Source organism: Muscardinus avellanarius (genome assembly GCF_963383645.1).
Source record: "Muscardinus avellanarius genome assembly, chromosome: 3".
Lineage (NCBI taxonomy): Eukaryota > Metazoa > Chordata > Mammalia > Rodentia > Gliridae > Muscardinus > Muscardinus avellanarius.
This window is the reverse complement of record NC_137788.1, coordinates 31,213,764-31,355,781: the sequence shown is the minus strand read 5'-3', so window position 1 is coordinate 31,355,781 and position 142,018 is coordinate 31,213,764. Positions and strand designations below refer to the sequence as shown.

The following is a 142,018-nucleotide window of genomic DNA, read 5'->3' as shown; positions in this document are numbered from 1 at the left end:
ACAGAGGGCCTCATTAGGTAGCTGAGGCTCACTGCAAACCCCTAATCCTCCTGTCTTAACTTCCCAAGTACTGGGATTACAAGCATGCATCACCACACCCAGCCCTATTTTTTATTCTTTATTTTGAAACAGGGTCTCACTAAGTTGTGGAGGGCCTCACTAAGTAGCTAAAGCTGTCCGTGAACCTGTGATCCTCCTGTCTCAGCCTCCCAGGTACTGGGATTATAAGCATGCACTATGATGCCCAGCTTCGTTTTTGGTGTTGAACGACCACATTTATTTCTCATATCCCTGGAAATGGGGAAATTCAAGATCAAGGTACCTAACAGTTCTTGGTGAGAGCTCTCTCCCTGGCCAGCAGGTGGCCACCATCTTTCTGTGCTCACAGGGCTAAGAGAAAGAGCTGACTTTATTCAGGTGTCAGAGCACAGGTCACCTCCCCAGGGAGGTGCACTTCACCACCCATTCTGAGATAGCTCAGTGTTGTATGTGCTTAGATGCACAAGGACCTGAGTTTAATCCCCAGGACTGCAAAAAAGATAAAAAAAAAAAAAAAAAAAGAATTAGCTTCCTGGGCACATTAACCAAGCCCTTCTTTATTCCTTATTATCTTTTTCATAATATGAATCACTATTTTGGTTTTCCTATTTAATTATTGCTGGCTTCACTGTATCCCCAACACACACTAGAAAGTAGATATTATAAATTTTTGCTAGTTTTTTTTTTGGCACTGGGGATTGAACCTAGTGGCATTCTACCATTGAACTACATCCCCAGCCCTTTTTATTATTTTTGTTTTGCTTTGAGACAAGGTCTCGCAAAGATGCTGAGGTTGGCCTTGAACTTGCACTTCTCCTGCCTTAGCACTGAGTTGCTGGGATTACAGGTTTATGCCGCCACACCCAGCTTAGCTCAGTGCTTTCTTACAGCTGCTAGGAACACGCAATCTACCCATGCGCCTCTTGGCCTGGCTGTCCAAACCTTCTATTCCTACCTCCATTTTGATCCCCATCAAAACCCCAGCCCCCAGAGCAGTCTTACGTGTCAAGGATGTACTTGACGTTGTCATGCACAGTGATGTCATCTCGGCCCTTGTAGGGTTGGATGTGGAAGGCCACCTGCCACAAACACAGGAGTTATTGGTCAGGCGAGTGTCTGACCAGGGGCCACACTGTATAAGGCTTGGGCTCCAGCCACGGTCTGGAGGGGAGACTGGGGTCAGGAGAAAGCCAGAAATGGTGGGCACAGTCGAGATAAGGGCTGATAGTGGCCTTCAAGGTCAACAAAGAGGGGCAAGAAGTTTGCCCACCTCCCACAACAGGACATTGAGGAATAGTTCTAGTGGGCTACCGCAGGAGTGCCAGCTCCAAGTGGTTGGCACTGGCTGCCTGAGCCAATGGGAAGTGCCCCAAAGCTCAGTCGATGAGAAGATGCCCTACAATCTGCTAAATGTGTCAGCGGTGGGCTCAGGAATAGGGAGAGGAGCTCCTCTCTGTCATTTTCTCCCTTTGCTGCAAAAGCAGGGATTGGTTCATTTTAGGGAAGATAACCACACGCTTAGCTCATGTCCTTCCACTGGATGGTGACTGCTGAGCACCTGAAGTATATCTACTCCTTCAGGCTGCCCACGAGGACTGGAGTCCAGAATTTAGTCTGCATGTCCATGTGGCGTTTGCTACCCTTTTACCAGGGTCAAGTTCTCTAGTCTCATCTTTATTATTTAATTAAAAGTGACATTTATTTAGTCTCTTCTCTGTCCAATGTTTAGTTTTCAGTTTTTCTCAGACTTAAAGAAAGTAAGATTGATCTAGGTACTCCCCCTCCCCCCACACCACACTTGCTACCTATTTTAGCTAACCCTGTGGGCAGAGGAGGGCAAGTCTCCAGGATGAGAGAGCACAAGATTCTTTTCTTGGAATCTCACCTGGATGTTGTACTGATGGGCTGTATCCAGAATGGCGGGTACCAGGTCATCTGAAGGTTCGCCGTTATCATCAGCCATGCCAGGTGGGTACCAGGAGAGGACCAGGACACCTGGGACACACACAGAGGCCACTTCAGAGGTGTACAGTACTCTTCAACAGAGATTTGTGTGTGTGTGTGGTACTGGGGTTCCTGGAAGCCCTTCTACCTCTGGGCTACACTCCCAGACCTATTTTATACTTTTTTGTTTTTGGAAACAGGGTCTCTTAAGTCAGGGCAGCTGGCTTCGAACCAGCGCGATCCTCCTGTCTCCGCCTCCCAAGCGCCACCATGCCTGGTGAGATTTTTTTTTAATCACAAGTTATCTCCAACTGCAAAATGATTCTCGAGAACTCTGTGTGTGTGTGTGTGTGTGTGTGTGTGTGTGTGTGTGTATGTGGGGGGGGGATGCTTGAACCCAAGGGCACTCTACCTCTGAGCTACACTCCAGTCCTATTTTTTTTTTATTCTTTATATTTTTTATTCTTTATTCTTTGTTTAGGGTCTCACTGAGTTGCAGAGGGTCTCACTAAATAGTAGCTGAAGCTATCCATGAACCGCGATCCTCCTGTCTCAGCCTCCCAAATGCTAGTATGACAAGCGTGCGCCACCACACCCAGCTTGAAACATGGTTTTGCTAGGTTTCTGAGAGTCTTGCTACTTGCTGAGGCTGTCCTCAAGCCTGAGCTCCTCCTGTCTCAGCCTCCCAAGTACTAGGATTACAGGCCTGGGCCACCACACAAGGTTCTGCAAACCTGCCAGGTTCATTTTCTACAGAGGAGAGCCCAGAGCTTCGGAGCTGTCCGCACCAACGGTGCTGAATCGCTGCAGCCAGAAGGGCCTAGTGCACAGGCTGCAGGGAGCCTAGTTTTACAGCAAGTAGCAGAACAAAAGGGAGAGGGTGGCAATGCCACACCCATCTGAAAGCCAGTCCCAGCTCCTCAGAAGAGGAGTACCTCTGAGGTTCTGTGCAGAAGTCAGCCTGGATAGCCAGGTGTGGTGGCGCACACTTGTAATCCCAACATTCGGGAGGCAGAGACAGGAGGATCACGGTTAGTGAGGCCCCTTGCAACTCAGTGAGACCCTGTTTCAAAATAAAGAATAAAGCCGGGCATGGTGGCACACACTTGTAATCCCTGTGCTTGGGAGGCAGAGACAGGAGGATCGCTCAGGTTCGAAGCCAGCCGCACTGGCTTGAGAGACCCTGTTTCCAAATTTAAAAAATATAAAATAGGTCTGGGAGGGTAGCCCAGAGGTAGAAGGGCTTCCAGGAACCCCCATACCATGAAAGAAAGAAAGAAAGAAAGAAAGAAAGAAAGAAAGAAAGAAAGAAGCAGGGCTGAGGGTGTAGCTCAGAGAGCGAATGCCCCTGGGTTTCACCCCTAGTACTGAGAGGAAAAAAAAAAAAAGTCAGCCTGGTGCTTCCCGTGGGAAATACCATTTGTCTTCACTCTGCCGCTGTAGACAGGAAACTTAAAGGATGTCCCTGTCTTATTTACCTCTGTATACTTCCCATGCCTCTCTATAACACTCCCTGTTCTCCACCTCACTCCTAAGTCACCCCCAGGAATAATATTAAAATGCACTGTAAAATCAGCAGAATCCAATGCCAAAATCTGAACCATGCAAGCTCCCACCCCAGCCTACGTTGGGGGAGGCTCCCAGGGGCTCTACTGGGGCTCTTGATGAGAGGCTCCTTCTACCTCCTTACAGTAGGGGCAAACTGCAGGAAGAGTCGCTGCTCTTCCCTGCACTTGGTGTGAAAATAGAGGCCACCCCAAGTTCTACTCCTTGAACCCCAGCCTCCTGAGGGGCCAAGGATACCCAGGCCTCACTTCCCCGGGACCTGGGAGCCCAACAAATTTGAAGTCTCTGCCTCCTTTGCCTTGCTGTCCCCACGTAGGCAGCTCTAGAGCAACCCCCTCCCCAGCAGCTCTGTCCTGTCGAGAGCCCTGGACTGGGGGGGATGGGGAGGAAGGGTGTCAGAAGGGCCCGGGGCCAGGGGCAGCCAGAATCCTAGAATCCTGGGAGCCACGGTGCCGCTTGGATAACGGTGGCGCAGGATAAGGGTGGGTGGAAGGTCTAAAGGTCAGGCCGGCTGTGAGGGGTCCACGGCGGGGTCAGGGGGCAGCAGGTGTCGGGAGCTCACCGATGGCCGCTTCCTTGAGCTGGGTCATGTGCTCCCGCAGCACTTCAGGGTCGCGGGAGCTGTAGGGCCCCAGCTCGGGGTAGAAGCTGGAGCCCAGGTCGTCCGGGGGGCTGTGGCGGCCGCGGGGGTAGCTGGCCGAGATCTTGGGGTCCCAGTGCGGCACCATGACGTGGTCCCAGTGGATGTAGCGGCCCTCGCGCCGCGGGCTGCCGTACCACGAGTAGTAGAAGGCGTGCAGGTCGGAGTAGACGCGCGGCGCCTGCCCGGCCCCGGCCCCGGCCCCGGCCCCGGCCCCGGCCTCGGCGGGCCCCGGGGAGCCGCGCGGGGCTGCGGTGCGCGGCGCGGGCGGCGGCGGCGCGGCGGGGGCGGCGGCGGCGCGGGCGGGCGCGGGGGCCGCCTCGGGGCGCCGCTCCAGGCCGGGGCCCAGCGCCGGGAGCCCGTCCGGGGCCTTGAGCGTGCGCAGCCCCATGAGCGTGCCGAAGGCGAAGAGCAGCACCAGGAAGAGCGCGATGCAGGCGCGGCGCCGGCGCCGGGCCATAGCCCCCGCGCGGCCGCTAGCTCCCCGCGCGCCGCGCCATGCCGCCGCCCCGCCCCCGCCCCGCCCCTCCCCCAGGGCGGCGCGGACCAAGTGCGGCCAGCGGGGGGGGGCGCCCGCCGCCAGCCACGCGCCGGCCCACCCGAGGCCGCCCGCCGCCGCCCCTTCCCCGCCCGCTGGCTCAGGCACCGGTCGCCCTCGTGTGCTCCAGGCCCCCCAGGTCCGCCGACCCCCTCGCCCTCAATCCAGACAGCCCGGCCGCCTGGCACCCACCCAGGCACCTGCAGACGCGGCGCGGCCCGGGCAGCAGGCCGAGACCCACACCCAGCGTCAGGACTGACTTAGCTCCGAGCTCCACCCGGCCGCTGTGCCCCACGCACCCTCCTCGGAGAAGCTCCGAGAGTCGGCGAGGAGTAAAGGAGAGGGTTCCCCCAAAGCACGTTGCACAGAGTCTAACAAAATAAGCATTTAACCAGCTCCTCGTTCTCCGCGGACTTTGCGCTCCAGAAGGCAGGCCCTGGGTCTTACTGACCACTTTAGACACCACGGGCTCCAGAACAGGATCCAATGTCCAGTTCCTAGGGCTGTTTGTTGAGTGAGTACCAGACCCTGGTGTGCCAATTCTGTGTGTGTGTGTGTGTGTGTGTGTGTGTGTGTGTGTGTGGTACCGGGAGTTGAACCCGTGGGTGCTCTACCTCTGAGCTACACCTGCAGCCCTTTTAAGTTTTTATTTTGAAACAGGATCTCACTATCTTGCTGAAAGTCTCACTGAGTTGTGAGGCTGGTCTTGAACCTGTGATCCTCCTGTCTCAGCTTCCTAAGTATTGGAATTACACGTATGTGCCATCACACCCAGCCCAATTCTTATTTTTTTTTGTAGTTTTTATTTTTTTATTGGTGCACTGTATTCATACATCATAATGGGATTAAAAAAAAAACTTTTGTAGACATACATGCACACATCGCCCAATTAGCACCTACCCTATCCCCACCCCATTCTCTCCCCATCCCTCCTTCCCATGCTTGGCTTAGTGGTTGACATCTAGTATTATAGCAATTTATCCAAAATTAACAATGATAATCTCACAGAACAGTTTCATTTGTCTGATACCAAGCTTTTGATGACTTAAAGATAACATTTCAATATTTCTTTTTGCTTTCTTTCTTACCAGAGAATATTTTTTAGGTGAAACTATTATACATTTATTTATTTATTTTTCAGAAAAAAAATCTAATATGGAATATGGGCTCTAGATACCCAAAACAATCTCAAAAAGGAACAAAGCTAGAAGATATACATTTTCTAATTTCAAATCATATAAAGCTACAATAATTGAAACAGTGTAGTACTGTTATAAAGGCAGATATATAAACCATTGGAGTTAAATAAAAGCCTAGAGATAAATTCTTCCATATATTGTCAAGTTATTTTTGACAAGGTTTCCACAAACATTTGGTGGAGGAAATAATAATCTTTTGACTAAATATTGTAGAAAAATAATAATTACATGAAAAAGAATAAAATTGGACCCTTACCTAACATATTTACAAATATTAACTCAAAATAGATAAGAAACCTAAGTATAAATCTTAATACTATAAACTTTTAGAAGAAAATCTGGGTCATTAAACCTCACAACATTGAAATTGGCAGTGATTTCTTGGATATGATTTCAATGGCACAGGCAACAGAAGGGTAAACAAACTCCCTAAAAATTAAAAAAAAATTGTATATCCAAAGACAATGTAAACAGAATTAAAAGTTACTGATACAATGGGATAAAATATTTCCAAATGCTATCCAATTCTTATTTCATACAAATAAATTATAGGGAGCCGGGCGTGGTGGCGCACGCTCGTAATCCCAGCATTGGGGAGGCTGAGACCAGAGGATTGCAGTTCGAGGACAGCCTCAGCTACTTAGTGAGGCCCTCTGCAACTTAGTGAGACCCTGTTTCAAAATAAAGAATAAAAAATAGGGCAGCAGGTGTAGCTCGGAGGTCGATTGCGTCTGGGTTCCATCCCTAGACCCACAATATATAAATAAAAATAAATAAATTATGGGGAACCTAGGAAGAAGAACAGGGACAGGCCAGAGAGAAACTTAGCGATGCTGAAATCCCTGGTTTGCAGTTTCCTGGAAGTCCAGTTGGCTGTCAAGTTAACCTTGTATTGTAAGCAAAATGAGCTGACGCTGCTAACTTTATTGGTTGCCTACCAATTTCAAGCAGAGATGGAAAGAGGGGCATGGGAGCAGGAAGGTCACTTAGGAGGCAATCCAGGAGGCAGGAATGTGGAAATGGGGGAATGATCGAGCAAGGCAGAAGAGTAGCTCAATGGTGCTTAGTATTTATCTTCTGGTAAGGCAGATTGATCCAGGGCCACACTCCTACTGAACTACATTCACAGCCCTTCTTAATTTTTAATTTGAGACAGGAACTCACTAAATTGCTAAGACTGGACTTGAATGTGTAATCTTCCTGCTTCGGCCTCCTGAGTAGCTGGGATTACAGGCCTGAAGCATCCAGCTAACTGGTGTATTATAGACATCACTGATATAGATGGTGGGGGCTTGATTCCATCAGGACTTGTTTAAATTAAAAACTCTGTGTGTAGCCAGGCGTGGTGGCGCACACTTGTAATCCCCGCGCTTGGGAGGCCGAGACAGGAAGATCGCACGGTTTCAAAGCCAGCCTCAACTGCTTAGTGACGCTCTCAGCAACTTAGTGACGCTCTCAGCAACTCAGTGAGACCCTGTTTCCAAATAAAATATAAAAAAGGTCTGGGAGTATAGCCCAGAGGTAGAAAGCCTCTGGGTTCCACCCCCAGTACCACCACGAAAAAAAAAAAAAAAAGAAATCTGTATGTGTGTGTGTGTGTGTGTGTGTGTGTGTGTGTGTGAGAGAGAGAGAGAGAGAGAGAGAGAGAGAGAGAGAGAGAGAGAGAGAGAGAGAGGAGATTGGTGATTGAACCCAAGGACATTCTACTACTGAGTTCATTCTACTACTACCCCAGCCCTTTCCATTTTTTTTTTTTTTTCCCGTACTGGAGATAGAACCCAGGCACATTCTACCTCCAAGCTACACCCCCGCCCTATTTTATTTTTCTTTATTTTGAAACAGAGTCTCACTGAGTTGCAAAGGGCCTCACTAAGTAGCTGAGGCTGTCTGCCAACCACAGTCCTCTGGTCTCAGCCTCCCAAATGCTGAAATTATAAGCGTGCACCACCACGCCTGGTTTCAATTTTTTATTTTAAAATAGGATCTCACTAAGTTGCTGAGGCTGTCCTCGATTCTGCCATCCTCCTGTCTCAAACTCACAAGTACTGGGATTACAGGTGTGTACCATCATGCCAAGCTTAAATTAAATTTATTTTGTTCACTGGAGATTGAACCTAGGGGCTTTCTACCTCTAATCTGTACTCCCAGATCTAATTTTTTGTATTTATTTTTAAATTTGTATGCATTTGGGATTAAACCCAGGGCATTCTATCTCCAATTTACAGCCCCATTCCTATTTTATTTTTTAGTTTGAAACAGAGTCTTGGTAAATTGCTGGGGCTGACCTTAAAACTGGGATTCTTCTGTCTCAGCTTCTCAAGTACTGGGATTACTGGTGTGTGCTATCATACCTAGATTTTTCTTTTTACATGGGATCTCCCTAAATTATCATGCACTGGCTTCAAACCTGCAAATTAAATTTAATTTTAGCTGACACACAACGACAAAAAATGTACATTTTTATGAGGCACCATGTGATGTTTTGAAATGCATATACACTATGCAACGGTTAAGTCAGGTATATCTCTTCAAATGTTTGTCTTTTGTGTGTGTGTGGTACTGGGGGTGGAACCCAGGAGCTTTCTACCTCCAGGCTACACTCCCAGATCTATTTTATATTTTATTTGGAAACAGTCTCCCTAAGTTGCTGAGAGCCTCACTAAGTAGCTGAGGCTGGCTTCGAACCTGTGCGACCCTCCTGTCTCAGCCTCCCAAGCACTGGGATTACAAACATGTGCCACCATGCATGTGCTACCTCGCCCGGCTTGTCTAGCTTTTTAAAATATTCAATATGAGCCGGGCGTGGTGGCGCACGCTTATAATCCCCGCGCTTGGGAGGCTGAGACAGGAGGATCGCACGGGTCCGAAGCCAGCCTCAGCTACTTAGTGAAGCTCTCAGCAACTTAGTGAGACCCTGTTTCCAAATAAAATATAAAATAGGTCTGGGAGTATAGCCCGGGGGTAGAAAGCCTCTGGGTCCCACCCCCAGTGCCACTAAATAAATAAATAAATAAATAAATAAATAAAATATTCAATATGTTATCAGTATCTGTAGTCACCCAACAGCAAAAGCACATCAGAACTTTTTAGTCCTAGCTATAACTTAACTATTAATCAACCTTTCCCTATCCCACACTCCCCTCTCCTCTCCCCTGGAAAAATTTCCCCCAGCTCTATTTTAGTTTTTATTTTATTTTATTTTATTTTTTGAAGATTTAAAGAAGTTTATTAAAAGATAGAAATACAGAGAATAGGAACAGCTCCATCCCAGACTGGCACGGAGGGGTGACTCGAATGAGTACACCAAAGCTTAGTTTTTATTTTCGAAACAGGATCTCACTAAGTTGCAGAGGGCCTCACTAGGTTGCTGAGACTGGCATCGAACCTGTGATCCTCCTGTCTCAGCCTCCCAAGTACTGAGATTACAGATATGCGCCACCCTGTGCAGCTCCCCTGGACTTCTATGAAGGACACAAAAATGCCTCCTAGAATTAGGAGATGTGGAGCTGGTTATCTACTGGCTTCTCTCCTGCACAGGTTGAGTGTATTCCCAAGGAGAGTTAGCTTCCTTTAATTTCTGGTCTCCTTTGGTCAAGCAGTCTCCCATGGTAGTACAGGGCATTTGTTTGAGGCAGGTATAAAGACAGGCAGAAGGCCAGGCATGGTGGCATGTGCCAGAAACCCCAGTATTTGGGAAGCTAAAACAGGTGGATCAAAGGTTCGAAGCCAGTCTCAGCAACCTAGTGAGACCCTGTTTCAAAATAAAAAATAAAGTGGTACATGCCTGTAATCCCAGTACTTGGGAAGCTGAGACAGGAGGATTGCAGGTTTAAGACCAGCATCAGCAACCTAGTGAGACCCTGTTTCAAAATAAAAAATAAGTCAGGCATCGTGGTACATGCTTGTAATCCTAGCATTCAGGAGGCAGAGACTGGAGGATCACAGTTCGCAACTCAGTGAGGGGACTAAAACAAAAATAGGGCTGAGGGTGTAGCTCAGAGGGAGAATGCCCCTGGGTATAATCCCCAGTACCACAAATAAATGAAAATTAATTAATTAGTTGATTAATTAAAAGGGCTAGGAGTATAGCTGGGAGGTAAAAATGGCCCTGGGTTCAATCTGCAGTACTACACACACACACACACACACACACACACACACACACACACATACACACACACACACACACACACACACACACGGCAAAACAAAAAATAAAAAAGCTGGAGAATCACAGGTTCAAGGCGAGCCTCAGCAATTTAGTGAGATTCAGCAATTTAGGGAGACCCTGTTTCAGAATAAAAAATAAGTCAGGTGTGGTGACACACACTTGTAATCCCAGTAATTGGGAGACTGAGACAGGAGGATCGCAGGTTTGAGAACAGCCTCAGCAAGTAATGAAACTCTCATCAATCTAGTGAGACCCTGTTTCAAATATAAAAATAAAATAGAGCTAGGAATGTAGCTCAGAAGTAGAATGCCCTTGGGTCCAATCCCCAGGACCACAAAACAAACAAATAAATAGGGCTAGCCTATTTATTGGGAGGCTGGGACAAGTGGAGTGTAGGTTCGAGGCCAGCCTCTGCAACTTGGTGAGACCCTGCTTCAAAATAAAAATAAAAAGCCGGGTGTGGTGGCGCACGCTTGTAATCCCAGCATTCGGGAGGCTGAGACTGGAGGATCGTGGTTCGCGGACAGCCTCAGCTACTTAGTGAGGCCCCCTGAAACTCAGTGAGACCCTGTTTGAAAATAAAGAATAAAAAATAGGGCAGGGTGTATAGCTCAGAGGTCAAATGCCCCTGGGTTCCATCCCTAGACCCGCAAAAATAAATAAATAAATAAATAAATAAGGCTGAGAAGCCCGGAGTAGTGGTGCATGCTTGTAATCCTAGAATTTGGGAGGCTGAGACAGGAAGATCGTGGTTCACGGACAGCCTCAGCTACTTAGTGAGGCCCTCTGCAATTTAGTGAGACCCTGTTTAAAAATAAAGAATAAAAAAATCAGGCTGGGGGTGTACTCAGAGGCAGAATGCCCCTGTGTTCCATCCTCAGGACTGCAAAATAAATGAATGAATGAATGAATGAATGAATGAATAAATAAATAAATAAACAAGTAGGGTTGGGAATATGGCTTGGAGGCAGAATGTCCCTGGGTGCAATCCCTTGTACCAACTTTTTAAATTTATTTGTTTGTTTATTTAAACCCAGGGACATTCTGCCTCCGAGCTACACTCCAGCCCTATTTTCTATTCCTTATTTTGAAATAGGGTCTCACTAAATTGCAAGGACCTCACTAAGTAGCTGAGGCTACAGCAGCAACAACAAAACAAGAACTCATACAAGAAAATTTCCCAGGACAGGACTTTCTGGATTGCAATCGCCCTCCAAGCATTGAACAAAACTAGAACCCACACAGGGCTCATTATTATGAAATTGAAGATTTTATTTTCACTACAAATGAAGAGAAGCCGGGCGTGGTGGCAAATGCTTGTAATCCCAGTACTTGGGAGGCCGAGACAGGAGGATCTCAGGTTTGAAGCCAGCCTCAGCTACTTAGTGAGGTCCTTTGCAATTCAGTGAGACACTTTATTTCAAAATAAAGAATAAAATATAGGGCTGGGGATATAGCTTGGAGGTAGAATGCCCCTGAGTTAGGTCTCCAGTACTGAGAGAGAGAGAGAGAGAGAGAGAGAGAGAGAGAGAGAGAGAGAGAGAGAGAGAGAGAAAGAGAAAGAAAGCTGGGAATAGTGGTCCACACCTGTAATCTGAGTGGTTGGGAGGCTGAAACAGAAGGATGGTAGGTTCAAGGACAAACTCAGTAACATAGTGAGACTCTCAACAACCTAGTGAGACCCTGTTTCAAAATAAAAAATATAAAGTAAGGTTGGGGTATACCTAGAAGGTAGAATGGCCTGGGTTCAATCCTTAGTGACACACGTGAGAGGGGGGGGGACAGGAAGGGAGGGGGATTGGGAGAAAAAGGGAGAGAGAGAATCAAAAAGGTTTTATGGGAAAAGAAATCATATGCTGAAGGTATGAAACTAGAATGGACCTGGAAGCCAGAAGGCAGGCAGAATTACCTCCAAATTTCTGAGGAAAAATAATTTCAGTCTTAGACTTCTACATCCAGTTTTACAAGTGTCAGGATAGAATAACTAAATAGGCATTCAAGGTCTCAGTGTTTCTCTCTGGTGCCTTTCTCTTAGAAAACTACCAAAGAACATAATAAAGGGGTAAATAAAGTGTGTGTGTGTGTGTGTGTGTGTGTGTGTGTGTGTGTGTGTGTTGGAGGTAGAAAAGAGGGCCCTGCTACCTCCAGACTATATACCCAGGCTCTCTCACTAAGTTTCTGAGGCTGCAATCCTCCTGTCTCAGCCTCCCAAGTACTGGGATTACAGGTATGCACCTCCATGCCCTGCTGAAAGGATTAAAAAAAAAAAAAAGCTCAGAGGAAACTTGGAATTCAGTAAGGAGGATCTAACACAGAAAGAAAGCTCGGGGAGTCCCAGGAGAGAAGCCAGGTAGCACATCTGAAGAGCAGTCTGCCCAGATAGAAAGGGAAGGCTGAGTTGGGCATGGTGGCGCACGTTTGTAATCCCAGCATTCGGGAGGCTGAGGCAGGAGGATGGTGGTTCTTGGACAGCCTCAGCTACTTAGTGAGGCCCTTTGCAACTCAGCAAGACCCTGTTTCAAAATAAAGAATAAAAAATAGAAAAGGAAAAAAAACATAGGCCAGGAGGTGTAGCTTGGAGGTCGAATGCCCCTGGGTTCCATCCCTAGTACTGTAAGAAAAAAAAAGAAAAAAAGAAAAAAATTCCTGGGGAAGGCCCCAGGAAAGCTGTCTCCTAGAAACAATGAGACAGGTAGCTAGATATCCTGATGGATAACCTGCCCTACTCTTCCCTTTCATTGCGCCTTCGTGATCACAGCATTATCTGAGGTCAAATCACCAGTGAATACACTATTACTGTACTTTTCCATTATCAAGCAGTGATCTAGGATTACACTTCCTCTCTAGTTACTATTATTTCTAGCACAAGTCTTGTTTCTCTTAGAGTTAATAATTCCTTAATAATTCCCTGTTTGACTGTTTCCTATATCTTTGTTGGGGGGAGATACTGAGGATTGAGCCCAGAAGCACTGGAACATGGAGCTATATCCCCAGCCATTATTGCGTTGTTGTCATTATTCTTTATTATTATTATTATTATTATTATTACTTTTTTGTGGTACTAGGAATGGAACCCAGGATATTCTACCTCTGACCTATAACTCCAGACCTCTTAATTTTTATATTTATTTATTTATTTATTTTTGTATTTTGGAACCCAGGGTCATTCTACCTCCGAGCTACACCCCCAGCCCTATTTTTTTGTTCTTTATTTTTTGAAACAAGGTCTTACTGAGGCTGTCTGCAAACTGTGATCCTCTGGTCTCCGCCTACCAAATACTGGGATTCCAAGCGTGCGCCACCACACCCGGCTCTTTATTTTCATTTTGAAACAGGGTCTCACCAAGTTGCAGAGGCTGGCCTCGAACCTACACTCCACTTGTCCCAGCCTCCCAATTACTAGAATTACAAGCGTGTACCAACACACCTGGCTTGTTTCCCATATCTTTACTGGTTGTTTTTCTCAGCTCTCCAACACAACTCTAAAATTCTCCTGAATCCTATTTCCGGTACGGCCTTCATATTAGGGTGCCTGTCCATGAATAAATAACGCTCACGCAGAGGCCAAGTGTCTGTGCCTTAGACAACACAAAGCAGAGAAGGGGGCGGTTGAGATTTTGAGTTGTCTGGTCAGAGGAGACATCACTGAGAGGTGACCTGAGAAAGGACGGGAAGCCTACAGGCATTTGGAAGAGGCCAGTTCTAGGCAGAGGGGGCAGCAAAGTCAATATCCTGGAGACAGAGCATTCTGGCCTATTCCTCTGCAGCTACTCGAATTTCCACTTGTGTGCTTTACTGTCACCCCCGCTACCCCCTCCCCATCCACAGGGGCTCCAACCTTCAAGCAGCCAGCTTCAAACTTAGACCACTTTGGGGGAGGGATTAAACCCAAGTGGTGGCGCACACTTGTAATCACCGCGCTTGGGAGGCGGAGACAGGAGGATCGCGCTGGTTCGAAGCCATCCCTGCTGGCTTAAGAGACCCTGTTTCCAAAAATTAAAAAGTATAAAATAGGACCGGGAGTGTAGCCTGGAGGTAGAAGGGCTTCCAGGAACCCCAGTACCACCAAAAAATAATAAATAAATAAACCCAAGGGAAAGTTACCACTAAACTACACCCCAGCCCTTTTATTTATGTATTTATGTATTTATTTATTTATTTTTTATTCTGAGATAGGGTCTTGCTAACTTGCCAGGCTGATCTTGCACACAGATTCCTGGCTTGCTGGGATTCTAGGCATATAACACCACCGCACCTGGCTCTTTTTATTTTTTATTTTTTAGATGCTGGGGTTGAACCCAGGGCCTCACACATAGTAGGTCAGCACTTTAACACTGAATTCCATTCCCCAAATGGATTCTTTTTCTATATTCCCACTATTCCCATATCAATTCTATAATAGAAATTATAGCTCATTCAGACCACGAGGGCTCTTGAAGACCATCTAATTTAACTCCATCTTACTCTTACTGAGGCCACAATTAAGTTACTTCTCCGGGCACCTCCGCTGTGCCCTGGAGCGCCAGCAAAGCTTGATTACACCCGCCTTCTCATTTGGCCTCTTCCAGCCAGGTGCTTCCCGCCACCCAACTGCCCGCAGCTCTCTGTGGTCTTGGGCTCCAGGGCCCACCATCTCGTCCCTGCATCTAAGACTGACGTTCAAGTGACATCAGCCTCCTGTGGCTGTTTCTCAAGCACGCCATGTTTGTTCTGCTTTGAAATCTACACCTCAATTATTTTCCATAATAACCTTGCTTCTGCTTCCTGCTCAAATCTCACTCACCCCTCACACCTGTTCTAGCCCTGGTTTCTCTGACAGGTGGAGGCGAGCTTTGTCCCGGGATACTTGATTGCCCACACCCAGCCCACCCTGTAACAATCCGTGTAATGGGCATCCCTTAGCACCCCATGCTCCTTTCTTTCTTCCCTTGTCTGTCTTTCTTTCTTTCTTTCTTTCTTTCTTTCTTTCTTTCTTTATTTATTTATTTATTTATTTATTTATTTATTTATTTATTTTTGTTGTACTGGGGATTGAATCCAGGACCTTCAGGGCCTTATATTTACCATAGAGTAATACCCCCAGCACTTACACACACATCTATATATATCTATATATTTTGATGTTGGGGGAAAAAACCCAGGAGCATTCTACCTCTGAGCTACACCTCTAGCCCCATTTTATTATTTATTTATTTACTTATTTATGGTACTGGGGATGGAACCCATGGGTCTTCTACCTGTGGGCTATATTCCTACATGTATTTTATACTTTATTTTATTTATTTATTTATTTATTTATTTATTTATTTATTTTTTGGTGGTACTGGGGTTCCTGGAAGCCCTTCTACCTCCGGGCTACACTCCCAGACCTATTTTTACATTTTTATTTGGAAACAGTGTCTCCTAAGCCAGCGCAAGCGGCTGGCTTCAAACCTGTGCGATCCTCCTGTCTCTGCCTCCCAAGCGCGGGGATTATAAGCATGTGCCACCACGCCCGGCGATACTTTATTTTATTTATTTTTATTTTTTATTTTTATTTTTGTAGGTCTGGGGATGGAGCCCAGGGGGCATTTGAGCTCTGAGCTACATCCCCTGCCCTGTTTTTTATTCTTTATTTGGAAACAGGGTCTCACTGAGTTGCAGAGGGCCTCACTAAGTAGCTGAGGCTGTCCGCGAACCGCGATCCTCCACTTTCAGCCTCCAGAATGCTGGGATTACAAGCATGCGCCACCACACCCAGCTTTTACACTTTATTTGGAAACAGGGTCTCTCGCTAAGTTGCCGAGAACCTCACTAAGTAGCTGAGGCTGGCTTCAAACCTGCACAAATCCTCCTGTCTCAGCTCCCAAGTGCTGGGGTTACAAGTGTGTGCCACTGTGCCCGGCTCATTTTATTTTTTATTCTGAACAGGGTTTCACTGAGTTGTGGAGGGCTTCACTAAGTTGCTGGATGCGAACCTGTGATCCTCCTATCACAGACTCCCAAGTACTGGGATTACAAACATGCCCCACCACACCGGGCTACCCCCAGCACTTTTTATTTCATTGAGACAGGCAGGGCCTCACCATGTTTCTCCCCAGGTTGGCCTTGAATTTGAGGTCCTCCTGCATCAGCCCCCCAGGTAGCTGGAATTAGAGATATGCCGCCATGCCTGGCAGGTCATTTTCTTTTTTCTTTCTTCTTTTGTAGTACTGGGGATTTAACCTAGAAGTTTTTCCCTTTGAGCTATATCCCCAGCTCTATTTTATATTTTATTTTATTTTATTTGTGGTACTGGGAATGGAACCCAGGGACTTTATTACCTCCAGGCTATACTCCCAGACCTGTTTTCTATTTTATTTGGAAACAGGGTCTCACTACATTGCTGAGAGCCTCACTAAGTAGCTGAGGCTGGCTTCTAACCTGTGCAATCCTCCTGTCTCAGCCTCCCAAACGCGGGGATTACAAGCGTGAGCCACCATACCCGGCTTCCAGACCTATTTTATATTTTATCTGGAAACAGGGTCTCACTAAGTTGCTGAGAGCCTCACTAAGTAGCTGAGGCTGGCTTCGAACCTGTGCGATCCTCCTGTCTCCGCCTCCCACCGCTGGGATTACAAGCATGTGTCACCACTCCTGGCTCTATTTTTTATTTTTTTTAATTATTTTTGTTTGTTTGTTTTTGGTGGTACTGGGGTTCCTGGAAGCCCTTCTACCTCCGGGCTACACTCCCAGACACCTATTTCATACTTATTTGGAAACAGGGTCTCTTAAGCCAGCGCAGCTGGCTTTGAACCTGCGTGATCCTCCTGTCTCCGCCTCCCAAGCGTGGGGATTACAAGCTTGCATCACCACGTCCGGCTCTATTTTTTATTTTAAAACAGGGTTTCTGCCAGGCATGGTGGCGCATGCTTGTAATCCCCGCGCTTGGGAGGCGGAGGAGACAGGAGGATTGCACAGGTTCGTAGTCAGCCTCACTGGCTTAAGGGGCCCTGTTTCCAAATAAATAAAAAAAATATACAATAGGTCTGGGAGTGTAGCCCGGAGGTAGAAGGGCTTCCAGGAACCCCAGAACCACCAAAAACAAACAAACAAAAAAACAAAAAAATCAGGGTTTCTCTAAGTTGCCGAGGGCCTCACTAAATTTCTGAGTTTGGCTTTGAACCTATGACCCTCCTGTCTCAGCCTTCCAAGTACAGGAATTACAGGCATGTGTCACTATGCCTGGAAGATCATTCTCATTTTACAGGAGAAGAAACAAATTCTCTGAGAGCAGGAAGAGGCCTCGCTAGGATCTGAGCCCACATCTGCCTGTCTCCCCATCATCCTGTAGCCGTCTGCTGACTCCGGCACACAGCAGCTGTTGGGAAACGTCAGGTGAGCTGTTCACCTACTGTTTCCTGTATGTTGCTAATCTTGTCCCTCCAACTGACCATATCCTGAGGCCTATGGAACAGAAAGGGAGCAGCAGAGACCCCAATAACGAAGGGCTCATTTTGCCAAATTCAGAAGCGTGTTTCAGTGGGTGTGAGAAGACACAGCCCAAGTGTCTGGCTCCCGGGATGGGGGGGCAGGTGACTTATATTTTATTACAAGCCTTGTAGTACTATTTGACTTTTTTTTGTGTATGTGTGTATGGTACTTGGTATTGAACCGGGGCCATTCTACCTCAGTGCTACACCCCAGCCTTTTATTTCTTGTTTTAAAACAGGGTCTCATTGAGTTGCTGAGTCTCACTAAACTACTGAGGCTGTCCTTGAACCTGTGATCCTCTTGTCTTGACCTCCTAAGTACTGGGATTACTTAGATTATGTGTGTCCCTGCATTCAGCTTGGAAATATTAAATCCGATTGAAGTTTCATTCACGAATTCATTGAATATTTATTTATTTATTTTGGATGATAGGGTTTGAATCCAGGGCTTTGTGCATACTAGGCACGTACTCTACTACTGAACTATAGGCCCTTCCCAGAGGCACAGTTATTGAGTGCTATGTGCTGGACATAGTTGTAGGTACTGAAGCTGCAGTGGTGATAAGGTCAGCAAGCTCTGTGCCTCGTAGTTACTTATAATACCACAGTAAGCACAGCAGCCTCTTGGGCAGGCTGAGGCCTCTGGGCAGGGAGAGTCGTCTCCCTTTTCAGCTCTCCTGATTGGTGCCATGGAATGGAATAGAAAACATGACTTGAAACACGTGGGCATTCACAGTTCCTCAGCTAAGTGACCATGTCTGAACCAAGAGCGCCTGTCCCCCTGAGCAGTAATACACATCTCACCCAAGATGAACAATTAGATTCTTCCCCCAAGAATTTAGAGGCTGGGGGCACAGCCAGTATTCTTGAGATCCTGAGTTCAACCCCCAACACCAAACCAAACCAAACCAAACTGAAGGGAAAAAAATTAATAATTATTTGCCAAAAGTATCTATGAGGAAGTGAATTGACTTTCAGAGTAACAATCAGAGCAGGAGCTAGAGCTGACCCCGTGACCACCATGCCTGGCTAGTATTTCTTTTTTCTTTTGAAACAGGGTCCTGCTAGCTGAGACTCTCGCTAAGTGCTGAGGTTGGTCCTGAACCTGCAATCCTCTCGTCTCAGCCTCCCATGTACTGGGACTAAAGGTGTGCGCCACCACGCCTGGCTCAAAGAGACTTTTTTTTTTTTTTGGTGGTACTGGGGTTCCTGGAAGCCCTTCTACCTCCGGGCTTCACTCCCAGACCTATTTTATTATTTTCTTTATTTGGAAACAGGGTCTCTTAAACCAGCGAGGCTGGCTCCGAACCAGCATGATCCTCCTGTCTCCGCCTCCCAAGCGCTGGGATTACAAGTGTGTGCCACCACGCCCGGCCCTCAAAGAGACCTTTTTAAGAGTGGAGATGGTTGCTTAGTATGCACAAGTCCCAGAGTTCAACACCTAGCACCAAAAATAAAATAAAGTAAAAAAGGAGGGAGGAGCAGCTTCTGTATCTGACAGCCTCCAGACCGCTTCCCACCAGGTGGTCCAGGGCATGCTTGGAAAATTTTTTTCTCCCACATCATAGTTCCTCTCACCTTTACTCTCTTTGGTTTGAACATTTCTGTCAACATTTTTGTCAGATCCTCGAGTGGGCCCCATTATTCCCGTTCATTGGTGCCTATAACATTCTACCATCCCCTCCCGGAATGTGGGCAGGGCCAGGGGAATATGGCTGCAGCGAGGGCGTCCGTGGATGTAGGTAAGGCCCCAAATCAGTTGAGTCCGAGTTAATTAAGTGGAAGATTATTCCGTCTTAATCATAAAACGTCCTTAAAGAGAGATGGGGTAGGAGGCTCTCTTGTGTGTGGGCTTGATGAAGTAAGCAGCCGTGCTGGGGACCGCGGGCAGCTCTAGGCACCTGGGCAGCAGCTCAGGGGCTTCAGAACCTCCAGCCAGCAGCCAGCAGCCAGCCGTGAGCCAGGCCCCTCAGGCATAGAGGCCTGGGAAGCAGATTCTGCCAACAGTCAGAGTCAGCCTGGGAGCAGATTCTCTTCCAGCTTCCCCAGGTGGGTTTCCAGATAAGAATGCAGCCTAGCAGGGCTGCGGTGGAGCCCAGTGCCAGAGTGCTTGCCTAACATATGCAAGGTTCAGTCCCAGCACTGAAAAGAAGAAGAAAAAGGAAGGCTGCCTTGCTCTTTTTTTTTTTTTTTTCACTATGGATTGAACCTAGGGGCTTCTGAGCTATATACCCCTGGCCTATTTTGTTATTGTTATTATTATTATTATTATTATTATTATTATTATTATTATTGATTTGTGTGTGTGGTACTGTGGATTAAACTTTATTATCTCTTTTTGTGCAGTGCTGAGGATTTTAGCATTTCTTCTGTGGAAAAATAATTTTCTCATGTTTTGGTGGTCTGAAAACATATATTTGTATTTATTTTGTTACTATTATTATTAACTTGTTTGTGGGTGGTACTGTGGATTGAACCCAGGGGCATTCTACCTCTCAGCTACATTTCATATTTTGTTTTGTTTTGTTTTGGGTTTTTTTTTTTTTGTGGTGGTGGTACTGGGGTTCCTGGAAGCCCTTCTACCTCCAGGCCACACTCCCAGACCTATTTTTTATTTTTGGAAACAGGGTCTCTTAAGCCAGCGAGGCTGGCTCCGAACCAGCGTGATCCTCCTGTCTCCGCCTCCCAAGCACGGGGATTACAAGCGTGCATCACCACGCCCGGCTCTCATGTTTTGTTTTGAAGCAGGGTTTTGCTAGATTGCTAAGAGTCTCACTACATTCCTGAGATTGTCCTCAACCTGCAATTATCTAGCTCAGTACTGGAATTACAGGCATGTGCTTGGCTTGATTACACTCTTGTGAGACCCTGAACAAAGGACCCATGTAAGCTGTACCTGGACTCCTGGCCCAGGGCCACGGAAGCTGCTAAATTTATGTTAATTTGTTAGCTTAACAATAAAAAACTAGTAGATTGTCTTTCCCACCAACTCTGACTAAACAGACAGGTCTGAGAGCCTATGTTCTAATCTCAGCTTTGCAATAGTTTTCTTGGGCCCTTTCTCCACACCATGTGCTTTTTGTGATGGTTTTTTAGTCTTTTTAGTTTTTTGGGTTTTGTTTTTGTTTTTTGTGGTACTAGAGATGGAACCCAGGGGCCTTCTACCTCCGGGCTATACTCCCAGACCTATTTTATATTTTATTTGGAAACAGGGTCTCTTAAGTCAGCTGAAGCTGTCTTTGAACCTGCACGATCCTCCTGTCTCAGCCTCCCAAGCATGGTTATTACAAGCGTGTGCCACCACGGCAGGCTGTCTTTTTAGTTTTGAAACAGGGTCTCACTGAGTTGTGAAGGGCCTCGCTAAGTAGCTGAGGCTGTCCACAAACTGCGATCCTCTGGTCTCCGCCTCCCGAATGCTGGGGTTATAAGTGTGCGCCACCATGCCCGGCTTCTAGCCCTTTTTATTTTAAAACAGGGTCTCACTAAGTTGCAGAGAGCCTCACTAAGTAGCTGAGGCTGGCCTCAAACATGTGACCCTCTTGCTTTAGCCTCCCAAGTACTGGAATTACAAACATGGGCTACCATGCCTGGCTAGGTAACCTACCTTCCTTCCTCCTTCCTTCCCTTCCCTTTTCCTTCCTTCCTTCCTTCCTTCCTTCCTTCCTTCCTTCCTTTTCTTTCTTGTTTCTTTCTCCTTTCATTTTTGTGGTGCTGGGGATTGAATCCAGAGGTATTCTACCCTCAAGCTACACCCCCAGCCCAATTTTATTTCTTATTTGATAACAGGGTCTTGCTAGGTTGATGAGTCTCACTACTTGCTGAGATTGTCCTTGAACCTCCAATCCTCCTGTCTCAGCCTTCCAAGTACTGGGATTACAGGTGTGTGCCACATGCCTGGATCAGGTGATGTATCTTAATTCTACATGTACCGAAAACAGAGCAGGGAGTGTGCATCCTGCTTCTGGACTTTGGGGTCCTGCCTCACCTCCGGACTCTACCAGTAAGAAGACCTGTGCCACCCAAGACCATGGACCTTGGACCTCCAGAACTAGGGGAAAGACTTTTTGGATAAAAGTACATGGTGTTAAGAATATATATATATATATATATATATATATATATATAAAATTTGGTGGTACTGGGGTTCCTGGAAGCCCTTCTACCTCTGGGCTACACTCCCAGACCTATTTTTTTTTTTTATTTGGAAACAGGGTCTCTTAAGCCTGCGAGGCTGGCTCCGAACCAGCGCGATCCTCGTGTCTCCGTCTCCCAAGCGCGGGGATTACAAGCGTGCGCCACCACGCCCAGCCTTCAGTGTTAAGAATATTTTGACCTAAAAGTCACGAAACAGAACTTAAATCCAGACAATTATGAACCTGTCTCAGCAAGACCTGGAAGCCGGTGAGGTCACAAAATGGAAAAGTTGGGATATGTCTGAGCAGGAGCCAGCAGCTGTTGTGTGGAATGGAGGAGCAGAGCCATCACCCAGGAATCCTGAATCTGCAGGGGAGGGAGAGGAGGAAGGGAGAGAGGGAGAAGGAACAGAAGAAGAAAGAGACGAGGAAAAGAACCTAGAAGAGGACCTAAAAAGAGAAGAGACAACGGGACACGGGGCCATGTGGGCGAGGAAGAGGGTGCTCAGCAAGTCCCTCACGGACGCCCTCTGGGCCACGTTTAAGCTGTGCGACTCTCTCACCATACAAGACGTCCTCTCGCTGTCCTTCCATTCAGCATGACCGACCTGAAGATAATACAGTGGCTTAGTCAAAAGAGGAAGAAATACAAGAAGGAAATGTCCAAGCAGAAGCAAAGCAAGAGACGTAAGAAGTGAAGGCCCATCCCAAGACGTTCTGATAAGCTGTTTTTTTTTTTTTTTGTTTGTTTGTTTTTTGTGGTACTGGGGTTCTTGGAAGCCCTTCTACCTCCGGGCTACACTCCCAGACCTATTTTTGCATTTTTTTATTTGGAAACAGGGTCTCCTAAGCCAGCGCGCGGGGCTAGCTTCGAACCTGCGTGATCCTCCTGTCTCTGCCTCCCAAGCGCGGGGATTACAAGCGTGCGCCACCACGCCCGGCCTGATAAGCTGTTTTGAGGTGACTTGTGTCTCCAGTTACTGAGTGGCTCATAAACAACTTATCTACAGGCCAAAAAAATTTCTACATGTACTTAACACTCTGCATGATGTTATTGCTTTATACGGTCATTGTTCCTTTGCTTTTCCCATATATTTACCCTTGGCAATCCTGCGTATTCTTGCATGTTCTTGTTGCCTTTGCGGTTTATTTTCATTAAAAAAAAAAAATCCTTAGTCAGGTGGAAAAGTCCTTAGTCAGGTGTGGTGGCACACGCTGGTAATCCCTGTACTTGGGAGGTTGAGACAGGAAGATCTGGGTTCGAGTGCACAGTCTTTGCAACTTAGTGAGGGCCTAAAAATAAAGAATTAAAAAATGGGTAGCTTGGAGGTAGAACGCCCCTGTGTTCAATTCCTCCCCCCAAAAAGAAAAAGAAAATCCTTTACTATCTCTTGTTGTTGATTTTTTGTAGTGCTGAGGATTATTTTCTCAGGTTTTGGTCGTCTGAAAACATTTATTTGCATTTATTTATTTATGAATTTGTTTGTTTGTTTATTTTTGGTGGTACTGGATGGAACCCAGAGGCATTCTACCTCCAAGCTACAGCCCCAGCCCTATATTATTTTATTTTATTTTGTTGTCTGTGTGGTATTAGGATCAAACTCAGGGGCATTCTACCTTTGAGCTACACCGCCAGCCTTTTAAAATTTTTATTTTAGCCGGGCGTGGTGGCGCACGCTTGTAATCCCCGCGCTTGGGAGGCAGAGACAGGAGGATCGCGCAGGTTTGAAGCCAGCTGCACTGGCTTTAAGAGACCTTGTTTCCAAATAAAAGTATAAAATAGATCTGGAAGTGTAGCCCTAAGGTAGAAGGGCTTCCAGGAACCCCAGTACCACCAAAAAATAAAAATTAAAAAAATTTTATTTTAAAACAAAGTCTCATAGGTTGATGTGTCTGACTACTTGCTGAGTCCTTGAACCTACGATCCTCCTGTCTCACCCCCCCCAAGTATTGGGATTACGAGCCTATACCACAACACCTGGCTTTTTGTTCGTTTGTTTGATTTTTGTAGTACTGGGGAGGAACTCAGGGACATTCTACTCTGAGCTACATCCCCTAGCCCTATTTTATTCTTTTAAAAAATTTTTGAAGCCGGGTGTGGTGGCGCACGCTTGTAATCCCCGCACTTGGGAGGCTGAGACAGGAGGATCGCACAGGTTTGAAGCCAGCCTCAGCTACTAAGTGAGGCTCTCAGCAACTTAGTGAGACCCTGTTTCCAAATAAAATAGAAAATAGGTCTGGGAGTATAGCCTGGAAGTAGAAAGCCCATGGGTTCTACCCCCAGTACCACAAAAAATTAAAAAAAATTTTTTTTTGGAAACAAGGTGTCACTAAAACTGTGGAGGACCTCACTAAATTTCTGAGGCTAGCCAGAAACCTGAGATCCTCCTGTCTCAGTTTCCTAAACACTGAGATTACAGGTGGCTTGACACCTGGCTTATTTATTTATTTATTTATTTATTTATTTATGGTACTTGGAATGGAACCCAGGGGCCTTCTACCTTTAGGCTACATGCCCAGACCTAATATTTATACTTTTATTTGGAAACAGGGTCTCACTAAGTTGCTGAGAGCCTCACTAAGTAGCTGAGGCTGACTTTGAACCTGCATGATCCTCCCATCTCAGGTTCCCAAGTACTGGGATTACAAGCATGTGCCACCACGTCCAGCATTATTTTTTATTTTGGGACAAGATCTCTTTAAGCTGTTCAGCCTGGCCTTGAACTTGCTGTCCTTCTGCCTTAGCCTCCTTAGTAGCTGGGATTACAGGCATACATCGCCACATCTGGATACACACACACACACACACACACACACACACACACACTTGTGTATGTGTACTATTCAGAGGTATTCTACCTTTGAGCTATAACCCCAGCCTGATATTTTATTTCTTATTTGAAAACAGGGTTGCTGGGCGTGCGTGGTCGTGCACATTTGTAATCCCTGCGCTTGGGAGGCTGAGACAGGAGGATCGCACAGGTTTGAAGCCAGCCTCAGCTCCTTAGTGGGACTCTCAGCAACTTAGTGAGACCCTGTTTACAAATAAAGTATAAAATAGGTCTGGGAGTATAGCCCGGAGGTAGAAAAGCCCCTGGGTTCCACCCCCAGTACCACAAAAAAAAAAAAAAGAAAAAAGAAAAGAAAACAGGGTCTCACTAGGTTGATGAGTCTCACTACTTGCTGAGGCCGTCCATGAACCTGCAATCCTCCTTGTCTCAGCCTCCCAAGAACTGGTATTGCAGGCATATGCTCTCATACTGGTTTTTTCTCTCTTTTCCTTCCCTCCTTCCTTCCTGCCTGCCTGCCTGCCTGCAGCGCTACGGAGACATTCCTTTTTAGAATGTCCAGGTTGGAGCTGGGTGTGGTGGCACACACTTGTAATCCCAATCCTTGGGAGCCTGAGACAGGAGGATCACAGGTTCTAATCCAGTCTCAGCAACTTAGTGAGGCTCTCAGCAATTCAGTGAGACCTTGTTTCCAAACAAAAAATAAAATAGAGCTGGGTGTGTAGCTCAAAAGTAGAACATTCCTTGCCGGGCCTGGTGGTGCATACTTATATTCTCAGTACTTGAGAGGCTGAGACAGGAGGATTGCAGGTTTGCAGCCAGCCTCAGCTACTTACTGAGGTCCTCCACAACATACTGAGACCCTGTTTCAAAATAAATAATAAGCCGGGCGTGGTGGCGCATGCTTGTAATCCCCGCACTTGGGAGGCAGAGACAGGAGGATCGTGCAGGTTCAAAGCCAGCCTCGCTGGTTTAAGAGATCCTGTTTCCAAAGGAAAAAAGTATAAAAATAGGTCTGGGAGTGTAACCTAGAGGTAGAAGGGTTTCCAGGAACCCCGGTACCACCAAAAAAATAAAAATAAATAATTAAAAAAATTGAACTGGGGATGTAGCTCAGAGGTAGAATGCCCCTGGGTTCCACCCCCAGTCTCCCTCCTCTCTCTCTCTCTCTCTCTCTCTCTCTCTCTCTCTCTCTCTCTCTCTCTCTCTCTCTCTCTCTCTCTCACACACATACACACACACACACACACACACGTCCAGGTTGGGTAATTAGCTATGACTCTCCCATAACGCCAATAAATCTGGCTCTTCAGTTGGAAATGGTGGCGCACACTTTTAATCCTAGCATTCTGGAGGGTGAGATCTGATGATTGTGGTTCACGGACAGCCTCAGCTACTTAGTGAGGCCCTCTGCACCTTAGTGAGACCCTGTTTCAAAATAAAGAATAAAAAACAGGACAGGGGGTGTAGCTCATTGGTCGAATGCCCCTGGGCTTTTTTTTTTTTTTCGGGTCTGGGGATGGAACCCAGGGGCACTTGACCTCCGAGCTATACCCCCTGCCCTATTTTTTATTCTTTATTTTGAAACCGGGTTTCACTGAGTTGCGGAGGGCCTCACTAAGTAGCTGAGGCTGTCCGCGAACCGCGATCCTCCAGTCTCAGCCTCCTGAATGCTGGGGTTACAAGCATGCGCCACCACGCCCGGCGCCCCTGGGGTTTATCCCCAGACCCGCCCCCCCCAAAAAAAAATCTTGCCCTTCTACACAGTTATATGAACTAATAAAATTTAATTTCTGTTTGAGCCCAGTTTAGTTGGGTTTTCTATTACATACAACCAAAAAAAATTTTGAATGATAGTGTTATATATTAACTTCATAATATGAAGACAGTTTCAGCTGGTCTTTGTGTCAAAAGTAGACATAAAGTAGGCGTGGTGGTATACGTCTGTAATCACAGTACCTGAGAGTCTGAAATAGGAGGGTCACATATTCGAGGCCAACCTCAACAGTTTAGTGAGGCCTTCAGCAACTTGGTGAGACCGTGTTTCCAAATAAAAAATAAAATAGGGCTGGGAGCATAGCTCAGAGGTTGCATGACCCTGGGTTAAATCCCCAGTAACACACACACACACACACACACACACACACACACACACACACTATCCATTGAAGTAAGACACTGGCTGTCATGCATCCCTTTTCTAGAATCCTCAAAAAGATTCTAGAATCACCAATTCACAAGGTCAGGAGTGCATCACAAGCCACTTAGAATAAAATAGGGCTGGGATGAAAATCATTATCTAATAATAATTTTTGTTAATCCCTGATTTTGAGGAGAAGGTCATCTTTCCTGACCAAATGATTGTAGTGGGTGGATGTCCAAGTAAAACTTGGGGTTTAGCCGGGCGTGGTGGAGCACGCTTGTCATCCCCGCGCTTGGGAGGCAGAGACAGGAGGATCACGCAGGTTCGAAGCCAGCCACGCGCGCTGGCTTAGGAGACCCTGTTTCCAAATAAAAATGTAAAAATAGGTCTGGGAGTGTAGCCCGGAGGTAGAAGGGCTTCCAGGAACCCCAGTACCACCAAAAAAAAAATTCGGGGTTTGTCAGCAATATAAAATATTAGTGGAGCTGGGTGTGGTAATGCACACTTGTATTCCCAGCATTTGGGAGGCTGAGACAGGAGGATCACAGTTCACAGACAGCCTCAGCTACTTAGTGAGGCCGTTTGCAACTCAATGAGACCCTGTTTCAAAATAAAAGAATAAAAAATGGGGCTGGAGGTGTAGCTCAGAGGTAGAATGCCCCTGGGTTCCATCTCCAGTACCACACACACACAAAAAAATTAGTGGCGATATATTGAATGGATAATCAACAACACTTACCCCACTAATGAATGTATATCTATTTCTGTAAAGAAGTGTGTGTGTGTGTGTGTGTGTGTGTGTGTGTGTGTGTGTAGGAATAGTATATATTGATCTGTTGACATGATTGAAAAAAAATGTTTTTGGTGGTGGTACTGGGGTTCCTGGAAGCCCTTCTAACTCCAGACTACACTCCCAGACCTATTTTTTTATACTTTATTTATTTGGAATCAGGGTCTCTTAAGCCAGCATGGCTGGCTTTGAACAAGTGTGATCCTCCTGTCTTCACCCACCAAGCGTGGTGATTACAAGTGTGCGCCACCACGCCCAGCGACATGATTGAAATTTTGGGGTGGACTGTCTAAGATATAATGAATGGATGCTTTCACTTATAATTTTTGTTTCTAGTTCATATTACTTTGATAATTTAACTTTAAAAGGACTATTTCAATCTGAAAATGGGATTCTCAGAAATAAGACTAGGATTTTAAAAACATATATCCAGAGAGGCATAGCTTGGTATATCCCATTCTCAGCGCTGACCCCTAGTATAATCACTCAGGTACAAGTGGCAGATTTGTCCCTCCTGGGAGTCACACAGGCTATCAGAGCCTGATGCTATCAAATATTTAAGCCATCCAAGGCCTTCCCTTACACTCTCAAAGCTGCCTTCACATCATAAATTGGCTCCCTGTGCATGGGAAAGAATGTGATGGACATGGTGATTTCAGCATTCTGGCTCCTTGGCAGTTCCATTTTTCATCATAGAATAATACATTACTTCTTTTGCTCAGATAGCCGGATAAAACCTGAGTTGGTATGGGCTCTCCAGCCCCACTCCCAATATATAGATTCTCTCTTAGAATGGTTATAGTCAGTTTTTTAACCCTGGACCATGATGAGTTGATGAAGGTAAATGTCACCTCTGATAACACTGGGCAGCTGGCCAGCCAATCTGCCCTGATGACACTGTCTCTTCAGTGCCTGCCTCTCAGATTATTGGGCTTTCTGGCCACATTCATCTCAAACAGCGGTCTCTTTCTTTATCCCTCACTTTGTCTTTTCCTCTAAAACACTCTTCCTAATTCATCATCCCTCCCTCCCTCCCTCCCTCACCCCCCCTCCTCATTCTCTCCCTTCCTACCTCACCACTTAACCTTTTTTCTTTTTTGTGGTGCTGGATATGGAACCCAGGGGCATTCTACCTCCAAGATACATTCCCACCACTATATTTTATTATTTATTTTGAAATAGGGTCTCACTGAGTTGCAGAGGGCCTCACTAAGTAGCTAAGGCTGACCGTGAACCATGATCCTCCTGCTCTCAGCCTCCCGAATGCTGGGATTACAAGCATGTGCCACCACGCCTGGCTACCACTTTCCCTTTTTATTTTTTCTTTTCTTTTTTTTTCCTTCTTCTTCCACTTTTCACTTTAATTAACCACAGAGTTCAATAGTAGAATATGCCAGAGTTATATAGCAAGTGCTGGAATGGATACATATGTACTAGAAATTGAACACAGGGGTATTCTATCTCTGAGCTATACCCCAGCCTCATTTTATTTATTTATTTTTTGAAACAGAATCTTGCTAAGCTGTGGAGGGCCTCACTAAATTGCCAAGACTGGCTTCAAACCTGAAGACCTCCTATCTCAGCCTCCGAAGTACTGGGATTACAGGCATGCACCATCAAAACTGACTGGGCAATATTTTAAAAATACATTCTGCCCTCACAATAGGTCTGAAATGGAGAGGAGGAAATTGAAGCTCTTAAAGGCTAGGTAGTTGTGTATCATCATTTTAAAGGTTTCTCTGAGAGCTGGTATGGTGGTGCACACTTGTAATCCCAGTACTTAGGAGGCTGAGACAGGAGGATCACAGGTTCACAGCCAGCCTCAGCTACTTAATGAGACCCTCCACAACTTAATGAGACCCTGTTTCAAAATAAAAAATAAAAAATAGGGCTGGGTGTATAGCTTGAAGGTAGAATGCCTCTGAATTCAGTCTCCAGTACCTAAAACAAAGAGCAAATAATAGAGCCGGGGGTGTAGCTTGGAGGTAGAATGCCTCTAGGTTCAATCTGCAATACCACAAAAGGGAGGTTCCTCTGCCTAATTTTCAGTTATTAAATCAAATGCTTTATGATTCCCCTACATTATAATTTTTGCAGTACTGAAGATTGAACCCAGGGTCATTCTACCTCTGAGCTATACCCCCAGCCCTATTTTATATTCTTTATTTTGAAACAGGATCTAATTAAGTAGCGGAGGGCCTCACTAAGCAGCTGAGGTTGGCTGTGAACCTGCAATCCTCCTGTCTCAGCCCCCCAAGTACTGGGGTTACAAGCGTGCACCACCGTGCCTAGCTATATATTTTTATTTTTGCAGGTTTGGGGATGGAACTCAGGGGCATTTGACCTCCGAGCTACACCCTCTGCCCTATTTTTTATTATTTATTTTGAAACAGGGTCTCACTAAGTTGCAGAGGGCCTCACTAAGTAGCTGAGGCTGTCCGCGAACCATGATCCTCCAGTCTCAGTCTCCCGAATGCTGGGATTACAAGCATGCGCCACCACGCCTGGCTTGACTATAAATTTTTAATTTAAAATTTCATTTTTAGGGTGTATTCATTTCGAGTCACCCCCCATGCCATTTTGGCATGGGACTGTATTTCTAATTTCTATATTTCTATCTTTCTAATAAACTCCTTTAAATCTTCAAAAAATAAAATTTCATTTATAATCCCTGTAATCCCAGTATTTGGGAGATTGAGAAAGGAGGATCGCAGGTTCACAGTCAGCCTTGGATACTTAGTGAGGCTCTCCACAACTTAGCAAGTTTCAAATTAAAGGTAAAATGGGCTGGGTATATAGCTCAGAGATAGAACACCCCTGGGTTCAATTCCCTGTAAAACACACACACACACACACACACACACACACACACACAATTTTTTTTAACTTCCATTATTTAAATTGTGGAGTGCCTCACTATACAAATTGCTGAGGCTATTCACAAACCTGTGATGCTCCTGTCTTAGCCTTCCAAGTACTGGGATTACAGGTGTGCACCACCACACCTGACTATTATCTCCATCTTATTTTTGTTTGTGAGTCATAGTCTCAGAAAATAATCTATCCAAAGTGCATTTACTCCTTTCTTAGGTTGGAGAAGGAAACAAAATGGATGAGGAAAAAGACAAGACATCTCTTTGGGTAATACGTCTTCCTACTTCTCGTTGTCCCTCCTTGTCCTTTTCCCTAAAAGCAAAATTTGCACCTGATTTATCTGGAACAGTCTTAATCTTCTCCATGGAGACGATGACCTTCTCTGTCCAGTGAGGCTGAATGTACTTTCTGCATCTGTGAAAAGTTAAAATCAAACTTTCACCACCTAGGTTTTTAACTTTCGGTAGCTTGGAGATAAAAATTATGATAAAGTCAAATATGCCCCCTGGAAAATAACTTCTAATTATTTTGGGTATTGAATTAGGCAGCACAAACCAAGCAGGTGTTCCTTCTATGATCTAGAAGATAGTAAGATGGAAGTAGAAAGAAGCATACCGTTCATCATGCTTCAGCAGGGCCTGGGTGAGCAGAAAAGAAAACAGGCTGTTTCCAGATGTACTCCAGACCCCTATGCTCTTACTCCAGGGAGCAAAAACTGCTTGGCTCCTGGTAGACATCAATAACATGGCCTTGGCTGGAGGCTGAAGAACCAGGCAGCTAGCCCTAGGCTGAGATCAGAGTGCAGCAGATAAGTCCCAGGTCCAGCTGTCAGGAGTCTGGTGGGTTCAGCACCACGGACAGAAACCAGGTCAAAGGAAGCTTGCGGGCTGAGGGTTCAGCACCAAGGCCAGAGGGCCCGTCCCGCACTCATTCCTTCCCTGGCCCCTCTGCCATTGCTATTCCAGGGAGGGACCTAATTGGGGTCATCATTTGACTGACTGGCTCCCAGCACCTAAAGTGGTATAATTTTCTTCTAAGGCCCTCCAGATATCTTCACTGAGCTGTCTATTTTGTAGAGTGGAGTCCTCCTTGGAGCAACTCTTATTAAGATCTGTCTGATTTGCATGTATCTGCATATGCTGGGGTTTCTTTCTGGTCTTATTATAAATTAATTGTGCAGAGGGAGAAAGAGAAAAATTATTTTACTCCTTTTCTTCCCTTATGTTTTCCCATTCCCAGGGATTCTGTCTGGCAATTTCCCCAACGTGTCTACAACCAGACTCCCAACAGCCAGGGGTTTGTTGGGGGCATTCCTATGCAGCTTTCCTCGGCTAATTTTTCCCATCTGCTCGGTTTCTGGAGGACCCTTGCTAGGCTCAGAAGGAATCTGCATTGTGTTTTTGTACCCAGGGTCAGAACCTTTTCCTGAAGTGCCTGGAGCTTGGTTAAGGAGCCATGGCTGGTGTCTTAGAGGCTGCTAAAGGGATGGCACCTGGTTTTTAAGAGAGGGGTAAGGGGTGGTGGAGTGAGGACTCATTTTGAAATGAAAGGAGTCCTGGGTCTCTAAGCAGCTTCTAAAAATACCATCTCCCAGCGCTGGGGGAGGGGGAGGGAGAAATCAAACGTGAGTAGAATAGAATGAAGATGGAAAGGAGGTGGGGATGCGAGAACCCTCCTTCAGGTAGATCTGGTTTCAGAGGCCCCTCCTGCTTCCCATGCATCCTGGGACCAGATGCAGCACGTCTCCAGCTTCCGCAGGAGCTTTGGCCTCCTGGGGAGTTCGAGCCCCAGCCCCTCCTGATGACCTTTCTCTCTAGGAGCAAAAGAGGCCAATTCTGCCCCACCCCCATCTCCTATTGCTACTTTCCAGGAAGCCTGTCTGTGTGTTCACATTTGAGAGAGAGAGAGAGAGAGAGAGAGAGAGAGAGAGAGAGAGAGAGAGAGATATGAAAGCAACTTGTAAAAGGCCAGCATTCTACGATGCCAGGAATTCTCATTACCCTTGGTGTTCAAAGAGGTTTAGAGCTGTAGCGGTAATTCACCCAGGTATCCACAGCACAGAGCCTGCTGGTTGGAGGGGTGGGGAGCCTGTGTCTGAAAAATGCACAGACACTCAGAGCACACAGGCCAAGTGGACCCAGGACCCACACTCACTCTCCAGGCTTCTCGGGCTATAATAACGTTTAAAGGGAGAGGGGGTGGGTCCTCCCAAGGAAAGAGCTCCGGGAAGCCACAGCTGGGTGGAGCTCTCTCCCCTCAAGTTCAGCCCAGATGGTGAAGCTCAACAGCTGCCCCCTCCCTCATCCTGGAGAGCCCACAGCCCTTCTCACCACCAAATGGTTAAGCCTTCCGCCTGCACATAAATGACCTTCACTACATAGAGGTCGTGTGCCACGTTTTCTTGGGGCTTCTTCAGTGAGGGCTCAACTCTGCGAGGATGGCTCAGCCTCTCTCGCCGTTGCCTCTGATTCCCAGCCACGGTGCTACTTACTCACCGGCCTCTTGGGGTGGGCGGAGTGGGGTGGCCAGAGGGGAGCCTCGCCCTGAACTGGCTGAGGACAGCGGTGGTTGTGGGCTGTGCTGCTTGTGTCTTGACGGCAGGAACAAGAAATCTGAGGAACCAATCATTCATGCAAAATCTACCACCCCCCCCCTCCTTGCATCCACACAGCCTCAGCCTCCCAGCCTCAGAAGCGCTGCTGGTAGGCTAGTAGGGTGGGACCGTTTCCCATTTGAGCAGTTCCTGGGGTCGGGTTCGACCCCTCCCGTGTGTGTGTGTGTGTGTGTGTGTGTGTGTGTGTGTGTGTGATGAGGAGGGGGGGGAGAGGCGGGATCAAGTCGAGAGACACCAGGCGCCGCAGACGCAGGAAGAGGCAGGAACTGGGAGATCTAAGACCTCCCCAGAGCTTGGGGTTAGGACATCAGGCTTTGATCCCCGCCCCCCGCAAGTCCTGGGAACCGGGAGCGTCCAGGCTAGCTAAGAGGCTGCAAGTGTCGCTGCTTCCCCGCGGGCCAAGCCTCCTCGAGCCACGCCCACATTGCCTACTTATCCTCAAGGAGGGGTTAAGGTTTAGCGCCCCGGGTCGCCGACGCCCGCGCATCTTGCTCCCCGAAAGCCCCGCTGCCCTAGCTCAGGGCTGCCCTGCCCCCACGGTTTGGGGGATCTTCAAGACCCCTTCCTTTCCCCCTCCAGTTGGATGTTCCGCCCCTGGCCTATAAAACTCCACCTCCCCATCCTCTGCTGGCGGGGATTGGTGGAACTCCCGCGGCGATGCCTGCTGATTGGTCCCCATGGATGATGGCGACCGGCGAGACCCGCCCCCAGCCGGCGCCGTGGTCTGGGGGCACTGCTCAGCGGCGCTGGGCTGGCGCGGCTCGGCCGTCGCACTGACAGCTCGGTCTGCGGGCCATGGAGACTGGCGCCGGTCCACACCCGCTGCGCCTGTTGGTCTGCCTGATGCCGCTCTGTCTAGCGCTGCTTCTGGGACCCGGGCGGCCCGGGACTGCAGAAGAAGGTAAGGGGACTGGTGGCTGTGTTCGGAGTCTGGTGTTAAAAGGTGGGGAGCTGGGGCGCCGGGCCAAGAAGTCGTTGTAGGGATTCGAGTCTATACTGGGGTTTGAAGCAAGCGGTCAGAGGGTGGCAAAGGAGGGAGGGGAGAGGGAGAGGGAGAGGGAGAGGGAGAGGGAGAGGGAGAGAGAGAGAGAGAGAGAGAGAGAGAGAGAGAGAGAGAGAGAGAGAGAGAGAGAGGCGAGGGGCGTTGAGCTTGGGGCCGAGGACCTAGGAAACTGGGGAAGAGATCAGGAACCGCGGGAGACAGAGCGGCGGTTCGGGGCGGTGAGACCGACCGGCTGAGTGATTGGGGGCGGGAGGCGTGGGGGTGGGGACTGAAGAGCGCAGAGGAGCCGCGGAGGCGCGGAGGTGGGATCGGAGTCTGGAGACAGGATGGAGCCTAATAGGGCTGGGGAACCGCTGTGTGGCTAACAGCAGGGGATGCTGATCTCAGGGACCGGGTCCGGGCGCGGCCCGAGTGCTGGTCACGGTACCGTCCGCAGTGCTGAATTCTGAGCTCAGTCTGCGCGGTGCGGTCTGCATTACTGGGTTTGGGGTTGTCAGCGACACCAGAGCCCGCGTCTTGCCGCTGATTCTGCATTTGGAGGGAGATGTGCGCTCGGCTGGATCCAGAGGCGTCATATCCAGGTGCAGAATCCTGAGGAGCTGAAACCAGGCACTGGCAGCCGCAGGGCTGGTCCGGCGCTGGATGGCAGATGCCTTCCAGAGTGCGGTTTGGATGCGCTGCCTGGTCGTGTGGGATCTGCACGCTCTCGACGGTCCTGCCCGCTGTCGCTGAAGCCTCTGGAGCCAGTCCCTCTTAGATGTCCTCACCTTGGCGGCCCACCCACTTCCTCCAGATGAGTAATCGGCCAGGATTTCGGGAGAGCCTGTTTCCTGTCTCTGGGCTGCTGGCTCTGCTGCCCAAAGCAGTGCTTCTCTGTGACCAATGCCCAGACGACGCAGACTGCTGATCTGACATCGCCTGTGGGAATAAAATGATTCCACGCTTCTCTGGTGCAGGAGGAGTCGTGGATCATGTATAAGAACCCCTGGCATTCTCTTCTCTCAAAGGCAGCGGAAGTGGCAGCCCTTGGGAAGGGGGCTGGTCAAGGGGATGATTTTTTAATTTCTCTTGTTGCCAGCAGAATTTCTCCACTTTGATTCCCCCAGAGGCCCTGAGAGTCAAACTAAAAAGGCTTAAGTTAGAGCCGGGCATGGTGGTGCACGCTTGTAATCCCCGCGCTTGGGAGGCGGAGACAGGAGGATTGCGCAGGTTCGAAGCCAGCTGCGCTGGCTTAAGAGACCCTGTTTTAAAAATATAAAATAGGTCTGGGAGTGTAGCCCAGAGGTAGAAGGGCTTCCAGGAACCCCAGTACCCCCCCACACACACACACGGCTTAAGTTAGCCAGGTGTGGTGGTGCATGCCTGTAATCTCATGTAATCTTTAGAGGCTAAAACAGGAGGATCACAAGTTCAAGGATAGCCACAGCACCTTAGTAAGCCCCTGTTTCAAAAAAAAAAAAAAAAAGGCTGACGTGTAGCTTGGAGGGAGAATGTCCCTGGGTTCAATTCCCCATACCCAAAATAAGCACATAAATAAACAAAACTTAATTCTCCTTGATTCCTGGTGGTCTGATCCCAGAAGCACCCTACATCTGAGTGAATTTGGAGGTGTACACAGGAAACCCCTCATCCACTCATTCCCTCTACTGAACATGGGAAGGCTGGGGAGGGTCAGTGGCTCCCACCCATAATTTGGGGGCTAGCTTTAGAGTATTTGCTGGATTTTGTGGAAGGTGGAATAATGATACTCCTTCCCTAACATGTCTGCGTCCTAATGCCCAGAGCCTGTGAGTGCTGCCTTAAGTAGAAAAGGACTTTGGGGGCATAAGTAAGGGCTTGGTGATGGAGAGATTATTCTGTATTATTTGAATGGGTCCAGTACAACCACAATGGTTACAGGAGGGGCGAAGCAGGAGTCAGAGTCAGAGGGAAAGGTGGCCTGACGACAGGAACAGGAACGGCAGTGATGTGCTCTGAAGGTGGAGGAGGAGGAGGCGGCCATGAGCCCAGGAATACAGGCGGCCACTGGCTCAGGAAGGGAGCAAAGTGGATTCTCCCCCTCAGGCTCTCCAGAGCAATGGGTCCTGCTGACACCCTCACTAAGTGAAACTGACACCAAGCATCTAACCTCCAGTACTGTAAGAGAAAACAACCTTTTTGTTGTTTTAAGCTGCTAAGATTGTGGTTACTTGCTAAAGAGTCACAGAAAACCAATATGGGCTCCTTCTCTAATCACTGTGGCTACTTCTCTCTGCAGCTGAGCTGCTCACACCCTCCTCCTGGGGGATTGATGGAGTGAGGAACACTTGTCTATATTCTTTGCCACATTATCCATCCCCTCAGCAAAATGACAGCAAATTCAGCAAAGCAGCCCAGCCTCCTTCTACACAGGACTCTCAGCTTTCTGACATCTCTGTTCTCCCCACTTCTTAGTCGTTCTCCTGGATTCCAAAGCCTCCCAGGCGGAGCTGGGCTGGACTGCACTGCCGAGCAACGGGGTAGGTATAAAACGGCCCCTCCCTGACCCAGGGATCCTTTGGTAGCTCAAAATCCAGCCCCTTTTGTTCCTCACAGTCCTGGTGTGTGATCTGTTGCCCTGGTGCCAACCCAGGAGGGGGGCCTATTAGAAAGTGTAGAGTCTTCAGTTAGTTAAAGGGACAAATTAATAAGCAACTCAGGAGGGAACTGGCTGCATCTAGGAACAAAAATGTGGCATCTGGGTGGAGCTGATGCTGGAGCGTGCCTTTCGCCTAGTAGATCCTCCACGCAATGTCAATTGATTGACAGAACAAGCAAGACCTGGAGTCCTAGGGGAGCCCTGAGAACCCAGGGTATAGCAGCAGCTTGGTGTAGTGGAAAGATGAGGAGTAAAGAAACTCCAGGTACTATTCCTAGCTCGACCGCTAACTCACTGTACATGCCCAGTCAAGTCACTCTCCCTCTGGAACCTCAGATTTCCCATTCATAAAAATAAGCACTGGGAGCCCGGCATGGTGGCACATGCTTGTAATCCCAGCATTTGGGAGGCTGAGACAGGAGGATCGTGGTTCATGGACAGCCTCAGCTACTACTTAGTGAGGCCCTTTGGAACTCAGTGAGACCCTGTTTCAAAATAAAGAATAAAAAATAGGGCTGTAGCCTATATGGGGGATATAACTCAGAGGTAGAATGCCCCTAGGTTCCATCCCGAGTACTGTGAAGAAGAAGAAGAAGAAGAAGAAGAAGAAGAAGAAGAAGAAGAAGAAGAAGAAGAAGAAGAAGAAGAAGAAGAAGAAGAAGAAATAGGGCTGGGGGTGTAGCTTGGAGGTAAAATGCCTCTGGGCTCCATCCCTGGTACTGGGGGGAAAAAAAAGAAAAGGCATTGGTATATGGGTGTGGTGGTACATGCCTATAATCCCAGGCTGAGACAGAAGTCTTACCACAGGTTTGAGGTCAGCCTCAGCAACTTAGTAAGACCCTGTTTCAAAATAAAATAAGGCTGGGAATAGCTGGCTATGGTGGCATATGCTTGTAATTCAAGTACTTGAGAGGCAGAGACAGGATCACAGGTTTGGGGACAGCCTCAGCAAGCAGTGAGACTCTCATCAACCTAGTGAGACCCTGTTTCAAACTAAAAAATAAAGCCGGGCATGGTGGTGCACATTTGTAATCCTAGTACTTGTGAGGCTGAGACAGGAGTATCACGTAGGTTCAAAGCCAGCCTCAGCTACTTAGTGAGGCCCTTTGCAATTCAGTGAGACTCTGTTTCAAAATAAAGAATAAAAAATAGGTTCTGAGAGTGTAGCTTGGATGTAGAAGGCCCCTGGGTTCCATCCCTAGTACTGCATTAAACAAACAAATAAATAAATAATAAAAAAATAGGACTGGAGGTATAGTTCAGAGGTAGAATGCCTCTAGGTTCTCCAGTAGTACACACACACACACACACACACACACACGTTTAGCATTCTGGAAGTAGAATGCCCTGGGTTCAATCCCCAGTACAATAATAAATAAATAAATAAATAAATAAGCAAGCATCAGAGAAGATTAGCATGGGCCCTGCTAAAAGGATGACATATGTTCCATAGTTTAAAAAGAAAAGGGATTGGATTCATTTGTTTCCAAAGTTCCTCTTAGCTCTGCATGTTATAACCACAGGGATGCGTAGGGTAGTGGGCGGGGAGGTGGGAGAAGAGAGCTTCCGGTCCCAGTCATCCCAGCGCTTGGCTTCCTGGAGCGCCTCGGCTCTGAGCTGCCCACCTCTTTACTTGTCCCAGTGGGAGGAGATCAGCGGCGTGGACGAACACGACCGTCCCATCCGCACATACCAAGTGTGCAACGTGCTGGAGCCCAACCAGGACAACTGGCTGCAGACTGGCTGGATCGGCCGCGGCCGCGGGCAGCGCATCTTCGTGGAGCTGCAGTTCACGCTGCGCGACTGCAGCAGCATCCCCGGCGCCGCTGGCACTTGCAAGGAGACCTTCAATGTCTACTACCTGGAAACCGAGGCCGACCTGGGCCGCGGGCGTCCCCGCCTGGGGGGCGGCCGACCCCGCAAGATCGACACGATCGCGGCAGACGAGAGCTTCACGCAGGGCGACCTGGGCGAGCGCAAGATGAAGCTCAACACCGAGGTGCGGGAGATCGGGCCGCTCAGCCGGCGGGGTTTCCACCTGGCCTTCCAGGACGTGGGCGCATGCGTGGCGCTGGTGTCCGTGCGCGTGTACTACAAGCAGTGCCGCGCCACCGTGCGGGGCCTGGCGGCCTTCCCCGCCACCGCGGCCGAGAGCGCCTTCTCCACGCTGGTGGAAGTGGCCGGAACGTGCGTGGCACACTCGGAAGGGGACCCCGGCAGCCCCCCGCGCATGCACTGCGGCGCCGATGGCGAGTGGCTGGTGCCGGTGGGCCGCTGCAGCTGCAGCGCAGGATTTCAGGAGCGTGGTGACATCTGCGAAGGTACCCTGCGGGCTGGGAGGGGCGGGGCACGACCCGCGAGGTGAGCAGGTGGGAGGGAGCGGGCTCCAGGTGAGAGACGGGCGGGGCGGGGCGGGAGGCGTCCCGGGCTCTGGAGCTGGCAGCCCGCGCGCTTTGTGGAACTTCTAGAGGGTCCGGTCAGGTTACAGAGTGGTGAAGTGCACTCCGTATCAGGACGCATTCGTTAGGGACTTATGATAGGCACCTCACAAAGGCCTTCTCTTTTATTTGCCGAGCAATACACGCATCGCTTTTCCTATTTCACAGACAGGAAACATCCTCAAAGTTATCAGCTCATTTGCAGCGTTAGAAAACTGGGAGCCAGGATTTGAATCCGGGTTTGCCCAGCTCTGGAGTGCTTTCTTCTTTCTTTCCTTTTTTTCTTTTTCTGTGTGGGTGTGTTACTGAGGATTGAACCCCAAGAGCATTCTACCTCCGAGCTACACCCCCAGCCCTATTTTTTATTCTTTATTTTGAAACGGGGTCTCGCTAAGTTGCAGAGGGTTTCCCTAAGTAGCTGAGGCTGGCCGCAAACCTGTGATCCTCCTGTCTCAGCCTCATTGGGATTACAAGCATGTGCCAGCACATCTGGCTTGGAGTTCTTTCTGTTACACCAAGCTGCCTCCCCTGTGCATGAGAAAGAACTCTCCAGCAGCAGGAGCTTTGTGCTTCCTTGTAGGCGGTGAGCCCCTGGTCACACTTCCCTCTTACAGTAGCAGAACTAGTCAGAGGCTGGCAGGGAGCTTGATTTCCTCCTCCTCCTCCCCCTTCTTCTTTCTTCTCTCTCTCTCTCTCTCTCTCTCTCTCTCTCTCTCTCTCTCTCTCTCTCTCTGTGTGTGTGTGTGTGACTCTGTGTGTGTTACTGAGGATTGAACCCAGAGGCAGTCTACCTCCGAGTTACATCCCCAGCCCAATATTTCTTATTTGAAAACAGAGTCTTGCTAGGTTGGTGAGTCTCACTACTTGCTGAGGCTGGCTTTGAACCTGTGATCCTCCTGTCTCAGCCTCCCAAATACAAGGATTACAGGCGTGTGCCACCACAACAGTCAGGGAGCTTTCTTGAGCTCTAGAGAGTGAGAAATTGTACTACCTGGCTGCGAAAATCCCATTCACCTCACTCAACTAGGATCAGCCTGTCCTCTGGTGGGAAGATGGGGTTTGGGCTGGGTTCTCAGGTCTGTAGGGGCCCTAGAGACAGACCTTTCTGCTCCCAGGGTCTGGAAACGGAGCTGAAGGATGGGGTTAATGATGTGTGCAATTCACGGAGGAAGATCAAGGGGTGCATTTTCTAAGCCAGGTCCTTTTCTGGGTGCCAGGGCAACAGAATGAATCAGACACAGGCCTAACCCTTGAGAAGTTCACATCTACATGGACAGAGGCAAAGATTAAAGACACCAGAGGGTGACGCGTGTCATAACAGAGATAGGGTGTGTGTAGGGGGAAGACAGGGGAGGAAGTGACTAAACTTACTCTTCCCTTTCTTCAACCATCCATTCCCCATGAGTTGAGGACATTCCGGCTGAATTTATTCAGGTCTTGTTGTATATACATAGCTGAATGCCACCCTGGGGGAATTGTGTGGAAGACGCTCCCAGGCAAGAACCTTCCTGCACACTCCAGACATGGTGAGGATGCGGTTCCTGACAGTGGATCTGCATGCACTGCACCCTCTATTTCTGTACTTATCCAGGGTACGCAGTGATCTAGTTGTCTGTATTCCACCACTAGACCAGGACCTTCTTGGGCTCAGGCATGGGGTCTTATTCATCCCAGCAGCCTCAGTGTCTGTCCATAGCAGGATATGTGGGTGGGAGGTTTTCAGTGGAAATGTGTTGAGTGAACAAGTGTGACCAGGGAGAAGGGAGAAGTTAAGGCTGAGGATGGAGGGAGTTTCCCAGGGAAAGTGAGAAGGTCTTTATTCCAGGCAGCAGAGAACATTCTGAGCTTAGGAATTGTGTGCAAAGCAGGGCAGCAGGAAGGGACCGAGCACGGTTAGTGCTCAGTAAGTGTGGTATGTGGTAAGCTTTATGTTTTTGACCGAGGGAGAGAGATCCAACATGTTTGGATTTATATTTTCAAAAAGAGCATTCAAGGCCAGGCATGGTGGTGCATGTGTATAATTCTAGTACTTGGGAGGCTGAGATGGGAGGATTGCAGGTTCGCAGCCAGCCTCAGCAACTAAGTGAGGCCCTGTTTCAAAATAAAGAATAGAAATAGGGCTGGCTGGAGACTGTACTTCAGAGGGAGAATGCCCCTGGGTTCAATCCCCAGTAACACACACACACACACACACACACACACACACACACCTGGAGAGAGAAGGATGAAAAGCCAGAAGATGAGGAAGATGGTGCAGTCTTCCAGGAGAAAGAGAGAAGAAGCCAGCCGGGTGTGGTGGCACCCGCTTTCTATCCCAGAATTTGGGAAGCTGAGACAGGAGGATTACAGTTGGAGGACAGCCTCAGCTACTTAGTGAGGCCCTTTGCAACCCAGTGAGATTCTGTTTCAAAATAAAGAATGAAAAATAGAGCAGGGTGTAGCTTGGAGTTCCATCTACAGTACCACAAAGATAAAATAAAAATAAAAGGACTAAAAAAAAAAAATAGGGCTAGGGGTGTAGCTCAGAGGTAGAATGTCCCTTGGTTCTATCCCTGGTACCGCCAAAAAAAAAAAAAAAATTATATGAGTAAAGACTGCAGCTCTTTCTAGGAAAGCTGCAGGAAGACCAGGCCAAGGGGAGCTGAGCTAGACACCTCCTGACATGCAGACTCGACCTTGAGGAAGGGAGGCAGGTGCTGGCCTCAAGAATTCCTCTCCTCATCTGCTCATCAATGCACCACTTCTAAACAGAGATCACAGCTGCCTGTGATGGGACCTGCAGGCCACTGTCCCATGTGGAGGGAAGGAGAGGAGGTTTCCCGCTCTCCAGGGCCCTGAGCCCATGCAAACAGGGTTGCCTTCCCAGGCTCCAGCCCCCTTGCTTCTTCCAAGACACAGCGGGGGGCCGACTGTGGTTATTATTTCCAACTGACTGTGTCTGAAGGGCAGAGAGGCACCAGGAGTCGTCTAGCTACCATTGCAGCCCAGGCCTCCTGAGTCCCTGACCGGGTTGCTGACAACCGTAGCTGGTTCCCGGCTTTGCGGCAAAGGCAGGGACTCCCCAAGGCTCTGGGGTTGCTGAGAACCTCTCTGGCGCCGTATTGCCCAGGACTCTGGGAAAGAGGGATCCGCTCAGGCCTGAGCTTTTCAGACAATGGAAATCCTGGCCCCTCCCAGACAGTTCTTCTCGAAGGCTCTATCCCTGCTGTTGTACCCCATCTTCTGGAGCCCGAGACAGCCAGCCTTCTACCACCAGCCAAGCCAGAGGGGAGGCGTAGGGAGCAAAGCTCTGAGAGGAGGAGCCAGGAGCCATGGCATCCTTCCCTGGCCCAGCTGGTGAGAAATGTTTAAAAGTGGGTGTTTATTAGTTTCCACTTCAGGTCTGTGAGGGAGGCACAGTAATTACTACTATTATTGTGTAAAAGCCCCCGAGAGGTTTACATGTTTCATCTCAGTTCCTCTTCTAACAGCTTTGTTGAGGTGGGTATTCTTCACAAGCCTCAGAGAGGTCAACCTACATGCCCAAGGCCACACAGCAAATAACTGGTATATGGTTCCGCTACAAATCCCAGTTGTTTATGAACATAAAAACCCATGTGCTCTTAGCAGCTGGGCTCCAGGTGGGGCCAGGGGAGTCAGAGAGGCAGTTAACTGAGTATGTGTCAAGGCTAGAACTGGTCTGACTCACTGGAACTGGGAACTTTTGAGGCCTCTCGGCCCCCTCACCCCATCCACTTGGCTGGCTCCACTTCTAAACTGGGGCCCAGAGTGTGGGGATTTATGACACACCAGTTCCAAAGGATGGTGGTGGGAGGACGAGCTTTGACAACAGTGTGCCTCTGTGGTGTCGCATGCATAAGTGTGTCCCCGGGAACCTGGACACCACCCTCTTCCAGCCTCTTCCTCACATCAGGACCACAGTCTCTGGTTCACTTGCTTTCCGGGGGCCTCAGAGCAGTATGGGTGGGCAGCTGAGTGTGTGTGTGTGTGTGTGTGTGTGTGTGTGTGTGTGTGTGTTACTGGGAATTGAACCCAGGGAAGTCTACCTTTGAGCTACACACCCAATCCTGTTTATTATCATCATCATTATTATTATTGGTTGAACCCAGGGCATTCTACCTCCAAGCTACATCCTCAGCCCTTATTTTCTTCTTTATTTATTTTTATTTTTTATTTTTTTGGCAGTACTGGGGTTCCTGGAAGCCCTTCTATCTCCGGGCTACACTCCCAGACCTATTTTATATTTTTTATTTGGAAACAGGGTCTCTTAAGACAGGCTGGCTCCCAACCAGCGCGATCCTCCTGTCTCCGCCTCCCAAGTGCGGGCATTACAAGCCTGCGCCACCACGCCCGGCTTTTCTTCTTTATGCTTGAAACAGGGTTTCACTAAGTTGCAGAAGACTTCATTAAGTAGCGGAGGCTGCCTGTGAACCTTTGATATTCCTGTCTCAGCCTCTCAAGAACTAGGATTACAGGTGTGGGCCACCATGCCTCCGTAGGCAACTGATTTAACCTCTTGGAATTGTGGTACCGGGGATTGAACCCAGGGGCATTCTACCTCCAAGCTACATCCTTAGCCCACCCCCACCCCCTTTTATTCTTTATTTTGAAACAGGGTCTCACTAAGTTGCAGAGGGCCTCGCTAAGTAGCTGAAGCTGGCGGAGAACCTGTGATCCTCCTGTCTCAGCCTCCCAAGTACTGGGATTACAAGCGTGTGCAACCACGCCCAACCCAGTTTAGTTTCCTCCTTTTTCACAGTGAGGATGATGTCATACCTCACCAATAGTTAAGAGGCTCAAAAGAATTAACAGAAGTAAGCGACCTCAACGCTCCCTGCCCACACAGAACATTTACTAAGTTAGGAAGCACTAGGGTGCCCAGGAGCTGCCACCCCAGGGGGCCCACGCTGCAGCAGCTGAGGCCCTATCACAGGGCGTAAACCCCGCTCTCTATGGGGCAGGCGGAAAGGGGGTTGTGGAGGATCCCTCCTCACCGGCCCCTCTCCGCAGCCTGCCCCCCAGGGTTTTACAAGGTGTCCCCGCGACGGCCACTCTGCTCGCCGTGCCCGGAGCACAGCCGGGCCCCGGAAAGCGCCTCCACGTTCTGCGTGTGCCAGGATAACTACGCGCGCTCGCCCACCGACCCGCCGTCGGCCTCCTGCACCCGTGAGTGTCCCTGGCCGCACTGCGGAGGGTGGGGCGCTGGGGACCGGCAATAAGGACGTGATCCAGCGGGGGGAGGGGGCAGGGGCTCCAACGGAGGCGGGGCTGGGGATGCGGGGTGCAGGGAGGGAAGCCCCGTGGGGGCAGAGCCCCAGGGGTTGCAGGAGCCAGGACGGCTGGGAGAATTAATTCAGAGGGCGGAATGAGGTTGGGCTCCCAGCGGGCCCTGGCCGGCGGGGCCCCTTCGTGCCCCGTCCTGGCGCCCTGACCCCCCCATCCCGCGCCCAGGGCCGCCGTCCGCGCCGCGGGACCTGCAGTACAGCCTGAGCCGCTCCCCGCTGGCGCTGCGGCTGCGCTGGCTGCCGCCCGCCGACTCCGGGGGCCGCTCCGACGTCACCTACTCGCTGCTGTGCCTGCGCTGCGGCCGCGAGGGCCCGGCGGGCGCGTGCGAGCCGTGCGGGCCGCGCGTGGCCTTCGTGCCGCGCCAGGCCGGCCTGCGGGAGCGCGCCGCCACGCTGCTGCACCTGCGGCCGGGCGCGCGCTACACCGTGCGCGTGGCCGCGCTCAACGGCGTCTCGGGCCCGGCGGCCGCCGCGGGAGCCACCTACGCGCAGGTCACCGTCTCCACCGGGCCGGGGGGTAAGGCCGCCGCCGCAGGTGCGCGCTCCTCCCGCCCCCGACGCCCGGGCCCGCTCAGCCTCCCGGGACAGCCACCCCCATAAACCACGGCCTGGGCCAACACCCAGCACCCCCGCAGGAGTCGAGGTGGCCACTAAGCCCGAGCCTGGAGCCCCCCGCCGAGGCTCCCAAGCCATCCCCAAGTCCCTGAGAGAGGGATGAGGATGCAGGTGATTCCTTGCCAGTGGATCCCAGAGGATGCGAGGGTCTCCAGAGTGTGCGAGGGTCTCCAGAGGGTGTGAGAGTCTCCAGAGGATGCGAGGGTCTCCAGAGTGTCCAAGGGTCTCCAGAGGATGGGAGGGTCTCCAGAGGGTGCGAGGGTCTCCAGAGGGCGCAAAGGTCTCCAGAGGATGCGAGGGTCTCCAGAGGATTCGAGGGTCTCCAGAGGATGCGAGGGTCTCCAGAGGGCACGAGGGTCTCCAGAGGATGCGAGGGTCTCCAGAGGATTCGAGGGTCTCCAGAGGATGCGAGGGTCTCCAGAGGATGCGAGGGTCTCCAGAGGATTCGAGGGTCTCCAGAGGATGCGAGGGTCTCCAGAGGATGCGAGGGTCTCCAGAGGATATGAGGGTCTCCAGAGTGTGCGAAGGTCTCCAGAAGATGTGAGGGTCTCCAGAGGATGCGAGGGTCTCAGAGTGCAGGAGGCATTGGGCGCCCTCCTTTCGCATGACCACGGTGCAGACCCGTGTCCCACGCCGCTCTGCCAATGCCCGTCTCTGCAAAAAAGAAATGGAAAGGCTTTTGTCTTTTCAAATTTAACACACGAAGCCAGACACGGTGGCTCACGCCTGGAACCCCAGTACTTGGGAGGCTGAGACAGGAGGATTGCAGGTTCAAAGCCAGGCTCCGCAACTTAGTAAGCCTCTCAGCAATTTAGCAGATCCTGTTTCAAAAGAAAAAGGGCTGGGGGTATAGCTGGAGGTAGAACAGCTCTAGGTTCAACCCCCGATATATATAAAAAAAAAAAAGATTGCAGTGGGAGCAGAATCATAGTTTCAGAAAGAGGGGTCCTGTTGTGTGTCCCCCTTCTCACACCAGTCACCCTCTTTGGCGGTCCTGGAAAAGGGCAGGGCAGCAGGCAGGGTCAGACCGGAGGGAACAGAACCCTCGGGCCACAGCCCTTGTGAGTCTGGAATTGAAATGAATTAATGAAGAGCTGCAGCCTTTTATTCTACACCTTCCACATTCTTGACATTTACTTTTGATTTGTCGCTCAGCCACTGTACACTTTTAAGTAATCCCTCAAGTGTCCTTTGCAAGAAAGATAAGTGAGTGGGTAGGGTTTCTGCGGCTTTTCCTATCTGAGGAGATGTGATTGCTTGGTGACCCTTCTGCTCTGTCTTCTGTGACCTGTCTCTGTCTTCTGGCAGTTGTTTAGCCAAGTCTAGGGTTATTTTCATTCTTTTGCAAGTAACTTGGGTGTATATGTGTGTACACACACCAATGTTGGAATAATTCCTTAACCTACTGATGAAAATTAAAATTTTAAATCACTATGGATTTCTTCTCCTTGAATTTGTCTGGAACACAGCAAACCTTTTGATCTGCATAACTTTTTATTCTGGGAAAAGTTTTCTTCAGTTACTGCCTCAAATAGAATTTCTGATAGCTCTAGTATATCTCTTAAGACTCTCTCTAAGCCGTAGGTTGTACAGCCATTTTCTGATTCTCAAACCTTGTCCCTTCCTTTATCATTTTTAGCTCTTAATCCATTTTCCCTGCCTTTAGAGAGATATTTCCCACTCTGCCTGGTTCTCTGGAATAACAGTTCTGTTCTTTATTATCTCTGCTGTGATTTAACCTTTGCTGTTGCATTTACATTTTTAAAAATACAGTATAGAAGCTGGGTATGGTGGTGCACGCTCGTAATCCCAGTACTTGGGAGGCTAAGACAGGAGGATCACAGGTTCATCATTAGCCTCAGCTAGTGACGCCCTCTGCAACTTAGTGAGACCCTCTTTCAAAATAAAGAATAAAAAATCAGTCTGTGGGTGTAGCTCAGAGGTTAAATGCCCCTGGGTTCAATCCCCGGCACCACACAAAAAAGGGAAAAAAAAGCATCATACCCAGCTAATAACATTAATAGTTGTCTATGTCTGGATAATAAGATTATGCCTAGCTTGTAATTTTTATTTTGAGCCAGGGTGGTGGCACACACCTATAATCCCAGTACTTGGGAGGCTGAGATAGGAGGATCACAGGTTTGAGGCCAGCCTCACTACTTAGACCCTGTTTCTAAATAAATAAAATAAAATAAGGTGGGAATGTAACTCAGAGATAGAACAACACTCCTGTGTTCAATCTCCAGTACCACAAAAAAAATTTTTTTCATTTTGAGACATAGTTCCACTAAATTGCCTAGGCTACTTTACTTTATTATAAAATCCCTTTTCTAAGCCAGGTGCAGTGGCACCTCCCAAGTCCTGGGGTTATAGTTGTGCACCATCATGCCCAGCAATAAGGTCCTATTTCAAAATAAAAAATAAGGCCAAGCATGGTGGCAAGCATGCTTGTTACCCCAGGACTTGGGAGGCTGAGACAGGAGGACCGCGGGTGTAAAGACAGCTACAAACCCCGGGTGTGGTGGCACACGCTTGTAATAAATAAGGGCTGGAATGTGGTTCCAAGATAGAATGCCCCTGGTTCAATCCTTATTACCACACACACATTATAAAAATCTTCATTGTCTTTATTTTTCCATTCTAAAATCAAGCAACACTTCTTTCCATAAAAACAGAATAAGTGTTTCCCTGAGCTGAGACGTTGATTTTTTTTTTTTTTTTCAGTACTAGGGATGGAACCCAGGGGCATTCTACCTTTAAGCTACATCTCCAGCCCTATTTTTTATTCTTTGTTTTGTTTTTGTGGTACTGGGGGTGGAACCCAGGGGTTTTTCTACCTCTAGGCTATACTCCCAGACCCTTTTTTTATACTTTATTTGGAAACAGGGTCTCACTGAGTTGCAAAGGGCCTCACTAAATAGCTGAGGCTGTCTGCAAACTGCAATCCTCCTGTCTCAACCTCCCAAATGCTGGGATTACAAGCATGCGCCATCATGCCTGGCAAAAGTTGATTTTATAGACAAAAAAAGATTGAAAAAAATCAGAACAAAGAACAAAAATTGGATTGGTCTTGAGATGGAACAATAGGTAAATAACTGCCTGGTCAATATCAGATTACTTCAGATTATTTTTTGTTTGTGAGGATTAAAGGATATATGGATTAAATTGGAGCGTCACTGTGATGCCCATTACGACTGGTCTGTTTGAGAATTGGGGCTGTCATCTCCTTTCTGACTTCTTGGAAGGCTGGGTAATGATTTAGTTTTGGTTTGGTGATATGTAACTTTAGCAAGGGTGATTCTACTTAGATCAAGTATAGAAACCTAGTCTAAAATAGTGGCCCCCTATAACTTTTTTCTGTGTGTATGTGTGTGCTGGGTTTGAACCCAGGGATGTTCTACCACTGAGCCACATCCCCAGTCCTTTGTATCTTTTATTATGAGATAAAAGTTGCCCAGGATGGCCTCGAATATGTGACCCTTCTGCCTCAGTTTCTCAAGTTACTGGGATTATTATCCACCATGCCCAGGAGCACTTACTGCAAATTAATTAATTAATTTATTTATTTGTGTTTGTGTGTGTGTGTGTGTGTGTGTGTGTGTGTGTGTGTGTGTGTGTGTGTGTGTGTGTTACTGGGTATTGGGCAGGGGCATTTTATCTCTGAGCTATACCTCCAGTCCTTTTTATTTTTCTTTATTTTTTATTTGGTACTAGGGATTGAATTCAGAAGTATTCTACCTCTGATCTACACCCTGACTCTATTTTTAATTTTTATTTAATTTTATTTTGTGGTACTGGAAATTGAACCTAGAAGCAGTCTATCTCCAAACTATACACCAATTTATTTTTTATTTGAAAACAGAGTGTTATTAGGTTGTTGAACTTCACTAAGTTCCTGAAGCTATCCTTGAAACTGCGATCTTCCTGTCTCAGCCTCTCAAGTACTAGGATTATAAATGTGTGCCACCATGCCTGGCTTATTTTTCATTTGAAACAGGGTCTTGCTGAGTTGCTGAGGTTGGCCTTGAACCTACGATCCTCCTGTCTCAGTCTCCCAAGAACTGGGACTACAAGTGTGTGCCACCATGCCTGGATTCCTTCCTTCCTTCCTTCCTTCCTTCCTTCCTTCCTTCCTTCCTTCCTTCCTTCCTTCCTTCCTTTCTCCCTCCTCTTCCTCCTCCTCTTCCTCCTCCTCCTCCTCCTCCTCTTTCTCCTCCTCCTCCTCCTCCTCTTCCTCCTCCTCCTCCTCCTCCTCCTCTTCCTCCTCCTCCTCCTCCTCTTTCACCTTTTGGCACTGGGGATTAAACCTGGGGACATTCTACCTCTGAGCTAAACTCTCATCCCTATTAAATTTTTCTTCTATTTTGAATCAGGGTCTCACTAGGTTGATGAGAGTCTCACTACTTGCTGAGTCTGTCCTCACACCTGCGATCCTCTGGTCTCAGCCTCCCAAGTCCTGGGACTTCAGGCGTGCGCCACCACACCTGCTCTTTCTTCTTAAAGATGCCAGGCTGTCCTCTGTCACACTAAGTCCTTCGGAGACAGATCCCTCCTGAGTCCTCAGAATAATGTTGATGTTCCCTTATTCTGAATATATTTCACGGGCCCAATTTCTTGCTTTCTGTTTATTTGTTCTAGAACAAGGAGATAGCTGATTGCCAAAAAACACAAACCAAAACTAAGGAAAATATGTGACTTGCCCTTTGGATTGCTTATGAGGTTTTTAGCTGCAAGGCACAATAAATCTTGATCCAAATAACTTCAACTAAAATGATTTCTTAGCTCACATAAGAAGACTAGAGTTAGAGCTTGGCTCCCTTCGCAGCTCAAGAGTGCCCTCAAGGACCAGGCTCTTTCTGTCTTTCTACTCGGCCCTCTTTATCACAAAGGCTGGCTCCCTTAGGGTGGCAGGGTGGCTGAAATAGCTCCAGACGTCACCTCCTGACCATCCAGAGGCAGAAAATAACCATTTCTTCCTTGTTGGTACCTTTGTGTGTGTGTGGTACTGGGGATTGGACCCAGAGGCAGTCTACCTCAGAGCTATACTCTCAGCCCAATTTGATTCTTTTATTTGAAAGCAGGGTCTCACTAAGTTGCAGAGGGCCTCACTAAGTAGCTGAGGCTGGCCGCAAACCTGCGATCCTCCTGTCTCAAGCCTCCCAAGTACTGGTTTTACAAGTGTGTGCCACCATGCCCAGCCTAGGTATCATTCATTCATTCATTCATTCATTCATTTTGTGATACAGGGGTGGAACCCAGGGGCCATCTATCTCCGAAATACACCCCCAGCCCTAGTTTTTATTTTTTTTATTTGGAAACAGGGTCTCACTAAGTTTCTGTGAGCCTCACTAGGCTGAGGCTGGCTTTGATCCTATGATCTTCCTGTCTCAGCCTCCCGAGTACTGGGATCACAAGCCCAGCTTAGGTATCTTTTCAAAACCAGAAATCCTTTCTCAGAATCATCATTTCTTTCAGCTAATTTTTTTTTTATTATTATTGGCCAGAACCTGGATTACAGACCCAGACCTACCCAATCAACAGTACAGGGACTGCATGCATACATGTCATGTTAGAACAATCAGAATTCTACCTGAGTTATCTATGGGGAGTCAGTACACCTTGAATGTAAATTTGGACTGAGTCACAGAGACAGGGCGTGGCTGTTGGTAGGTTTTCCTTGGGGTCTGCTGCGCTCTTGGCCCCACTCGGGCACTGGCTGGGTTTCATTACAGATCTGCAGCTGGACAGCAAGTACTTGGGCTCAGATTTTTAGTTTAATTCTCAGATTTATCAGGTCTGCTTCTGCTTCTGCTTCTTCTCTCTTTTGTGGTACTGGAGCTTGAAACCAGGGACATTCTACCTCTGAGCTACACCCCCAGCCTTATTTTATTTTTTATTTGGAAATAGGGTCTTCCTAAGTTGCTCTAGAGCCTTGCTAAGTTGCTGCGACTGGTCTCGAGCTGGCAGTCCTGTCTCAGCCTCCCGAGTACTGGGATTGCAGGCATGCGCCACCATGCCTGGCTCTTTGGGCTTTCTTCTAACGTCCCTCTGAGGATCTGAGAGGGAGCCATTTTCTACCTCTGTCTCCTGACCATCTGACGCTCCGCTCCGCACAAAGGCAGTGGATAAATGACACTCCTAGCCTGGGTCTCTACAGAGGGCGGTGCTCCCTCCTGGGAAGCGTCTTGCTCCTTGTGCCTTTGTGCCCAGATCTTTTGGGGGAGCTGCCATCTCAAAGCGAGTTCAGGATGAGAGGCACTCCTGGGGCACAGGAAAGAACACTTCCTCAAAAGCAACTGTGCAGGAGGGTGATGGCTGGGCATTGTCCAATTCACAAAGACCTTACATTCGTCCCTAAGGATCGGATACTGGGGGGAGAAATAAAGGATTTTTCAAGTTATTTTTAGATAGGAGGCAGTACCACTCTGTGGGCAGCATGGCCTGGGGTTCACTACAGTCAGACTGTTCGATCTAGTTCCTCTGGCTCTATCAGAGGTAAAAATGTGGCACCCACTCCCATCCCCATGCTGGCATCTGCTGTTAAGACTAGATCATGGTGACCTCATGGGTTTTCAACTCTTTCTGTCTTCTTTTCTTTTTCTTTCTCTCCTTTTTTTTTTTTTTTTTTTTTTTTTTTTTTTTGTGGTACTGGGGATTGAACCCCGGGGCATTCTACCTCTGAGCTATGCCCCCAGCCCTTCTTTATTATTATTTTTTGTTTTGACACAGGATCTCCCTGAGTTTCTGAGAAACTCACTAAGTTGCTGAGACTGGGCTAGAACCTGCAGTCCTTCTGTCTCAGCCTCCCAAATACTGGGATTACAGGCATGGGCCACTGTGACCAGCGCTTTATGTTCTTAATTAGAATCTGGGAGAGCTGGGTATGATGCTGCACGCTTGTAATGCCAGCATTTGGGAGGCTGAGACTGGAGGATCACAGTTCGTGGACCACCTCAACTATGTAGTGAGGCCCTTTGCAACTCAGTGAGACCCTGTTTCAAAATAAAGAATAAAAAGTAGGGCTGGGGGTGCAGAGTGCCCGTGGGTTCCATCCCCAGTACTGCAAAAAAAAAAAAAAAAAAATCTGAGAGTCTGGAGGCAGATGCTGCTACATAGATGCCATTTAAGACTGGGAGCCCCATGCAAGCACTTCTCAGAGTGAGTAGCGCAGGCCCAGTCTCTAGCCGGTGTCCACTGCCCTCAGCCCCCAAGTGTCCCGGAGCCTGCGCCTGGTGAAGGCTGGCGGGAGCTCTGAGGCATCTTATCCTGCTCCTCCGACCGCTGGCTCCTCCAGCTGCCCGCCTTGTGCCGAGCCCTTGTTACAGGACTTCAGGACGTTCTCCCAGCAGCCTGAAGGGAGCCCTTATGGTTTCCATTTTACGCAGGAGGAATCACTTGCTTATGGACCAGTAGCTCATAGTCACGAGAGTTAGGGAGAAACTCCCTTTACATTTCTCTGGGCTGCTGTGGCCTTCTTTGCCCCTGGTTGTCCTTCTGCCTCTTTGGCTCCTCCTTTTCAAGCTTCTCTTTCCTTGTCTGTCTGTCTGTCTGTCTGTCTGTCTCTCTCTCTCTCTCTCTCTCTCTCTCTCTCTCTCTTTGGTGGTACTGGGGTTCCTGGAAGCCCTTCTACTTCCGGGCTATACTCCCAGACCTATTTTATACTTTTTTTATTTTTGGAAACAGGGTCTCTTAAGCCAGAGGGGCTGGCTTCGAACCTACGCGATCCTCCTGTCTCCACCTCCCAAACGCGGGGATTACAAGCGTGCGCCACCACGGCCCGGCTTCTCTCTCTCTTTTAAAGGGTAATTTTTTTGTCTTTTTGGAACTGGGGATCGAACTCCAGAGCGCCCAGGCGCTTTGCCACTGAGCTACATCCCAGCCCCGTCTCTCTCTCTTGTGTATGGGGCATTCTACCTCCAAGCTACATTACACCCTCAACCCTTTTGTTTTGAAACAGAGTCTCACTACATTGCTGAGGCTGTCCTCAAACCTGCCATCCTCCCAAGTAATGGGATTACAGGCATGCACCACCACACCCGGCTCCTTGCCCGTCAATCTTTTTTTGTGTGTGTGTGTGGTACTAGGGATGGAGCCCAGGAGCATTTTACCTCCAAGCTACATTCCCAGCCATATTTTTTATTATTGTGAAACAGGGTTTCACTGAGTCGCAAAGGGCCTCACTAAATAGCTGAGGATGGCCACAAACCAAGATCCTCCTGTCTCAGCCTCCCAAATGCTGGGATTACAAGTGTGCGCCACCATGCTTAGCTTTTGCTTGTCTCATAATGCTCATGTTTCTTGGATTTATTTCCTAAATATTTTCCTCTTTCTCCCCCCCCCTCTCTTTCTTTCTGTGTGTCACTGGGTTGAACCCAAGGGCATTCAACCTCTGATTTACACCCCCATCCCTATTTTATTTTTATTTAGAAACAGGGTCACACTGGGTTGATGAGAGTCTCACACCTTGTTGAGACTCTCCTCGAACCTGCGGTCCTCCTGTCTCAGCCTCCCAAGTCCTGGGATCACAATGGTGTACCACCACGCCCAGCTTTCTCTTCTCTTTGCAGATCTTTTTCCTGCATGGTTTCATTCAGTCACCTTCCATGGCTCCCGACCCACTCATCCTGTGCCTTTTCAACTTCTCTGGGAAATGCTCCTCTGGTCACGCCCAAGTGAACCATGGCTTTTCTTCCCAGTGATCTCTGGCATCAGTGTGTGTGCGTGTGTGTGTGTGTGTGTGTGTGTGTGTGTGTGTGTGTGTATGTGTGTGTATGTTACTTTTCATCTCACATTATCTAGAACAGTGGTTCTCAAACTTGTCTGCACATTGGACTCATGGAGAAGCAAGCTATCTGTCTACCTAACTATAAGTACGCAGTGCTGGGTCGTGGCCCATGTCTGTAGTACTTGGGAGCCTGAGACAGAAGAGTCGCAGGTTTGAGACTGGCTTCAGCAACTTGGTGAAACCCTGTTTCAAAATAAACAATAAAATAGGGCCGGGGGTGTGGCTCAGAGGTAGAACGGCCTTGGCTCAACACCTAGAACCAAAAGAGTCAAAAGAACACAAACAAAAATGGCAGGAAAAGCCGGGCGGGTGGCGCAGGCTTGTAATCCCAGCATTTGGGAGGCTGAGACAGGAGGACCCAGGTTCGTGAACAGCCTCAGCTACTTAGGCCCTTTGCAACTCAGTGAAACCCTGTTTCAAAATAAAGAATAAAAAACAGGGCTGGGGGTTGTAGCTCAGAGGTAGAATGCACCGGGTTCCATCCCCAGTACCGCAAAAAAAAAAAAAAAAAAAAAAAGGCAGCAAAGCTGGGTGTGGGGGCACACACTTCACACTTGTAATCCCCAGTACTTGGGAGACAGATAAGAGCATCGCAGGTTCATGGCTAGCCCCAGCTACTTAATGAGGCCCTCCAGAATTTACTGAGACCATGTTTCAAAATAAAGAATAAAAAAAATAATAAGGCTGGGAGTGTATCTTGGAGGTAGGATGCTCCTGGGTTCAATCCCTGATACTGAAAAAAAAAAAAAAAAAAGGCTGGCACACACCTGTAATTCTAGTACTTGGTATTTGGGAGGCTAAGACAGGAAGCTCAAAGATTAAAAAATAGGTCTGGGGGTGTAGCTCAGAAGTAGAATGCCCTGCATTCAATCCATATATGTACATATGTATATATATACACACATACACTAATGCCTAAGCCTCACCCCACAGAGTTTATGACATTATTATTATTATTATTATTATTATTATTATTTGCAGTTTTGGGGATTGAACCCAGGGGCATTCTACCTCCAAGCTACACCCTCAGTCTTACTTTTTATTCTTTATTTTGAAACAGGGTCTCACTAAGTTGCAGAGGGCTTCACTAAGTATCTGAGGCTGGCTACAAACCTCTGATTCTCCTCTCTCAGCCTCCCAAGTACTGAGATTACAAGCGTGCACCACCATACCTGGATATGACTTAATTATTTTGGCTGGGACTGGGCATCAGTATTTTTTTTATCATGGTATAAAATACATATTAAGCCGTGTATGATGACCCATGCGTGAGGTCACTGTACTGGGGAGGCTGAGATAGGAGGATCTCAGGTTTGTTCAGCCTCAGCAACTTGGTGAGACCCTTTTTTCAAAATACAAAATAAAATAGGGATGGGGATATAGCTCAGAGGTAGAACGCCCCTGGTTTCAATCTCCAGTACTATAAAAACAGACAAACAAATCCACCTGGCATAAATTCTTCCATCTGAGCCCATTGTAAGTGTACAGAGCAGCAGTGTTCACGGTTCCCACAGCGCTGCACAGCAGACCTCTGCAACTTTCCTTCCTGCAGAACTCAAGCGCCATGCCTACCCAGAGCTCCCTCCCTCTCTCACCGTCTCCTCCCCGCAACCGCGGTCTACTTTCTGTTTGAAAGTTTCACCACTTTAATACCTCATTGAAAAAGTGGATCGTGTGGTGTCTGTTTGTGACTGGCTTATTTTAGCATCATGCCCTGGTGTTTGCTCCTGTTATAGAGCACATGGCAGGATTTTTCTGTATTTTTACCTGCATCCTTTAAATGTGCACATGACCGTTCATGTGCTGATGGACACTGGGTGTCCGCACCGCTTGGCTCTTGTGAATAATGTTGTGACAAATGTGGCAAGAGAAGGTCTCCAAACTGAAGATTTTGCGTTCTTTTGGATGCAGTCCAGAAGTGGGGTTGCTGGCTCACATGATAGTTTTATTTTTAAATGTTTTAGGAACCTCCATACTGTTTTCCACAGCGCTTGCACCGTTTCACAATCCCACCTACAGAACACAAGGGTCCCAATTTCTCCCCATCCTTGCCAACACTTATTTTCTGTTTTTTTGTTTTGTTTTGTTTTTTTGTGGTGCTAGGGATTGAACCCAGGGGAGTTCTACCACTGAGCTACACCCACAGCCCTATTTTATTTTTTATTTTGAGACAGAATCTGCTAAATTGCTGAAGTTGACCCTAAACTTGCAATCTTCCTGACTCAGCCTCCCAAGTACCAGGATTATAGGCATGTGCTAACATACCTGGCTTTCTTTTTTTTTTTTTTTTTTTTTTGCGGGAACCCGGGACATTCGACCTCTGAGCTACACCCCCTGCCCTACTTTTTATTCTTTATTTTGAAACAGGGTCTCACTGAGTTGCGGAGGGCCTCACTAAGTAGCTGAGGCTGTCCGTGAACCGCGATCCTCCAGGTCTCAGCCTCCTGAATGCTGGGATTACAAGCGTGCGCCACCACGCCCGGCCATTTTTGCTTTTGATGTATCAGAGGAGTCGTGGCTAAATCCAGCGTTACAACGCTTTCCCCCTGTTTTCTTCTAGGGGTTTAATAGTTGCAGGTCTTACATTTGGGGCTTTCATCCATTTTGAGTATGCGTGTATGTTGTCAGTTGAGGGTACAACTTCATTCTGTTCACATGTGAACATTCAGTTTTTTTTCCAGCACCATTTGGTGAAGAGACTATCCTTTCTTTATAGCTTAACCTTCGTACCTTGCAGAAGACCATTTGACTAGACACATAAAGTTTGTTTTTTTCTGGGCTCCTAGTCTATTCCATTGGTTTATAATGCCTGTACCATACCATTTTGATTACTATAACTTTGTAATATATATATATATATATATATATATTGGTGGTACTGGGGTTCCTGGAAGCCCTTCTACCTCCGGGCTACACTCCCAGACCTATTTTTGCATTTTTATTTGGAAACAGGGTCTCCTAAGCCAGCGCGCGGGGCTAGCTTCGAACCTGCACGATCCTCCTGTCTCTGCCTCCCAAGCGCGGGGATTACAAGCGTGCGCCACCACGCCCGGCATGTAATATATTTTGAAGTAAGGAATTATGAAGCCTCTAACTTTATTTTTTACTTCTCAAGATTGTGTTAGTATTCATGGTCCTCTGAAATTCCATTATGGATTTTAGGATTTTCTTCTAATTCTGTAAAAAAAGAAATGCCACTGGGTAGAGCTGGAGATGTAGCTCAGTAGTAGAGTGCCTGCCTGGCATGTGTGGAGGCCTGTGTTTGGTCCACTGGAATCTTGATAGGAATTGCATAGATTCTGTGAATCACTTTTGGTGGTATAGACATTTAAAAATATGAAGCATCTCATTCCCTGAAAACAGGTTATCTTTTTACTTATTTATATTTTTTATTTATTTCAACAATGTTTTAGAGTTTTTGGTGTACAAGTTGCTTGTCTCTTTGGTTAAGTTTATTTCTAAGTACTTTATTTTCTTGAGGTTATTGTAAATGGGGTTACTTCTTTTATTTTCTTTGTCTCTTGCAGTGCTGGGAGTAGAACCCAGGGCCTTGTGCATGCTAGGCCAGCACTCTACCAGACAGCAACACCCCTAGCTAAATTTCCTTTTTGAATTCTTCTTTGTTAGTGTATAGGACTGCAGTTTATTGGGCTGCAGATGTGACTGAGTGGTGGAATGCTTGCCTAGTGTATGTGAGGCCCTGGATTTGATCCCCAGCACTGGAAAGAGAGAAAGGAAGAAAGAAAAAAGAAAGGAAAGAAGGACAATCTTTCTTTCTTCTTTTCTTTCTTTCCAGTAGTGGGGATTCAACCCAGGGGCATTCTACCTCAAAGCTACACCCCTAGCCCCATTTAATTTTAATTTTATTTGTAGTACTGGGGGTGAAACTCAGGGATCTTTTACCTTTGGGCTATACCCCCGCCCTATTTTATTTTTTTATTTGGAAACAGAGTCTGGCCAAGTTGCTAAGAGCCTCACTAACCTGCTGAGACTGACTTCAAACCTGCGATCCTCTTGTCTCAGCCTCCCATGCACTGGGGTCACAGGCATGCGCCACCTCGCCCGGCTTATTTTTATTTTGAAACAAGGTCAGGCTTTCTAGGTTGATGACTCACTTCTTGCTACGGATGTCCTCAAACCTGCGATCCTCCTGTCTCAGCCTCCCAAACGCTGGGATTACGGGCGTGCTGTTATTTTGTTCGGTAATTTTCTTCCATTCGTTTGTTGAGTATATTGCTTCATTGACCAGACCACTGGACTATGGAATGGCTGTCCTTCCTGCCTCTAGATGCTTTCTTGTCATAGGAAGTGTAGAAAGAGCCTGAGGGACTAGAACCCCCCACCAGAGTGAAGCGGCTGCAGAGGTTTTCCCCTCCCCTCACACCGCAGACAAAAGATGTGTTGCAGAGCTGTAGAGAGGGGTGTCACTAGCCTTGGGTCTCACGCGCTCTGCCCCTCAGGTCCCGCCCCCGGCCGTTCCAGAGCCAACCACAGCCCGCAGACCCCGCCCCGCCCCTCTTAGCCCCGCCCCGCGTCCCTCCCTCCAGCCCCACCCCCGCATGCCCGCTCAGGCCCCGCCCCCGCCCGGGATGGATCTGGGTGGGAATCCCACTTTCCTTCCTTTCAGCACCCTGGGAAGAGGATGAGATCCGCAGGGACCGAGTGGAGCCGCAGAGCGTGTCCCTGTCGTGGCGGGAGCCCATTTCCGCGGGCGCCCCTGGGGCCAACGGCACGGAGTACGAGATCCGGTACTACGAGAAGGTGGGTCGGGGTCTGGGAGGGGCCTAGAGCCTGCGCCCCTCGCCTGCCCTCCTCCAGCAAAAGCCCTTCTTACCCTCTCTCCAAAACAACCCCCCCCCCCAGGCCCCTAAATAGCCTGCAGGCTGGGATGTCTGTCTCCATGCCCCTCGGCTTTCCAGTGCCTACGCTCCTGGTCCAGGTTTGGTGTGGCCAAATTTATCCACCCTGTTTGTAGAACCCTTTTAAGGAAAAAGAACACACAGAAATGTCATACTGTTTGAAATTTCACACAAAAAATAACTGACCAATGGGTGCACATTCTGCTAGGTTGGGTGATGTGCTGGGAAACGTTTAACAACCAGATCTCCAGAACAAGGAGTGCAGGAATTGTTTCAATTTTGCCCATATGAAGAATGTGTATGTAGCACATCATTTATAATATTGAAATATATGCAATGCTCATTATAAATTGCCAGATACAGCTAATTGATTCTCCTAGGATACGTGGGTGAGTTACTGGGGATTGAACCCAGGGACATTCTACTTCCAAGCTATACCCCCAGCCCTTTTTATTTTTATTTTTTTGTTTTATAACAGGGGTCTCACTAAGTTGCTGTGGCTAGTCTCACACCTGTGATCCTCCTGTCTCAGCCTTTCAAGTACTTCCATCACACCCAGCTCACAGCTTACTGCTATTGATTTTTGCAACCTACCTGTATTCTATTTTTTTTTTTTTTTTTTTTGCAGGTCTAGGGATGGAACCCAGGGTCATTTGACCTCCGAGCTACACCCCCTGCCCTATTTTTTATTCTTTATTTTGAAACCGGGTCTCACTGAGTTGCAGAGGGCCTCACTAAGTAGCTGAGGCTGTCCGCGAACCGCGATCCTCCAGGTCTCAGCCTCCCGAATGCTGGGATCACAAGCGTGCGCCACCACGCCCGGCTTACCTGTATTCTTATTATTTTTTGAGATGGGGGTCTCCCTATGTTGCTCAGGATGGTCTTGAACTTCTGGACTGAAGTAGTCCTGCTGCCTCAGCCTCCACTATAGGTGCACACTGCCGTGCCTAGCTTCCCCCCCCCCTTGTATTCATTTTTGAAATATGGTTGCAGTTCAGCCATGATTTGACAAATGGAGTCACATCCCAACCCACTACCTCTTTTACCCATAATTTTTTTGTCTTTAAATCTGAGACGTAATCTACCGTTAAACTGCTTCTCACCTTGGTACAAATTAAACTCATTAAAGTGAAACCTCTCTCAGCCTCAGCAGTACGTGTGTCAGAACTCTGCTCTCCTCAGCGACACGTAGGGATTCTCTGCTGAGTCACATAATAATAGTTGTTGAATACTAGAAGGCTGTTGAGAGCTCTGAGTGTCAGGGGTGACCCAGAAGGAAGAGGGGCTCCTGAGTCACTGCTGGCCGCGTGGCCTGCGTGAGCCAGAGGATGGGCCGCCATCAGCTAGGTGCATGGAGGAGGAGGAGCAGGTGGGGCGAGATGCTGAGCTTGGTTTTGCCCCTGGAGCACTGGGGGCTTTAGGCCATCCAGGTGAGCTTGTAGCTCTCCTGTGCTCGAGCGCGAGTTGGGGCTCGCAGCCTAGTGATGGTAGCTGATGCCAAGAGGGGAATGTGTGTGAGAAGAGAGGCCAGGCCAGGTCCCAGAGGAGCACCGATGTTTAGGAGACAGGAGTGAAGGATGCTGGGTAGGAACTATGGGTGCAGCAGGTGCTTAGAAAGGACTTGCTGAAATGACATTTGAGGATCCGATCACAAACGAACCCCAAGGTTGAGCCGGGGGATGTTCCCAGGCTGCTGCTTCCCCCTCGCTCCCCCCCACCCCCAGGAGGGTGGGTCCAGTCCTGGGTCTGGGCCTCACTTCTCCATCCTCTCCAGGGTCAGAGTGAACAGACTTACTCCATGGTGAAGACTGGGGCGCCTGCGGTCACGGTCACCAACCTGAAGCCAGCTACCCGCTACGTCTTTCAGATCCGGGCAGCTTCCCTGGGGCCCTCATGGGAGGCCCACAGCTTCCACCCCAGCATTGAAGTGCAGACCCCACAGGAGGGTGAGTCCTGTGTGCACATGGGCAGGGCCTGGAGGGAGAACCTGGCACAGGGAGACAGGACAAATAGAGGCGAGAATGACAGAACAGTTGAATTACAGCCCAGTGAGCAAAGGAGCTTGGGATCCACTCATATGAATTCGATTGGTATCTGCCCTAGTACCTGGGATTCAGCAGGAGCCATACACCTGTCATACACGGCTGGTGCCTTCCCTCCGAGCACCTGTCCCATGCTGTCTGGAGACATCCTGTGCCCTCTCCTAGATGCGGCCACTTTCTTGGGAGGGGCTTATAATCGCATGGCGACTGCTAGGCCCTTCTTCCTGTTCTCCTTTCTCTCCTTTCTATGTCTCATGACATAGACATGGGGCACTGTCCATTTTCCTTCCTGGCCTTAGCACGTGAAGCAGATGCCGCTGAAGGTCGGGGACATGAAGGGAGTTAGTCTGCAGCAATAAACAGAACAAAATGAACATTAAATAGGTGAATTGAACGGTATGTACGTTATATCTCAATAAAGTCCTCAGACAAACAAAACAAAAGCTGAACATCAGGCATCCTGATCTTAAAATGTCTCCAGCTTCTCCACAGCCCCTGCAGCCCCCGCCCTTCCCCTCCCTCCCTGCTGCCTCTTCCCCTCCGCCCACCCCGGGCTCCCCTTCGTGGTGCGCTGGCAGGGCAGTTTGGCCGGCTCTTTTGTTGTTCGCCTGCTGCTGACCTAGCCCTCAGGATCTCACCTCTATCTACCCTGCGCAGCTCATGAAAGTATTTTCCTGAACAAAGGCAGTTCCCCCTAAGAGGCATTCTGGCACCAGCTGTCAAGAAAATAATTCTTTCCAACCTGCTACCTGACTCTAATCCGAGATAGGAAGAGCTCCGAGCCCGAAGGGAGGCGAAGATAAAGTGTTGAGGGAGCCTGAGTTCCAGGAAGGAAGACAGCACTTTTTGCTTGAATGCCTGCCTGTGCCAGACCCCGGCCAGGTGCTGGGAGAGTAGATTAGAGCCCCATCTTGATGCCCGGGGAGCATGTGGACGGCCGAGTGGAGCTGGGCAGGGAAGGCGTTTGGGTGGAGGAATCCATCTGAACAGGGCTCCAGGCTTAGACTGGGACTTGCGGGGAGCAGGAGCTGGGCTTTCAGCTGAGAAGGGCTGACGATCTCTGTTACAGACCGCTCAGAATTCAGCCTCCCTCCCCGTGGCCCTGGCTATAGGGAATGGTTCTCCCCAGCTAGAGAGCATTTTTTTTTCCAGTGGGCTGTGGCCCCAAATCAGGATCTTGATGAAGGATTATGCTTCACCTCTGCTCTATTATCCATTGCTCTGTGACTAATTACCCGTAGTCTCTGCAGCTGAGAACAGCAGACGTGCTGTCTCGTGGTTTCTGTGGGTTGGAAACGTGGGGCCGTGGGGCCAGGTGCCTTTGGCTCAGGGTCTCCGAGCCGCAGTCCAGCTGTCGGCTGGTGCTGCGGTCTCCCCAGTGCTAAGCCAGGGAGAACTCCAGTTCTTGCTGGCATCACAGGGGGCATGCTCTTCCTTGCCACCGGGCCTCTCCATCCATAAGGCGCCTCCATGTGACACCCAATTCTTTCAGGCACTGAGAGGATGACAGGGCGTCCAAGACTGGCCCTCCCATTGTCAGGTCCCAGCACTGCCAGCCGTACTCCCTGTGGTCTGCACCTGTCCTGCTGGTCCCCGGGCTTGGGCTGTCCTTCTCCTTCCCTAGCTCAGGCTGCCTCCTATCTTGTCACTTAAGCTTGTCTCGTTGTTCGGTTTGTTTTCTGGTGTGGGGACTGAACCCAGGACCTCACACATGCTCGGCACGTGCTGCACCGCTGAGCTCCTCCCCAGCCCCGTCACCTAAGCATAGAAGCGACACCCCATTGTGCTTGTGTGTGTTCTGACCTGAAGCGAGTCCAGCCCATACTCGAGGGGAGGGAGGAGCAGGGGGTGGGCATCCCGAGGGCCGGCCCAGAGCCTGCCTGCCCCACTGCCCTGGCCCCTTCTCCCTCTCTGCATCCCCGGGGACGCCTCGTTTCAAGCAGCTCTGCGCCTTTCCTTTTCTGCCACCAGCCAGGCCCTGGGCCCCGTCCACCTCCAGAACCCCGGGCTCTGAGGTGCCCTGTTAGCCCTTGCCTTGCTGGTTTCCCTCTCACCCTTCCTGTCCCTCCCCTCTTGCTCTGGCACTCTCTGGGTCCCGCCTCAGCTCCCAGGCTCTCAGCTGCCTGAGACTCCACACCCACACCAGCTGCCATGGCCCCACCCATGGCCAACCTGCCCTGCAGGCCCTCGCCAGAGGCTCCCAGCACTGCCGGGCGGGTGCACCTGTAATCCCAGGACTGGGAGGCTGAGACAGGAGGATCGCAGGTGCCCCACCAGCCTCAGCTACTTAGTGAGGCCCTGTTTCAAAGTAAAATAATAAAATAGAGGATAGAATGCCCCTGGGTTCCACCCTCAATTTTGCACCAAAGAAAGAAAGGAAGAAAGAAAGAGAGAGAGAAAGAAAAAGAAAGAAAGAAAGAAAGAAAGAAAGAAAGAAAGAAAAAGAAAGAAAGAAAGAAAGAAAGAAAGAAAGAAAGAAAGAAAGAAAGAAAGAGGGAAAGTAAAGTAAAGTGTGCACCTGCCCTGCTGGTCCCAGGCATGGCTGTCCTCCTGCCCCGGTGAGGCTGCCTGCACATGTGTGTTTTCTAGTTTTAATTCAGTGTTCAGCGCTGTTCAGTAATTTTTCCTCTTTTTGTTGTTGTTTTGTTCTGGGGATTAAACCCAGCAGTGTTCTACCTCTGGGCAATGCCCCCAGCCTCCCCCATTTTTTAAAAACAATGTATCACTAAGGTGCCAAGGCTGCCCTTGAGCCTGCCATCCTCCTGTCTCAGCCTCCTGGGTATGGAATTCCAGGAGTGTGCCACTGCGCCTGCTTAGTACTTTCTGCATTCTTAGTAGTTACTCCAGACTTCTTCTCTCAGGCACCTCCCCTCTGTCCTTACTCCCAGCTCAGCTGACAGCCTCATTCCTTCTCTTTCTGAGTAGGAACTCTACCCACTCCTGGCTCTCTGTGACCCTTAAGATATTTGGGAGGCTGAGACAAAAGGATCACAGGTTTGAGGCCAGGCTCAGTAAAAAGTGAAACCTGTTTCAAAATAAAAAAGATTTTCTTTTTGCAGTACTGGAGATGGAACCCAGGGGCATTCTACCTCTACACCCCCAGCCCTATTTTTAACTCTATTTTTATATTTATTTATTTATTTATTTATTTATTTATTTATTTATTTATTTTGGTGGTACTGGAAGCCCTTCTACCTCCGGGCTACACTCCCAGACCTATTTTATATTTTTGAAACAGGGTCTCTTACGCCAGCACGGCTGGCTTCGAACCTGCGCGATCCTCCTGTCTCCGCCTCCCAAGCGCGGGGATTACAAGCGTGCGCCACCACGCCCGGCTAACTCTTATTTTGAAACAGGGTCTCACTAAGTTATGGAGGGTCCCACTAAGTAGCTGAGGCTGGCCATGAACCCGCGACCTTCCTGTCTCAGCCTCCCAAGTCCTGGGATTACGTGCCCAGCTGACTTGCCATTTTTTAGACCCAGCGTGTGCGCCTGGGTCTGCACTGCATCGCCGGAACCCAGGTCCAGCTCAGTGCCGCTCCCTCGTGAGGCCTCCTCGCTGGCTTCCGGGAGGCATTGTTTGGCCGTGGTCAGCTCTGCTCCTTTCTGTTTCTGTTCTGTTCTTCCATCTTTGATTCTGTCTGCACACTCCTCCAGAGCAGAGAGGCTGCCTCATTCACATGTTGGATCAAGGGTGGATAGAAGGAAGGAGGAGAGAAGGATGAGTGGATGGCTGGAGGGATGGGTCTCGGGGGCCTTGGGGAAAGTTCAAAGCAGAGGCTTTGGTGTCAGGCATAGGCTTTTAGAGCAGGTATACATCTTGGTTACCCACACATTAGCTATATGAACTTGGCAAATTATACAACTTTTCTCAGCCTCAGTTTCCTCAGCTGTAAAATCAAGACAGTAATATCCTGCTGGACTGTTGTAATGGTGAAAAAAGATAATAAGCAAGATAATACAGTCCAGGCAAATAGCATAGTGTCTTTGAACATGCATTGATAATAGTAATTATAATTAGTATTGCTGTTATTATCGTCACTTTGCAGTGCTGGGGTTCAGTCTCAGGGTCTTGCACCTGCTAGACAAGCATTTTCCCACTGAGGTACAACCTTAGCCTGTTTTTGTTGGTGGGTGATGGTCTGGATTTGGGGTGGGAGCAGAGGCTGCTCTTAGGATTCTTTAATCGCCGTTGCCCTTTTGAAAGGCGGAAGGAGAGGCCTGGCCCGTGCTCCCTCTCAGAGCTGAGCTGCGTGGAGGTGCCGACCCGGCCTTGGCCCCTCTGCTACAGGCAGGCAGTGCTGGAGTGTGGAGGTGCTGAGGGGCGCTGCTTATGGGATGCGAACAGGAGGCTGCTTGCTCAGCAGCCTGGTCTTCTGCCTGCCTCAACCTTGTGGTTTTCCTCCAGCTGCCTCAGGGCCCAGGGCCCAGAGCCCCGCAGTCGTTGTCACTGTGGTGACCATCTCAGCCCTCCTCGTCCTGGGCTCCGTGATGAGCGTGCTGGCCATTTGGAGGCGGTAGGTACTGTCCGAGCCTGGGTGACCCTCTGGCGGGTCATGTTCCTGTGCACCCTCACATGTGCTCACAGGCATCTGGAGCCACACCTGCTTTGCACACACGCAGATTTGCACATGCGTGCACACTGCTGTATAGACAGCGACATGGCCGATCAGGCCCCTCCCCCAGCACTGCTCATGCAGTGGCTCACTCTGCGGCTAGCTCCGGCGCTCTGGGATGAAGGGGATTTAGTTCCTCAACTCATTAAATGTCAGAAGGCATCGCTGAGGATGGAATCAAGCTCCGGCTGCTCCAGTGTGATTAGGATTCTCCTGAGGCGCTCAGAGGCCCCCAGCCCCTGCCCGCAAGAGAACTAGAGGCCCTTGAACACATGCAAAGAGAAGAAAGGCAGAAATTGTGTGTGTGTGTGTGTGTGTGTAGGGGGAGGGCAGGGAGGGGAATTCATAAGCCCCCACCCTCAGCAGAGGAAGCTCATAAGAGAGTGGGCAGAGAAGGTGGGTGGAAGGGGGGGGATGTGGAGCGTGAGGCTGGTCGAGTCTGGTTGAGAGACGATCCCGGTCCTACTGCGCCTCACTGGCACAGACCCCCTTCTCCCCAGGCTCTGCTGCACGCAGGGGCCCTGGGTGCAGGCTGGGGCTGAGGTCTGCAGACTGGAGAGGGTGGACCAGAGAAGAATGGTCTGGGGGTGGACCGCATCTCAGCCTGAGTCTGGTGGGACAGCGAGCATTCATCTGGCACTGGCGGTGTACATGGCCTTTGGGGTGTCAACGGTGACTGAGCAGGGGAGGGCATTTTATTTTTTATGGTTCCAGGGATTGAACCCAGGGCCTCACACACTGAGCTACACCCTGGCCCTTTGTATTTTGTCACGAGTTGCCCAGGCTGGTCTTGAACTTGCAATACTGTCTCGGCCTCCTGAGGCTCCAGTGTCAAGACTTTTTCATCTCCCCACTTTTCATCTCCCCACCTGGGAACAGCCTCCCACGAACTCTGCTGGGCGACCTCGCTCTTGTCCTTTTCTGCCATACAGCAATCTCCAGGCCTGTGGCCCTGCTCTGCGTCCAGTGACACGCCACCCCATAGCTGGAGCCAGGGCAGCCTTCCCGCAGGGACCACAGCTGCCCCCACTAAGCAGCTGGGATGATCTTGTAAAATGCAAATTGAGTCCCCCAGGGGCTCCCTTCTGCCTCCAGAATATAAACCAGAGACTTTATCTGGGCCAGCAAGGCTGTGCCTCAGGGGCCCAGATGTCAGCCTGTGGCCTTGCTGATTGTGAATCCATCCTTTGCTCTGTGGCTGCCTGTCTCAGGAGGCCTGTGAATTTGTTTTTCTGAGGGCAGGGTCTGCCTGTTTTATTTTGTTTTGTTTTTTTACTGGGAATTAAACCCAGGAGCATTCTACCTCTGTGATACATTCCCACAGCCTGCCTTTATTTGTTTGTTTGTTTATTTTTGTTTATTTATTTATTTCTGTATTGGTGGTACTGCGGTTCCTGGAAGCCCTTCTACCTCCGGGCTACACTCCCAGACCTATTTTTACATTTTTATTTGGAAACAGGGTCTCCTAAGCCAGAGCGCAGGCTGGCTTCGACCTGCGTGATCCTCCTGTCTCTGCCTCCCAAGCGCGGGGATTACAAGCGTGCGCCACCACGCCCGGCTATTTATTTATTTATTTATCTGTGCTGAAGATGGAACCCAGGGGCATTCTACCTCTGAGCTACACCCCCCAGCCCTATTTATTTTTTATTTTATTTTATTTTATTTGCAGTACCAGGGATGGAACCCAGGGGCATTGTACCTCCAAGCTACACCCCCAGCCCTATATTTTAGTCTTTTTATTTTTTGAAACAGAGTCTCACTAAGTTGTGAAGGGCCTCACTAAGTAGCTAAGGATGTCCCTGAACAGCAATCTTCTGGTCTCAGCCTCCCAAATGCTGGGATTACAAGTGTGAGCCACCACACTCAGCACCCCTAGCCCTATTTTTTATTCTTTATTTTGAAACAGGGTCTCACTGAGTTGCAAAGGGCCTAAGTAGCCGAGGCTGTTCACAAACAGCGATCCTCCTTTCTCAGCCTTCCAGATGCTGGGATTACAAGGTGTGTGCCACCACGCCCAGCTCCCTTTTTATTTTTTATTTTGAAACAAGGTCTTGCTAGGTTACTGAGAGTCTTGCTAAACTGCTGAGGCTGGCCTAGAACCTGTGATCTTCCTGTCTCAGCTTCCCAAGCACAGGGATAAGATGTATGTGCCAGCAAGCCTGGCTCGGCCTCTCACTTCTTCCCTTCCTTACACACTGGGGATGGAATCCAGGGCCTCACACATGTAGCAAGCTGTCTGCTGCTGAGCCACACCTCAGCCCCTTCTGTGGGCAGGGGTGAGCTCCGGCCTCAAGTCCAGGATGTGGGGCGGGTGTCTTTGGACCTTCAGGCATTTTCCTGCATCTCCAAAATAGTAGAAATAACTAGGACTGTGGATGGGGGTGAAGGGCTAGGTCAGGGGCTTGGTGGTGCATGTGCCCTGGGGAGGAGGTTGTCCTGCTGTGGAGAAGGGGCAGGACCTCAGAAGGAAAGGCAAGGAGAAAGAAAAGGAAAGGGAATGGGAAGGGAAAGGCAGGGAGGAAGGACTAGACAAGCTTTCAAGTGAGCATGAGACGGGTTTTCCACCAGGGGCACAGACCTGGTCTTTTTCGAGGGACAAAGGGGTGCTTCCCTGGGTACTGGCTAGTGGGAAGGGCCAGGCTGCCTGCTGAAAGATGCCTCTGCCCCAGGCCCTGCAGCTACGGCAAAGGCGGCGGGGACGCCCACGACGAGGAGGAGCTGTACTTCCACTGTGAGTGGTGGGCCCGGGGTCAAGAGGGGAGGGCTCCAGCCACCTCCCTCCTCAGCCCCTTCCCCGGAGCCACTGCACCCCCTGCCCCGCAGCTATGAAAGCCCTTTCTTTGGGGCTTTTCTCTTTCCCCCCTATGTTCTCAGTCAAAGTCCCAACACGTCGCACGTTCCTGGACCCCCAGAGCTGTGGGGACCCGCTGCAGGCAGTGCATCTATTCGCCAAGGAGCTGGATGCCAACAGTGTGACTCTAGAGAGGAGCCTCGGAGCAGGCAAGCTGGGTATCCCCCAAGCCGGCTCCCCTAGAAGCCCCACCCCTGCCCAGCCAGCCCCTCCCAGGTCCCCATCCGGGTCACGCAGAAACCTCTCCAGGCCACTCCCAGGCTTCACCGACAGCTTAGAGGACCCTTGGCAAGCCTGGGGCCCAGATGCACCTGAGTTCTGCTCCTGGCACTGCCACAGAGGAGCTGCATTACCAAGGGCACGCCCCTTTTTTGCTGTGGGCCTCAGTTTCTCCTCTGGTACCTGGCTTTCTCTCAAAGGGTCAGCCTCTGGCCTGCCTCAGCCTGTCCACCAGCCCTCAGCTCCTGACACTCACTCTCCCCTGACACTGTGGCCAAGCCTGCTGGACAGAAGCCAGAAGGGCCATGTGACAGGACAGATACCGCTGTCCTCCCCCCTGCCGGGGTCATGCTGGCCCCAGTGGCCTTTGATGGGCTGGGATGTGCAATGTTCTCTTTGAAGCTTCACAGAGAAAGTAACTGTCCAGCCAGTGAAAAAGATAAGGCCCGAGGTCACACTGCTGGTACTCAAGCTTCTAACTTGGGAGTCCACTCCCCAGGCCAGAACCGACCCAGAGTCCCTTCCTCCTGGGCTCAGCCTGGGTTCCAGGGCGGGGTCTGAGCACTGTTCCCCGCAGGGCGGTTTGGGGACCTGTGCTGCGGCTGCCTGCAGCTGCCTGGCCGCCAGGAGCTGCCCGTGGCCGTGCACACCCTGAGGGACGGCTGCTCAGACTCGCAGAGGCTCAGCTTCCTGGCCGAGGCCCTCACCCTGGGCCAGTTTGACCACAGCCACATCGTAAGGCTGGAGGGCGTGGTCACCCGAGGTAGGTGGCGCTTCACTTCCTGCTGCCCGGCCATGAGGTGGGAGGGGAGTGGGGCCCGTCAGGGTATCATCAGGCTCCAGTGGCCACTCTGACCTGGAATGGCCTTTCTGACTTGTAGTGACACCTGGGGGGGGGGTGTGGATTACTTTGGCCTCTTGGGATCTTTCTTAGCCAACTTGTTGCAGTTCCTGACCTTAACCTCAGTTTCTCTAAAGACACCTCCTCTTTTGTTCCTCAGCTTGGGGTGTGCTGGACCAGGCAGGAAGGTAGCCAGACTGGGGACATTGGCTTTGGTTTTGGCCATCTTGGCCGAGATGGGGCCAAGATGGGGCACATGTGTGAGTGGGGAGAAGCAGGCACTCAGAGTGTGTGTCCCCATCCTTGGCACAGGGAGCCCCTTGATGATTGTCACTGAATACATGAGCCATGGGTCTCTGGACGGCTTCCTCAGGGTGAGTGACCCGGGCCCCTGTGGGGTACTGTGTTATCCTTGGTCCTTTGCTTTTCTTTTGGGTGGGGGTTGGAAATGGCATCGTTCCCGCTGGCCAGGCTGTCCTGGTGGTCACAGGGTAAACCGAAGCCCAGAGAGGCCTGAGTGACATCCCTGGAGACACAGCACCTAGGATCTGCGTGTGTTGCCCCAGCCTCAGTCTCCTACCCCTCCCCCCACAGCATCACGAGGGGCAGCTGGGGGCCAGACAGCTGATGGGCTTGCTGCCCGGGCTGGCATCCGCCATGAAATATCTGTCGGAGATGGGCTACGTTCACCGGGGCCTGGCGGCCCGCCGCGTGCTGGTCGGCAACGGCCTCCTCTGTAAGATCTCCGGCTTTGGGCGGGGCCCCCGGGACCGAGCGGAGGCCGTCTATACCACCATGGTGAGGGGTTCCTTCCCACAGCCCGGCCTGCCTGCTGTCGGGGCGCCCTGCGGTGGGCCGGTGGGAGCAGGGTCTGCCTGCCTGGGGGAATGACAGGTGGGAGGCTGTGGGGGAGCCTGGAGGTCCCGACCTGCTGCCCACCACCTGCAGAGTGGACGGAGCCCAGCGCTCTGGGCTGCCCCCGAGACACTTCAGTTTGGCCACTTCAGCTCTGCCAGCGACGTGTGGAGCTTCGGCGTCGTCATGTGGGAGGTGATGGCCTTTGGGGAGCGGCCCTACTGGGACATGTCTGGCCAAGACGTGAGTGGCACGTGGCTCCTCCAGCTCTTGCTTTCTGCCCCTTTAGCCCTGCCCTGGCCTCTTCCTCTTCCCCTCCTGGCTCTAAGCCCTCTGCTTCCTCCACTCTCTTCCCCTCCCTCCTGCCCCTGCCCGGTCCTCCTCGGGTGGCATGTGTGTCGGGGGCACCTGAAGCCTCCCACCTGCTCCCATCCCTGTGGCCCAGGTGATCAAGGCCGTGGAGGATGGCTTCCGTCTGCCGCCCCCCAGGAACTGCCCCTCCTCCCTGCACCGCCTGATGCTTGACTGCTGGCAAAAAGACCCAGGCGAGCGGCCCCGGTTCTCCCAGATCCACGGTATCCTGAGCAAAATGGTGCAGGACCCAGAACCCTCCAAGTGTGCCACGACTGTCTGTCCCAGGTATGTTCCCACTGGCACATTCCCCAGCTCTACTGAATTCGGCCGACTTCTCCTGGATGGCTTCCCTAGCACCCTACACACAGCCACTCCCAACCCCGTCCAGGTGGGGCTGCCCAGCCTCTTCCCCAGGCCCATCAGTCCTCCGGCCTGCCTCCGCACATCTTGTCCTATATTTTGCCCCACGTCTCCCAGGCACGATGTAGTTCCAATAAATCAAATAAGCAAAATTTCTATCAGTTGTTCTGAACATGTGTTACCTGCTACACCTGTGTCCTCAGCACATCCAGCTGTAGACTGTTCCCAGTACCTTTAACTGGCTGCCCCCCCCCCCCCGAGTATCCTAACGCTTGCCTCTCTGGGGCCCCGGCGTGCCCTACGTGAGCTGGCCTAGCCCTAGCGCTGGGTGGCCCTCCCTTCTCCTGGCCTTTCCCAGGCCAGGCCCAGGCTCCAGCTGCCCCTCTGCCCCCAGGCCTCCCACCCCCCTGGCGGACCGCGCCTTCTCCACCTTCCCCTCTTTCGGCTCCGTGGGCGCCTGGCTGGAGGCTCTGGACCTGTGTCGTTACAAGGACAGCTTTGCAGCAGCTGGCTACGGGAACCTGGAGGCTGTGGCCCAGATGACCACCCAGTGAGTCTGAGGAGCTGAGGCCAGGCAGGAACTGCCCCCTAGCCCTGTCCAGAAGGGGTGGGAGAGCGGGGAGGAGTGGCCGCGGGGCTGGGCCGGCTGGGTCTGACCAGCCCTTCTTCCAGGGACCTGGTGAGCCTGGGCATCTCCTCGGCTGAACATCGGGAGGCACTCCTGAGCGGGATCAGCGCCCTGCATGCCCGAGTGCTGCAGCTGCAGGGCCAGGGGGTGCAGGTGTGAGGCCTCGTTCTTCCAAGGCCAGCCCTGCCCCAGGACCCTGGTGAGCTGTGTCCATCTGCTGTGGCTGAGTGGGACTGAGCATTCTTTCTCTTCTTGGGCCCAGAGCCTGTTTGGGGCTGCAGTGTCCCCCCCATTCCACTGCCTGCTTCTCCCATTTTCCTCTCTGAACAACTCACTGACCTGTTGCCCTGGGACAGAGGTTCAGATGTCTGGGGAGACTCCTGCGAGAACGGCAGGAGGAAATTCAGAGCTTGGGGGCCAGAGCCTGGGCAGGGATTGGGAGGGAAGACCGTGGATCTCAGCTGCTCTGCTTGTGCCCCCCTGGTCCCTGGGGCCTTCTCGGGTGTCCCTTTTTCCCACAGACCTGTTGGTCAGCTGGGCAGTGATCTGCGCTGCCTGCAGCCTGGGTGTGGGAGGCTGGGCCGGGCAGGGGCCTTAGCTGCCTGGGCCTTGGCTGGCATCTGTCTGGACTAGTCCTGAGGTCCAGACAGACAAAAGTGGTGCTGAGCTCCGGTGTGGACCCCAAGGTCCCAGATTCAGGTGCTGACTGCTTGCCCAGCCTTGGGCTGACAGTTAGGATCCTGGCTGGGCCACATAGAGTCCTGGTGCTCCCTGGGGCCCCCGTGAGGGCCCTATTTGCATTCCTTTTATGAACTGATTGGGGAGACCATGGAGGAGATACATCTTCTCCATAGGACCCCAAGAGCGTATTCTCCAGGCTGGGGGGCGGGGAGGAGACCCTCAGAAACTGATGGTTTTTAACAGGCTGGTCTAACTCCACTATACAGGTGGGGGAACCAAGCCCATGGGACTCAGGGCCAGAGGTGGGGTTAGAATCCAGCCCAGGGAGCAGTGTGGCTCTGCAGAATCGGTGGCCTGGCCATGCAGCACCCCAGGCCTGGGCAACCTGGTGGATAAGTCTAGAGGTGACCTTGATGAGTGCCATCACTGGGCGATGCCAACCTCTGGAAGCGCCGCTGCCTCCTGGCGTTCACAGGGCTGGGCAGGAGTGACTGCTGCGCTGACTCCAGAGGTATTTATCCAGAAGGGTTGCAGCAGCGGTGGCGACTAGGAGGCCTGGGACATCATGGAAAGGCAGGAAGGCTGCTGCATGTGGCAGGGCCCCAGGTGCTGAGTATGCCCATGACCCTTCTGATGGGTGCCTGCTCTGGTTTGGCTGTGGGTGGCCTGGGCCCGTGAGGAGGAGAGAAGGGGCAGAGGAGAGGGGAGAACAGGACCCAGAGCCTGCCACCGTGGAGGGGTGAGCTCAGGTGCCAGGAAGTAGTGCAAGGCGCCGTCCACTGCCAGGAAGTAGTGCAAGGCGCCGTCCACCAGTGCCCAGGCGCCCAGCAGGTAGCACTTGGCCTGTGTGTCTGGGGGTGTCCACAGAAGGCTCTTAGCTGAAGACTAAGTTGAACAAGGCCTTGAGGTGGATGGAGTTTTTGGCAGCACAAGGTAGCAGGCTTAAGAGTCCTCGCGGTGGCTGGCTGAGAAAGAGCAGAGGCTGGAAGGTGCCGCACACCTTTGGGGAGCCCCTTGTGGGGGACGGTGACTCTCAGCCGTGCCTTTGGCCTCACTCTGCCAGCGGCAGCTGCTCCCTCAGTCTCCCCCGCCCTTGACTCCCCCCTGCTCCGAGCACCTGCACTAGCTCAGTGACTTTGGGGGCATGGCGGCAGACTGAGCTGTTACTTCCACCCTTAGCAGGGCTGGGGGGCCCCTGCCAGGCACCCTCCAGGCTCTGCCTTCACCATCCCATCCAAGGTTCCCTGGAATAGCATCCAGGGTTCACGGGAACCAGGTCCCGTTTTGGGTGGGCAGAACTTCCTCCCCATCTCCAGCCACATCGGTCATTTTGTCAAGTTCAAGGTCCTCGCCTCCCAGCTGTTTTGCGGAGGGGCCCCTGGCTGTGTGGGCAGGACTTCGGTGTCCAGGGTAGATCTCCCCTCCACTGAGGAGTGAGGTCCCAGAATCCCGATGGGTCCCAGGCCTCAGCCGTGCACAGGTGCCGGCGTGACACAGGGTGACGGGTCTTGGGGAGCCCTCCACAGATCTATTTTTCTATGGAACTCGTTCATGGACAGCCTGCAACCTGCATCACCCCCGTCTGAGCCCACCCAGGGAGGGAGGGGGCTGGTTGGGGGTGGATCATGTGTCTGATTCTAGAGATGTTTTTATATTTCTTGGGTTCTATGCACAGGACAAAGTAATAAAAGCTTGTCTGTGGTGTGGTGCCTCTTTGAATGGCAGTTGTTTAACCAAGTAGCTTGTGGGGAGGATTTCTGTACCCTCTCCTGGAAGGGGGTTTCGGGAGCATGTATCTGAGGTCTCTCTGCGTGGAAACCCTGCTCCTGCCACGGAAAATGTCGCAGTCCTATGGGGGCTCACTTAGGAAACATAACAGGATGCTTTGGTCGGGGACATAGGGAACATACTGGGTGCCTTAAGGCTGTAAAGTGTGTTACCTAGTTTCTTTTTGTGTGTGTGTGGCACTGGGGATTGAACCCAGGGGCATTCTACCTCTGAGCTATACCCCCAGCTCTATTTTTATTTTGAAACAGGGTTCTCGCTAGATTGATGAGTCTCACTACTTACTGAGGCTGTCCTCAAACGTGCGATCCTCCTGGCTCAGCCTCTCAAGTACTGGGATAACAGGCATGGGCACCACCATGCCTGGCTTCACCCAATTGCCAGGGCAGTAAACTTAGGAAGGTGTCCCGGAAGAGGAGGCACCTTCCCTGGATGGTGAGTCAGAGTTAGAGATGCTAGTGGGGTGGACAGGCAGAGATATCCAGGATGCCAGTGAAGAGCTGAGCCTGGAACTTGGAGCATGGATATGGGCTAGAGATGGAGCTTTGGGGTCATCGGCACTCAGGTGGGGTTGAAGCCACGGTGAGGTCACCTGGCCAGCACGTGCAGGAGATGGAAGCCGGGGAAACCCCACCATTAGGAGGCAAGTGGCTAGAAGAGAGCAGGAGACAGGATGTGAGGAGCATCAGGAGGTGAGGCCAGGAAGGGATCGTGCCATTGCAGCAGAGAAAGCGAAACCAAGGAGGAAAACATGGAGAGGTGGCTGTCGGTCCAGGTATTATCAGTGACTGTATTAGTTTGCCAGAGCTGCTGTAACAACATACTAGAAACTGGGTGGCTTACCCAACAGGAATTTATTGCCTCAGCTCTGGGGCTGGAAGTCCAAGGTCAAGGTGTGGGCAGGATTGGTTCCTTCTGAAGGTGGTGGGGGAAGGTCTCCAGGCATCTCTTCTTGACTTGTAGCTGGTCATCTTTTCATGTGTCTGCATTGCCTTCCTCCAGTTCTCTGTGTCCAGATTCCCCTTTCCACAGAAAACAGCAGCCAGACTGGATTGGTCCTTATTGCCCATTCTAAGGGCCTAATTTTAACTTAATTGCCTCTTTAAAGGTCCTTTTTCCACACAGTCACATTCTGAGTTACTGGGGGTTAGGATTTCAACATAAGAGTTTGGGGAAGGGGTGCAATTAAAACCCTGACAGCAACCTTAATTGTGGGGCAGACTGGAAGCCACATGAAATGACTGGGAAATCTTTTTTGTTTTGCCTTCGTACTGGAGATTGAACCTAGGGGCACTGTACCTCTGAGCCACACACCCCCAGCCTGCTTTAAATTCTCTAAAGCTGAGCATGGTGGCACATGCTTGTAATTCCGGCATTTGGGAGGCTGAGATGGGGAGATCGCGGTTCGTGGACAGCCTCAGCTACTTAGTGAGGCCCTCTGCAACTCAGTGAGACCGTTTCAAAATAAAGAATAAACAATAGGGCTGGGACTGTAGTTTGGAGGTAGAATGCTCCTGGGTTTCATCCCCAGTACCACAAAAATAAAAATAAATAAAAATAAATTCTCTAAATTTTGAAACAGGGCCCTGCTAAGTTGCTGAGGCTGGTCTTGAACCTTTGACCCTGCTGTCTCAACCTCCCAAGTACCAGGATTACTGGGAACTCACCATGCCCAGGGTGTTTGAGAATCCTTTGCAAATGGAGTGGAGGGAGGAAGAGTGGGCTGGGAAGGCAAGCAGGGTGGAGTGGGTATGTGCTGAGTGCTGGAGCAGAGCTCGGGCGCCGTCCACACATGTGCCCTCGCACCAGGCAGGCCTGGGCCTCTCGGTTCTCTCCTCACCAGCCTGGGCTGTTCTTCACAGGCTGGGGAAGGAAGCTTACTCATCCCCGTGGACCAGGCCATGGGAGTGCTACTGCAGGGGATTGGGTGGTGGTGATCAGTGAGGCTCTGTTCCTCGCCTCCCGTGCTCTGACTGAGTGAGTGCCAATTCACTGGGACAGATGGAGATCAAAGTACCAGCTCTTTGATGAGGCTGACTGGAGAATGTTGCTAGCCATGTTTCTTTGACTCTAAGATGCCATCGAGTGTGAGATGCAACACTGAGAAGAAACATCACAGCCAGCTAAACCATGTCATGCCATCTGGTTGGCAGATGCATCCCAATTTCAGAGACATCAAAATGTGTAAAATGCGCGTCTCCGGCGAGCAACCTGCAGTACGTCAGGGACAAAGTGTATTTCCCATCATTCCCCCGAACGAAGCCCTCCAAGCCAGGCAAAGTGAATGGCCACACAGCTGCCCTCTCAGCTCCTGCAGGAGGGGAGGAGACCAGGGGGCTGCCTTTGGTCTCCTGGAAGAGCAGATATCACTGATTCAAGCAGGGTCTTCCCATGGTCTCCAATGCCATCAAATAAGCCACTTTTTCCTGTAGGGAGGTGTGAATGAGGAATGGATTAGATATTAGAAGTATGCCCTGCAAGGTATGCTCCAGGAGAGGCATGCAGCCTGGGGCGGAGGGCCCCTAACACACATAGCGCCTGGCATCTTGGTGTTAATAGCAGATATGAGGCATGAGGTCAATGCCCAGCCTGTGTTCAGGAATTTACAAGAACTTCTCTGGGCAGTGACCTGCTGGTCAGACCTGACAAGGTATTTGCCCATTCCACGAGCACCAGGCACCTGCTAGTGGCTGGCAAAGGGAAGTAAGAGAGGTGTGGCCACAGGGAGTCCAGGGGAGGGCACTGCCAGACCTAGCCCCTGGGGACAAGGGGAGGCTCCGAGGGGGAAACTGGTCTCCCTCCACCACCACCAACCAACCCAGTCCTCTTGTGTCTCCTCATTCTTCATGTTGGAGTGTCACACCCAGGGCCTCACTCATGCCAGGGAGGCACTCTGAATGACACCCCAAGACCCACCTCCCTTTAATTTTAGTTTGAGACAGTCTTGCTAAGTTGCTTGGGCTGGCCGTGAACTTGGGTTCTTCCTGCCTCAGTCTCCTGAGTATCTGGAGTTACAGGTGTGTGCCACCATTCTGGGCCATCACACTCTTCTCGACCACCAGCTGGGGCATTCTGAAGAGTTGTGACATGGGTTTTTTGCAGCCAGGGGAAGTGGTACATGCCTGTGATCCTGGTACTTGAGAGGCTGAAACAGGATTGCAGATTTGAGGCTAGGTTTGGAAATTTAGCAAGACCGTTTCAAAATAAAAAATAAAAGGGGGGGGGGTAGCTCAGAGATAGACTGCACCTAGGTTCAATCCTGAATATAAAACGAACCACAGTGACTTTTGCAGCTACTTTGACAGTCAAGGCTTCATTCTGGTGGTTCTTGGCATAATGCGTCATGCGGTACGAACATTTGCACATGGATCTGGGCTCTTTCTGGTATCTTGGTGCCAAGGATGTCTGACCTCCACCATGTCCATTGCATAGACACTAATGTCACCTAAGGAAAAGTGGAGGGCAGAGTGGAGAGGCAAGAAATGCAGGCCCCACTGGCAGCAGCCGGGTGGGGAGAGGCGGCGTATTTGACAGGTAAGAGGGGGATGATGAAGGGCCGAGAAAATGCCCCATCAACCCACAGGGATGGCCCTTTAGCCAAAGTGAATCAGATTCCAGAAGTGGGGGTGTACCACGGAATGGTCCCCAATTCTGATTGAACCCTCTCAACTGTGTCTGTCAGCTCCATTTCTGAAGCCACATAAATTATTTTTTGAAAATCTTGAGGGCTTTTGATGTAGGCCAACAATTAGGGTATTGTGTAAAGGAGCAGAGCTGCTGGGGGGGTGCACGCCTGGACACAATGATTTAATTTGTGTTCCTGTGGCTGGGGGCACACTGAAGGAGTAAGTCCCCCACTGGTATGTGAACTCACTGTCATTGGTGGAGATGGGTTTATTATAAGTTCCTTTGAGATGAAAGGTGGTCTGATGCTTTGAAGAACAATGCCCAGGTGATGTTCTGTCGGTTCACCACACAGATGAGCTAATTAGCTTTTCAGTAGTTATCTTTTTTTTTTTTTGCGGTACTAGGGATGGAACCCAGGGGCATTCTACCTCTGAGCAACACCCCCAGCCCTATTTTTTATTCTTTATTTTGAAACAGGGTCTCACCGAGTTGCAAAGGACCTCACTGAGTAGCTGAGGCTGTCCACAAACTGTGATCTCCTGTCTCAGCCTCCCAAATGCTGGGATTACAAGTGTGCACCACCATACCTGGCTTTCTTTTCTTTCTTTCTTTCTTTTTTTTTTTTTTTTTGGTGGTACTGGGGTTCCTGGAAGCCCTTCTACTTCCGGGCTACACTCCCAGACTTATTTTATTTATATTTTTTATTTGGAAACAGGGTCTCTTAAGCCAGCGTGGCTGGCTTCGAACCTGCGCGATCCTCCTGTCTCCGCCTCCCAAGCATGGGGATTACAAGTGTGCGCCACCACACCCAGCCTGGCTTTCTCTTTTTAAAGCAGTATTCCCAAGGTTTTTGGAAGTACCAGGGGCCCTGTAGGACAGAGAAGAACCTACTCTATTAGAACTCTGGGGTTCCTTGGAACCACCCAAGAGTGAGTCCCAAGATTCCAGGTTCTCATTTTTCCTTCCGTCTTGAGCAGCTCAGCTTTGATTTGCAGGATGAGGTAGGTAGGTGACATCAGGGAAGAAGTAATCTCATAAGGATTGCTTATAGGAAGAGGTTTTCTAAGGCCCAAAGAAAGCTGCTACTTACCTCTAGCTGACTGTGAGCCTTCACTTTTTGTGAAACCTCCACATTTAAAAAATTAGTAATTAGCCGGGCGTGGTGGCGCACGCTTGTAATCCCCGTGCTTGGGAGGCAGAGACAGGAGGATCGCGCAGGTTCGAAGCCGGCCACGTGCGCTGGCTTAGGGGACCCTGTTTCCAAATAAAAATGTAAAAAAAAAATAGGTCTGGGAGTGTAGCCTGGAGGTAGAAGGGCTTCCAGGGACCCCAGTACCACACACACACAAATTAGTAATTAAACATAAAAAACAGCCCAGTGAGGCTGAAATATCTGTGGGCTGGCAGAAGATTGAGGTTTTCTTTGCAACATCCCAGCCCTGTGACGTAATTCATGTTTAAAAATCGGTGGGTGGGAGGGGCAGATGCAGTGACCTACAGCTGTAATCCCAACTACTTGGGAGGTTGAGGCAGGATGATTGCAAGCTTGAGGTCGGCTTTGGCAACTTCACAAGACCTTGTCTCAAAAAGGGCTGGGAATGTAGCTCAGTGGTAGAGTGTTCCTAGGTTCAATTCCCAGTAACACACACACACATCCTGGGTTGGGAACTCTTTTACCTTTCGAGCCAGCCCCTCCGATGGCATGAAGGACTACCCTGTCAGCCAAGGCACTGATGAGGCACCCGCAGCACACGAAGCATTTCCTACAGCTGGGTCCATTTGGGCTGCAGTGCGAATGGAGTGAGCCTGGCTCCGGGTAAAGCACGTTGGCCCCGTGCTTCCTTGATGCTGGGCTCTTCTCAATGCTGCAGCAGAGGGGCAGGAAGAAGCCTCTGGTGGGCAGCTGGTAGGGCAGGTCACTTCTTTTGAAATGCTGTCACTGACCAGGGCTTCTGCTCCATAAGTCATGACCTGGGATTCTTCTCTCGGGAAGAACCCTCTGCCACTGTGAGTTGTAGGTCGATCACTTCAACGTGGGGTGTGGGGAGGCAGGTCTGCCTGAGCCCCAGGGACTTTGGGAAGCCAGAAGCAGGATCAGCAAGTTACTCTCACTCCTGCTGTGTTCTGGCCAATAAGACTTCACTCTACAGGCTTACTGTGGACACCCTTCACTTGGTCCTCCCAGGTGCAGATTTCTAGCTCCTGAAATGAAGGTGTTGGAGAATCTGCTTGGAGGCTGAAGTGACTGATACCCTGGACCTTGGGGTGACGCCTGGCCTCAGATGCCAGAGCTTTTGCCTGCAGTAAAGGTTTCAACATTTTCTGCAGAAAGTAGGTGTCCAATGACCCCAATAGCTTCAGCTCCAAAATTCTTCCTTTAGTTCATGTAGCATTGCTAGCCATACTGATTAAAACAAAACTAGACTTTATTGAAAGCACGTATCTTGCAGTAGCTCTGATGAGAACAAATCAGCTCAGAGATACTATTACTCAGAAACACAATATATACAAAAGTCTCGGAAAAACAAGAATAAAACAACGTGAAAACAATTCAGCCTGTTCAGGACTGAGTTATAATACAAAGTAGAACTAAAGAGCCATATAGGAGAAAGCTGGGTGCTCACAAGCCTGGGGGTGAGAACTCTAGTTCTCAAGTTCCTGGAACACAGTACATGATTTCTGAAGCAGAGGCTGGCCAAGTACAAGGATCACACTGCTGATTCCGTGTAACTCATCCGTGCCCCGGGCACAAATTAAACATGGCATGAAGTTACCAGACAAGTCACCTTGCCTTCCCAATGAGTCCATTAGGAGGAAAGTGCTCTCTGGAGTCCACAGATCTAGACCACGAACGGCTTAGAGACAGTTACTCTGCATCTAGTCACATGAAGCCATAGATTAAGCCCTGGAATTCCCTTCTCCAAAGTCTCACTAACTAGAGAGGTAGAGATGCAAGACATGAAAGCTGCCTCCAAACCCATTTTTGGTCTTTGATAAACAGGGATACAAACAAAATGATGCTCCACACACCAGCTTGACAGGAAGCACTGGGCGTGGCATGTAAAAGAGTCTCAGCCCAATCTGTACCTCCCGTCACAGGAAGAGGAGAAACGGGAGACTTGCTTGTTCTGCTGCCACAGCCACTGCTGCGACCTGTGCTGATCTGCTGTCTTCTCATTTGTGGGTTCGTATGCTGCTGCAGATTTGGGCTAGACGGCTCTAAAGAGAAGAAAGAGATGAGGTATTTAAAGATGCCACTTGAGCGGCGTGTGGTGGCACACACTTGAAATCCAGGACTTATGGAGGCTGAGACAAGAGGATCACAGGTTCAGTGCCAGCCTTGGCAACTTTGCAAGGCTCTCAGCAACCTAGTGAGACCCTGTTTCCAAATGAGAAATAAAATAGGGTTGGAGTGTATCTTGCAGATAGAATGCCCCTGGATCCAATCCCTAGTATCAAAACAAAACAACAAAAAAGATAGCACAATGCTTGCCCAGTCAGCTGCTGACAGCTGACCCAAGCAAAGGCCTGAGTGATCTCAGACCCTCCATTCTCTCTTTGTATCACACTTAACCTTTTTCTCAATATCTCTCTCTCTCTCTCTCTCTCTCTCTCTCTCTCTCTCTCTCTCTCTCTCTCTCGTACTAGGGATGGGACCCAGGGGCATTCTACCTCTGAGCTACACCCCCAACCCTATTTTTTCTTCTTTATTTTGAAACAGGGTCTCACTAAGTTGCAGAGGGTGGGCCTAAGTAGCTGAGGCTGGCTGCAAACCTGTGATCCTGTTTCAGCCTCTTAAGTACAGGAATTACAAGTGTGTGCCACCATGCCCAGCTTAATTAACATTTCTTAATTAACATTTCTGAAACTCAGTTTATCATCTGAACAAAGAAATAAATAAAGCTGGGAGTGGTGGCTTACGCTCGTAATCCCTGCGCTTGGGAGGCGGAGACAGGAGGATCGCACAGGTTTGAATCCAGCCGCGCTGGCTTAAGAGACCCTGTTTCCAAATAAAAAGTATAAAATAGGTCTGGGAGTGTAGCCCAGAGGTAGAAGGGCTTCCAGGAACCCCAGTACCACAAAAAAAAAAAAAAAAAAAAAAAAGAAAAAAGAAAAAGAAATAACACTTTGAATGTGACAGTGAAGGCATAACTGAGTATTTGGGAACAATCATGCTAAAGAATGACTGTCACAGATCTAGGGCTGGCTATGCACGAGGTCTTAGGTGAGCTTGCAGCATCTGTGTTTGCTTAAAAAGTGCTCCCATTCACCAACGGGGCTATGGCTGACTAGACCAAGGAAGTCAAACCACACTAGGCCAATTAAATTTTTCCTCTTCAGAATTCAAACGAAGAAAACTGAACAGTTTGGGCACTGGAGCAATAAAGTTAGTTGAAGGTACAGCTGCACAAAGCCACCACCTAATCAATGTTAAAGGAGAGCAGAGCCGCAGGCCCTGTGCAGGCTGTGTGCTGCAAGAGGTGAGGATGTGTGAGAGAACAGAGGCTTGAGCCCAGAGCTGGAGATGCCGGGGTTGGGCTCCAGGGGAAGAAGGCCCACCAGCTCCTGGTACTGATGGTTCCTGGCACTCCAGAGGCCTGGCTGTTCAGTTTTCTTCATCTCTGAGTTTCCTTCTAACAAGTCCCTACTCTTTTTTTTTTTTCTTTGTACTGAGGATTGGACCCAGGGACATTTTACCTCTGAGCTCCACCCCCAGCACTATTTTTTATTCTTTTATTTTGAAACAAGTTCTCAGTAAGTTACAGAGGGCCTCACTAAGTAGCTAAGGCTGGCTGAGAACCTGCAATCCCCCTTCTCAGCCTTCCAAGCACTGGGATTACAAGCATGCACCACCACGCCCGGCTCCTACCTTCTTGACGACTACGAGGAAGTTTCGGCTCCTGGTGGCCCATGGTGCCCCAGCATGCCCTGGCACTAACTGCCTGAATGAGGCAGAATGTTGTCACTGTTGTGGGACCTCAATGGTAGGCACTTGGAGGTTGACCAAAACCCAGCATCAATTTGGGAACAGAATTACGCTATGTATGTGGGATAACAGTCAAAATCTCTTGGAAGAACTAAGGTAACATAATTCTAAGTATTAAATACTAGCCCAGATCCAAAAGATAATCCTAAAGAAAGCTAAACCAAGAAAGCCAGCCTGGCATCCAACGAGAGGAGATGAGCGTGAGACTCACCGACAGCTCCTTGATGTTTCCCAAAGCCTCTGGATCCAGCTGTGTGACGTCCAGCTTCTGCAAGTCCCTGGCCAACAGCCGTATGCTCTACATGGAGGGGGAATGGCGAAGTCGGTGTTTAACTTAGGACAGGAACCCCACCCCGCCTAGTGTGCCCCAGGGGTTGTCACGTGGTGGGGAGAATGTGGGATGGAGGGGCGGGCCTGAGGAGACAGTGCCAGCACTGTGCTGTTACTGGCCACAAGCTGGATCACCTGGGTACAAAGGCATGCATGTTAGCTTAGAAACGCCACACACCGCCATCTGAGACCAGCCATCCTCCTCTCACCGGATTAAGGTCAGCTACTTGCTCTTCACAGCCTAGAGAAACTGGGCTCAGTGTGCAGAGCTGAAGGTACAGCTCGTGCTGCTCTTGCTAGACTAAGTGCCTTCCCCTGCACTCCCTCCACTATCCCTATCATTGCACTCATCGCAGTGTAACTGCTGGTCCATCTTGACCACTGAACTGCTTCTCAAGGGCAGGAATCATGCCTTGTAGAATTAGGTGGGTAGCTAAGGAACAGATAGAATCCAGAGCTGTGAAGGGATCCCTGGGGAAGAAAACTGGGGTTTTAGTCCAGTTGAAGCATGGGGATCAGAACCCACACAACCAAGAGGACTCTCAGGGACAGAGGGGAAACATGACGGGAGAGGAGCGCTTCACTAAGCAGCGCTCTGGCTTGGCTTCCCAGGGAAATACTTTACCGCTCCACCGCCCACTGGCACAGAGAGGGAGACCTCTTTGCTGTCAGCGAGAGGGCTACCATTAACGGAGATGTTGTAAATCTGCTCTCTGGCTGCTGGAGTGCGCAGGCCTGGGGTCTTGAAGACCCTACAAAGTGGGAGAATCTCTGTGAAGATGGCTTGGCAGATCAAATGACACCAGGCGTGATGAGCCCTTCCAACCCCCATCTGGTGTCAAGCTGCAGTTTTCAAATCATACATTTCTAAGAAGGCGAGTTCTAAATTTAGGGAAAACATTTTTTAAGCGGTAATGACTAAACACAGCTGGAGAAAGGAGGTTGTAATTATCAAACATACATCTAGCAAAAGTCAACTCTTATCCATGTACATTTTAAGACCAAAGCTCAGTATGGGTGCCACTCACCCATCCATCCACAGAGCCAGAAATAAACTGGTTAATGAGTTTCCAAGAGTGGCTAAGTGTTTCCATCAAGAGGAACTTTCCAGGATCAAAGGGGGATGATCCAAAGATCACATCATTACACTAATCCCCAAACTGACTTTCTCAAGACAGTTAAAATGCTGCTACCTGCTTCCCCTAAACATCTTGCCACATGCTCACATGAAAAAATATGCAACAAAGTGGGAATAAAAAGTGGAATGTAAGCCCCTCACTTTCCCCACCTCAGACACAGCCCTCCTGCTCCGCTCCCCTCCTCCAGAGGGAACAACGCTTATTCCCTAGTCTATCTTTTCAGAATACTTCCATATACAAAGCAAATAGGAGCATAGAAAACACACCGCAGTGCCCTACCTGGAGATGCTCTGTGCTCATGAAGCCCTTTCTCTACAAGCGCATAAACATCCATCTTTTTTAAGGGCCATCCTGTATTTCCTACCTGATCAACTAGCCACCATGGTAGGGATTAACTCTGTGTGTGTGTGTGTGTGTGTGTGTGTGTGTGTGTGTGTGTAAAATGGGGATTCGACCCTGGGAGCATTCTACTTCTGAGATACATCTCCAGCCCTATTTTATTTTTATTTTGAAACAAGGTCTCACTACGTTGATGAGTCTCACTACTTGCTGAGGCTGTCCTTCAACCTGTGATTCTCCTGTCTCAGCTTCTCAGGTATTGGGATTACAAGTGTGCACCACCACATCCAGATTGAGATTAACTTCTGATGTAAATATTCTTGTTCACATTGGCCTCCAAAAAGGTGGTATCATTTTATTTTATTTTATTGCAGTACTAGGAATGAAACCTAGGGGTATTCTACCTCTGGGCTACACCCCCAGACCTATTTTTTATTATTTATTTTTTTATTTTTATTTTTTTGGTGGTACTGGGGTTCCTGGAAACCCTTCTACTTCCAGGCTACACTCCCAGACCCATTTTTACATTTTTATTTGGAAACAGGGTCTCCTAAGCTAGCGCGTGCGGCTGGCTTCGAACCTGCGCGATCCTTCTGTCTCTGCCTCCCAAGCGCGGGGATGACAAGCGTGCGCCACCACGCCCGGCTATTCTTTATTTTGAAACAGGGTCTCACTAAATTGTGGAGGGCCTAAGTAGCTGAGGCTGTCCACAAACTGCAATTCTCCTGTCTCAGCCTCCCAAGTACTGGGATTACAAGTGTGCGCCACTACGCCGGGCTGTGATATCAATTTCTTCTCCTATCAAGGGTATAAGAAGGCTTTTACCTGGCTTTACAAACTGCTGACCAGAATCAGAAAAGGCCAAAAGAGTCACTCAAACAGTCATTTTTCCCCTGGCAATGAGTGAACCTGCGCTCAGGAGTGAGGCAAGCACCAGGAAGCCTACATGGCCACCATGCTCTGAGGACTCAGCAGCATTTCCTAAACCTGCCTTCTTCTCTGAATGCTGTTCACTGAGGACCCCCCACCTAACGCAAGTGCTGCTCTCAATACTTACCTGGAGTCAAACCTGGGGGTCATGCCTGGAGTTGGTTTCACCATGGACAACTCCAGTCGACCCACAGCTGGAGTCACAAGGTTGTCATAGCTTGACCTATAGGTAAAAAATGGCCATGAGGTATGTCAACACGTAGGTGCAATGACAGCAGTAGAGGCAGGTGACACGTGAAGAGCACTGGTCACACCAGATACTGCTCCGGGTGCTCTGTGCCCATCAAGTCATGTGACCCTCCCAGCTACCCTAGGAGGCAAGCAGCCTTTGTTATCTTCATTACAGACGTAGAAACTCAGACACATGGAGTTCTAGCTGACTAGGGAGGAGCCAAACTCTGAATCCCAGCAGTCTGCCTCCCACATCTGACTTCTCAATCAAACTGGAGACTGCCTCTTGACAAGGTTCCCCAGCTGGAATCCATGTCTTCTTGCAAGGCAGCGGGTTAAGGTCCTGCCAGTGTGCCCAGGAAGAAAGGAAGCGTGCTCTCCTTCACAGACATGAACCCCAATGCCTCCTCTCCTAAGCTGTTTATAGTGGAGTCCAGTAGAATCAACTAAAGCCTATAGAGATTCTTTATTTAGCAGGACTAGCAGAAACATTTCAAACAATTAATTATGGGCAGGTGATAGCCCCTTTACGACTGATTCTAGGATAGTTCTGCACATGGTCTGCCAGGCAACTAAACATGATAAGCAGTTCTTATTATACTTTTTTGAGCCTTACTCTGTTTACATTAAAAATAAAAAAGTGGGGGAGGACAGAGAATATAGGAAGAAGAATTGGAGAAGGTATTATCTTAGACTATTTCTAGAGGCCCCTCCAGCTTGGCTACTCAAGTATTACGTGACTCTGAGCTTTAATTGATAAGTCACCAAAGCCTTTTTGCCCCTATTTCTGCCTGCTGTGTGGAGTTTTCCAATAAAACCAAAACCATGAATCTAACTTAGAAAAACCCTTTACCTTTTGCTTCTCCCTTTTCCTTGTATGGACTGGGTTCTCTTCTTGGATGGAGGACACCTTTTGACCTAAAATCACAATCAAACGAAACTGAGGTTACACAAAGCCCAGCGAAGGGGAAAGGAAAGCAGGGGTAAAAAAGGTGAGGAAAAGGGATCATCTCTGGAAAGGAAAATTATTACCAAACATAAGGTTCAACTTACAGCACTTGCTGGCTAAAACATTCAGAACATAATTGATCAACTGCCAATTTATGCTGGCTGGATTTGGGCCAAGAGCAGAGGTGAATCTTTTTTCTTATTTTTTCCCCTGGATACTGGGGATGGAACCCAGGCCTCTGCGTGCTGAGCAAGCACTTTACCACTGGGCTAGCTCTCCAGCTCAAGGTCAACCTCTTGTGAACTGATGGAGGTCACTCAGGGCATCCCAGGGACCAATGCAAGGAAGCTCTGAAGTCTCACCTTCCTGAGTCCTGGGATCGCTCCCTACTGTCTGGCAATTCCCTCCTCCCTTGTCTTCTAAGACTGACTCAGCTCCTTATGTCTCTGGCTGCCCCCTGGCAGCCTGCCCCAGGAGCCCTCTCCACCTTTCCTGTGGTGTCCATCACAGCCCCCCTCCCCTCACACTCTCCCTGCACATCCTTTTCCACTCCCACTCTGGGACAGGCACCCACAGATCTGGGAGTCAGTGGTCTCTCAGGCTCCTTTTCCCTGAGCTCCAGGCTGAAATTCCTCTCTTGCCCACATGCCCACATGCCCCCGCCCCTCCAGGGCCCAGGTTTCACTGGATGGCAGTTGCCTACATTAGAAACCATATAGTCCTTTCCAGTTTCTCCTTTCTTCCAGGTCCATTCTTTCAACTTATCTAGAAACCATGCCTTCTTTTTGGTCATCGCCTCAGTTCAGCCTGACTGGTATCCTTGTCTTCTGCCTTCTTCCATTTATCCCCAATACTGGTATAAAATATCCATCTGATGTCACTTACCACTACCAATTTGACAGAATGCAAACTTGCAAGCCTGGCACACAGGACTGTCCATGATCAGGCCTCTACTCTCCTGCTCTCACTTACCAGCCACACCAAGCTGTGGCTTACACAGTCGCTCTCTTCAGCCTTCTGGAATTCTCTTTCTTCTCCAGAACTCGTTCACTTTAAAAGGCCTGGCTGTGCCCCAGTGGGGGAGGGGAGGCTCAACAGCTTCCTCTCCCGTGTCCCACACGCTTCGCACACATGCCAACCATCACTTTTGTCACTTGCCACTCAGTGAGATCTTTTCAATCAAACTGAGAGTGATACCATATCCCATATATTTTTGAATTTGTTTATCTCCTGCTGGCCTTCAGCCCTCATCCTAAATTCCTACTTACTCTTGAGGTTTGAGGATTCTTATGTTTATCTTCTTCTTCTTCTTCTTCCACTATCATTTCATCCACTTGCATTGCTTTTCGTGCTGTAAGAAACAGTTTCAACACCATGTTAATGCTTTTCTTTTTTTTGGTACGGGGGATTGAATCAGGGGCATTCTACCTTCGAACTACACGCCCAGCCCTTTTTATTTTGAAACAAGGTCTAAGTGCTCAGGTTATCGCTAAGTTGCTAAGGCTGCCTTGAACCTGCGGTCCTCATGTCTCAGCATCCCAAGTACTGGGATTAGAGGTGTGCCACTGCGCCTGGCTCGGCTCAGCATTATGATTCAGACAGGCTTCAGCTGGAGGCCCGGTGCTATCACTTACTAGATCAACTGGTTTTAATCAGGGTGCCTCAGTTTCCCCATCTATATCAGGGAGCTATTACTTTCTAGGGCCATTATGGGGCTTGGATGTATGAGCCATAGGACCAGGATGTTTGTTCTTTTTGTTCCTGTATCCCCAACCCTGGAATTGTGCCTAAATATGTTTATTAAGTATTTGTAGAATGAATGAATGAAAGGCCCAATGGACCCAGGTTATAATTATTATCTACTATATTACTGTCTTTTTTTGTGGTATTGAGGATTGAACCCAGGGGTGTTCTACCTCCAAGGTACACCCCAAGGTACCAGCCTTATTTTTTATTCTTTATTTCGAAACAGGGTCTAAGTTGCAGAGAGCCTAAGTAGCTGTGGCTGTCTGGGAACCTGCAATCCTTCTGTCTCAGCCTCCCAAGTACTGAGATTACAAGTGTGCGCTACCACGCCCAGCTATGACTGTCTTTTTTTTTTTTTTTTTTTGGTGGTGGTACTGGGGGTGGAACCCAGAGGCTTTCTACCTCCGGGCTATACTCCCAGACCTTTTTTATATTTTATTTGGAAACAGGGTCTCACTAAGTTGCTGAAAGCCTCACTAAGTAGCTGAGGCTGGCTTCAAACCCGTGCGATCCTCCTGTCTCAGCCTCCCAAGGGCAGGGATTACAAGCGTGTACCACCACGCCCGGCTGCTATGACTGTCTTTTTATACATAACAAAATTATTATCTTAGGAGGAAACAGAGAAAGTGGGATGTTTAAGATGAATGATTCCAGAGTAAATAATACCAATTTTTAATATTTAAGAGATTGTCATATCAAAGGCAGTTTTATGGAGCCCCAAACAGTACGGATCAGTAGACACCACAAGGAAACTCTGATCCAAAATTAGGAAGAACTTTCTAACCATTACAGTTCTCTGGTGACAAAAGGTAGTGTCTCACTGTTAAATATTTACAAACAGGAGCTAGACAATTCTGAGCAGGGATTCCACAGAGAAAATTCATGCATCATGGGGGGAAAGAGATCAGACAAATGACTTTTAAGACAAATGACTTTAATGTGTGACTCTGACACATTAAAAAAATATAAGCAAGCTGGCGGACAGCCTCAGCTACTTAGTGAGGCCCTCTGCAACTCAGTAAGACCCAGTTTCAAAATAAAGAATAAAAAATAGGACAGGAGGTGTAGCTCAGAGGTCGAATGTCCCTGGGTGCCAGCCCTAGACCCGCAAACACACACACACATACACACACACACACACACACACATATATGAGTATACATACATACATATTTTTAAATAGCTTATGATGTAGTTGAAGTCCAGTAAGCAAAAGGGTACAAAAATTTTTTTTTAACTTTTGGTTGATACTAGTCCTGGTATGTTCAGTTCCAAGGAATAAAATCAGATCCTCAACCCTCTACCCCTATCGCTACTGCCACCAAGTAAGCAAAAATGATAGCAATCAGAAGAGAAACTGGTATTACCTAAATGTAGAAATCAACCCAAGTGATCTAACAGGTTAGAAATGTGTAAGTAGAAATATTCAAGTCCAATTCCACCAGAACCTCAGAAAGGTGGGACTGGAACATGGCTAACGAAAGTAACATACCTCATCATGCTTTATTTATTTTTTCCTTTTTGTGGTACTGGGGATTGAACTCAAGGGCATTCTACCTCTGAGCTATATCCTCAGCCCTATTTTTATTTATTTACTGTGGTACTGGGGATGGTACCTCTGGGCTATACTCCCAGACCTATTTTTAAATATTTTTTATTTGAAAACAGGGTCTCACTAAGTTGCTGAGAGTCTCACTAAGTAGTTGAAGCTGGCTTCGAACCTGTGATCCTCTTGTCTCAGCCTCCCGATTATTGGCATTACAGGTGTGTGCCATTATGCCCAGCTTTTATTCTTTATGTTTGAAACAGGTTCGAAGTAGCAGAGGGCCTCACTAAGTAGCTGAGGCTTGCCACAAACCTGTAATCCTATCTCAGCCTCCCAAGTACTGGGATTGCAAGTGTGTGCCACCATGCCCAGCTTCATCAAGCTTTCTTGATAAGGTAATTTAGATGGAAGGACAGTCAGAAGTAGAAGTGACAGTGTTTCTGGCCCTAGTCAGTGGAAAGGTGCCCTGGAGGGCAGCCCCACGCCCAGGCTGTGGATCAGGCTTAATGCCTCAAGCTACACAGCTTAATAAGAGTGACATTCAGTCCAGTCTCAGGACATCTTGACCTTGATTCTATGCTCATTAGTTATAACCTGGTTTCCTATAAAACTTTCCTATAGGATATTGCTTCCCCGAGTGTGGGACATGGATGTTAGATTTTGTATGTCTGGATCACTGAATTGGGTAGCATGGAGTTAGAAGCTGAAGAAGTTTCCTTGCTGCTGATCACATCAGGAGAACCAGTTTGCATCACTTTTTTTTTTTTTTTTTAACACTTCTCTGAATCTAATTCCTCTGTCTTACTCAGGGGAAAACAAGCAGACAGCAACATTTAGTTTCTAGCACAGCTTTTTCCTTCTTTCCTTCTCTCTTCCTGTCCCACTTCAGTCTAACAAGTTTGCTTAGTATCAGTCCTATATACATTTAGCTGAATGCATCAGCCAAAATCAAAATCTTGGATTTCCAGGACTGAGAACAGACATCAGAAGGAAGAGGGCTACCGATGAGGCGCTGCCTGAGCAGACAAACTCCTCGGGCCTGAGCTCTTTCTGTACAACAAGGGGCTACAGAAATACTCACTTCTGGCAGATTTCAGGGGTGTCTGAATAGCTTCTGCAGTTAGTTTGTTTATTTCTGTGATATCCACGTCAGCCTATGACAAACAGCCAGAAAATACCAGGTCAAATAAGAGAAACAGTATATTAAGATTAAAAGCAATGTATGCCTCTAGTTATGGAGTCCTTCCCTGTTCCATTTCCTTGTCTCTCCGTCAAGGTGACCCATCTCCTAATTGAGTCATTCCTCAGAGTTAACCACTGTCATTCCATTTGCTTCAAAGAAGTAAATGTATAAATGAGCACATGTTCATACATACATGCATATGTGTATTTATGTGTCAACATACACACGATTTTTCAGACGTGGTTTTGCTTATTTTTGATCATTATTTGTGATTATAATTAATTTGTTTTCACTGCTATGTAATATTTCACTGTGATTATATCACTCTAAGCTTGACCATTCTTTCATTAAGTTTTTTGCCATTGCAAATACTACTCCTTGAACTGTCTCATCTATGTGTCTGATGTACTTGATGTCAAAGTTTTCTCTTGACTATGTACTTAGGAAGGACAGAGCACTACAGGGTTATAGGTTACATAAAAGTTAGCCGTGGTATTATGCCAACTTTTCCCCCAGAATAGTTGTAATTGTTTATGTCTCATCTGTAAACTCAAGTCCTGAATGAGTCACATCCTCTTTAACACCTGATGCTGTGTCAAGTTGGTCATTTTTATTTTTATTTTTTGGCAAGTACACAAGATCTCAATAAGGTTTTCTTTTTCTCCTTGTAAGTCAGGGTCTCGCTATGTTGCACAGGCTGGTTCTGAACTCTGCAGCTCATGTGCTCCTCCCCGCTAAGCCTCCTGAGTAGCTGGGTATATGTGCACACCACCACATGCAGATTTCCCGATGCTCCCAGGTCCTTCAAAAAGGCTTCCTTGCCAGGCATGGTGGTGCATGCTTATAATCCCAGCGCTTGGGAGGCTGAGACAGGAGGATTGCACAGGTTTGAAGCCAGCCTCAGCTACTTAGTGAGACCCTGTTTCCAAATAAAGTATAAAATAGGTCTGAGAATGTAGCCCAGAGGTAGAAAAGCCCCTGGGTTCCATCCCCAGGACCAAAAAAAAAAAAAAAAAAAAAAAGGCTTCCTTGCATTCTATTTAATTTGCTCACAGTGGTGATTAGCCTATATGTGAATATAGCCAAGAGCAGGCATGATTCAGAATCCTTTCCTCATGGGGCACACACATGTATATATCAGAATAATCTGGTTTCATGCTTAGATTGGTGAGGACTACATGGAGTGCTCTGAAAAGGATTCTGAAGCTGTCTGGGCTTAGCAAGGAATAATGCTGTAATAGATTAGTGATGTCTACCATGGTTGCTTGAACAGAGAGTAGTGGTATTCCTGCCAACTTTCCACTACCTTTAGTAACAACTGGCATGTTATAAAGTTATCACTGGAGCAGTAATCACTGGCACACATCTGTAATCCCAGTACCAGGGAGGCTGAGACAGGAGGACCGCAGTCTCATGTTGCCAGGTTGGCCTTAAATTTGCTATTCTCCTGCTTCAGACTCCTGAACAGCTGGGGTTGCAGGCATGCACTATCACATCCATCACACATACTGTGTAAATATTTTAGTGTGCCTAGGGACTCTGTGAAGCCCAGTGATGGATGGGTTTCATCTCTGGACCACTGCTGCTTCTATAGTATGACATGATTAAAACCACTCTCTGTCTCCCAGCAGGTCAGGTTATACTCCAGTAACCCAGAGGTTTAAAGGAACTGGAGCTTGAGACTTTCTACTTCCCCTGAAGAGTTTGGGGCAAAGTCTCACAAGAAACATGTCAAAAACGGAACTGCCTCCCTCTGAGGATTTAGGAACAAACTCAGTTTCTCCCACTGTTTTCTCACAATAGAACATTTTATGTGACTGTGTGTGTGTGTGTGTGTGTGTGTGTGTGTGTGTGTGTGTATAAAATTTTTGGGGGGACGGGCGTGGTGGCACACGCTTGTAATCCCAGCATTCGGGAGGCTGAGACCAGAGGATCGTGGTTCGCGGACAGCCTCAGCTACTTAGGCCCTCTGCAACTCAGTGAGACCCAGTTTCAAAATAAAGAATAAAAAATGGGGCAGGAGGTATAGCTCGGAGGTCAAATGCCTCTGGGTTCCAGCCCCAGGCCCGCAAAAAAAAAAAATAATTAAAAAAAAATTTTTTTTTGGTACTAGGAATTGAACCCAGGGGCCTTCTATTCCACCTCTGAGCTATACCCTCAGCTGTATTTTATTCTTTATTTTGAAACAGGGTCTCACTAAGTTGTAGAGGACTTCTCTGAACTCAAGGAACCACTTTATTTACATTAGGTTCATGATAAAGGACATTACACAGGATACAGAGAAAGAGATTGTAGGAAAGTAAAATGTTCCTTCCCCTAGCTGGGTGTGGTGGTGCTCACATGTAATCCCAGTATTTGGGAGTACTTGGACCACCAAAAAAAAAAAAAAAAAAAAAAATCCCTTCCCAAATATGCTTCTTTGGCACATTTTGAGTTGGTTATTCAGAGTAACTGTAGACCCCTACAGACAAAGGAATGGCTGTGAAAAGCTGGCCTTTGGTACAGATGAATCTATATCTTTCTACTTAGCAACAGCAGATTATAAGCAGAGGCTTTTCTATTTAAGATTACTCTCTTTATCTTGGAGTCTTTTTTTGGGAATCAATTCCAGGTACATTTTAACTCCAAGTTACACTCCCAGCTCTTCCATTCATTCTTTCTTTTTATTTCAGGGTAGGGGATGTTGGAGATTGAACTTAGCTACAACCCTAGCCCTATTTTTTTTTCTTCTAAAACAGGGTCTCTCTAAGTTGCTATGGCTAGCCTTGAACCTGTGAGCCTTCTATCTTAGGCTCCCCAGTACTGGGATTACAGACATGCACCACCATGGCTAGTGTATTTTTTATTTTTGAAATGGGGTCTTACTAAGTTGCCGAGGCTGGCCTCAAGCCTGTGATTCTCCTGTCTCAGCCTCCAAGTCCTGGAATTACAGGTATGTGCCATACAGCCTGACTTAGGAAAGTCTTTTTGAGTGTATAGTACTGGGGATTAAACCCAGGGACCTTCTACCTCTGAGCTATACTCCCATTCATTCATTCATTCATTCAGTGTGTGTGTTACTGGGGATTGAACTCAGGATTGTTCTACCACTGAGCTACACCCCCAGCCATATTATTATTTTTTGAAACAGGGTCTTACTATGTTGTAGGGGTCCTCACTAAATAGTTGAGGCTGAGCCAGGTGTGGTGGTGTATGCTTGTAATCCCAATATTTGGGAGGCTGAGACAGGAGGATTGCGGTTTGTGGCCAGCCTCAACTACTTAATGAGGCCCTTTGCAATTCAGGGCCTCACTCAGGCATGTACTACCACACCCAGATCTTTTTACCTTGGGGCTGAATATCAGCCTGTCTCAGCCTCCCAAGTGGTGGGATTACAGGCTTGCACCACCATACCCAGCTCTTTTTATCTTTATTTTGAAGCAAGGTCTCACTAAGTTGTGAAGAGCCTCACGATGTAGCTGAGGCTGGCCTCGAACCTGCATTCTTCTGTCTCAGATTTCCAAGTACGGAGATTACAGGCATGCGCCACCACACCTGGTTTAGGACTGACACTTGGCCCAGACAGACATGTGACCTTCTGACGATCATTACCTAGGATGTTACCTGCATGATAGGACAACCTTTTCCCTCCTTGGGATCCTCTTCTCAACTTCCCATAGCTTACAGTAACACTTTCCTTCCAGAGCCTCAAGCCACTATTTCTGGCCCTTTGAGTTTCATACTTTTTATATGACTACCATGTCTGTGTACATTAGTAAATTTTATATGGCTTTTGCCCATTTATCTATTACCAGTCTATGTCATAGACTAATATAACAGAACCTTCAGAAAGAAAAGAGAAAATTTAAGAACTTCCCCATAATGCTGGGCGTGGTGGTGGACACTTGTAATCCCAGTATGTGGGAGACTAAAAACAGAGTATTGCAGGTTCTTGGCCAGCTTCAGCTACTTAGTGAGGCCCTCCACAACTTAGTGAGACCCTATTTCAAAATAAAGAACAAAAGCTGGGCATGGTGGCATACGCTTGTAATCCCAGCGCTTGGGAGGCTGAGGCAGGAGGATCACACAGTTTCAAAGCCAGCCTCAGCCACTTAGTGAGGCTCTCAGCAACTTAGTGAGACCCTGTTTTGAAATAAAGTAAAAATAGGTCTAGGAGTATAGCCCAGAGGTAGAAAAGCCCCTGGGTTCCACCCCCAGTACCACAAAAAAGGGGGGAAAAAGAGAGAATAAAAAATAGGGTTTGGGGTGTAGCTTGGAGATAGAATAACCCTGGGTTTGATCCCCAGTACTGCAAAATCAAAACAAACATAACAAAAATCCACCACAACAAAAAACTTCCTTACAAGATGCCTAAAGCAACGTATGGGGGAAAGGACACAGAACCTCCCTACCCTCTCTGTGCTATCCTCCAAGAACCTCCATGTGCTCAGCTATCAGGGAGCTCTTGAATCCTGTTCTTTTGGGGTTTTATGGGGGCATTACTTAGGCATGACTGATTTATCCTTAGCCATGGTTGATCAACTTAACCATCAGCCCCTCTCCCCACCCAGGAGCAGCTTTGAATTCTGACTCTCTCAGCTCAGAGTGGGTTCCTCTGGAAACACTCCACCCTGTGATAACTCAGGGAGTTTAAAAAAAAAAAAATCACCTCATTAACATTAACTCAGCCAAGGTTCAAACAGACTTATGAAAAAGTGCAATAAACTGAGCTGGGAGGTAGCCGGCGCTGCAATCCCAGTACCTGGGAGGCTGAGATAGGACAATTTCAAGTTCAAGGCCTACACATGCTAACTTGGTGAGAGCCTGTTTCAAAATAAAGGACTGAAGATGTAGCTCCCCAGTATCTCTCTCTCTCTCTCTCTCTCTCTCTCTCTCTCTCTCTCTCTCTCTCTCTCTCTCTCTCACACACACACACACACACATCTCTCTCTCTCTCTCTCTCTCTCTCTCTCTCTCTCTCTCTCTCTCTCTCTCTCTCTCTCTCTCTCACTGCTACAGACACCTAAGAAATTACAAGGGCTATAGAAGCCAAGTGTTGTGGCATATGCCTGTAATCCTAGTACTTAGGATGGTGAGACAGGAGGATTATAGGTTGGAGACCAGCCTCAGTAACAGGGATATAGAAGCTGTGAAATGGGAACTGTAGACAAAAAGCAATAAATGTAGAGTTGTCCCTTGTTATCCATAAGGGAGTAGATTCATAGATTCAGGACCCCTGTGGACGGCAAAATCCATGGATGGTCAAGACCGTAAGACCGTTGCATAAAATGACTTGTATATAGCCTATGCATGTCCTACTATATATTTTATATTATCTCTAGATTACTTAGTGACTAATTAAATGTAAATACTATGTAAATAGTTGCTATACTCTATTGTTTAGGAAATAATGACAAGAAAAAGTCTAGATATTTAGTATGCAAAGAATTATTTTTTTCTGAATATTTTCAATCCATGATTGGTTGAATCCTCCAAGAACACAGATGGGGGTAGGGAAAACTGTGTATCATAATAGCATACTTTTTTTTTTTTGGTGGTACTGGGGATAGAACCCAGGGACATTCTACCTCCAGGCTATACTCCCAGACCTATTTTATATTTTATTTGGAAACAGGGTCTCTTAAGCCAGCTGAGGCTGGCTTCGAACCTGCACGATCCTCTTCTCTCAGCCTTCCAAGAGCCGGGATTACAAGTGTGCGCCACCATGCCTGGCATAACAACATACTTTTTTAGCACTCAGATCTATCTGGGTTGCATGTACTCAGTGTATGACACAACTGTAACCTTTCAGTTGACACACATGTCCCCTTTGGAATCTCTTCAATAGTACACACCCACTGGGTAGATTCAAAAATGGATTAAATCAACCAACAAAGAACAAGACAAGTCACTTACTGTTGCTGCCTCTTCCAGGGCCTGTTTGTTTCCTCCAAGAGCTTTAAAAAAGAACATTATAGTTATTTATGATCTGAATGATAAGTCATCTTTAATATTATCAGATACTCTTGCACCCAACAAATTTCTAACCCATCCATCAAAATTCACTTTCAAATTTCTTTTTTTGCAGTACTGGGGATTGAACCCTGTGTTTACAGGGTCTTAGTAAGTTGTGGAGGCCTCACTAAGTAGCTGAGGCTGGCAGTGAACCTGCGATCCTTCTGTATCAGCCCCTCAAGTACTGGGATTCCAAGTGCGCACCATCTCGCCCAGCTTCAGCTTCAAATTTCTAATCTGTGGCACATGTCTATAATCCCAGTACTTGGGAGGCTGAGACAGGAGGATCATAGGGTTGAAGCCAGCATCAACAAGTTATCGAGGCCCTCAGCAACTTAAGATCATTTCAAAATAAAAAATAAAATAGGGCTTAGAGGTACAGCTTGGAGGTAGAATGCTCAATTCAATCCCAAGCACCAAAAACAAACAAAACCCCAAACCACTCAGCTCAAATGCCACTCCAGAATTCTGCTTATGCTTCTATCAGAGTAGACTGCTATAAATTGTACAAAACTGCATAGTAAGTTGCTGAGCTGTTCCTCATCAAACCCCAAGACTACTCAGTATCGTTTAAGTGCTCACTCCAGCTTCGGTCAAGAACTCTGACACAGTAAATATGTATTAAATGGAAAGGGTCTTCATGTGATTTACTTACCTACCTACTTATTGTGGTACTCGGGATTGAACCCAGGGGCATTCTATCTCTGACCTACACCCCCAGCCCTATTTATTTATTTTTACTGGGAGTGGAACCCAGAGACATTCTACCTCTAAGCTACACCCCCATCCTATTTTGTTCATTTATTTTGAAACAGGGTTTCACAATAAGTTGTGGAGGGTCTCTAAATTGCTGAGGCTGGTCCTGAACCTGCAATCCTCCTGTCTCAGCCTCTCAAGTACTAGGATTACAAGTATGTGCCACCACACCCAGCTTTTTTTATTTTTTATTTTTTATTTTGAAATGGGGTCTAAGTTGCAGATGAGCTCACTAAGTTGCTGAGGCTGGCCTCGAACCTACAATTCTTCTGTCTTGGCCTCCCAAGTACTGGGATTACAGGTGTGTACCACCATGCACAGCTTGTGAGATTTAGATGTAAACTTAGACTAGGTCCTCTTGCTAAGAACCCTCAGAGTATCCTGTATAACAGAGTTAAGGTCTTAGGCTTAGGAAACAGAATGCTGGGGTTCAAACAGACTCTGGATACTGTCTTATATCTCTTGAACAAAGTAACCTGTCTCTTAATGTCTTACTCTTATCATTTCCAAAACATATATTAAAAATTACTTAGCTTTTATAAAGATAAAATTAGCTAATGTATGGAAAACATTTGGTACAATGTTATCTGGCATAGGAAGTGTTATATAAATATAGTATTGACCACTACTCTAATCTCTTTTGTAGTACTTGTAATTCTAATTATATACCTGCAATTGTAAGATTTTATTTTATTTTTTTATTTTTTATTTTTTTGGTGGTACTGGGGTTCCTGGAAACCCTTCTACTTCCAGGCTACACTCCCAGACCTACTTTTTATATTTTTATTTGGAAACAGGGTCTCCTAAGCCAGCACGGCTGGCCTCGAACCTGCATGATCCTCCTGTCTCCGCCTCCCAAGCGCGGGGATTACAAGCATGCACCACCACGCCTGGCTTGTAGGTAAGATTTTAAAGACTTCTCTTCAATTACCCATAAGCTCAAAGGGCAGGGACAATGTCAGTTTTGTTCCCCAATGCATCTGTGACTGAAACATGCTCAACTTTTGTTAAAATGAGTGAACATGTCTTAATAAATGAAAAGTCAAAAGAATCACTAAATCCTATGTGAGCAGAATATACATTTCTATGCAGGAAGGAGACTACATAACCAGTGATTATTAACTAAAAGGATAAGAGGAAAAGTAATGATAACCAAGCAGAGAGGATAGACTCTGAATTTCCCAGGGCACGGAACAAGGAGATGAGAAAACAAAATGGGATTTTTCTGAAAAACTCTCCTGTCCTTGCACTTCACAATTAATTTGCCCACTTTTAAATGTCAGTTTCCATAAGTTGCAGAAAAAGTTACTTTCATTTGAGCACTGCTAACAAACCATAATTATTCATTTGTGGTTTTGTTTTGTGGCACTGGGAATTGAGCCCAGGGGCATTCTACCTCTTGAGTTACCCCTAGACTGATTTTATTTCTTATTTGGAACAGTATCTCATTAGTTACTGAAAGCTTCACTAATTGCTGAGGTTGTTCTAGAACCTGCAATCCTCCTGTCTCAGGCTCCAAAGTAGGATTATAGGCGTGTGTTACCACACCCCGGCTCTTCATTTGTTTTTGAGTGGTTGGGTAACATAAACCCACACACAGATATATTTCCCAGTGTATGAAAATTGTGTGAAATTCACATTTTAGTGTATCCATAAATAAAGTGTTATTGGAATATAGCTTATTCGTGCCCATTTGCTATAGCTGTTTTGGAATTGCTACAGCAGAACTGAGTAGTTGGACAGAGAACCCTCTGGCTCAAGAAACTTATTTGCAGCTGGCCCTTTAAAGAAAAAGTCTGACTTGGTATGAGTGTACAGGAGGAAGGTGGGTTAATGAAGGTGCGTGCTAAGGAGAAAAATGAAGCAGGCAGGTGAGAGAGGGAGTGGAGCCGAGCAGCATCCTTGCAATCTTCCCTAAGTAGCCAAGTCAAACCTGATTAAGAAGACACTTGAGTGGGTCTTTTTTTTGTGTTCCTGTGTGGTAATGGGGATTGAACTTAAATAGCATTCTAACTCCGAGCTACATCCCTAGCCCCCCCCGCCCCTTTTTCTTTTCTTTTCTTTCTTTCTTTTTTTTTTTTTTTATTTTTGCGGGTCTGCAGATGGAACCCAGGGACATCGACCTCCGAGCTACACCCCCTGCCCTATTTTTATTCTTTATTTTTGAAACAGGGTCTCACTAAGTTGCGGACAGCCTCACTAAGTAGCTGAGGCTGTCCGCGAACTGCGATCCTCTGGTCTCAGCCTCCCGAATGCCGGGATTACAAGCGTGCGCCACTACGCCCGGCCCCCCTCTTTTTTTTTTTGGAAACAGGGTCTCACTAGGTTGATGAGAGTCTCACTACTTGCGGGGGCTTCCTAGAACCTGCGATCCTCCTGTCCCCGCTTCCCAAGTACTGGGAGCCGGGCTGCGCGAGTCCTGGCCGTCACCATGACCGCAGGCGGGCTACAGGCCGTGTTCGGGGGAAACTTTAGCATCTCTTACCGAAGTAGTCGAGCCAGTTCATCTCGCGCAGCGCCTTGGGGAGTCGCAGGATCTCGATGTTGTACAGGTTATCCACCTCCTTGAGGAGGTTCTGTCTGTCAGACTCAATTTGCTTGATTCGAACTTGCACTGCGGGGGGACGGGGCGACAGAACACGAGTCCCCGAGGGTGAGCCGTGCTACCCGCGTCCCAGCCCGCCCGCACCCGCGATCGCCCGGGTCCGCCCTCACCTTCGCGGTCGAAGTCCTTGAGAAAGGAGGCGAGCTTCCGGCTCCGCAGCGAGTTGGTCTTGGTTACCCGATTGCTGCCCTTCCTAGGAGCCATGGCGCCTCGGTGAGGCTGCGGGAGCGGGCGACAGAGGCGCAAGGGGTCAGCGGCGGGGACAGGAGGGTAAATGGCGGCCGCGGAGGGGCGGAGAAGACGGACGGGAACCTCCTTCCAGCTCTGGGCACAGACAGCGGCGAGACGCGTGCCTGCGGGTCGAGGACCGAGGGCTGAGAAATAACCTCGCTGCTGCAGCTGAGAGGGAGCGGCTCTCCAGCTAACCGCCACCTAATTCAAACTCAACTGCCACAGGCTGACGAATGAGAAGCCGCCATCTTGGGACGGTCCCTCAACACCCAATCACAAGGAAGCTTTGCCGTCAGACAGCCAATCCGAATGTAGGACTTCAGCATCCAGAAGTCATTGCGGCAGACATCATATTTTCACGACTTAGTCGCGGGATGGGGTCGTTTCTGAGCATGCGCGGAGACACTGCGAGGCGTGGCGGCCCTCCAGGTGGGTTCTCGCAGTGATTTCATCGGCCTTACGGTTTCCCGTGGTTGTAGGGAGCGCGAATGGTATCCTCGAAGAGAGGAGGCAAGAGAGCTTTTCCAGAAGCACGGATCCGGGAGGAGTCAGGGCTTGGGTCCTGGGAATCCGCAGTCTGAGGCAGGAGACCGCCTTATCCCGAGGAGCCTTCCTCCAGGAGCTGGGGCGTCTTCCTAGTGGGGAGCAAAGGACGTTCTTCAGAGAGCAGCTTCCGAAGGTCAGACCACAGGCCCAAGTCGGAGCTCCAGTCCCGAGGGTTTAGAGACCGAGAGCTGCACTTCCCATGAGGTCAGAAATGACTCTCACCCTCGACCCAGTACCTTCCCTACTGACCCTTTTGTTTTTTGTTTTCCCAGCAGATGATGGCTCGAGACCAGCCGTTGCTTTCTGTGCAGGAGGCCCTGAAAAAGTGCTTCCCCGTGGTGGAGGAGCAGCAAGGTTTGTGGCAGAGCACTTTGCAAGACTGCCCGCCCCTCCTGGCCTCCCTCAGCAACCTGGCAGAGCAGCTGCAGGCCGCACAGAACCTGCGGTTCGAGGATGTGCCGGCTCTTCGGGCTTTCCCAGACTTGCAGGAGCGGCTGAAGCGAAAGCAGCTGGCGGCTGGGGACACTGTCTTGGACAAATTAGGGGAGAAGCTGTAAGAGCCTCCATGGTGCTTTTTCTTAGCAGAAAAATCTTAAAACTGGTGTTTATAAGTCGATAGGATGGAAACCGGGCGTGGTGGTGCACGCCTGTAATCCCAGTATTTGGGAGGCTGACACAGGAGGATCGCAGGTCTGAGACAGGCCCCGTAATTTAGTGAAACTTTAAGCAATGTAGGGAGACCTTGTTTCAAAATAAAAACCAAAATGGACTTGGGGCTGTAGCCCAAGAGGCAGAATAATGCTGGGTTCAATCCCCAGTATGGGAGAGGGAGAGGGAGAGAAAATAGCTAGGATGGATCTGAATGGTGTTTTTCTATATAGTTGAGACCATAGCATTTGGAGGTGTTTCAGCTGTCCCTCCCTCCTGCTGTTGCAGTGGGACCTTTGTAAAAAAGCCATTTTCTTGCATTTCTCTTGTGGGAAGCTTGTCAGAAGCTAAGATAGTGGGGAGCTTAGTAGAAATTACAAAAGCAGAAAAGGAGTGGAGAAAGCTATTTAGCTCCCCTCTCTAGATTTCTTTGGTAAAGGCAATAAGGAACTATGTTTTGAGCTTAGTAGAAGTCAGAACTAAGGGTTTTATATACATTACCCACATTAACACCTCGGTGATTTAACCTCATTCATTCCATTTTGCAAAAGAGGGAACTGAGGCTCAAGCAGCTTGCTCCTGGTCACACACTTAGTAAATAGAGCTGGGACTTTTTTTTTTTTTTTTTTTGGTGGTACTGGGGATGGTACTTCTACCTCCAGGCTACACTCCCAGACCTATTTTATATTTTATTTGGAAACCGGGTCTCTTAAGCCAGCAAGGCTGGTTTTGAACCTGCAGGATCCTCCTGTCTCTGCCTCCCAAGTACAGGGATTACAAGCGTGCACCACCACGCCCGGCAAGAGTTGGGATTCTAACTCCAGGATGCCTGACACCAAAGCCAGAGCTGCCCTCAAACCTGCTATCCTTCTCTCCCAACCCTCCAAGTACTAGGATCATACCACGCCCAGCTCCAAAGCAGTATTTACAAAATACCTGTAGGGTGCCATACACTATGAACTCTGACACTCCCTTAGTTAAGTAGACAAGATAGTCATTTGTAGGGAGGTATGTCCTAAGAGAGTGATGAGTACAAGCTGATGAGGGAGGAAGTAACGTTGAAAACCTGAAGGAAGCCGGGCATGGCGGCCCATGCTTGTAATCCCAGCATTCAGGAGGCTGAGACAGGAGGATCACAGCTTGCAGACAGCCTCAACTACTTAGCGAGGCCCTCTGCAACTCAGTGAGACCCTGTTTCAAAATAAAGAATAAAGAATAGGGCTCAGAGTGTAGCTTGGAGTTAGAATGCCCCTGGGTTCCATCCCCAGTACCGCAATAAATAAATAAATAAATAAATAAATAAATAAATAAAGATAAAGGATGGGCAGATGTGGCATCCCCCTGTAATCCCAGCTACTTGGGAAGCTGAGGCATAGTGATCACAAGTGTGAGGCCAGTCTTGCCAACTTAGTGAGATTGCAGATTTGAGAATGGCCTCAGCAATGTAGTGAGGCTTTCAATAACCTAGTGAGACCCTGTTTTGAGTCAAAACATAAAAGAAGTGCCTGTTAACAACAAATATTCCACAAAATGATACCACAAACATTGCAGTCTGATATTTTCTATTTTACTTCTTAAAAAATCTGGTCACAGTCTGCAAGTAAGCAGAAGCCACAGTATGAAAAATAGTGTTTCGGAGGGTCAAGTATTTTTTTATGAACTTTTATTTCACTTGATATATATTTTTGTGTGGGTGTTGGGTTGTTACTCTCTTTTTTCATTGTGAGTCATGATCAGATATTCACATAAAGCCTACTAGGCTAGGGAATTCTCCTTTTGGAAGTTGTAGCGTTTTTCTTAATGGCTGGGTCTCTTGGAGTCACCATTGAAATAATATCTACCATAAACTAGACGCTGCCCAAAGCACTTTATCTGCAGTATTGCACTTACTTTTTATAAAAACCCTTTTCATTTATTCATCCGTCCATTGACTTAATGGACAAGTATTTGTTCCATAGATGCTTAGGATGTGTAGTGAGCAAAATAAACTTGGGAAAGTAAGTAACTTCTCTAAAGTCCACAGTAGTCTTTGCACATTTTGAGTCTGCACTGTAGCATACAGGAATTTTCCAGAAAGGGCTGGGGAGCATGTGGGTAGCAATGGTTTCTTTCTTCACTTTCCTCTTGCTTGTTCCCTTTCCTCGTACATGGAATGGTCTGAGTATGCATTTGCTCTCTAGGCCTTGTTTTTCTTCAGTGCTGGGGTTTGGACCTAGGGTGTTGCGCATACTAGCCAAAGGCTGCATCACTGAGCTACATTCTCAACCCATCCATAGACAGTTTTTTTTTGTTTTTGTTTTTGTTTTTGTTTTTGGTGGTACTGGGGGTGGAACCCAGGGGCTTTCTACCTCCGGGCTATACTCCCAGACCTATTTATACTTTATTTGGAAACAGGGTCTCACTGAGTTGCAGAGAGTCTCACTAAGTAGCTGAGGCTGACCGTGAGCCTATGATCCTTCTGTCTCAGCCTTCCGAGTACTGGGATTACAAGCGTGCACCACCACGCCCAGCACCATCCCAAAGCTTTGAGAGCAATATAGCTTTGTAAAAGCCTGTGCATCTTAAGTCACTTTTGTGTGTGTGTGTGTGTGTGTGTGTGTGTGTGTGTGTGTGTGTGTATGGTACTGGGGATGGAACCCAGGGGTATTCTACCTTCAAACTACATCCCCAGCACTATTTTTTTTTATTTTGAAACAGGTTCTAAAGGGCTTCACTAAGTAGTAGCTGAGGCTGATCCTGAGGCTCAGGATCACTGAGTTCTAAAGGGCTTCACTAAGTAGTAGCAGAGGCTGTCCTCAAACCACGATTCTCCTCTTTCAGCCTCCCAAATGCTGGGATTACAAGTGTGGGCCACCACATCTGGCTCTTAAGTCACTTGATTCTCCATCCACCCCTACCTCCATTGGGGGTGGATTTTCTGTGAGGGGACATTATTGTCATGACTTGGAGAGGATGGAGTGTGGTTTATTCCCATCATCTAGTGGTAGAGGCCACATATGCTGTGAAACACCCTGTAATGCATGCAGTGGCCCTCCACAACACAGTCATCTGATCCAAACAGTAGTTCCAAGGCCAAGAAGCCTTACCTCCCTTCTTACGATACTGCTAACATCAGACTCTTTCCCACAGAGCCACCCTCCTCAAGGTGCGAGACACAGTCAGCAGCCACGTGGAGCGGGTATTTGAGACCTATGAGCAACACGCAGATGTGCTTGGCATTGACGCTGTCCTGCAGCCCTCAGTCGTGAGCCCCTCGGTGGCTGACATGTTGGAATGGTTGCAAGATATTGAGAGACATTATCGAAGCTCGTATCCTTTGCATACATTTCAGAGCGTGCCCAGAGCTATTCCTAAAAGTCTTCATTTCATTCTTCGCTAGATTAGAAAACTATATGGCTTGGACCCAATCTCTTTGACTCCTAAACCCTGATTCCTTCTGCATTTCTTTTTTTTTTTTCTTTTAAGCTTAAGCAATTTTATTATTACAAAGGCAGGAAAAAAGGGACAGAAAGGCAGTACATCAGAGGGAAATAGTGGAGTGACTTGAAAATAAGGCACTTCTGCATTTCTTCTTTTATTTCTTTCCTTTTTTTTTTTTTTTTTTTGGTGGCACTCTTAATAGAATCTAGGGGTCTTCTACCTCTGGGCTACACCCTTAGCCCTATTTTATATTTTATTTTGAAATGGGTCTTGCTAAGTTGCTGAGGCTGGCCTCGAACCTGTGATCATCCTATCTCAGCCTCTCAAGTAGGGGGATTACCAGCATCAGCCACCATGCCTGGCCTCCTGCATTTCTTTTCATAATTATTCCTCAAATAATTTGTTGAGTAGCTTCTTCCAGCCAGGCACTGTTGTGGATGCTGGGAGAGAGACCTGAAAAAAGGAGAATGAATAGAGTATCAGATGGTGGTTAGTGTTGTGGCAAGGAACAAAGCAGGAAATAAGAGGTGTGAGGGTGGGTTGTGATTTTATTAATTTTGCTATTGGGGATTGAATCCAGAGACCTTCTACCTCTGAGCCACACCCCTAGATCCTTTTATTTTTTTTATTTTTTGGTGGTACTGGGGTTCCTGGGAACCCTTCTACCTCCGGACTACACTCCCAGACACCTATTTTTTATATTTTTATTTGGAAACAGGGTCTCTTAAGCTAGGAAGGCTGGCTTTGAACCTGTGCGATCCTCCTGTCTCTGCCTCCCAAGCGCAGGGATTACAAGTGTGCGCCACCACGCCCGGCCCCTTTTATTTTTATTTTGAAACAGGGTTTCATTAAGTTGCTGAGGCTGGCCACAAACTCATGATTTTATCTCAGCCTCCCAAGTGCTGTGATTACAAGCATGCGCCACCATGCCTAACTCTTTTATTTTTTATTTAGAAACAGGGTCTCACTAAGTTGTGGAGGGCCTCATTGAATTCCTGAGACTGGCCACCAACTTGTGCTCCTCCTGTCTCAGCCTCCCAAGTACTGGGATTACAAGCGTGTGGCACCACACCTGGCTAGGTTTTTGCTTCGTGGTACTGGGGATTGAGCACAGGGGAATTCTTCCTCTGAGCTATAGCCTCAGCCCTAATTTTTATTTTTTATTTTGAAAGAGGGTCTCACTAAGTTGCAGAGAGTGTCACTAGCTGAAGCTGGCTGGGAACCTTGGATCCTCTTGTCTCAGGCCCCAAAGTATTGGTATTACAAGCATGTACCACCACGCCCAGTTCAACTTTTTTTTTTAATTTTTTTATTGGTGCCAGTTTAACTTTGCTTTGGAACAGGGTCTCACTAGGTTTCTGAGAGGCCTGCTATGTGGCTGAGGTGTCCTCGAATCTGTGCTCCTCCTGTCTCAGCCTCCCAAGTACTGTGATTACAGGTGTGGGCCACCATCATTCTTGGCAAGGCCTATGTGTTTTTTTTTTGGTTTTTTTGTTGTTGTTGGTTGGTTGGTTGGTTGGTTGGTTGGTTGGTTGGTTTTTGTACCAGGGATTGAACTCAGGGGCATTCTGCCTCCAGGCTATCCTCTCTGTATACCCAACCCTATTTGTTATTTTTATTTTGAAGCAGGGTCTCAGTAGTTTGATGAAAATCTCACTACTTGTTGAGGCTGTCCTTAAACCTGCAATCCTCCCGTCTCAGCCTCCCAAGTACTGGGGTTAGAGGTCGTGCCACTGCACCTGGCTTAGTTTTTGCCCTTGAAAGCTCTTTGTGATTAATGAGTGGAGTTCATACATCTTTAGGAAGTCTAGTTCTGACCGGGTCACTCTCACAGGAGTTGGCAGTAGTTCTGTTGCTAGTAGGATAAAGTTCAGAATCCCTGCCTTGGTCCTCAGCGTCCTCTGTGTTCTGGCACAGCCCATCTTTCCAGCCTCCTCTCCTGATGCACTCTGCACATGCCGGGCACACTGGAGGACTTGCGTTTCCTAGTCCACTCCATGCTTTCCATGCTGTGCCTTGCCTCCTGCGTTCTCTCCAGCTGGAATGCCCGTCACTCTCTGAAGTGCGGGCCTTCAGCCTTTGAACTTCAGCTGGGTTTTGCCTTTCATGTTACTTTACTTCTTTTGAGTTTCTGGTTTTGTCATTACTGTGGTGAGAGTCCAGATTTCAGGGACAGTGAAATTGCTTTCTCTTTCCTGGTAGTGTCAGGCCATATTATTACAGAGCTGTTGAGAAAATAGCACGGCGTAGGCAAGTCCTGCCCACCTGGTAAAATGTAGTGATGGCTGAACTTTCATTTATAGTTCCCTGTAGTTCTCATCAGGGTACTCTTTTTCTTCAGCATTATTCACTTTCTTTTGAAACAGTCTTTAACTTCTGGGAAGGTACCTGAAGAGACAGTATCTCCTCTCCTCCATCCAGTGGGGAGACTTAGCAGGCATCCAAGCATTGCCCAAGGCCTGGGACCAAATCTCAGAAGATGAGCACCAAGACCTTGTACAAGGTACCAGCTTCTGTTGATTCTGTCATGTCTCTCTTTCCCTGTGGCTTCTCTTTTTGGAGACATTGGAGAGATGCCCTTATTGTTCCTCTGTTTGTTTGTTTTTGCAGTACTGGGGATGGAACCCAGGGGCGTTCTACCTCCGAGCTACATCCCAAGCCCTATTTTTTATTCTTTATTTTGAAACAGGGTCTCACTGAGTTGCAAAGGGCCTCACTAAGTAGCTGAGGCTGTCCTTGAATAGCAGTCCTCCCTCCTGTCTCAACCTCCCAAATACTAGGATTACAAGTGTGCACCACCGCGCCTGGCTTCCTCTGTATCTTTGTAAGTGGGATGTTTTGTGTTCTCTGAAAAGGTAATATGTCAGTTTTCCCCTCTTCCCATTCCAGATATTCTACTGAATGTGTCCTTCTTCCTGGAAGAGTAAGGAAGCAGCGTGTTTATCTGGAGACCGGTGCACCACTATTGAAGACTGACATTGCTACACTGGGATATTTCTAAAGAAATAGCATAGTGACTTGCCATATTTGAAATATCAATGCCTAGAACCTAAGGAGGTTGGTGGTCAATGTCTCTGGGGCTTCTCCATGCCAGCTCATGGCTGAGGGATGTGGGCCACTGCTTAGCCTTTCCTGGCTCAGAGAAGTGGAGGGAGACAGAAACAGGAAGGCAGTGCTGATGAACAGTGTCTGCTCTGTCATGAGGCCTGCCAAGGTGGGAAAAGAAACACAGTATCTCCATCAAAGGCCGGAGTGGTAGGGAAGACAAGGTCAGGCGCCTGGTGACACCGGTCCTGGTTTTGTGTGTATGTCCACACTCTACTGCTTGATGGAAGAGAAAGTGGTTTTGATGTTTTAAGAAATGAGAGGGGCTGCCGGGCGTGGTGGCGCACGCTTGTAATCCCCGCACTTGGGAGGCAGAGACAGGAGGATCGCGCAGGTTCGAAGCCAGCCGCGCGCGCTGGTTTATGAGACCCTGTTTCCAAAATGAAAATGTAAAAAATAGGTCTGGGAGTGTAGCCCAGAGGTAGAAGGGCTTCCAGGAACCCCAGTACCACCAAAAAAAAGAAAAAAGAAAAAAAAAAAAAGAAATGAGAGGGGCTGGGGATGTAGATCAGCAGTAGGTCTCTCTTGGACGTGCATGAGGCCTTGGGTTCAGCCCCCAGCACAGGGGAGAGGGAGAGGAGAGACAGACAGACAAGATGTAATTTTGATGGAAACAACGGCCTCTCCGGCCAACTCCTGTTTCCAGAGTCTGCCACGAGGGGGCACTGGTGCAGCATGAATCGTCTGACTGCTTTGTGCCTGGTGGCCTATTGGGGTTGGTTACCATCTGAGAGGAAGTGACTAGAGATAGACTCCCAAAGTGACCAGGGTTTTTATGGCCACCGCTGGTGGCACACGGGCTGGTAGCTGGTGTTCCATGTGCCACACATTCCTCTGAGTTTGAGTAGCTGCGCAGGAGGGAGAACAGCAGCCCAGGGCAGGTGATTAGAGTGTGGGCCTGAGGTCCAGGGCACCTTAAGATGTCCAGTGGCTGTGTGCTTTCAGAGTCAGTTTCCGGGTGCTTGTAGAATTCTCAGCTACTGATACAGAGGGGTCTAATAAGGAATACAGATTTTTGAAGTGAATGGTTTTGTCTTATTCTTTTTAAAAAAATTGTAAGAAAACTAAGAAAAGTTTATACTTTATTTGGAAACAGGGTCTCACTAAATGGCTGAAAGCCTCACTAGCTGAGGCTGGCTTCGAACCTGTGGGATCCTCTTGTTTCAGCCTCCCAAGCGCTGGGATTACAAGCTTGCGCCACCACAACCAGGGAAAATTTTTAAATATAAAAAAGTATAGCATAAATTCCAGAGATATTCTGATGTCTATTCTTTTGGTGTCCATAAACTTTAAAAACACATATGGTATCATATATAATGCTAAATTGGCTTTTTAAAAACTTACATAGCCATCTCTTCATATCTGTAAATAAACCTCAGCGCTATTGTGTACTGTTATATATTATATTATCATTTTGTGAGTATATATTACATTTTTCTTAAATTTTATATGCGATTTCCAAATTTTGTTTTTCTTCCTATAAAGATAATATAGCTGGATGAGATGGCACATGCTTGGAATCCCAGTACTTGGGAGGCTGAGACAGGAGGATCACAAGTTTGCAGCCAGTCTCAACTTCTTAGTGAGGCCCTCTGAAACTTAGTGAGATCTCGTTTCAAAATAAAGAATAAAAAATAGGGCTGAGGGTATAGTTCAGAGGTAGAATGCCCCTGGGTTGAATCCTTAGTACCACACATACACAAAAAAAGATAATATATTCTGATTGTGGGAAAATTGAAGTGTTACATAGAAATGCACCCCAAGATCTACTTATTACATAACTGTTAATAAAATGAAATTTTAAAAAATCTATCATACTCATAATTATTGTAAATAAAACTTGGAAGACATTTATATATTAAGTCTCATGAGGGGCTCTGGGGACAGAGCCTTGGGAAGGCTTATAGTTCAATCTGGGAAAGATTGAAACCACTGTTTCTCACCTGGTTTGGTGGTACACACCTGTACCCAGTATTGGAAGGCTGAGACAGGAGGATTGCAGGTTCAAGGCCAGCCTCAGCAACTTAGCAAGGCCTTAGCAATGTGGCAAGACCCTATTTCAAAATAAATAAAATAGTCAGGCATGGTGGCACACAGTCTCCCAAAAACAGGGATTACAGGTGTGCTCTATCACGTCCAGCTTCTCAAATTCTTAATGTGCATATGAACAACCAGTTTTTTGTTTAAATTTAGATTCTCATTCTGTAGGTCTGGGATGGGGCTCAGGATTCTGCATTTCTACACAGGTTCCAGCTAACACTGATGCTGATATTCAACATAAACTCTGAATTGTAGACATTTAAATTGTAGTACAGTAGCCAGGCACGTAGCACACGCTCGTAATCCCAGTACTTGAGAGGCCGAGACAGGAGGATCACAGGTTTGCAGCCAGCCTCAGCTACTTAGGGAGGCTCTCCACAAAATTAGTGAGACTCAGAGCCAGGCGTGGTGGCGCACGCCTGTAATCCCCGTGCTTGGGAGGCTGAGACAGGAGGATCGCACAGGTTCGAAGCCAGCCTCAGCTACTTAGGCTTTCAGCAACTTAGTGAGACCCTGTTTCCAAATAAAATATATATTTTTTAAAATAGGTCTGGGAGTATAGCCTGGAGGTAGAAAGCCTCTGGGTTCCACCCCCAGTACCACACACACACACACACACACACACACACACACACACACACTTAGTGAGGCCCTATTTCCAAATAAAAAATAAAATAGGGCTGGGGTGTAGCTTGGAGGTAGCATGCCCCTGGGTTCAATCCTCAGTACCACAATAACAAATAACACAGTAGTAAAAGTGTAATATTGAGGTTAAAAAAAGGGGGGCTGTGGCAGAAGAGAGGTGATGACTAACTGCTGTGGATGGCTTCACAGTGCCAGGGCCATCTGAGTTAGCCTTGACAGGACTCTCCTCGGGGCTGGGAGAGGGGTGCAGGGTATGCCATGCACAGGAGACTGGCCAAGCAAAGGCAGCCTTGGCTTAAGAATGCAGACTAACACAACTCAGAACTTACTGTATGCTGGGCACAGGCACGCATGGCTAGAATATCAGTACATGGGAGGCTCTAGACAGGAGGATTGCAGGTTCCAGGCCAGCCTCGGCAACTTAGCAAGACTTGTCAACTTAGTGAGACCCTGCTTCAAAATTTCAAAAGGGCTAGGGTGTACCTCAGAGGTAGACTATCCCTAGGTTCAATTCCCATCTAAAGGTACAAAAGCATACTTAATTAAAAAATTCTCCCTCAGTTACCTAGTTTCCTAGAAGCAGCCAGCATTAAGTGTTTCTAGTGTGTCCTTGCACACTAGATGTGCACAGCACTACGGTGGTAGGTATCCTCTAATGTAGCCCTAGTGATGATCCCCTCTAATGTTTATGCCCTATGTACTCTCCCTCCTTTTTTTTTTTTTTTTTTTTTTTTAGTACTGGGGATGGAACCCAGGGGCATTCTACATCTGAGCTAAACGTTCAGCCCATTTTTTTATTATTTATTTTGAAACCGGGTCTCACTTATTTGCAAGTAAGTAAGCTAAGTAGCTGAGGCTGTCTGTGAACCATGATCCTCCTGTCTCAGCTTCCCAAATGCTGGGATTACAAGCCCGGCTTCTTTTCCCCTTTTGATGTGGGCTGGCCTGCAGATTTGGATCTAATGAACAGAATACCACCAAGTGGCGGGATGTCACTTCTGAAAGCACGTTATGAAAACTGACAGCAGCCTCCATCCCGGGTGCTCTCTCACGCATCCCCCACCCCAGGGAGTTGGGATGCTGTGAGGAAGCCCTGTGGGAGGCACGTGTGAGAGGAGAGGCCGTGCCTGCCTGCAGCCACCAGAAGCAGCCCCTCCCTCCCCTGGCCCAGCCTTCGGATGGGTCCGTGGCCCCAGCTGACAGCTTGACCACAGCCTCAGCTGGGCCAAAGACAGCCAGTGAGGCAGAGTCGGGGTGCCTGACCCATGTAAACAGAGAGTAAAGGTTTAAGCCAGCCGAGCGCTGGCTCACGCCTGTGACCTCAGTACTTGGGATGCTGAAGCAGGAGGATTGCAGGTTCGTAGCCAGCCTCAGCAACTTAGCCAGGCTCTCTACAATTTAGTGAGACTGTTTAAAAGCAAACAAACAAACAAAAAATAGGGCTGGGGGTGTAACTCAGTGGTAGAATGTCCCCAGGTTCAGTCTCCAGTACAAATAAATGTGTGTAGTTAAAGTTGCTGAGCTTTTCCACAGCAATAAATAAAACAACGAATGTTTTCACGTTTCCTCCTCACTTTTTATATGAATAGTAACATGCTGTATATCCAGTTCCGCACTTTGTTCACCTAACTGTCTTAGAGTTTATATGAATAGAGTGTCCTTAAGCTGGCACAGGAGCACTCACCTGTAACTCCAGTGCTTGGGAAGCTGCGACAGGAGGATCACAGGTTGCAGGACAGCCTCAGCAAGAAGCGAGACTCTCATCAACCTAGTGAGATCTTGTTTGAAAATAAAAATTGGGATGGGGTGTGTCTTGGAGATAGAATCCCCCTGGATTTGATCCCCTTTGCCATACAAATACCCCTAAAACAATAAAAAAAATTAAAAAATGATTTCTTAGTTTGCTGCCGTGGGGTATATCATAATTTCCTGAATTGGCCCCTTACTGACGGGCATTTAGGTTATTTCCAAGGACTTGATGTGTTAGCTTTGAGCAATTCTTGTATTCCCAGTCCTGTTCTATATGCTCTCCTCCCCTCAGAATTCTCCATTTAGATAATCCTGCTACCCCCAATGAAAGAAGAAATGTATTGGTATTTTTACGGGATCCATTTTTAACTTATAAACCAGCTGTGTGTGTTGGTGTACAACTTTAATCCCAGGGAGACTGATTAGACAGGAGGACTGCAGGTTTGAGGACAGTCTTAGCAAGCAGTGAGGCTCTCATCAACCTAGCAAGGTCATTTTTCAAAATAAAAATAAACAGGGCCAGGGGTGTAGCTTGGAGGCAGAATGCCTTTGGGTTCAACGCCCAATATCACAAAAATAAATATTTATAAAATACGGGCGAATCATTCCTAGCACTGCTCATTTAGGTGTGTCACTAGCTTATGTTTTTGTGCTGGGGATTGAACCCAGGGGTGCTCTACCTCTGAATTATGCCACAACTTTAATTTTTATTTATTTGAAACTGGGTCTCACTAAGTTGCCAAGATTTCCCAATAAATTGCTAAAGCTGGCCTCAAACCTGCAATCCTCCTGTTTAGCCTACTGAGTACTGGGCTACAGGCACGTGCCATCACACCTATCACACCCAGCTATGCCACTGGCTCATGGATTGAGTGTTCTTTTCTCTTTCCCTCACATGGGGCAGAACCCCTTTCTTTGTCTGTTGAGATGAAATAACAAGTTTTGATCTCCTCCTTTCCTGTCCTTACTCCATCCACATTTGCAAATTGGCTTTAAGATTCTTCTGGCAGATGGAAGGAGGCTTGTCCCCAGCTAGCGGGCATCTCACTCTAAAGAGAAGGACCCTGCCTGCCAAAGGGGAGTCCTGGCTTTGTGTGACTGTATTATGTCTGACTTTAGTGACATACGGGTGAGAGAAGCCAGGTCCCATCGCATCCTGCCCAGGCATTGACTGTATAATTCCTCTTCCCCCTGGTAGGGAGGGAGAGTGCACCTTTGGTGGAGCAGGTTCAGGAAGGAGAGGAAGGAAAGTATTGATAAGCTACTGAATTGCATACCACCTAGACATCAAGTGTCAGTCTTGGGCAAGTGATTTCCCCTTTCAGGGTCTCAGCTTCCTCATCCATGAGATAGAGAAGATGATGTGTGCTTACAGGGCGGTAAGGCTCAGGTGAGAAGACAGATGTGAGGGCTTTTGATAAGTTTTAAACATTTAAGGGCTAGCCGGGCGTGGTGGCGCACACTTGTAATCCCCGCGCTTGGGAGGCTGAGACAGGAGGATGGCGCAGGTTCAAAGCCAGCCTCAGCTACTTAGTGAGGCTCTCAGCAACTTAGTGAGACCCTGTTTCCAAATAAAGTATAAAATAGGTCTGGGACTATAGCCCGGAGGTAGAAAGCCTCTGGGTTCCACCCCCAGTACCACCAAAATAAATTAATTAATTAATTAAACATTTAAGGGATAAAAGTCACTTAAAATCTAAATGCTTACTAAATGCCTAACTCTGCTGTGCTCTTTAATAGCTCTTTTTCCTTCATTGTATTTAAAAATACCTTTAACCCTTGCTAAGTACTGAGACAAGCATGCTTACCTCCGTTAGGCAGATGAGTGTGTGTGGTACTGGGGATTGAACCCAGGGGCACTCACTATCTCCAAGCTACACTCCCAGCCCTTTTTACTTTTTGAGATTTTTTTTTTTTTTTTTTTTTTTTTTTGCGGGTCTGGGGATGAACCTAGAGGCATTTGACCTCCGAGCTATAAGCCCTGCCCAAGTTTTTTTAATTCTTTATTTTGAAACGGGGTCTCACTGAGTTGCGGAGGGCCTCGCTAAATAGCTGAGGCTGTCCGCGAACCATGATCCTCTGGTCTCAGCCTCCCAAATGCTGGGATTACAAGCGTGCGCCACCACGCCCGGCTTTACTTTACTTTTTATTTTGAAACAGATTCTTCGTAAGTCGCTGAGGCTGGACTTGAGACTCCAGTCCTATCTCAGCTTCCCAAGTACTGGGATTGCAGCCGTGCATAGTTGGGCAGAGAAACACTGACCCAGAGAGGCATAATGAGTCTTCTGAGGGTGCACAGCTTGTCGGTGACGCTACCAGAATTGCCCTAGGGTCTTCCTGGCTTTCGCCCACACCACTGTTCCCTTTCTGCCACAGAAGGCAAGAGCACACCTAACACCTGCTTAGGCCTTCTGGACATAGTCCTGCACACGATGCCTTTCCCCGACACAGAGCTCCCCTCATCGGACCTGGCAGCAGCACACGAAGTGCCCAAGCCTCTTCCAGGGTGGCTGCGCCCTTGCCAGTTACCCTCCCTTCTGATCCCATAGCCAAGAGGTTTGGAGTGAATCCGGGGCTGCCTGCCAGAACCTTACACTTTGCCCTTTATGCCAGGGCCTGGGAGGAGAGAGCCAGCCCTCCTTAAGGAATGGCAGGGGGTGACCCCTTCTGGGCACTCTCCCTCCTCCCCATCATTCCTGGAAGGCTCTTTCCTGCAGAGTGCAAGGGAAAGTCATTTTCTAAGACTGGTATCTGGCAGGGCATATTAGAGCCCTAGCCCCAGAGATCCTGGGCCACAGGTGCAGGGAAGGACCAGGTATCTGAGGTATCGTGTGTGTGTGTGTGTGTGTGTGTGTGTGTGTGTGTGATTGGGGATTGAACTCGGGGCCATGTGCATCCTGAGAAAGTGCTCTACGACTGAACTATAGCCCCAGTCCTGCATTCTTCACAAGAACCCCTCATTCTGTGGCACAGTCACTCTAAGAAACAGCCTTGATCATGAGAGAGGAAAAAAACCCAGCACCAGAGGGATAGCTGGGTAGAGCTTGTCCTCTGGGGAAGAGCATGACCTGCCTGGCTTCCTCATTGCACCTCCTCTCTCCTGGTTGCCTCCCAGCACTTAGTAGGTCCTCAGTCCCAGCACCTCAACCTTGCCCCCAGCCTCTGCGTGAATGATATTAGGAGTGGGGCAGTAATAAGTCACGTCTGCTATATCCACACTCATTCACTCTGAGCCTTCCCTGTGAGCCCAGCACGGAATCAGTCACCGGTGACACAAACGTAAATAAGTCCAGGCTGAGGAGGCTGGATGGATGAGCCAGCCTGCTGGAAGGACTGGCTGGTTCTTTTCCTGTGAGACTAGATCCTGGGTGACGGTCTTCCCTCTGGTGTCTGGGAGAGCAAGTCACAGGCACGGGGGCAGCACGGCCTGCCTTCCGCCCTGTGAGCAGGGAGCAGCTCTGTGCTACGCTCCCGATTCAAACGTGCCGAGTCGTTCTTGATTTGCCCAGAGAGCCCAGACTAATAAATCCACCACTCAATTGCAATCCCCATGGTGCATTTATAGGCAGCAGCTGACTTTTATCAGCTAGTTTGTTCTTTCATATAAGTAGAGTTTTACGAGGGTCTCCTGAGCTGGCTCGTAACGTGATGAAACGTCTGCAGAACTCCACCATAAATCCTCAGCACCTGCCAAGCAGAGGATGCGGGTTTCCAGGCACATTTCGTCCAGCTGGAGGCCCTGTCCCCTTGCCCAGTTTGCATTTTTGCACTTGTCTCTTTAAACTTGGATTTGTTTTTCAGCTCTCTGCGGCCTCTTTAAAGGCAACTGAAAAAAAATGAGGGGTAGGGAAAAGGAACTAGAAAGTTACGTCTGTGCTAAAAATTACCCCTGGCTCGTGTTGCCCTGAAAGCTGGTTTTGATCCCACTGCTGAGACAGAGACATCAGGCTTCCTAGCCACATGAACCCCAGGAAGGGGGCCAGAGGACAGTGCCAACCAAGCCCATTATTATTACTGTGGTTCTTTTCTGGGCTTTCTCCCTTTGTACTTGCCAAAGGCCCCTACCCTCGGCTGTCAGTTTCGTAAATTAGAGGAACAGTTCCAGAGGCCTCTTGCCCAGATGGTCTCTAAGCATGACATCCTTTCCCAGCATTCAGAGCTCCCCCAACCCAGATATGAAAGTTGCATGCCCTCTACACCCCACATCAGGCAGGACCTGGACTGTGGGAGGATGCTGGTTGGCTGAGGGGAGCTGGGGCCCTGTAAGAGCATCCTGTCAGTCTAGGTGGCATGTGGCTCCAGGTTGCACCTCCGAGATACTCGCCTGTGTGTTTCTGGATCCTCTTCATTTGGGAAAGGAGACCACTAAGTCAGAAGACTCCTGCAGCTGCCCTGCGAGTGGCCTCATCGTTGTTTTCAGGGCTGGCTCCATGGCCTTGTGGCCCAGGCTTACAAGGGCCTCTTGAAATTCTTAAGTTTTTGAACAGGGGGCCAGATTTTCATTTTTCACTGAGACCTGCCAATGATGTCAACAACCCTGCCCTGCTTCACTGTGGTCCTCTGCATGTGGCTAGCTGCCCCTGAGCTGTGAGCAGACCCCTCTCTTCCAATTCCACATCTGAGCCTGTGCAGAGCAGGTTACTTGCCTGTGGATGAATCTGGCCTTGCCCCACTCCCAAAGCCTTGTTTCACTCCCCAAAGTTCCTTGTTACCCAATCTTCTGGTCACAGCCAGTCCCTGTGATGTGATGATACCCCTACGGGCCATGATGAGGTGTCTGCCAGTTCCAACTCCTTAAGTAATCAGCAGCTACTCCTGGCCCCTCCTTAACTCCTGGAAAAGACTTCGAGTCAGGTCACTCTGGTTGGAGGAAGCTGCCTGCTCCTCTGGATGGGCTGGGGTCTCTGCTAGGGAAAAGAGCCTCTGCTCCCCTCTCCATCTCAAAGGCCAGACAGTGTTCTCTGCCAAGACAAAGGAGACCCATCTTCTTAATTGTCCAAGCCCAACTCAGACACCATCTACTCATGACATCCTTTCTTATTCCCCTGGTCAGAATAGCCCTTTCTTTTGCAGGCCACTGTTTGTACTTCTCTATTACTTTGTTTTCTCTTACCCATCCTTACGCCTCTACCTGCTCAAGGAGGGACTCCTCCCATCTGGAAATTGCACCAAGGCAATTTCCAAATTGAGTAGAGGCCCTGGCAGCTGCTTTGTGGAGAGAGTGACCCTGCTCCACCTGGTGGGGGCGGGAGTTGGCTCTGGGAAAGCTACCTGACAGCTGTGGGGGCCATGGCCTCTACTAAAGCCACAGTGGAAAGATCACAAGCTTTGGCCTCATCCTGCCTCTACCACCAGGCACTGTGGACCTTGGGCTTTGCCTCTTATCTGTAAAATGAAGAGAGAAACACCTGACTCATTGGGCTATTATAAAAACAAAATAAGCTAACGCATTCAAAGTACACTGGGTCCGGCCCAGCACCTAGTAGGTTCTCAATTGTAGATTTTATCCTTTTTTTGCAGGAGGACTTGCTGGTATCTGCTGGTACTCTGCCAGTTACCTGCTGGGACGAGGGTGTGGTCCCTGGTGACCTGAGCCCAAGAGCTGGGCTGAGCCCAAGAGCAAGGAACTGAAACAGAGCAGGAGAGGCCCCCATAGCCAGGCAGGGCAGAGCATCCTTCTGACCCCCAAGCCCGCACGGCTGGCAGACCCAGATCCACCCGGCATTGCCACACCAGCGGAAGGGTGGCTGCCATCCCAGCCAAACCCCAGGATTGTGGCGACAGCCCTGACTGGGCCCCGGCCACCACATCAAGGACCAGCTCCACCCTCTCTCAGCATCCCCTCCCACAACCCTCCTTCCCAGAGAAGCAGGCGGTGCCTCTCTGGAGCCTGGTAGGCAGAAGCCCTCCATGGCTGCCTGCCACTGTGTGGCGGAGAAAGTCCCGGGCATGGAGTAGGGACATCCCGACTCAGCTCTGCCCCTCGATCCTGTGGATCCTGCACATGTGACTTGACCTCTCCAGACCTAGGGTCTTCCTAAAAACAAAAAACAAAAAAACAAAGCAAATACAGCAGAGTGTGGTGGTGCACACCTCTAATCCCAGTGCTTGGGAGACTGAGACAGGAGGGTCACAGGTTCAAAGCCAGCCTCGGCAACCTAAGTGAGACCCTGTTTCAAAATAAAAAGGTAAAAAGGGCTGGGCATGGTGACACACGCTTGTAATTCCAGCATTCAGGAGGCTGAGACAGGAGAATTGTAGTTTGCAGCCAGGTTCAACTATTTGGTGAGGCCCTTTGTGAACTCAGTGAGACTGTTTCAAAATAATGAATAAAAAAGAGGGCTGGGGGTGTAGCTCAAAGGTAGAATGCCCCTGGGTTCCATCCCCAGTACCAGAAAAATAAAATAAAATAAAATAAAATAAAATAAAATAAAATAAAAAGGGCTGGTGTGTATAGTTCAGAGGTAGACTGTTTCTGGGTTCAAAAAAAAAGTGAGGGGGCATGTAGGCAAAAATTTTGACCTCATAGGCTACTGCAAAAGTGAAATTGGCTAGCTCGGCATGGTGGCACATGCCTGTAATCCCAGTACTTGAGAGGCTGAGGCAGGAGGATCTTAGGTTCTAGGCCAGCCTCAGCAATTTAGTGAGGCCCTCAGCAACTTAGACCTGTTTCAAAATAAAAAATAGGGTTAGGGGTTAAACTGGAGGCAGAATGTCCTTGGGTTCTATCCCCAGTACTGGGTGGGGGGAAACAAAACTAACACATATACAATAACTTTTTTTTGTGTGTGTGGTACTGGGGATGGAACCTAGGGGCATTTTACCTTCAAGCTACACTCCCATCCCTATTTTTTATTCTTTATTTTGAAACAGGGTCTTGCTGGGTTGCAAAGGGCCTCACTAATAGCTGAGGCTGTCCATGAACTGCGATCCTCCTGTCTCAGCCTCCCAAATGCTGGGATTACAAGTATGTGCCACCACATCTGGCAAGAACTCTTTTTTTCTGTACCAGGATTGAACCCAGGGGCATTCTACCTCTGAGCTATACCTCTATCCCTATTTTTTATTCTTTATTTTAAAACAGAGTCTCACTGAGTTGCAGAGGGCCTCACTAAGTAGCAAAGGCTGGCTGCAAACCTGTGGTCCTCCTGTCTCAGCCTCCTGAATGCTGGGATTATAAGTGTATGCCACCACATATAAAAAGAACTTTAAATCATATCATACAAATGTTAAGTGATTTTCTTCTGAGAAGCAGAAGGGTGGAAAGAAGGATTCAGGAACCGATAAAAAAAACTGTCATTGCCCTTTACAGAGTGGCAATGCTTCTTGCTTGTGCCTGGTGCTTTTGTATCTGTTACTACAGCCCGCCCTGCAAGGGATACTATTTCCCACATTTGACAGATAAAGATGCTGATTGGGGAGGGCCCAGTGACTTCTCCAATGTTGCATAGCTGATCTGAGATTTTAACCCTCCTCGGTGGGTCCAGGCAAATCGCACAATCTCTCTGTACCTCAATACCCCCCCACACGCAGTGGCAACCACTACCCCCCACCCCTGAGAACCACTGGACACAGGAGCCCATGTGGGAAAGCACCTGGCACCGTGCTGGGTACACTTCCTTCTCTTGTTCAGAGCCAGCAGCCTCTGCGAGGTGTCTCGAGCTGCCTTGGGTGGTGGGACGCTGTGGCCGACTCCTGCCTCTCCAGGGGATCAGCTGTTCTGGCACTGGCGCCATGTTCCCCGAAGCGGGCTGGGTTCTGGTGACAACTTGGTGTGGGGAGGTCTGCCCAGGTAGGAGCCTAGGTATATCACTTCCCGGCTATACTTTAGAGGCGATGCGGGCAGTGTGAGCTTCCCCTCTGCTCAGGGCAGCCGGGGGAAATGCCTTATTTCTATCTCTGTTCGCTGAAATCATTGTCATTCCCCAGGAGTTGCCAAAGCACCAGAATTGGGCATCTGAGCACAGGGAAGTGTCCCCAGGGCAGCAAGCCCCGTAGACCTGTGACAGTAACCAGCACCACCTGTGCGAGCTGCTGAACCGTCCTTTGATCTGAAGCCCAGGACCAAGGAGGGTAGTTTCCACCCCACAGCCTAACAGCGTCCTCCCTCCAGTTGCCCTCGGGCCTGACCGCCTGGTCTAGCCGGAGACAAGCAAGACGTGGAGTTGTTGCTGTTTCTCTCCCATGGAACTGGCCCAGTGAGGAATAAACAGCCTCTCCATCAGCAAAGATTTAGGAATCCAGACCAGAGGTTTTTATTCCTGGCTGCACACTGGACTCACTTGGGGGAATTTTCTAAAACTTTGATGCCTGGTGGACTCAGTTTCACCCAGAGATTCTGGTGTAATTTTAGCTGGGATGCAGAAATTCTAACCCTCTCCTACACACACACACACACACACACACACACACACACACACACACACACGATTTTTAATGTGTAATGATAGCTAAGAACGACTGCTTTAATGCTTATTAAAGTTTATTCATTGGTAAGATTTTTTTAGACTGTGTATGATACTGTGCTGAGCTCTGAGGTGAACATGAGTTTGTGTTCTTGTCCTCATAAAGCTTGCATTCTATTAGGGAGAAATAAATAAACAAGAAAAGAGATAGCCAGGCTTGGTGGTAGCACATGCTTATAATCCCAGTACTTGGGCGGCTGAGACAAGAGGATCACACAGGTTCACGGCCAGCCTCAGCTACTTAGTGAGGTCCTCGGCAACTTAGTGAGATCTTCTTTCAAAATAAATAATAAAAAATGGAGCTGGGCGTGGTGGCGCATGCTTGTAATCCCTGCGTTTGGGAGGCTGACACAGGAGGATCACGTAGGTTCGAAGCCAGCCTCAGCTACTTAGTGAGGCTCTCAGCAACTTAGTGAGACCCTGTTTCCAAATAAAATATAAAATGGGTCTGGGAGTATAGCCTGGAGGTAGAAAGCCTCTGGGTTCCACCTCCAGTACCACCAAAAATAATAATAATAATAATAATAATAATAATAATAAATGGGGCCGGGGGTGTGGCTCGGAGGTAAAATCCCCTGGGTCAATCCCTAGTACCACACACACAATATATATCTCTATCTCTATGTACGTATGTGTGTGTGTATATATATATAATTTCAGATGGTAATGAATGCTATAAAGAGCATGGAGGTAGTAATGGAATTGAATGATTTGGGGAAGGGGATAAAGAGACCAAAAAGGCTTTCTGAGGGGCTGACATTTGCACCGAGACCTGAATGAAGTGTAAGAGTGGGGTGTGCAACTATCCAGCACAGCAGGCAGGTGTCCAGGTGTGGTCCAAGACCTGTAGGGTAGGGGTCTGCAAGTTTTACAACTACTAAGAGGCTAGATTTGGTCCTTCCTTCCTTCACTCCTTCCTTCCTTTTCTCCTTCTCCTCCTCCTCTTCCTCCTCTTCCTCCTTTCCCTCCTCCTCCTCTCCTCCTCTTCCTCCTCTTCTTCTTCTCCTCCTCCTCCCCTTCTCCTCCTCCTCCTCCTCTTCTTCTTCTTCTTCTTCTCCTCCTCCTCCCCTTCTCCTCCCCTTCCTCCTCCTCCTCCTCCTCCTCCTCCTCCTCCTCCTCCTCTTCCTCCTCCTCCTCCTTCTCCCCCTCCTCCTTCTTCTTTGTACTGAGGATTGAACCCAGGGACATTCTACCTTTTTAAGCTACACTCCTACCTTTTTAAATTTTGAAACAGGGTCTCATGGATTGCTGAGGGCCTTGCTAAGTTTCTGAGGCTGGCCTCAAACCTATACTCCTCCTGTCTTAGCCTCTCAAGTACTGGGATTATAGGCAAGCGCTACCACACCCGGCTAGACTCTGTCTTTTTCCACTGTTTGTTTGTTTGTTTTTGGTGGTACTGGGGGTAGAACCCACAGGGGATTTTCTAACCTCTGGGCTATACTCCCAGATCTATTTTATATTTTATTCACAGCCAGCCCAGCAATTGAGTGAGGCCCTCCACAATTTAGTGAAACTGCTTCCAAATAAAACATAAAATATGGCTGGGAGAGTTGTACCTAAAGGTTTGATTACCTTGGGTTCAACCCCAGAGTCACATACACAGGAAATTTTGTTGGTCAATAATGATGGATGTTGCCAGGTGTGTTGGCTCACGCTTGTAATCCCCGCGCTTGGGAGGCTGAGACAGGAGGATCGCACAGGTTCGAAGCCAGCCTCAGCTACTTAGTGAGGCTCTCAGCAACTTAGTGAGATTCTGTTTCCAAATAAAGTATGAAATAGGTCTGGGAGTATAGCCTGGAGGTAGAAAAGCCCCTGGGTTCCACCCCCAGAACCACACACACACACACACACACACACACAAAATAACGATGAATGTAACCCACATTAACACAAAGCACCTTAGTGAGCCCCTCACAATCAGTGAGATCCTGTTTCAAAATAAAAGAATAATTTAAAAAATAGGTCTGGGGATGTAGTTTAGTTCAGAGGTAGAACGCCCCTGGGTTCAATCTCCAGGCCTACACCACGCACACAACACACACACACACACACACACACACACACACACACAGCAAACTTTTTCTTCTCTCTCATTACACTTAATTTTTAAGTGTAATGGAGTCATGTGACCCAAAGTTTTGAGAGCTGCCAATATAACAAAAGAGTCTTCCAAAGGGTCCCGAAGTAAGAACCAGCGTGGTGTATTTAGGAAAGAGCAGGAAAACAGGCCAGAGGGAAGAGAGAAAGGACTTAGAGATAGGAAGCAGGCTAGGGGGAAGGCAGAGAGCGGGCGTGCAGGGTCCTAGAAGCAGGACTCTTTCCAACAGAGGAAGAACTTGTTTTCTAGTGGGAAGAAATGAATAAGCAAAAAACTAGAGCATTGCAAAAGGTAATAAGTGTTGTAAAGAACACAGATGTAGCCGGACATGGTGGCGCACGCTCGTAATCCCCGCGCTTGGGAGGCTGAGACAGGAGGATCGCACAGGTTCGAAGCCAGCCTCAGCTACTTAATGAGGCTCTCAGCTACTTAGTGAGACCCTGTTCCCAAATAAAATACAAAATAGGTCTGGGAGTGTAGCCCAAAGGTAGAAAGCCTCTGGGTTTCATCCCCAGCACCACACACACACACACACACACACACACAGAACACAGACGTAGCAATGGGGTCGAGTGACTTGGGGAGAGACAGGAACACAGAGAAGGCTCCTATTTCACACGTGGATGAGCTGCCTGGGTATGGGATAGGAGACTGAACCCAGGTGATGACAGCCCAGATTGGAGGGGAATTAACTCACTTTGGAAGGTTGAAGCAGCGGGACCTGGTGACATGTTGGGTGTAGACCGGTTAAAAGGGTCTGGCTCTGGGCTACTAGCCGAGGTCGCTGGCTGAGTTTTAGGGTGGAGGAGACCGAGAATGAGTCTTGTCCGGGCTTGGAGACATCTGGCTGGCTTCTGGATAGATGAGTTTGGAGGCCACTAGGTAAGTCAGGGCCAGAGTGAGAATCCAGCCCGAGGAGAATGTGTGCGAGAGAGCAGACGAGGCCGCTGCGGGAGGATCCGTGTGATGTGGCATGAGGGCATGGGGAGCGGCATGAAGCAAACGCCCAGGGGCCTCTCGGGACAGAGACAGCATCTATTCTGAAGTCTGAGGGCAGGAGGGGGCAGGTGTGCGAAGGGTCGGTTGGTGGAGAGCCCAGGTGGGGAGGCCGGTTCAGCACCAGGACCGGGAAGGACGGACACAGTTGCAGTGAGTTTGAGGGGCAAGAGCATCCTCAGGATGGCAGGTAGGAGGCCAGGTCATTTGCTGCTGGGGCCCAGTGTGGCAAGAAGGCTTGAAGAGCAAGGGCGAGGTAGGGAAAGGCCCCCGAGGCTGCCTGTGAGGACGCTGCTGGGCTCCACATAAACCTGGGCTTGGGGTTCTCTGTGCCACCCCCAGTGTGGACCCTGTGAACTCAGAAAGCACCAAGTGTGCCAGCTTTAAATAGTGAGTCTCCAGCCGGGTGTGGTGGCCCACGTTTCTAATCCTGGTACTTGGGAGGCTGAGACAGGAGAATCACAGGTTCAAAGCCAGCTTCAGCTACTTAGTGAGGTCCTCGCAACTTAGGGAGACCCTGTTTCAAAATAAAGAATAAAAGCCGGATGTGGTGGCGCACACTTGTTATCTCAGTATTTGGGATGCTGAGACAGGAAGATCGCAGGTTTAAATCCAGCCTTGGCAATTTTGCAAGGCTCTCAGCAACCTAGTGAGACCTTGTTTTCAAATAAGAAATAAGATTGGGGTAGAAGCTTGGAGATAGAATGTCTCTAGGTTAAATCCCCAGCACCAAAATAAATATATAAAGAAGCCGGGTGTTGTGGCACACACTTGTAATCCCAGTACTTGGGAGGCTGAGACCGAAGGATCGCGGTTTGTGGACAGCCTCAGCTATTTAATGATGCCCTCTGCAACTTAGTGAGACCCTGTTTCAAAATAACAATAAAAAATAGGGCTGGGGTGAGGTCAGAGGTAGAATGCCACTGGGTTCCATTCCCTAGTACCGCAAAATAAATAAATAAATAAATACATACATACATACATAAATACATAAATACATAAATAAATAAGGCTGGGAAACCGGGCATGGTGGCGTACACTTGTAATCCGCTTGTAATACTTGGGGGGCTGAGACAGGAGGATCATGGTTCCTGGCCAGTCTCAGCTACTTAGTGAGGCCCTCCACAACTCGTGAGACCCTGTTTCAAAATAAAGAATAAGAAATAGGGCTGGGGGTATACCTCGGAGATAGAATGCTCCTGGGTTCCATCCCCCGTACCGGGAAAAAAAAAAAAATAGTGAGTCCCTTCAAAGAACTCCTCCTCACCTTCCCTGAGGGTTTCCCAGTTATCTTCTGCACACTGGGAGGAAGTGGCTACAGAGTGGGTGGGAATGAACATCCTGGCCTGATGTAGGGAAACAGATGCTGAAAGAAGGAAGGCAGCCAGGACCACGGCCGGCCTAACCACTGGACAGCCCTGCCTGGCAGGCCGCTCCTCCTCCTGGCCCACACGGCCTTCCTCTCCTGGCATTCCCCAGGCTCCTTGTCCTTTGTGCCTCCTGATTTTATTGCCCTTTTTTTTTTTTTTTTTTTTTGGTACTGGAGCCTAAACTCAGAGGCATTCTACCTCTAAACTACACCCCCAGCCCTTTAAAATTTTTTCTTAAAAAAAAAATTGGAAACAGGGTCTTGCGAAGTTGCTGGGGCTGGGCTCCAACCTGTGATGCCCCTTTCTCAGCCTCCCAAGTATTGGGGTGACAGGTATACATCACCATGCACAGCCCCTCCTGCTTTTTTGCCCCCTCTTCCCCAGGCACATCAGTCCCTAGGCGAGGGGAACAAACCTCCCCTCAATCTGTCCTTTCCTGCCCTGGCCACCTGCTGGCCTCTGCCTCCAGCCTGTGGACCTCTCCATGGTCTCCTGTGGACCTCTCCATGGTCTCCTCTTACACCTGGAGTCTTGCAGAGGCCTCAGCATCTGCAGGAAGCCCTCAGTGAGCTGTTCAAGCCCCCTCATGAGCCTCCCAACAGCGCCCCTTTTCTTCCAGCACTCCTCAAGTCTCCTCTGCCCCTGCATTCTTCTGTCCCAGAGGACCTCCTGCTGGGACACCCTTATTCACCCAGGGAGGTTCTGTTCACCTTTCAGGTTCAGTTTCAACCTCACCTCCTCCAGGAAGTCTTCCTTCACTACCTTAAACCAAGCTGTCTCCCTGTCTGAGTTTCCAGAGTGCCATGTACTTCACTATACCAGTCCAGCCCATTTTGCAGTAGCTGCCCATCCCCTTCCCCTGGCCTGTGTGCTCCTCAAAGACAGGACTCAGATTTAATTCTGTGTGGCCAGCCAGGAACAGTTTGGGGCCTTGTGGATGCTGGAATGAATGAATGAATGAATGAATGAATGAATGTTCTCATGGCTCCTGTATCTTCAATGTGGGAACCATGACTGTAGCTGTCTCCTTAAAAAAAAAAAAAAAAAAAAAGTGACCGCTGGGCGTGGTGCCGCATGCCTATAATCCCAGTACTTGGGAGGCTGAGATGGGAGGATGGCAGGTTCCTGGCCAGCCTCAGCTATTTAGTGAGGCCTTCCTCAACTTAGACTCTGTTTTAAAATAAAGAATAAAAATAATAGGGCTGGGGGTGTAGCTCAGAGGTAGAATGCCCCTGGGTTCAATCTCCAGTACCGTGCAAAAAAAAAAAAAAAAAAAAAAAAAGTGTTATTAGCCAGGCGTGGAATGGCAGTACATGCCTTTAATCTCAGTACTTGGGAGGCTGAGATTGGAGAATCTTAGGTTTGCAGCCAGCCTCAGCAACTTAGTAAGGCCCTCTGCAACTTAATGAGACCCTATTTTCAAATAAAAAATAAAGTAGGGCTAGGGTATAGCTCAGAAGTAGAATGCCCCTGGATTATTAAAACATGCATATTCTCTCTCTCTCTCTCTCTCTCTCTCTCTCTCTCTCTCTCTCTCTCTCTCTGTTATCTGGTTTTTTGCCTAAGAGCCGAGCATGGTGGTTCACACTTGTAATCCCAGCATTTGGGAGGCTGAGACAGGAAGATGGCAGTTCAGTTCTCAGACAGCTTCAGCTAAGCAGTTCACAGCCAGCTTCAGCTACTTATTGGGGCCCTTTACAACTCAGTGAGACCCTGTTTTAAAATAAAGAATAAAAAAAAATATAGGGCTGGGGGTGGGGTATAGCTCAGAGGTAGAAGCTTCTGGGCTCCATCCCCAGTACCGGAAAACAAAAACAAAAACAAAAACAAAAACAAAAAACCTGCCTAAGGATTCACAGGTCCAGGGAGGTGAGCTTGCAGGGCTCATGGAGAAGGACTTGGCCCCTCTGGAGCATGTGCAGAGGACCCCTGGCTTCCCGTGCCCCTGTAGACACCCTTCTTGAAGCCATTATTCAGGACCTCTTGCTGAGTCTCACCCTGCATTTGAGCCTCTGGACAGACCAGACCCAAGAAACACTGATGAGCAGGAGGCCCAGGCGAGGTAGCAGTCACTCAGCAGCCTGGACTGGCACAAGTCTGCCCTGCCTGGAGCCAGGGGACTGCACAAAATGAACCCTGCTCCAAGAGGCCCTTGGCTCCCCAAGCCTTCGTGACAGCCCGGAGCATCACAGTGGTTGTGCCTGGTCACATCTGCAGGTAATTTCTTCATCCATCCGCATTGAAATGGATCTCATTCAATTCATTAGAACAACACCCTCTGTCCCAGAGCCATCCCCCGGGCGGGAGGGGCCGTGTCCCCCGGGGAGTGCGTTGCTCAGCCTCCGCACTGGAACCTTCTGTCTCCTAGGGGCGCTAATGGCATTAGTAACCGTGAGGTCAGCGAGCATGCTCGTTACCGCGGCCTGGCCTCCCGCCGCCGCCCGGTGCGTGCGCGAGGAGCTCCCCGGCCGTGCTGCCTGACATTTGCAATCGTTTAATGGGAATAAGTTCCATCTTTGAGCTCTGCTCAGCCTTTCATAACAACAGCCAAATTGTCCACCCTGGACAGGACATAAATCCTGTTGGCGAGTGACGGGCCAGCTCTCCTCCTGGAGCCGTGTCCTTCCCGGACTTTACCAGGGTGCAGCTGTATGCACCCCGGATTCCGGAAAGGTTCCGAAGAAACCATGGGAATGCAGGAGAGAGAGAGAGAGAGAGAGAGAGAGAGAGAGAGAGAGAGAGAGAGAGAGAGAGAAAGGACTGAATTAGGAGTCAAATTCCATAGGAATATACCCAGGCACAGTGGCGCAAGCTTATAATCCCAGTACTTGAGAGGCGGAGACAAGAGGAACCGAGTTCGCGGACAGCCTCAGCTGCTTAGTGAGGCCCTCTGCAGCTTAGTGAGACCCTTTTTGAAAATAAAGAAAAGAAAAAAAAAAAATCGGAATGGGGGCATAGCTCGGAGGTAGAATGTCCCTGGGTTCAATCCCCAGAACACACACACACACACACACACACACACACACACGCACACACACACACACACGATTTCCAGAGGAGCAGCTTCTGGGCTGAGTAAGTTCATTAACCACGAGCTGTGGCTTTTCTCCCTTGTGAAAGCGGATGATTGATAACTGCTTCTCTTAGTGATTTGAGGAGCTACAGGCCCTGGCTGCGCTTGACACCCGCAGGTACACAGAAAGTGCTTCTTCGCGTCACCCACACACCAGCTGTGTGACTTTTGGGGAGGGACAAAGCCTCTCTGTGCTTCCAGCTCCTCATCCGCTAAGTGCTAGCTCCCCTGGCGGTTGGGAGGGTGAAGTGAAGGAGCCACACGTGTAGTGATGAGAATGCCGGCCGGCAGGGGGCAAACCCTGGGGGATGTTAGCCCTCGTTCCTCCTCCTCCTCAGGCTTCCGTGGGGAGGCTCGGTAAGTAGACTTGGGATGGTTTGGGGGTCATCCTTTTCTGGTCAGGTGCTAAGCTGAAACGGGATGTAGTTTCAGAGGAGCGAGGGAGCTGGTAGGGTGGCTGAGTTCCCGACTGACCAAACATCTAATTCCTTTAGCAAATATTTACTGAGCTCTTACTGTGTGCCAGGCAGTGGGCTCAAAATGTAGAGCCAATGGGGATGTCCACCCAGGTGCCTGCTCATTCGTGTGACCTGCTAGCTGGGTGTGGTGGCGCCTACTTTAATCCTAACACTTGGGAGGCTGAGAAAAGATGATTGTGGGTTCTAGGCCAGCCTCAGCTACGCAGCAAGACCCCCAGCAACTTAGTGAGACCCCGTTTCCAAAAAAGGGGAGGCTGGGGTGGAGCCTGGAGGTAGAATGCTCCTGTGGGCTCAATCCACCGTACCCCCCAAATCACATGACGTGCTTTCTGTTTCTCTTCACTGGCCCATCCTTCTTTAAAAGCCACCAATGAATAGGAAAAGCTCACTGCTGTCAGCCACACCGAGCTCCTGGGTGTGCCGTGATGCGACACCGGTCCTGGGGGGCATCCTCTTCCTGGGATCTCAGTGTCCAGCTCTTCCTCTGGTCATCTTCTCTCTTTTTCCACTCTCAGTGGCGACGCCGCTTCCTCCAGCCAGTCTCCCCCACCTCGCCTCCAGATGAGGCCAGGTACCCTGGCTGAATCTTGGTCCATCACTGTCTAGAAGGTTCCGGTTACTTGTTGGTAACTCAGGATGGACGGGCACCAGGTCTCTGGCTCCCTGCTCTCTTCCAGAATTTAGTGGATGCCCTGCACAGAGCAGATGCTTGATAAATATTTCCTGAAGGGGTAAAGCATGAACTTTGGGCCCGTGGCCAAGATAATGACTGGGGCTCTCGGAGGTGACCTGACTGCTTGGGACAGCTTCTTGGGGGGGCCCATGTCCAGCCCCCATAGAAGACCTCCAGAGCAAGCCATTTCCCTGCCCCCTCCTGTTCTAGTAACTAAGCTATTGCCAGCAAGTTCTTTCCAGATCTCCAGGAATAGCCCACACCTGTTGCCTGGAGCTGGGCAGCCTGGAGGCAGGCAGGTGACCTCCTCAAAGCCTTCTCTTGCTTCCTTAAGGAAGTCTGCGTGAGGGACCAGGACAGGGGCTGAGAGGGGCGGGGAGGGTGGGAACTGAACTGACAAATGTCAAGCACATGTTCCTGAGGAAAGAGAATGTCATTGTGGGAACAGGGCCTGGCAAGGCGGGCCTGCATCTGACCTGACTCTTAGAGCCACGGGCAGCCACGGGCAGCCACGGGCAGCCAGGCCTCCAGCGTGGTTGCTGGCTGTTGTTGGTGTGGGGCGGTGGGAAGCTGGGAATCTCTCCTGGGCATGGTGGAAGCAGCAGTCAGGATGAGAGCCTCCCAACCCTTCGCTGTCCTAGGCTGGGCTGGGGCTGAGACACACAGAGGATCCGAGAAATCAAGACAGGAGACTGTCCACTGGGCAGGCCAAAAACCAGGGTGCCCTATGGGAAGAAAGAGCCCCATCTGCAGTCCAGGTCAGCCCTAAAAGCAGAGAGGTCCCTCACCTGGGTTGCAATGGGTCACTACTGTCCCAGCTGACCTTACCCAGTGTCCAATACTGCCTTTCCCAAATGGGCCTTGTGTGGGGGCCAGAGAGTTGAAATGACTCCCCAAGTCCCCGAGGATGCCAGTCTATACCTTCCACCTCCCCGCTCCCTAGGGGGCTGCTTCCGGCCTCTTGTTTTCTTGATGTCACATTGGTGCCTCTAGCAGAGGAGGGTGGGACCAACTCTGGGCCTGGAGGCAGGTGACTGGCAGTCAAGTTCCAGCTCTGTGTGCCCTTCAGCAAGTCCTTCTCCCTGAGTGATGTCACCTGCATGGGGGAGGGGAGAGCAGGGATGGTTTTTATTTTCTTTTCTTATTTTGGCACTGGGGGTTGAACCCAGGGGCATTCACTCTATCTTCAAGATATACTCCCAGCCCTTTTATTTTTTATTTTGAAATAGGGTCTCCCTAAGTTGCTGAGGGTCTCACTAAGTTGCTAAGACTGGCCTTGAACCTGTGATCCTTTTGTCTCAGCCTCCCAAGTACTAGATTTCAGGTGTGTACCACCATACCCGCCTGAGAGCAGGGGTTTTTAATGCTTCTTGTTGCTGTTATTATTATTGTTGTTGTTGTTGTTGTTGTTATAGTTTGCATGATACTGGGGTTGAACCCAGGGGTATTCTACTTCTGAGCTACACCCCAGCCCTATTTTATTTTTTATTTTGAAACAGTGTCAGCCGGGCGTGGTGGCGCACACATGTAATCCCAGCGCTTGGGAGGCCGAGACAGGAGGATCGCGCAGGTTTGAAGTCAGCCTCAGCTACTTAGTGAGGCTCTCAGCAACTTAATGAGACCCTGTTTTCAAATAAAGTATAAAAAATAGGTCTGGGTGTATAGCCCGGAGGTAGAAAAGCCCCTGGGTTCCACGCCCAGTATCACAATAAACAAACAAACAAACAAATAAAAACAGTCTCTTGCTAGGTTGCTAAGGTGGTCCTTGAAACTGTGATCCTTCTGTCTCAGCCTCCTAAGTACTAGGGCTTATTATTTTTTTTAAAGTAGTCAATGCCTTAGTATTTACAAGTGAAAGTGGGGCTGCTCTGGCTGGAGGAAGGCACCTGGGGTTCACCCACAGCCTGAAGGCCACTCGGCCACATGACCTCCATCAATGGAGGCTTCTAAGGCGCTAGGCCTGGGAGACCCAAGAGCAGCGTTACCATGGGGAGGCTCCTCGGGGGAGACAAGCATGGTGCTTGGCCCAGGAAGAAGATATTTAGTGTGTGGAATTAGCTCCCTGGGGAAAGTCTTGGCCCCAGCTGAAGGAGCCATACAAACCACCTCCCTCCCTTGGAAGGAGGCTCTTGGGGACACACTGTCTAGAGGCAGGAAACTGATGTGATCACCTCCCCGGGGCTGCGGGCAGTTAAGAGGTGTGGAGGAATGCTCTGGTCACATAAAGCCCCCTTCCTGGAAGTGACTTCTGTCCGTCCCCAGACCCAGCCTTGCTCTCTCCAGGAGCAGGGCAGACATTCAGGCCTCCAGCCTCTGCTCCGGAAACCCCTTCATTCCTCCACAGCATCTGCTAATCCCCGTTAACAGCAGCTGACCTCTGGGCCAGCCCCAGATCCTCACAGGCCTCCTTCGAAAAGTAAATAAATACTTTCTCCATTATCCCATTAGCAGCTTCACAGGTTTTTCTTCTATTAGTTCCCAGCTCCAGGGAAAGTGAAAACACTGTCCAGAAGGGCCTCTGCTTGTCCACCGGCAGCCACAGGGCTGGGGTTGGATCCAGGGTGGGAGCTGTGCCTGTCCACCTGCAGCTGCCACTGGGAGGAGAACCCCCAAGTTCTGTGCACTGCAGCGGATCACAGGGGTCTTCACACACCAGATACGAAGCTGGGAGATCTAGCTTCTGTGTGCTGCTTATGATGGGCTATGTGGCTTCAGGAAAAGTTCTCTACCTCTCTGAGCCTTAGATTCTTTTATGATTTTTTTCTAAATGGAGATCATAAATCCTTCCATATATTATTGTCTGAGAAGACAAGGAAGGGTCTTACATGGCACCAAGGGTTTTGCCAATGGGGATTGGGGGCTTGGAAGGGTGTTTCACTTTTCTGGCCTTTGCTGTCCATCTCTTCTCCTGCAAATCTAGAAAAAGAACCAGCCAGGCCTTTCCTAGTTGGGTTGTTCCTACAGCCCAAGAGAGACGCCTTCAGAAGCTCAAATGGTCTGGGACTGGCCTGTCCAGTGCACTGCCTGAGGCCACGGCTTTCTTTTTGTCGTACTGGGGATGGAACCCAGGGGCGTTCTATCTCTGAGCTATACCCCCAGCCCAATATTTTATTCTTAATTTTGAAACAGGGTCTCACTGAGTTGCAAAGGGCCTCACTAAGTAGTAGCTGAGGTGGTCCATGAACCTGGATCCTCCTGTCTCAGTCTTGGCCACAGCTTCCTGAGAAGGCTCTAGGATGCCAGCTTGCTGCTCCTCAAGGTGATGAAGCTGCTTGCTGGCCTCAGCAGCTTCCCACAGGGCCCAGTGCGGGCCTGGCCCATGGCCCCGGGCAAGTGGGGCCCAGGAAAAGGCCAGTCCGGGTGCTTTGGCCCAGGTGTGCAGAAGCAGGGCCGATCCTGGCTGCCCACTCGGCACCGGGGTCTAGGGTGGGCAGGCAGGTAGCTGCAGTAACCTGAGCAGAGCCTGCCAGCTCCAGGGCGTGCAGCAGCGCCTGTTGGGTCACCCTCTGCCCCCATGTCTCACAGAGGAGGATTCAGGGTGAGCTCAGACCATTTCTGAAGCCCTCAGCCCCACCTTCATTCCTGTCTCCTCCCAGAACCCCATCACATCTTCGCTTGCCCGTGAGCTTCTTCCTGGGAGGCAGGATGGGGTCTCATTACGCCAGAGCAAGAGACCTCTTGGGATGTGCGATGCTCCGCTCAATGCCATTTTTTTTATTTTTGTGATTCTGGGGATTGAACCGAGAGGCTTTCTAACTTCAAGCTACACCCCCAGCCTGATTTTATTTCTTATTTGGAAACGGGGTCTTGCTAGGTTGGTGAGAGTCTCACTACTTGCTGAAGCTGTCCTCGAACCTGGGATCCTCCTGTCTCAGCCTCCCAAGTTCTGGGATTACAGAAGTGCACCTCCATGCCCAGCTTCAATGCCTTATTATAAAATGTGGCTCCCATGGGTTGGTTGTGGAACCTCAGACAAGCGACTTAACTTCTCTATACCTCTAATTTTCTATTTAAAATAATTTTTTTTTTTTTTTTGCCATGCTGAGAATTGAACCCAGGGCCTCATGCATGCTAGGTAAGTGTTCCACTGCTGAGCTACACCCCCAGCTCCTAATTTTCTCATCTATAAAGTGCAGATAAAGCCTCACATTGCTCTAGGGGCTTAGTGGGATGATATGGTAACATGGTGTTTGACGCTTTGTAAACCCCTGAACAGTGAGCTGTTATTACTACTCTTCCTCCATCTTTGGAACTCAGCCCCAGGCTTGGGAGTGTGTGCATGCATGCTCAGTCCCAGCCCCAGCCCCCCCACCCCGCCCCTCCGGTTCTGGGCCAGGTGGGAGAGACGCTGTGAGCATGTGGCTTCCCTGCATGGGAAGGGCTGTCCAGATACCTGGGAGCAGAGGATGACTGTGCCTGGGCAGCCCCAGGGCCACAGCTTCCCTGGGCAGACCAGAGCCTGGAGCACATTCCTGGACGGTGAGCCGGCATGGCCCACCTGCATCCCAGACTAGGCCTCGGCCTTCTGCCTGATGAGTTGAGGTCTGTTTCAGTGACTCCACATTAGTAACAGCCCCCACCCTGCTTCCTTTCCCTGCCCCCTGGGAGGCTCCCTCTGACCTCCTTGGCTCTCCCCAGAAGCTGCATACAGAGGCTGGACCACCCTCCCTGCTAAGACCCTCTGGGAGCCAGCCATCCTTGGAGGGTGAGGTGAAGCTGGGGCTCAGCTGAAGGACGCGCTAACCTGTGGTCTGTCTTGGCCAATGCCAGCCTTCATGAAGGCCCAGGTGGGAGGGCTGGCAACCCAACCTCCTGGGATCCCTCTCTTGGCCTGGGACCCACTGAACACTTGGGCATCAAGGTGTCCTGCAGGCCGGGAATGGGTAGGCAGGCCCCGCCCGCCCTGTCGATGGCCTCCCGGGGAGCTGGCAGGGACACAGCGGAGGCAAGGCCCCTGTCTGCCTGACCTCCCGTGAGCCCAGAGGCTACAATCCTGCGATTGATTCCGGCCTCAGAGCAGCTCTCTCTCCTGGGAAAGCCGGCAGGTCTGCGTGGAGGGGAGGGGGTCTCTGTAGGACCCATATTCAGGGGCGGATTAGCTGGGGGAACTGCTCCCACCAGCAGGGAGGGGAGGGATAAAGCCTGTGAGCTGGAGAAGGGGGGCCCAGCACGGAGACATTCCCTCCCCTGACCCCAGGCCCGTGCAGAGCGGTGTCTGCCATGGGGGAAGGGGCCGCCCCCTTTCCCAGGGGACTGGGCAGCCGTGGAGCCCAGCACTTTCTCAGGCCCTTTATTAAATTTCTCAGGAGTGAGAGGGGAGGTTATCCCTCCCCCTAGTCCCTGGGCTCCCCTCCTTTTGTCTCCTTCCCCAGGAGGGTCGGGAAGGAGCTTTCCTCATTATTGTGGTTATTAAAAATAAATGAGCCAGAGACAGAGACATGGGGAGAGAGACAGAGACTGAGAGACAGAGAGAGGCAAGCAAAGAGACAAAGAAAGACAGACAGATAGAAGAGGAGGCTTGGAAGACAGAGACAGAGGAGGTGGACGTGGAGAGCCAGAGAGACACGAGGAGAGACCGGGCAGCCAGTGGGGACGGAGGGTTTGGAACTTTCGGCCGCCTTCAGAGTGGCCCTTGGTAGAGAGAGCAGGGCCCTGGGCTCCGCTTCATCTCTGTGCACCTCAGTCCCCTGCAAATTGGAAATACCACTCCGGGCTGTAACAGGTGCTCAAAGTGTGGCTTTATTTATGGTTATGTATATGTAAAGACAGAGTCAGAAACAGAAAGGACAGTGGACAAAGAGAACTCAGAGGTGGCTGGGGAAGCCCACAGGCAGGGCAGGACTTGAGCAGAGGCCCTTCCCTAGGGAGTGACTATCTCTGGGGTCCGGTCCCTTCTTCCTTGTGTATCTCCCCATTTTTGTGAGCCAATTCTTGGCAACTGGGTGGAAAACAACTGGAGTCGTAGAAAGTCCACTTTATGTTGATCCCCAGCCCCCCTCATCTCCCAATAAAAGAAATTGAGCATGGGCTTTGAAGGCAAGCCAACCTGGCCCTGAAATTTACTATGACTTATTATTATTATTATTATTATTATTATTATTAGTGGTGGTACTGGGGTTCCTGGAAACCCTTCTACCTCTGGGCTACACTCCCAGACCTATTTTATACCTTTTTTTTTTTTTTAATTTGGAAACAGGGTCTCTTAAGCCAGCAAGGCTGGTTTCGAACCTGTGTGATCCTCCTGTCTCCGCCTCCCAAGCATGGGGATTACAAGCGTGCGCCACCATGCCCGGCTTACTATGACTTTTTTAAGTATAAAAGGACTAATGTTTATCTCCTTGTTTTTTTTTTTCCCATAAATAACTTTCTTTAGGTATAAAAGTCACTTGTAAAATTCACCCACTGTATGTGTACAATTTGGTTACCTTCAGTAAGTGTACAGAGCTATGCATCTGCCCTGGGGTCCAATTGTATAACCTTTCCATCACCTCCAAATTACCCTTCCTCCTTTTGTAATCACTTTCTATTCCCATCCCGAGCCCAGGCAGCCACCCATCTATTTTGTCTCTAGAGTTTTGCCTTCTCTGGACATTTCACATCAAACGGAATGATGTGATGTGCGGCCTCTGGTGTCTGGTTCCTCCTCCTGAGCATGACGTTTTGAGCCCTGTCCACATGGCAGCGCACATCTTTCCTTTGCATTGCGGAGAAGGAGTCTGAGCTCCAGATGCACCACAGACCTTCACCAGCTGATGGGCCTTCAAGCAGTCCATGGGGGACTTTAAGGGATAAATAAAGTATGGTGCAAGGGTGATTAGATCAGTAGATATCAGATCATCCTAAACAGATTGAGGAGAGTAAGGAGAGAGCTGCCTTGAGCCAGGCAGGGGTGGAAGCACTTTGCAGTTCTGGGGTGGGCAGTGGCATTATCCTCTGCCTTCTGCAAAGGAGGAGAGCAGGGCTTGCAAGGGACTGGCTTGCCAAAGTATGCCAAAGCCAGCAAGTATGGATGGGAGCAGAGCCCTCGCCCTGCAGCTTCTCCAGGACTTGCCATGAAGGAAAGGCCCGATTTTACCGTGGAGAATAGTGACAGGCAGGACCAGCCCATGGGCCTAGGGAGTAGCAGGAGGGAAAAGCTCGAATTCCTACAGGCATCCTGCTCCCAGCATCCAGCTCTGGCCTCCAGCCGCAGGGGCTGCTGCATTTGCTACCCTTCCTTGGCATTCGTTAAGAAGTTCCCTACATCCTTTCCCTCTGCCACCTCCCCATTAGGCCGCCAAGTGTGGAACACTTACTGTGTGCCAGGCACTGCTTCATGGGGGCGTCAGAATGACCCACTGTAATCCTCAGGCAGCCCCTGGGCGGGGGGCATTGACATGAAGGTCCAGAGAGATTCAGAATCTTGCCCAAGATCACACAGCCCATGCACAAGTGATGGAGCCCACATTCCTGTGTCCACATCTGTTAGATTCCAAAGGCCATTCTCCATCTCTTTCTCTTTCTGTTCCCCTCCCTCCCAGAAGCTGGAGCTCCACATCTGGCTCCCAAATGACCCCCCAGGAGGGAAGGCAAAGCCTGGAGACCCTGTTGTAGGGGAGAGAAAGGGAGGCTGGGGTAGGGGAGGGGTGGGCAGAGGGGCTGGCCGGCCTTCTTCCTCAGCCGGGAGGCCCTCCCTGGGGAAGCGGGGTGCTAGAGCTGCCCTCTGCTCTCCTCCAGCTCCTCCTGGGAGACAATGTGCTTCTCGTTAGGCTGGAGTTGGGTTTTGCAAACCGCAGGTCTAATTGTGAAGGTTTGGGGTGTGAGTGCGCCTCTCCCAGGGATGGGAGATCAGTCAGGTCCCTCCCACTTCCCCAAGGCTCCCAGCTCACTAGATGCCACCAGCCCTCATCTCAGTGCCAACCCAGAGTGTTGAGCGGAGCTCCTGAGACAGTCTTTGAGAGGAGGGGGCCGCTGGGGGCTGAGGCTGGGCCTTGATGCCTTTCTCTGCTCCCTGGGGACCTACCAGCCTTCCAGCCTTGGACCCCAAAGGAGGGGTACCTAGAGGATTTGGGGGCCTCATCCAGCAGGGACAAACTGCAGGCACCACAGAGCTGGGGCTGGGGGAGTACTCTGTGCTCTGCCCGCCTGGCCCAGCAGCCCTGGGCTCCCAGCAGAGAGGCTGTGTAATGAGCGTGTAACTGAGTTAGGCCCACGGGAGCCTCAGAAGGCTCCGGTTTCCTCCCCACCCAGCGGGTCTGTCTGGGTGACTGCGAGGGGCCAGGATGCTGCCTTCTCTGACAGTCCAAGCCAGGCCCTGGGTGGGGCCCGGGCTGCCAGGGCCTGGCAGGGTGTGAATGTCAGGCTGCTGGAGCTCCCAGCACCTCCCGCTGCACACAAACCCGCCCCGGCTCAGCCATGCAGGCACACGAAGAAACACGTGAGACCTCACACCCGTCACTGACACGCACACTCACTCGCAGATACACTCAGAAATTTTCTCTCCAGGCACACAAATGTTGTGCTTCAGTCACACACACACACACACACACACACACACACACACACACACACACCAGCCACTAACATACATGCATGTACTCAGAAATGGCACCCTGTGGTTGGGCATGGTGGTACATGCTTAGCACTTGGGAGGCTGAGACAGGAGGACCACAGGCCTCGAAGCCAGCCTCAGTAACTCAGTGAGGCTCACATCAACTTAGTGTGCCCTTGTTTGCAAATAAAAAATAAAATAAGGCTAGGGGTGTAGCTCAGAGGTATAATGTCACTTGGTTCAACAAGGGAAAGAAGAAAGAAAAGAAAAGAAAGAAAGAGAAAGAAAGAAAGAAAGAAAGGAAAGAGAAAGAAAGAGAGGGAAAGAAAGAAGAAAGAAAGAAAGAAAGAAAGAAAGAAAGAAAGAAAGAAAGAAGAGGGAGGTGTGGAAGAAAGGAAGGAAGGAAGGAAGGAAGAGAATGAGAGAAAGAAAGGAAGATGCCAAGAGTGGTGGTGCATGCTTGTAATCCCAGTATTCAGGAGGCGGAGACTGGAGGATAACGTTAGTGGACAGCCTCAGCTACTTAGTGAGGCCCTTCACAACTCAGTGAGACCCTGTTTCAAAAAATAAAAAGACCAATGCCGGGCGTGGTGGCGCACGCTTGTAATCTCCGCGCTTAGGAGGCGGAGACAGGAGGATTGCGCAGGTTCGAAACCAGCCCCACGTGCTGGCTTAAGAGACCCTGTTTCCAAATAACAAAGTATGAAATAGGTCTGGGAGTGTAGCCCAGAAGTAGAAGGGTTTCCAGGAACCCCAGTACCACCAAAAAAAAAAAAAAAAGACTAAAAAATAGGACTGGGGGTGTAGCCCGGTAGTAGAAGGGTTTCCAGGAACCCCAGTACCACCAAAAACAAACAAATTAATTAATTAATTAATTAAAAAATAGGACTGGGGGTGTAGCTTGGAGGTACACTGCAGCTGGGTTCCATCACCAGTACCACAAAAAAAAAAAAAAAGGAAGGAAGGAAGAAAGAAAGGAAGGCGGGCACCCTATTGAGATACTTGGAGTCCCTTACACACTCATGGATACTTCTATGGGCACATATGCAGGCATATACATGCCCATATGCACACTCAGGTGCACACACTGCCACTGTCCATGTGGTAAGGGCACACCACTGCAGACACTTTTAGGAGTGCTCTCATGGCCAGGCGGGGTTACATGTGAGGAGCCCTCAGGTTCTGGCCCTGAAAGAGACCTTGGGAGTGCATCTGTCCTGTCCCCTCCCGCAGGCCCCAGGCCTCCGAGCTGCTGCAACATTATCCAGGCAGAGAGCAAGCCTTGGTCCTGCTCTGCAGCCGGGGTCCTCTTGTCCACCTGGTCCTTTGAGGACCACCTCTGGGGACTGGAACCTCCGGTGCTCAAGCCCAAGGCTTTTTCTCAAGCAGAGGGGACTATGGGAGCTGGGAGATGGCAGGAGGATTCGCTGGGACCCTTGCCAACAAGAAGCGTTGGTTTGGATTAGGGAGGACACCTCATCCCATCCAAGCCAAGAACCTTTAGTTTATTTGTTTGCTTAAACAAAAGGAGGAGGAGCAAGAGGCCCGGGCGCTCTGTCCCCATGATGCCCTGAGCAGACAGGGAGGGGACCGAGGAAGGGGCATGTCAAGAAACCTGACCTGCTTGATCTGGACAGGGTGGCATTTGGGTGGGGGTAGAGTGGGGCCCAGGGCTTTGAAGGAGGGAAGAGGGCAGGGGCCAGGGTAAGAGGAGTTGAGGCCCTGCCCCCATCATGACTAGAGGGACCAGAGAGCGCTTGCCAATGAGCTAGAACAGGACTCGCTTCCCCCAGGCCGAGGCCTGAGTCTAGGTCCTCGGGCTCCATCAGGCCACTCCCCTCATTCAGCCGAAGTTGGAGCCTTCCCTGGGACTCCCAAGACTGCTTGGTTGCAACTTGTCCCTTTGTACTGCAGCGATGACCCGTTCCCATCACTAGGCAGTGAGCTTATTTTACATCATTTACTCATCCTACATTCATTCATTTTCATGATCAGCTATATAACCTGGGGCCATTACTTCCCTCAAATATGTCTCTTCCATATGGGATTGTTAGAATTGAATGAGCTATCATGTGTGAAGCTCACAGAATACCACCTTGCACTCAATAACTGCCACATGTTAGCTTTTATTTATTTTATTTTTTTGGTGGTACTGGGGGTGGTACCCAGGGCTTTTTCTACCTCTGGGCTATACTCCCAGACCTGTTTTATACTTTATTTGGAAGCAGGGTCTCACTAAGTTGCTGAGAGCCTCAATAAATAGCTTAGGCTGGCTTTGAACCTGTGAGATCCTCCTGTCTCAGCCTCCCAAGCACTGGGATTACAAGCATACGCCATCACACCCATCTTACATGTTAGCTAAAAAAAAAAAGAACAGCCAAATGCCAGACACTGGGAGGCATGAGAATTTAGCAGTGGATAAGGGAGAACCTGCCCTGAAAGAGCCTAAAGTTCTTGGTGCCAGGGGGCTGGGGTAGGGTGTCATCCTTGATCAAGTGGTTGCAATAATGTCTGCCATCTGTTGTAGGAAGAGAAAGTGGGGTTTTAAAGGGCGCACAAGGTAGGGAGTCCTAACCTAGGCAGTGGCTTGGGGAAGGGTCTCGGGAGGCTGGATATGCAGGGGAGACCTGAAGGGGTGTAGGAGCAGCCAGGTGAAGAGGGGGAAAGAAGGTGTTCCAGGCAGAGGGATCAGCAGGTGCAAAGGTTTGGGGGTCAGTTATCTACTCCAGGGGCTGGCCCTGGCCTGGCACATATTGAACCCTCAGGCAAAAAATGTTGAGTGAAGCTGGGCAAGGTGGCGCGCGCTTGTAATCCCAGCATTTGGGAGGCTGAGGATTGTGGTTCACGGACAGCCTCAGCTACTTAGTGATTTTGCAACTCATTGAGACCCTGTTTCAAAATAAAGAATAAAAATAGGGCTGGGGGTGTAGATCAGAGGTAGAATGCCCCTGGGTTCCAGCCCCAGTACCAAAAAAAATATATTATTGAGTGAGGTATTGATTATTCACTAAATTCTGCAGTGGGCACTCAACAGTTCATTGCGTGGATCTTTGTGGCAACCTTATGAGATGGAGGAGTGGCGAATTATACCCACTTCACAGAGACAGCCAGTGAGCCCGGCAGCTCACACAGGTGGCCAAAGTCCCATAGCTAGTGGTGGTCATAGAGTCGGGGCCCTCTGTCTTTTCTTTCATATGGTTTTTTAGTGGTTCAGGGGAATGTTTCTTTGCTGCTACTGCAGAAAGCTGCTGAACAAAGGCTCTAGCAAAACTGGCAGGCCGTGGACAGTTCCTGGAGGCCCTCTTCTTTAAGGTGCAGCCCCTGGGGTCTCTGAGATCAAAATCTCAGAGCCCAGCCAGGCATGGTGGCACACGGTTGTAATCCCAGCATTTGGGAGACTTAGACTGGAGGATCGTGGTTCACAGACAGCCTCAGCTACTTAGTGAGGCCCCCGCAACTTAGTGAGACCCTGTTTCAAAATAAAGAATAAAAAATAGGGCATGGGGTATAGCTTGGAGATTGAATGCCCCTGGGTTCCATCCCCAGACCTGCAAAAAAAAATAATAATCTTCAGAGCCCAAATTTCTGGAAGACTCTTGAGATGTGACCTCCTCCCACACCCAGCTTTGCAGGGGTCAGGGCTGGAGACCTGGGCTCACTGGGCCCACAGTGGCTCCCTCTCCCTCCTGGGGTACCCGGGCACTGCATCTGCCTCCTGTTCTTTGGAATGTGTATCTGCGGATGTGGGCTGGGGAGGAGGCTGTGATGAGGGTGGAGGTGAGGCTGCCAGGTACCATCACCTGGCTGAGGTCACTCTCCATCGCTGCCAGCCTCCACCAAACCCACACATCTGGGCCCAGGAG

General features: G+C 49.2%; 4 protein-coding genes across 5 annotated transcripts in view; 2 read left to right on the top strand and 2 right to left on the bottom strand.

Annotated features, from left to right (window-relative positions):
* Window positions 1-4,649, bottom strand: part of MANEAL (mannosidase endo-alpha like) — a gene marked incomplete at both ends in the record, with an annotated part of 6,658 nt that extends 2,009 nt beyond the window's left edge. Inside the window, 3 exons of one of the 2 annotated variants that reach the window (XM_080690660.1) lie at window positions 1,042-1,118; window positions 1,925-2,034; window positions 4,112-4,649. In XM_080690660.1, coding sequence (XP_080546786.1) covers window positions 1,042-1,118; window positions 1,925-2,034; window positions 4,112-4,649 — 725 coding nt within the window. Of the gene's footprint in view, window positions 1-1,041; window positions 1,119-1,924; window positions 2,035-4,111 lie in introns of those variants that run through there. The other variant, XM_080690661.1, reaches the window with a different exon arrangement.
* Window positions 4,650-33,686: 29,037 nt separating this feature from the next.
* EPHA10 (EPH receptor A10) lies at window positions 33,687-71,418 on the top strand (the record flags this gene model as incomplete). The annotated part of the gene is made up of 17 exons (XM_080693314.1): window positions 33,687-33,792; window positions 36,328-36,392; window positions 38,154-38,832; window positions 43,960-44,115; window positions 44,401-44,751; window positions 58,262-58,395; window positions 60,268-60,439; window positions 64,944-65,052; window positions 67,821-67,882; window positions 68,026-68,160; window positions 68,799-68,984; window positions 69,375-69,436; window positions 69,657-69,860; window positions 70,011-70,160; window positions 70,363-70,556; window positions 71,026-71,181; window positions 71,304-71,418. 17 exons carry the CDS (start codon window positions 33,687-33,689, stop codon window positions 71,416-71,418), a joined length of 3,036 nt encoding a protein of 1,011 aa, XP_080549440.1.
* A 9,108-nt stretch (window positions 71,419-80,526) lies between these two features.
* Window positions 80,527-100,291, bottom strand: CDCA8 (cell division cycle associated 8; the record flags this gene model as incomplete). The annotated part of the gene is made up of 10 exons (XM_080691170.1): window positions 80,527-80,571; window positions 82,551-82,637; window positions 83,295-83,421; window positions 85,205-85,300; window positions 86,162-86,226; window positions 87,526-87,608; window positions 90,631-90,703; window positions 96,628-96,668; window positions 99,968-100,096; window positions 100,198-100,291. 10 exons carry the CDS (start codon window positions 100,289-100,291, stop codon window positions 80,527-80,529), a joined length of 840 nt encoding a protein of 279 aa, XP_080547296.1.
* An 851-nt stretch (window positions 100,292-101,142) lies between these two features.
* AIRIM (AFG2 interacting ribosome maturation factor) lies at window positions 101,143-107,859 on the top strand (the record flags this gene model as incomplete). The annotated part of the gene is made up of 4 exons (XM_080692977.1): window positions 101,143-101,417; window positions 104,642-104,821; window positions 107,317-107,435; window positions 107,822-107,859. 4 exons carry the CDS (start codon window positions 101,143-101,145, stop codon window positions 107,857-107,859), a joined length of 612 nt encoding a protein of 203 aa, XP_080549103.1.
* Window positions 107,860-142,018: the final 34,159 nt, after the last annotated feature.